The sequence below is a fragment of the Macaca thibetana genome, chromosome 8 (genome assembly GCF_024542745.1).
Source record: "Macaca thibetana thibetana isolate TM-01 chromosome 8, ASM2454274v1, whole genome shotgun sequence".
NCBI classification, from domain to species: domain Eukaryota; kingdom Metazoa; phylum Chordata; class Mammalia; order Primates; family Cercopithecidae; genus Macaca; species Macaca thibetana.
Window position 1 is genome coordinate 90,662,686 of NC_065585.1, and position 144,179 is coordinate 90,806,864.

Sequence of the window (144,179 nt, forward strand, 5' to 3'; positions counted from 1 at the left end):
GGCTGGTCTTGAACTCCTGACCTTAGGTGATCCTCCTACTCGGCATCCCAAAGTGCTGGGATTACAGGCGAGAGCCACTGCACCCAGCCGAGACCCAGACTCTTAAAAAAAAAAAATCCCTGACTTTGATGAAAGACGTAAATCTACACATCAAAGAAACTCAATGAACTCCAAGTAGAGTAAACTTGAATATATTCACACCAAGCCAATTATAATCGAACTGTAGTAAGACAAAAAGATTATTGATAGCAGCAAGAGCAAGAGAACTTATCACATCCAAGTGTTTCAATGAGATTAACAGCCAATTTTGCAGCAGAAACCATAGAAGCTAGGAAGTAGTGGGATGATACTATTTAAAATGCTGAAAGAAAAAATACCTGTCAATGAACAATTCTGTATCCAACAAAACTATCCTTTACTTGAGCCTGGAGTTTGAGAACAGCCTGGGGAACATTACAAAAAATACAAAAATTAGTATGGTGGCATGCATCTTGTAGTCTCAGCTACTCCAAGGAAGGAGGGTGGCTCAAGACCTGGATTTCGAGGTTATAGTGTACAATCACACCTATGAATAACCACTGCACTCCAGCCTAGACAATGCAGCAAGACTCCTTTTTCAATGACTTTGGCTGGATACCACAGGTAGTTTGAGACCTGGATTTTGAGGCTATAGTGCACAACCACACCTGTGACTAACCACCTGCACTCCAGCCTGGGCAATGAGCCAGACTCCTTTCTCGATGACCTTGGCTGGATACCCATGGGTGCCCTTACACAAGTGACCAAAACTAAGAGGGCTCCAATGGATGTGGAGTAGGAGGCAGCAGGCCTGGGGCAGCCAGAAGTGGGGAGAAGCCTCTGCTGCAGCCAGTTGGTGGGGGTTTATGGCCCCCACAGCATGTGGCAGACCCATATGCTCCTTCCTGTGAACACAGAGCCTTAAGAATCTAGCTTAAATAGGCTGGACGCAGTGGCTTGTGTCTGTAATTCCACCATGAGAGGCCAAGGCGGGTGGATCACTAGAGGTCGGGAGTTTGAGACCAGCCTGGCCAACATGGCGAAACCCCATCTCTACTAAAAGTACAAAAATTAACCGAGCATGGTGGTGGGCGCCTGTAATCCCAGCTACTCAGGAGGCTGTGGCAGGAGAATTGTTTGAACCCAGGAGGCAGAGGTTACAGTGAGCTGAGACCACACCATTGCACTCCAGCCTGGGTGATAAGAGCGAAACTCTGTCTCAAAAAAAAAAAAAAAAAAAAAAAAAAAGGAAAAAAAAGAATCTGAATAATCCCAATTTAGCTTCAGCAGTATACAAATGCTGTGCTCCTATTCAATTTCATCCTTCTATCTTCATATAGTTGTTGTTACAAATGAAATCTGTACACAATGTATGCCCATTAACATAGATTTATAACTTATGCTTCTATGCATTTGTGTTTTAAATGGCAAATTCAGCTCACAATAGGATTAAAGTATGCAATTAAAAGAGATTGGTAAAATAAAAATTTTAAAAAAGAGATACAACTATATGTCTTCAAGAGACTCGTTTTAGATCCAAGACAAATATATTGAATGTAAAAGGATGGAAAAAGGTGTTCCACGAAAACAGAAACTAAAAGAGAGCTGAGGTGGCTATGCTAGTATAAAAAAAGAGTGAAAGTAGGCTGGGCGCGGTGGCTCACGCCTGTAATCCCAGCACTTTGGGAGGCCGAGGTGGGCAGATCACCTGAGGTCAGGAGTTCGAGACCATCCTGGCTAACACGGTGAAACCCCATCTCTACTAAAAGTACAAAAAAATTAGCCGGGTGTGGTGATGGGCGCCTGTAGTCCCAGCTACTCAGGAGGCTGAGGCAGGAGAATGGCGTGAACCCGGGAGGCAGAGCTTGCAGTGAGCGGAGATCGCACCACCGCACTCCAGCCTGGGCGACAGAGCGAGACTCCGTCTCAAAAAAAAAAGAAAAAAAAAAAATAGAATGCTAGTCAAAATTTGCTACAAAAGAACATTATATATGTATAAAAGGGTTAAACCATCAAGAAGATATAACAATCATAAACATGTCCATGCCTTACAACAGAGCCCCCATATATATGAAGCAAGAACTGACATAGTTTAAGGGTGAAATAGGTGGTTCTATAATAATAATTAGAAACTTAAAAATACACCTCTTTGGCGAGGCGCAGTGGCTCATGTCTGTAATACCAGCACTTTGGGAGGCCAAGACAGGTAGATCACCTGAGGTCGGGAGTTTGAGACCAGCCTGACCAACATGGAGAAACCCTGTCTCTTCTAAAAATACAAAATTAGCTGGGCGTGGTGGCGCACGCCTGTAATCCCAGCTACTTGGGAGGCTGAGGTAGGAGAATCACTTGAACCCAGGAAGCGGACATTGCGGTGAGCCAAGATCACACCATTGCACTCCAGCCTGGGCAACAAGAGTGAAACTCCATCTCAAAAAAAATCAACAACAAAAAACCCCCACCACTTTTATTAATAGATAGAACGGTTAGAGGATCAGTAGGAAATACAGAACTTAAACAACATTATAAGCCAATTAGACGTAGTACATACAGTACACATCACCCATAAGAATACATATTTTTCCAAAGTGTACAGGGAACATTCTCCAGAATTATTATGAGGGAACATTCTCATATGTTAGACAAATTAAATGTCTCAATTTTTTTATTTTCAATTTTTTGGCAGAGTCTTTCTCTGTCACCCAGGCTGGAGTGCAGTGGCGGGCTCTCAACTCAATGCAACCTCCACCCCCGGGTTCAAATGTTTCTCATGTCTCAGCCTCCCAAGTAGCTGGGACTACAGGCGCACCACCATGCATGGCTAATTTTTGTATTAGTAGAGACGGAGTTTTGCTATGTTCGTTGGCCGGGCTGGTCTCGAACTCCTGACCTCAAGTGATCTGCTTGCCTCAGACTCCCAAACTGCTGGGATTACAGGCATGAGCCACTGCACCTGGCCTCAATAAATTTTTGTTTTTATTTCTTTTCTTATTTTACCTTTCTTTCTTTTCTTTTTTTTTTTCTTGAGACGGAGCCTCGCTCTTGTTGCCCAGGCTAGGGGCAATGGTGTGATCTTGGCTCACTGCAACCTCTGCCTCCAGGGTTCAAGCGATTCTCCTGCCTCAGCCTCGTAAGTAGCTGGGATTACAGGTGCCTGCCCCCATGCCCGGCTAATTTTTAGTATTTTTAGCAGAGACAGAGTCTCACCATGTTGGCCAGGCTGGTCTCGAACTCCTGACATCAAGTGATCTTGAGGTCAGCCTCCCAAAGTGCTGGGATTATAGGCATGAGCCACCATGACCGGCCTTGTTTTTATTTCTTTATTTATTTTGAGTCAGGGGTCTTGCTCGGTCGTCCAGGCTGGAGTGTAGTGGCACAATCATAGCTCACTGCAACCTGTGTCTCCCAGACTCAAGTGATCCTCCCACCTCGCCCTCCCCAGTAACTGGGAGTACAGGTACATGCCACCATGACTGGCTATTGTTTTTATTTTTATTTTTTTAGTACAGGTGAGATCTCACTATGTTGCCTCCCTATGGTGGTTGATCTTGAACTCCTGAGCTCAAGCAATCCTCCTACCTCAACCTTCCAAAATGCTGGGATTACAGGTGTGAGCCACCATGCCCAGCCAAAGAATTTTTAAAAATCATAATCATACAAAGTATTTCTTTAACTATAATGTGATGAAGCTAGATATAAACAACAGAAGGAAAAAAGGAAATTTCACAATTATGTTGAAATAATACACTCATACAATTTCAAAAAGAAATCAGAAAATAGAACAATATTTTGAGACAAATGAAAACAAAGCTATGACATACCAAAACTTATGAAATGCAGTGAAAATAGTGCTCAGAGGGAAATTTATAGCTCATGAAAAAGAACAATCTCAGCCAGGCGTGGTGGCTCATGCCTGTAAATCTCAGCACTTTGGGAGGCTGAGGAGGGCGGATCACCTGAGGTTAGGAGTTCGAGAGCAGCCTGACCAACATGGAGAAACCCCGTCTCTACTAAAAATACAAAATTAGCTGGGCGTGGTGGCACGTGCCCGTAATCCCAGCTACTCGGGAGGCTGAGGCTTGAACCCGGGAGGTGGAGGTTGCGGTGAGCAGAGATCATGCCGTTGCACTCCAGCCTGGGCAACAAGAGCAAAACTCCGTCTCCAAAAAAAAAAAAAAAAAAGAAAAATCTGACATTAATTACCCAACTTTATGCCTTAAGGAATTGGAAAAAGAGAAGAAAAGTAAATCCCAAGTGTCAGAAGGAAATTTATTAAAGATTAATTAGAGGCAAAAGAAAAGATTAGGGCAAGGAACCGTGGCTCATCCCTGTAATCCCAGCGCTTTGGGAGACCAAGGTGGGAGGATCTCTTGAGCCCAGGACATTGAGGTTGTAGTGAGGTATGATTGTGCCACTGCACTCCAGCCTGAGTGACAGAGCAAAACCCTGTCCCAATAAAATAAAAATTAATAAAAGATAATATAATATAGATAACAAAATAAAATAAAATACCAAGAATAAATTTAGCCAATGAGGTGAATTTAGCCAAGAGTTGCACAATGAAAACTATTTTATATTGCTTAAAGAAATTAAAATAGATCTAAATAAATGGAAAGATATCCCATTGTAATGAAATAATAGACTTAATATTGTTAAAATGGCAATGGTCAATCTTCATGACCTTGGATTTGCAATTCTTTCTGAGATTTGACACCAAAAGCACAAGTAATAAAAGCAATATATGAATTGGACTTTGGTAAAATATAAAGTTTATGCATGAAAGGTCAATATCAAGAGACTGAAAAGAAGCTGGGCAAGGTGGCTCACACCTGGAATCCCAGCACTTTGGAAGGCTGAGGTGGGAGGATTGCTGGGGTTCAGGAGTTTGAGACCAGCCGGGGCAACATAGTGAGACCCTGTCTCTACAAATAATCCAGAATTAGCTGGGCATGGTGGTATGTGCCTGTAGTCCCAGCTACTCAGGAGGCAGAGGCAAGAGAATTGCTTGAGCCCAAAAAGTGGAGGCTGCAATGAGCTGTGATCACACCACAGCACTCAGCTTGGGCAACTGTGAGACCCTGTCTCAAAAAAAGAAAAAAAAGACTGAAAAGATAACCCACAAAATGGGAAGGGAAACAATGCTTGCAAAACATATTTATCTCAAGGCTCTAGAGTCCAGAATTATATAAGAACATTTACAACTTAACAACATAAACACAACTCAGTTAAAACTTGGGCAAAATACTAGAATAGACATTTCTCTAGAGAAATCATAGACGGCTGGGGGAGGTGGCTCATACCTATAATCCCAGCACTTTGAGAGGCCTAGGTGGGCGGATCACCTGAGGTCAGGAGTTCCAGACCAGCCTGGCCAACATGGTGAAACCCTATGTCTACTAAAAGTGTGAAAATTAGCCAAGGGTGGTGGTGCTCCCTGGTAATCCGAGCTACTCAGGAGGCTGAGGTGGGATAATTGCTTGAACCCGGGAGGTGGAGGCTACAGTGAGCCGAGACTGCGCCACTGTAATCCAGCCCAGACAACAGAGTGATACCCCATCTCAAAAAAAAAAGAAACCATAGAAATGGCCAACACACACATGAAAATATGCTTAACCTCATTAATTATTAGGGAAATGCAAATCAAAGTCACAATGAGATACCATTTCTTACCTCATCAGATAATTAGAGTTCTAAAAATGAACTAAACAGTCTGGGCACAGTGTCTCACTCCTGTAATCCCAGCACTTTGGGAGGCCAAGGTGGGTGGATCACCTGAGGTCAGGAGTTCAAGACCAACCTGGCCAACATGGTGAAACAGCATCTCTACTAAAAATACAAAACATTAGCTGGGCATGATGACAGGAGCCTGCAATCCCAGCTACTCCGGAAGCTGAGGCAGGAGAATCACTTGAATCCGGGAGGTAGAGGTTGCAGTGAGCTGAGATTGCACCATTGCACTCCAGCCTGGGCAACAAGAGTGAAATGCCACCTCAAAATAAAATAATAACAATAATAAGAAAAAGGACAAAAACAGTTGTTGACAAAGATGCAGAGAAGTTGGAGCCCTACTATGTTTCTGATGGGTATGTAAAAATGGTGCAACTGCCATGGAAAACAGATGGACAGTTCCTCGAATTTAAATGTAGAATTACCATGAAACCCAACAATTCCACTCCTAGGTTCACACCCAAAAGAACTGAAAACAGGTGTTCCCACAAAACTTTATATAGGAATGTTCACAGCTGCACTATTCACAAGAGTGAAAATGTGTAGTGAAAGGCGGGTGGAAATAATGCTTATGTCCATCATGTGATGAATGAATTTTAAAAATGTTATCTGTATACAATGCAATATTATTCAGCCATAGAAAGGAATGAAGTACTGACACAGCTACAACACAGGTGAACCTTGAAAACATGCTAAGTGAAAGAAGCCAGTCCGAAAAGGTCACATATTCTAGGATTCTATTTATTAAATATGTAAAATGTTCAGAATATTCAAGACTGTAGAGACAGCCAGTTAGTGGTTGCCAAGGGTTGAGGGGAGAAAGGAATCAGGAGTGACTGCTTAATTGATACTGGGCTTCTTTTTGAGGTGATGAACATTTTTGGAAAACTTTTGGGGACTATCGAGTGGTGATGGTGCTACTACATTGTTATTGTTAGAAATGCCACTGAATTGTACACTTCATTTTATTTTATATTTACTTATTTATTTATTTTTGAGACGGAACCTCGCTCTGTCACCCAGGCTAGAGTGCAGTGGCACAATCTCAGCTCACTGCAACCTCTACCTCCTGGGTTTAAGCGATTCTCCTGCCTCAGCCTCCCGAGTAGCTGGGATTACAGGCGCCCATCACCAGGACGGCTAATTTTTGTATTTTTAGTAGAGACAGGGTTTCACCATGTTGGCCAGGCCGGTCTTGAACTCCTGACCTCAGGTGATCCGCCCACCTTGGCCTCCCAAAGTTCTGGGATTACAGGCGTGAGCCACTGCGCCCGGCCGGAGATCTTTATTTTTAAACATAGGTGTCTACAGCTATACATTTCCATCTGAGCGTTGCTTTTGCCATATCCCATGCACACTGGGTATGTACACACCAGGCCTTTACACTTTAAAATAGCTAAAACAGGCCAGGCGTGGTGGCTCACACCTGTAATCCCAGCACTTTGGGAGGCCAAGGTGGGCAGATCACCGGAAGTCAGGATTTTGAGAACACCCTGGCTAATGTAGTAAAATCCCACCTCTACTAAAAATACAAAAATTACCAGGGCGTGGTGGTGGGCACCTGTAATCCTAGCTACTTGGGAGGCTGAGGCAGGAGAATTGCTTGAACCTGGGAGGCAAAGGTTGCAGTGAGCCGAGATTGCACCACTGCACTCCAGCCTGGGTGACAGGTCGAGACTCTGCCTAAAAAAAATAAAAAATAAAATAAAATGAATTAAAATCTAAGAAAATAGTTAAAATTTGTCTTAGACAAGGTAGCATGAAAAAAGAAAACTAGTTACAAGCATAAATTTTGTGTTATGTGTATTTTACAGTAAAAAAAAAATCAACTGATTCTTTGGGAAAAAAGAAAAATGACAGAATTATTAGAATAAATATACAAATCCACATCATAAAGGGAAATTTTTACATACTCATTAATTGAGGCATCGAGCAGACAGCAAACAGGGATGTAAATATTGCAACATTTTCTGTAGAAAACAATTTTTTTCTGTGTGTTCTTTTTTAGAACACATAGATATACATAAAAGTTGACAAGACAGGCCGGGCGCAGTGGCTCACGCCTGTAATCCCAGCACTTTGGGAAGCCAAGGTGGGCAGATCACCTGAGGTCAGGCGTTCAAGACCAGCCTGGCCAACATGGTGAAACCCCGTCTCTACTAAAAATACAAAAAATTAGCCGGGCTTGGTGGTGGGCGCCTGTATTCCCAGCTACTCGGGAGGCTGAGGCAGGAGAATCGCTTGAATCGGGAGGCAGAGGTTGCAGTGAGCCGAGATCGCACCACTGCACTCCAGCCTGGTCAATAAGAGCAAAACTCCGTTTCAAAAAAAAAAAAAAAAAAATTGACAAGATAAATCTCAACAAATACTAAAATTTAAGCTGGAAATTAATAATAAAAAGATAACTTTAAAATGAAACGAAATAGGGAAACGATCCCAATACTTGTTCCCTAAATGAGTGAGTCAGAACCAGGAAAAACCTGTCATCTCAGTATAGAAAGAACATTATTAGGTGGTGTACTTTGATGAATGATAGTTACGTGGTGTGGGGAGTTATACCTGCAAATAGCATGAGTTGGTAGTGAAGGGTTTAAGTGGGGAAAGACTTTTTGGAGGAGCCTACATTCTCCACTATGAACCCTGTCACAACTTAAGTCACCTTCCTCTCTGATCCTCAGAAGCTGGTGGGATGCCTTGTGTAATTTCTGACCAGAAGGTTTCTGTCAACTGTTCTTCAACTATTCAAACTTCCTTTCCCAAGACTGGGTCTCAATACTCCAGGAGCTCACGAACGATTTGACTTTTATTTATTTTTTGTTTTTTTTGAGACGGAGTTTCGCTCTTGTCGCCCAGGCTGGAGTGCAATGGCAGTCTCGGCTCACCGCAACTTCCGCCTCCTGGGTTCAAGCGAATTCTCCTGCCTCAGCCTCCCGAGTGGCTGGGATTACAGGCCACCATGCCCGGCTAATTTTGTATTTTTAGTAGTGACGGTATTTCTCCATGTTGGTCAGGCTGGTCTCAAACTCCTCACCTCAGGTGATCCACCCGCCTCGGCCTCCAAAAGTGCTGGGATTACAGGCAAAATCGCTTGAACCTGGGGGCCAGAGGTTGCAGGGAGCCGAGATCGCGCCACTGCACTCCAGCCTGGCGACAGAGCGAGGCTTGGTCTCCAAAAAAAGGAACTCTTAAAACGACTAACTCCGTAACCTAATTTAGGGGACGCGGGTTCCGTTTTTCCCTGTAGCAGTCTCCTATGGAGAAAGTGCTTGGCTTCCCACAGACTTTAAAACCTGCCAAAGTTCCATGCTCGGAATCTGCCCCTGTTTCGAGCTGCTTGGGCCTCCGTGGGTTCTAAAACTTCGGGCTGTCAGGAGGTAACCGAGGGCCGAAAACCCGCCCTGTGCGGAGGCGGGGCCGGAGGTGAACGCGCAGCAAAACCTGGCATCTTCCATGACCCTCTAGCCGGAAGCCACGCCTGCCCACTAGCCCGACGCCCGCCTGGCGGGAACCTGGGCTCGCCCCCTCCCAGCGATCTGCAGTCAATTGGTAACGCCTGCATGTCGCGCGCGGTGTTCGATTGTCGCTGCCTGGGGAGGAGGAGCTGCTGCCGCCGCCACAGCCGCCGCCGCCGCCGCGGGCTTGGTTTGTGAGGAAGGGAGCCTAGGCCGGGGCCTGCGGTGGTGGGGCTTGCCGCGCGCTGGGGGTCGCTCCTGCCGTGTCCTGCGTTCCAGCTTCGCCCACTTCCCCTTGCCAGCGGGCTGGGCGCGGAGAAGACCTGCCGGAGCCATGGAGGACGAAGTGGTCCGCTTTGCCAAGAAGATGGACAAGATGGTGCAGAAGAAGAACGCGGTGAGCGCGGCGAGAGGCGCGGGCCAGGAGGGAGGCCGAGCCGCGGTCCGGCTCTAGGGCCCCCGGCTCCTTCTTCCTCCCCTTCCCCTGCAAGCTCTCGTCTGGGAGCCGGGCCCGTGGCGCCCGCGTCCCCTGGGAGGGTGTCCGGGCCCAGGGTGTCGGGTCCCGCGGCCACCGGCGATTGGACCCGCTCGTTCTTGTATTTCCAGTTCCTCCTCGCTGGTGCCGTGTAATAAACCTAATCGATTTAGGGATTAGGGCACGCTCTCCGTTGACTTTAAACTTTTGTGGTAGTAAAACCTTGGCAATTTAGCTTAGGAATTGAAGCGTAGAAAGTCCTCAGAATTTGAAAGAATGGACTCTTCCGTGATCTGTGGCCAACATCTAGAAAGAGCATTAAATAGAGGCTTGTGATCGGTATTAGACATCAGGCTGGTAAAATGTAAAACTCTTGTATCTTATTTTTGAAGAGGGCTGAACATTCGCCTGGTTATCTCAGCTGAGCTGCATGTTTGCTTAGCGATTAAAAAGGTAAAGTGTGCCAGTTTCTTGGCGAGTTGCTAAACGTTTTATAAAAAGCGGGTCTTGTCCTGTCGTAATATACAGAAGAGTTATGACTAAAGCACGCACATTCACCAGAATCCTGGTAGAGGGATTTGGACAAATCATATTGTTGGGTATTATTTAAGTGATTTACTGTTAATACTGATGACATTTTCTTGTTATTGATGAATGTTTATGTGAGCATGTCCTTTTGTGGTTTGTAAGAAGTCGTCATACGACTAGTTTCTACAGTTTGCCCATTTGTCCCTTGATTCAGTCCTTGATTTCAGTCCCTTGATTCAGACTCATCTGTTCTCAGCTAAACTTATTTTTTTGAGACAGAGTTTCACTCTTGTTGCCCAAGCTGGAGTGCAATGGCTTGATCCGGGCTCACTGCAACCTCCGCCTCTCGGGTTCAGGTGATTCTCCTGCCTCAGCTTTCCGAGTAGTTGGGATTACAGACGTGTGCCACCACGCCTGGCTAATTTTTTGTATTTTTAGTAGAAACGGGGTTTCACCATGTTAACCAGGCTGTTCTCAAACTCCTGACCTCAGGTGATCCGCCCACTTCGGCCTCCCAAAGTGCTGGGATTACAGGCGTGAGCCACCGCGCCTGGCCTCTCAGGTAAACTTCTATAATTGTCTTCACCTAACTTTGTTTCACCACGTTCGGCACATTTTCGTCATCAATGTACCCGAAATAATTTTTCTTCCATCTATGAAGTAAATTTCCATGTCAAACTAATGTGAAGAGAAAAGGGATGTTCTGATTTGTACAGCACTTTGGAGTTAAAAAGCATCTGCTCAGAATTCTTTTGTGACTCACACAGAGCTGTGAGTACATAAAGGGCATCCATTTTACAGATTAAGACACTGAGAGGTTAGGTACTACTACTTAAATTAAGTACTGTGTAGTTTGGAATAAGCCAGGACCCAGGTTTTCTTCAGGACAGCATGCTTTCCACATGACAGCTAGATCAGGAATTAGTGCTAGCACTAAATACATAAGACTTCAAACATCCTCTGTTCCCCTTTTTCCTTTAACAGGTGCATTGCCCAGTATTTCATTTCATACCCTGTTAATCTGTATTTGCAAATTTTGGCCTTTTAAAGTATTTCCTGTTTATTTTCTGTTCTAGATATTACCAGTGCCATTTTTTTCCCCCATTGATATGGCCCTTCATGTCCCACTTCAAATTCTGGTTATTTGGTAGGTTATCTGGTTATTGTAACATTTTCATTATTTAAACTGGAAAATTTTTCTCTGTGCCTGGAGATCCCCAGACTTGCACAGTAGAAGCTCCCAGGGAAAAAAGCCATTTGTTGGGTAATTTTCTCTCCAACTTAGGCTGTAATATGTATCCTTTAATCATCTAATGCTTTAGATGTTTGCTTGATTTTGTTTCTTCTAATAGGTGTTTCTTAAAATGAGTAATTTTTTAGTGGGCAAGTGTGGAGAAGATAAGTTCATATTTATCTGCAGTTCTCAAATCATCAACAAATTTTCAGATCTTTTGTAATGAGCCTGGAAGAGAATGAGAACAAACTCCACAAATAATCCTCAAATCTAAGTTTTCTTCTCAAATCTAAGTTTTCAGGTAGTTCAAAACTTTTCCAATATGAAAACTTGCCTCCCAAAAAGAAAAGTACAACTGACTGGCTTTTGTACTTTTGTTTTCCCCAGCATTTTCTCTGCCTGTCCTCTGGAAGTTCAAACAGGCTGATGAAATACAGAGAAAGAGAAATGGTTAGAATGACACTCGTCTTTTCCCCAAATACATCATCGGCCCGCAGATGGCTTTTTAAGTGTTCAGTAATTCAGTAGAATGTGTTTTAGGGATTGTAGAATTATGGTATATTTGTTTCTCTTTTTTTCTGTAGTTTTCAGATTTTTCTCTCAACTTTTTAAATGTTTTATATTATGAAAAAGTTAACTTTTTTCCTTTTTCTTTTCTTTTTTTTTTTTGAGACAGTCTCAGTCTGTTACCCAGGCTGGAGTGCAGTGGTGCAATCTTGGCTCACTGCAACCTCCGCCCCCCAGTTCAAGCCTCTCTAGTAGCTGGGACTACAGGTGTGCACCACCATGCCTGGCTAATTTTTGTATTTTTAGTAGAGATGGGATTTCAGCCTATTGGCCAGGCTGGTCTCGAACTCCTGACTTCAGATGATCTGCCCGCCCCGGCCTCCCAGAGTGCTAGGATTACAGATGTGAGCCACTGCGTCCAACCTGAAAAAGTTAAGTTTGAAGAGTAATAGTTATCAAAATTGACAAATTTAAGTGCAAATTTAGATATAATTTAAAAAAATATTTTAATATGCTGCTGCTTTACCTGAATAATTTTGTTTTACTAAGACCGTAGGTGTCACACTTAACTAAAATAAAAACAGCTTACCATTTATTGAGCTATTACTCTGAGCCAGGTATTCTGCTAAATACTTACCCACCTTATTCCATTTATTCCTCAGGCAACTTTGCAAGATGAGTATTATCCTCATTCTGAAAATGAGGATGCTAAGTATTTAGAAAAGTTAAATGAATAGTTTTAAGCCAAATAGCTAGTAAGTGGCCAAGTGAAGATGTGAATCTAAATCTATTTTGCTCCAAAACTAGTACTACTCTGTTAAGCTACAGTGTCTCTCCAGAAGACCCTTGCCTCTGTTTTTGAACCATGCATGGATACAATTAAGTGAATATAAAATCAGCAAGTAAGAGTGTGAACTTGCTGTTTTGGGGCAGGTGTGTTTCCCTAGATACCTAGATCAATATCCTGACCCTAGTTCTACCCAAGATGTTGTCCCACATGTGTACTTGATCTCAAGTGCACATGACCAAGCCACAGTGAACTACAGAAAGTAGTTCAAAATTTTTAGGTATTAGCTGTTTTCTGCTTAAGCTTTTGTCTCGTCACTTTGATTTGATGTCGGTAACCGAGACTGACTCCTAATGTGTGTTCAAATCCTGGCTTTTCTGAACTCTAGCTGTGTGATTTTAGGCAAGTTCTTTGTCATCACTAAAATGTTTTTCGTCATGGTAAACTGGAGATAATTTCGTAAGGATTAAGTGAATATAAAATGCTTCTAGTGTAGGATTGTGGGCCTAAAGGATGTAGTAAGGCCTAAAAAACAATCTGAGGTTGCCTTTCTTTGTAAAGGATTCATTTAGATTATAGAAGGAGGATTGAGGCAAGGACATAAAGTTTTGAAGTTCATGGAGAGATTTTATGGGTAGTGTTGAGGTTTATTTATTTCTTTAATTGAAGGCTCAAGGTTGAGTGGAATTAAATTGCAGGGAGAGAAATTGAAATTAGATGTTAGAATTTCCTAGGAGCTGGGATACCTGAAATATTTATTTACATTTCCAAGTACCTGAGTTAAAACAGCAACTGCAACAAAACTTTCATATCTATATCAGTTAGATTAATTAGCATAAGTCAAAATTTAGAATGAGTACACAATTTTTAATAACAGCTTTATTGAGAAATAGAATTAAATTCACTCTTAAAGTGTAGTTGACTCTTGAACAATGCAGGGGTTGTGGTGCTCACACCATCCCCCCTCCCTACCTGCATGCGGTCAAGTAGTATAACTTTTGTAGTAGTATAACTCATTCTGTCATGTCACTCAGGCTGGAGTGTGGTGGCATGATCTTGGCTCACTGCAACTTCTGCCTCCTGAGTTTAAGCAGCTCTCCCAGCTCAGCTTCCCGGGTAGCTGGGACTACAAGTGTGTGCCACCACACGCAACTAATTTTGTATTTTTAGTAGAGATGGGATTTTGCCATTTTTCTCAGGCTGGTCTCAACATCCTGATCTCAAGTGATCCACCTGCCTCAGCCTCCCAAATTGCTGGGATTACAGGCGTGAGCCACTGAGCCCAGCCTTTTTGGGGTATTTTTTGTAGAGATGTGGTTTCACCATATTGCCCAGGCTGGTCTAGAACTCCTGGACTCAAGTGATCCGCCTGCCTTGGCCTCCCAAAGTGTTGGGATTATAGGCACTCAGCCTGGGCGAAAGAGGGAGACAACATCTCAAAAAAAAAAAAAAGGAAAAGAAAATAAAATCGTAAAGGAGAGAAAATATGTTTACTGTTGATGAAGTGGAAATGGATTGTCATAGAGGTCTTCATTCTACTTGTCTTCACATTGAATAGGCTGAGGAGAAAGGAAGAGTTGGTTTTGTCATCTAGGGTGGCAGAGGTGAAAGAAAATTCTCAAGTGGATCTGTGCAGTTTAAACCCATGTTATTTGAGGGTCAACTGTTAATTCAGTGGCTTTTAGTGTATTTACAGTTTTGTGCAACTATTACTACTGTATAAGTTTAGAACGTTTTCATCACTGCAAAAAGAAACCCTGTACCTATTAAGCAGTCACTGCTCATTCAGCCCTCATGTGCCCCCACCAATTTCTCAAACTCCTCTGACAGCCACTAATATACTTTCTGTCTCTGTGTGTTCGCCAAAGCTGGAAATTTTCTCTCAGTGAAATTATACAGTATGTGGTCTTTTGTAACTAGCCTCTTTTGCTTACTGTAGTCTTTTTTTTTTTTTTTGAGACAGAGTCTTATCTTGCTCTGTTGCTCAGGATGGAGCGCAGTGGCGCGGTCTCGGCTCGCTGCAACCTCTGCCTCCCAGGTTCAAGCAGTTCTCCTGTCTCAGCCTCCCGAGTAGCTGGGACTACAGGTGCAAGCCACCATGCCCAGGTAATTTTTGTATTTTTAGTAGAGACAGGGTTTCACCATATTGGTCAGACTGGTCTCAAACTCCTGACCTCAGGTGATCCACCCGCCTCACCCTCCCAAAGTGCTGGGATTAGAGACGTGAGCCACCGCGCCCAGTCTTAGTATAATCTTTTAAAGGTCAGTTCATGTTATATTATGCACCAGTATTTTATTACTTTTTATTGCTAAAAAAGTACTCCACTGTACTGGTGGATACACAGTACCACAATTTTTTTTTTTTTTTTTGGAGATGGAGTGTCACTCTGTTGCCCAGGCTGGAGTGCAGTGGCGCCCTCTTGGCTCACTGCAACCTCCTGCTCTAGGGTTCAAATGATTCTCCTGTCTCAGCCTCCCAAGTAGCTGGGATTACAGGTGCTTGCCACCTCGCCTAATTTTTTTTTTTTTTTTGGAGATGGGGCCTTGTTCTGTTGCCTAGGCTGGAGTGCAGTGGCGCAATCTCGGCTCACTGCAACGTCCGCCTCCTGGGTTCAGGCGATCCTCCTGCCTCAGCCTCCTGAGTAGCTGGGACTACAGGCACGCACCACCACGCTCAGCTAATTTTTGTATTTTAGTAGAGGTGGGGTTTCACCATATTGGTCAAGCTGCTCTCGAACTCCTGACCTTGTGATCCGCCTGCCTCAGCCTCCCAAAGTGCTGGGATTACATGCATCAACCACCCTGCCCAGCCTGATTTTTGTATTTTTAGTAGAGACAGGGTTTCACCATGTTGGCCAGGCTGGTCTAGAATTCCTGATCTCAGGTGATCTGCCCGCTTCGGCCTCCCAAAGTACTGGGATTACAGGTGTGAGCCACTGCACCCCACCACAGTTTGCTTATTCATTCATCATTTGGTGGACATTTGGACTATTTCAGCTTTTTGGCTGTTATGAATAATACTGCTAAAAACATTCCTGTACAAGTGTTTGTGTAGACATATGTTTTCATTTCTGTTGGGTGTATACCTCGGAGAATAATTACTGGGTCATATAGTAACTATGTTTAACCTTTTGAGGAACTGCCAGACCTTTCCAATGTGGCTGCACCATTTTACATTCCAACTAGCAGTGTGTGAGGATTCCAGTTTCACGTCATTTTCACCAATATCATTTGTCTTGATTATAGCTTTCCTAGTGGGTGTAAAGTGGTATTTCATTGTGGGTTTGATTTGCATGTCCCTTGTGATTAACAATGTTGAGCATCTTTTCATTGCTTCATGGCCATTTGCATATCTTCTCTGGAGAAATAAATGTCTGCTCAGATCCTTTGCCCATTTTTAAAAAAAGAGTAAGGTCTGGCTATGTTGCCCAGGCTGGAGTACACAGTGGCTTTGCCCATTTTTAAATTGGGTTATCTTTTTATTACTGAGTTGTAAGAGTTCTTTATATTCTGAATACTAGACCCTTGTTAGATACGCAGATACCGTCTCCCATTCTGTGGGTTGTCTGTCCACTCTTGGTCATGGCCTTTGAAGTATAAAAGATTCTAATTTTGAAGAAGATGAATTTATATATATTTTTTCTTTTGTTGCTTCTGCTTTTGGTGTAGTTTAACTGCAAATTTGAGATGACATAGTAATATAAGTCCTGGCTTTATAGTGATGTTACTGAGCTATAACTCAAATATCTATAATTCATTGGTTAAGAAAATAGATAATGGGCCAGGCACGGTGGCTCAAGCCTGTAATCCCAGCACTTTAGGAGGCCGAGGTGGGCAGATCACGGGGTTAGGAGTTCAAGACCAGCCTGGCTAACTTAGTGAAACCCCATCTCTACTAAAAATACAAAAATTAACCGGGCATGGTGGCGGGTGCCTGTAGTCCCAGCTACTTGGGAGGCTGAGGCAGGATAATCGCTTGAACCCAGGAGGTAGAGGTTGCAGCAAGCTGAGATCATGCCACTGCACTCCAACCTGGGTGACACAGTGAGACTCTGTTTAAAAAAAACAAAGATAATATCTTAATTTTTAAACCTTGAAATCTTATAATAATGCCTATGAAGAAGACACTATTGTAGAAGAAGTAACTGTTTTACTTGATTGAGCTTAAATATGCTCACTGAAAAAGCCGGCTTATGGCCCTTGGAGATTATTGTTATGGTAGAAATAAGTAATTATTTGTATATCTTTGTACTCCTCACCAACCATCCTATGTGTCAGACCCTCTATTTTGATACTTCATCTGTGTAATGTTGCCTCGTTTGACTGTTGTAACTACTCCTCAAGGTTGGTGTATTATGGTCACCTACATATAAAGAAACTGAAGCTTGAAAAGAACAAGTAACATTACCAAGATCTTGTAGTTAGCAAATGTCAGAGCATGGATTTGAATCTAAATCTGTCATATATGTATACCATATTCTTAACTGTAAATCCCTATTATTCCCTCCTTTTTACATCTCCTTGAGGAGAGGGATGTTTGTATCCTACATGGTCTTGAGTATACCAAGCACATAGTACAAGTTTTTGAATATCATGGTTTATAAAATCACTTTTTTTTTATGTTACCAGATAGGAGCACCAACAATGTAATAAAATAGTGTGATAGCTGTAGTTTATCTTTCAGCCAGTAGTGTGAACTAAATTTAGCTCTGGAAATTAAAGAAGAGCCTTTCTTTCTCTTGCATCATCTATAGGAGATGCTACAATCTCATAGACTTGACATGTATTCTTTTCTTTTCTTTTAGTAGAGGTAGGATCTCATTCTGTTATCCAGGCTGGTCTCGAACTCCTGGGCTCAAGTGATCCTCCTGCCTTAGGCCTCCCAGAGTGCTGGGATAATAGGCTGAGCCATTGTGCTTGGCCTAGACTTGACATTTAGGCGATGCTTGAGGAAGGCTAAAATACAGCTTCTTGTTTGATGGTACTAGTTACCTGAGTTCACAAAGGAGTGCTGCCACTGGTGCACTGCTGGGGAAAGGGCAGCAATATAAGGGTCAGGCGACTAGTTCATGTCCTTACTACCCATCAGTATGACCTTGAGCAAGTCACTTTCCTTTTCTGGGTTTAAGTTTCTTTTTTGTGTGTAATTAAGAGTTTGAAATAGATTATCAAAGATTTCTGTTTGTTTTAAAATTCCCTGATATCAGAAAGGGTTTCAGTCTTGCTCACTGCTGTATCCCCAGCGCAGTAGATCTTGTTACATTTGACATTACTGGAGTAGATCTTACCTTTTCTAGTTAGTAATCATAGGACCTTGTGCAAGTTTCTTGACATATTTCCTCATCTGTAAAATGGAGATAATAGATACTTGCTTCTATAGGGTTTATAGTGAAGGTGGAATTAAATCTATGTAAAGTATTTAACAATGCGAAGCACGTAGTAAGACTCAAAGTTTGTTGTCACCGAATTAATGTATGATTATCTGTTTTGCATTTCACTCATTCCGATCATCATAGTTATTTCTTTTTGTCTGTCTTTTTTTTTTTTTTTTGAGATGGAGTTTTGCTCTGTCATCCAGGCTGGAGTGCAGTGGCACAATCTCGGCTCACTGCAGCCTCCACCTCCTGGGTTCAAGTGATTCTCCTGCCTCAGCCTCCTGAGTAGCTGGGGGATTCCAGGCATCTGCCACCACGCCTGGCTAATTTTTGTATTTTTAGTAGAGATGGGGTTTCACCATGTTGGCCAGGCTGGTCTCGAACTCGTGAGCTCAGGTTGATCTGCCCACCTCGGCCTCCCAAAGTGCTGTAATTACAGGCATGAGCCACCGCGAAGAGCCCATAGTTATTTCTTAAAGACCTGTCAGTGAAATATTTACTTGAATTGGTTGGAACACAGTGCAATTTTCAGAAAGGTCATAGTTTTATTCCATGAGTGTTCCTTTTAGCTTTTTCTTCCAACCATGGCCTCACCAGAAAGCTGAGTAGAAAGGGAAAGTAACAAAATTAATGCAAATATATTGCCTCTACTTGGAAAACAATTTAAACTATATGTCTTGTTGCTGATATGTTAGAAGAAGCAACTTAATACTTAGGAAATCCTGCTTTTTAAGGAACTTCTAGAAGTGTGATTCTTTATCCTTTTTAAGTGATTCTTGGTCAGAAGTAGATCAGAAATCCTGGAAATATGGATAGAAGAAAAATGTCAATGGTAGAGAATACAGGCCCACAATCTGTTTTTTTTTTTTTTTTTTTGGTGGTGGTGGTTGTTGTTGTCGTTGTTTGTTTTTTAATTTTTCTTTTAGACATGGAGTCTCACTCTGTCCGCACGGGCTGGACTGCAGTGGCATGATCATGGTTCATGTAATCTCAAGCTTCTGATCTTTTTTTTTTTTTGAGACGGAGTCTCGCTCTGTTGCCCGGGCTGGAGTGCAGTGGCTGGATCTCAGCTCACTGCAAGCTCCGCCTCCCGGGTTCACGCCATTCTCCTGCCTCAGTCTCCCGAGTAGCTGGGACTACAGGCGCCCGCCACCTCGCCTGGCTAGTTTTTTGTATTTTTTAGTAGAGACAGGGTTTCACCATGTTAGCCAGGATGGTCTCGATCTCCTGACCTCATGATCCTCCCGTCTCAGCCTCCCAAAGTGCTGGGATTACAGGCTTGAGCCACCGCGCCCGGCTCAAGCTTCTGATCTCTAGCAGTCCTCCCGCCTCAGCTTCTGGAGTAGCTAGGACTACGGTCATTGTGGCCAGTTAATTTTTTATTTTTATTTTTTGTAGAGAGGGAGTCATGCTGTGTTGCCCAGACTTCTACAGTTTGTTAATCAAAACCCTTAGGGTCTGATATATTTGGTAATTCCAGATTTTATAAAGATAATTTAGTACATACATCATATATTACATAATACCCCCAGCAGGATTTGGGCACTTCAGCAACCAGACATTAACATTTCTTTTTTTGTTGTTTGAGATGGAGTCTCACTCTGTTGCCCAGTTGGGAGTGCAGTGGCAAGATCTTAGCTCACTGCAGCCTCCACCTCCTGGGTTCAAGCAGTTCTCTGCCTCAGTCTCCTGAGTAGCTGGGATTACAGGCACCTGCCACCACACCTGGCTAATTTTTGTATTTTTAGTAGAGATGGGGTTTCACTATCTTGGTTAGGCTGATCTTGAACTCCTGACCTCGTGATCCACCCACCTTGGCCTCCCGAAGTGTTGGGATTACAGGTGTGAGCCACCCCGCCCGGCCTTAACATTTCTATAGTCAGTTGTAATATTCACATTACATGGCATAAATAGAACACAAATAGCTTTACATGTGTTGTGATTAGGTTTAGCTGCCAAATGAGTTTACCTATGAGAAATCTAGAAATCTTTCGCTTTTCAAAGGTTTTTGGTCTGGGAATTTGCAGATAAGGGATTAAAGACTTCATTTACCCACAAAAATGTCATACCTGTAGAAATTCTTGTTTAATAATATGTTTTAAGTCAGTGTTAGATTTCTTTTCCAACAACTTTAATGTTTTACTGTTTCTAGATGACTCTAAATAGGAAGAATTTATAGAATTTTAAGATCAGGAGAGATCTTTAAACAGCAAATAATTAAAACATTATTTATAATAACATGTCATAATTTCTATTGAACTTAAATTTTTATTTATGAGGTATTGGGTTAAATTAAAATAATGTAACTTTTCGTTACCAGAATAAAAGCTAATGGTTTTATTCTCGAAGGCCAAGCCTTATGTCTGTCACCTTTAAATGAAAAATTACATGACTAGAAGCGTTTACTTGATTTTATATTTAAGAAATGAAGTGATACTATGAGAGTCTTTGCTCGCTTTTGCCTTTGGCATGTTTAATGAGGGACATGCTATGTTTCTTTCTGTTTTTTTGGGGGGGATATCCTGTATTTCATTGATTTATAGGGTGCCTGTTTTCATACTTTAACATTTTAGAAAGCAGGATAGGTACACATATCATTGGCCAGATGGCCATTGTGGTGTTTTTTCACAGGCAGAATGCTAAACCTAGCATCAAAACTTGTGGAATCAGTGTCACTGGCTTGGAAGGAAATCTAAGAGAGATTAGTGAAGTACTCTTTGAATCCTGAGGAACCAAATGACTGTGAAGAGCACTGGAGGTGAAAAGCAGCTGTGCACACTGTTACAAAGCCAGCCCAAGAGCTCACGGCATTAGCTTTTTTGTGGATTCTTCTATGAAATGCTTTGTCACTTGTGTTCTTAAACAGCTCTTTGTGGGGTAAAAACAGGTACTGTTGAATCTGAGTCAAAAAGTTCTGAATGTGAAGTACTTTTAGTAACACCTTAGCCAATTTTGTTTTACTCACATGTATATTTTTACATATGTAAAAGGTGACGTGGTAAAAACTTCAACACTAAAATAATTCTCTTAATAAGCAAAAGTAAAAAGAAGTTATAATGCCAGGCATGGTGGCTCATGCCTGTAATCCCAGCACTTTGGGAGGCCAAGGCAGGCGGATCACCTGAGATCAGAAGTTTGAGACCAGCTTGGCCCCCATCTCTACTAAAAATACAAAAATCAGCCCGGCGTGGTGGCGCATGCCTGTAATCTCACCTACTCTGGAGGCTGAGGCAGGAGAATCGCTTGAACCCAGGAGGGGAGGCAGAGGTTGCAGCGAGCCGAGATCATACCACCGCACTCCAGCCTGGGCGACAGAGTGAGACTCTGTCTCAAAAAAAAAAAACGAAAAAAGTTATAATAAAACACTGTATCCTAGCTTAATAGTTTTTTCTTTATTTTTCTTTATTGATGGAATATAAAGATGTGATTTATCCAGATATAATACATTAAGTAAACATTAGACTAAATGAAATAGAATGTGATTGTATTCGATTAGATGAAATATGATAGATTGAATTAGTATCAAATTGGAATATTTTGCTACAACCTATGGCTGGTGCTGTTGCTCCTTATCTGATTTTATTCCTCTTTAGGTGTTTTCTGTGATTCTCCTATGAACCTTATTTCTGGCTAGTCACTGTTTTACTATCTTGGAAATTCAATGTGAAATTATTTTATTTTATAGGCTGGAGCATTGGATTTGCTAAAGGAGCTTAAGAATATTCCTATGACCCTGGAATTATTGCAGGTATGTGCTTTTATGCATCACAGTTTTTTTAATAGGTAGTCGTCATAAAATACTGAAACATTTTCAGTCCCAATATGTTTTTGTACTGTCCTGATAATGGTGTAAACCATTATTAACTGCTATTTTTTTTTTTACAGATGGCAATGTAAATCAATAATCTACTAAGTTGTCATTATAGAGCAATGTTGCCTTTCTTAAGAAGAATAAAACCTGAATCTCTAAAGTTGACAGTAGCAGTGAAATTTCACTGTGAGAGGAAGTTGGATTCTTGGCCCTGATTTGGTCTCCTGAGATTTCCCTTTCTTGATCTATTATTGATAGCTGCTGCCAGCATGAAGCTAGCTTCAGGGTGAGGATGGCAAGGTGTCACTCCTCTCCCTTTTTTTTTTCAGCACCGGTCAAGCATGTACACAGTTGATGTCTAGTAGACATTACACAGATTCATTACTGAAGTCTTATTCTTTATTGATAACATTTATACATGTTTATGGGGGTATATGTAATATTTGGTTACATGCATAGAATGTATAATGATGAAGTCAGGTTATGTAGTGTATCCCTCACCTTCAGTATTTATCATTTCTCTGTGTTGGGAGCATTTTAAGCCCTCTCTTCTAGCTATTTTGAAATATATAATGCTTTGTTAACTGGTGACCCTACTCTGCTGTGGAACCTTAGAACTTATTCCTTCTATCTAACTATGTGTTTGTACCCATGAACAAACCTGTCTTCATTCCCTTGCCTCACTTATGCACCCTTCCCAGTCTCTGGTATCCATCACTCTGCTTTCTATCTTTGTGAGGTCCACTGTTTAGCTCTCACATAGGAGTGAGAACATGTGATACTTGTCTTTCTCTGCCTGGCTTATTTCACTTAACATAACTCCAGTTCCATCCATGTTACTGCAAATACATGATTTCATTCTTTTTTATAACTGATAGTATTTCATTGTGTATATACACTACATTTTCTTTATCCAGTTATTCATTGATGGGCACTTACATTGATTCCATATCTTGGCTATTGTGAATATTGTTGTAGTAAACATGAGGGGTGCAGATACCCGTTTGTTAAACTGATTTTCTTTGGATAAATATTCAGTATTGGGATTGCTGGATCATATGGTACTTCAATTTTTAGTTCTTGAGAAATCTCCTTACTGTTTTATATAGTGGCTGTGCTAATTGACATTCCCATTAACAGTGTATGAGTTCCCTTTTTTCTGCATCTTCACCAGCATCTGTTGTTTTTTTGTCTTTTTAATAATAGCCATTCTGGGCCAGGCGCTCACGCCTGTAATCCCACCACTTTGGGAGGCTGAGGTGGGCGGATCACCTGAGGCCAGGAGTTCAAGACCAGCCTGGCCAACATGGTGAAACACCGTTACTACTAAAAATACAAAAATTAGCCAGGTGTGGTGGTGCATGCCTATAGTCCCAGCTACTCAGGAGGCTGAGGCACGAGAATCAATTGAACCTGGGAAGTGGAGGTTGCAGTGAGCTGAGATTGCACCACTGCACTTCAGCCCAGGCCACAAAGTGAGACTCTGTCTCAAAAAATATATAAACAAATAAACAAAAATAAAATAATAGCCATTCTGACTGGAGGAAGATGGTATCTCATAGTGGTTTTGATTTGCATTTCTCCAATGATTAGTGATGTTGAACATTTTTTCTTATACCTGTTGGCCACTTGTTTGTCTTATTTTGAGAAATATCTATTCATGTTCTTTGCTCACTTTTTTTTTTTTTAAGATAGGGTCTCTCTGTTGCCCAGGTTGGAATGCAATGGCATAATCATGGCTGACTGCAGCCTTCCACCTCCTGGGCTCAAGTGATCCTCCCACTTCAGCACCCTCCCATCCCTTAACCCCAGGTAACTGGGGACTACAGGAGCATGCTACCACGCTTGGCTAAATTTAAAAAAAAATTTTTAGAGACGAGGTTCTCCCTTTGTTGGTCTTGAACTCCTGGGCTCAAGCAGTCCTCCAGCCTTGGTCTCCCAAAGTACTGGGATTATAGGCGTGAGCCACTGCGGCCAGCATTTTGCCCACTTTCTAATGGGATTATTTGTTTTTTGGTTGTTGTTGAATTGTTTGACTTCCTTGTTTATTGTTGGTATCAGTCCCTTTTCACATGAATAGTTTGCAAATATTTTCTCCTATTGAGCAGATTGTCTCTTTACCCTGTTGTTTCCTTTGCTGTGCAGAAGCTTGCTTTCTTTTTTTTTTTTTTTTTTTTTGAGACACAGTTTCACTCTGTGGCCCAGGCTGGAGTGCAGTGGTGTGACCTGCGACCTCAGCCTTCCAGATTCAAGTGATTCTCTTGCCTTAGCCTACCCAGTAGCTGGGATTACAGGCGCCTGTCATCACACCCGGCTAATATTTGTATTTGTAGTAGAGACCGGGTTTCACCATGTTGGCCAGACTAGTCTCAAACTCCTGACCTCAGGTGATCCACCAGCCTTGGCCTCCTGAAGTGCTGGGATTACAGGCGTGAGTGTTTTTTGATTTTCCATCAAGACTGAAACATAAAAATAAAACAAAAGTCAAAGTGTTAAAAAGGAAAGTTAATATAGCCAATAACATGAATATGGTTATTTTCTGGTTGACATTTTTTATTATCCACAAATGCTTTCTTTGATATTTCTATTATATTCAGAATTTAGGGAAAGGTGGCGGGGGTGTGTGAACATGATTGAGAAAAAAAAGTCACATTTATTTTCATTAATGGCTAACTGAAATTGAACATTCTTTCATTTGTGATAACACTAAATCACAGTTGTATTACCAGTATTTATGACTGAAACTAAAATAATTCACAAATGTTTTAACTTCAGTTTACTTATATTGTAAAAGTATTGAAATTGCTCATTATTATTGCTGTTATACCTTATGCTAGGTCTTACTTAATGTTTTGATAAGGAAGGGCTTGGCACAGTGGCTCATGCCTGTAATCCCAACACTTTGGGAGATCGAGGCTGGAGGATTGCTTGAGCCCAGCAGTTCAAGATCAGCCTGGGCAACATAGCAAGACTGTCTTGATAAAAAAGAAAAACACACACCCAAATAAGGGAGCTTGTACATTACTGTCTTACGTTTAAAAATATTTTGTAATTGTGTATTACATAATTGGTTTGCTTTGTAATCCTATGTATTTCATTTAATCTGTTTTTAACGGATTCTGAGAAGGGGTCCATATGCTTCACCAGACTGCCAGAAGGATCCATGGTGCAAAAAAAGGGTTAAGAACTCTTCCTCTAGGCTGGCCCAGTGGCTCTTGCCTATAATTCCAGCACTTTGGAAGCCGGAGGTGGGTGGATCACTTGAGCTCAGGAGTTTGAGACCAGCCTGGCCAACATGGTGAAACCCCTATTTCTACTAAAAATACAAAAAAATTAGCCAGGCATGGTGGCATGTGCCTATAATAATCCCAGCTACTCAGGAGGCTGAGGCAGGAGAATCACTTGAACCCAGAAGGCGGAGGTTGCAGTGAGCTGAGATTGCACCACTGCACTCCAGCCTGGGTAACAGAGCAAGACTCTGTATTTAAAAAAAAAAAAAAAAAGAACTCCTCCTCTATCTATAGACCCCAGGAAGAGAAAGGAAGTAAGTCATGAAGTCCTACCTTCTGAATTCAGGTTCCTGACTTGCAACTTCTCTTGCAAGTCAACTCTAAGAATAAACTTTCCTTTGAGATAGGCCCTTACCGAGGCATAACTTTATCCTGACAGACCTATGTGGGGAAATCCACATCAAAAACAACATAGTAATCCCAATGTTTATTTAACAGGTACTTGTAGAGTTATAGAGAGTGTGGAGGTTGGATAGGGCTAATATTTATGACCATCTCTAATTTGTTCCTGGGTTTCCTTCTTTGGAAAGCCTATGTATTTATCTAACAAACAAATGAGTTTTACTATGATTAAGAATTGTGCTGGATTTATAAAGATGAATAAGATCAGGCCTTTCTCCCCTCATTGAGATTAAATTCTAGTAGAGGAAAACTGACATGTAAGCAAAGATGTAGGTACCCAAAGAAAAGTCCATACATACAGCGTTCATCTGGGGGAAAGAAGAAGGGTCGGAAGAAGCACAAAGAAGTTGTCAGTCTAAGTACATAATCTGGGAGGTGCAGAATGCCATTATGTAGGTGATAAAGCTGAAATCACGTCTCAAAAGATGACTAGGTTCTCCCTCAGCAGATAGACCGGGAAAGGTATTTCAGCAGAGGAAACAGTATGTGGAAGCAGTGTGGCATTTAGAAGTGAAAATAAAGGAGAGTTAGTTGCATACAGGGTTAAAGACATGGGGAGAGCTAGTTACATAAAGGATTTTAAAGACATAGGTGGTATGGCACGCAGGGCTTCATATGTGATGCTGAGAGCATCACTACTGAAAGGTGTTAGGCAGGGGAGTATGTGACCAGATTTGCACATTGGAGGAAATGGGAAGCTGGAGCCTGAAAGACCTGTTGACTAATGAAGTTATTCAGGTGAGGAGTGATGAGAGCTTAAACTAAGATAATAGCAATAGAAATGGAGAGAAGGGGAATTTGTTAATGAAAGACAGCCTTCCCTAGCAATGCTGTCAAGTATGACTTTGCAGTGATGGAAATGTTTCTGATGTGAGTGTTGACTGATATGGTAGTGCTTAACTACATGAGGCTGTTGAGCACTTGAAATATGACTAGGGAACGGAATTGTAAATTTCATTTAATTTTAACAAATTTTAAATAGCCATATATGTAAACAGCTCTAGAATATAGGAGAAAGGACAGGTTTAGGAGATATTTGGAAAGTAATAGCATAGAGGTGGGTTAGATCACCTAGGAAAAAGGGAAAACAGAGTTGGGATATAATAGACTGGTTAAATCAAATGAGATCTGAAGAGTCCATGGGAGTTTACAATTAGGAGTGCAGGAAACTTTGAGCAGAGTGAGAGAGTAGAGTAGAAGGTGGGTATGGGTTGAAGATGGGGAAGTAAACAGGAAGACAAATATTTGGGCCAGTAGTAGATTGGGCTAGTTTTGTAAGTTTTTATATATAGTAGATTATTCAATCATGATTAAGTGTCTGCTGTGTGCTGGACATTATTCCACATGCTGAATATAGTGGCAGACAAGACAAGGTCCTCTGCCATCTTGGAACTTATTAAAAGGATAGTAAACATAGCTGTATGTTTCTTTTTTTTTTTAAACAGTATTATTGAGATATAATTCACATACCATACAATTCATTCATTTAAAGTGTATGATTCATTGTTTTTTAGTATATTTTGGTACTATCACCACAATTAACTTTAGAACATTTTCATCACCCCAAAAAGTCATTCTCCATTCCCCCAACTGGTCTTCCTCCTTCCAGCCTAGGCAACTACTAATCTTTCTGTCTCTATAGATTTGCCTGTTCTGGAGTTTTCATATAAATGGAATCATACAGTATGTGAACTCTGATGTCTGGCTTTTGTCACTTAGCTTAATGTTTTCAGGATTCATCCATGTTGCAGTCTGTGTCAGAATTTTCAGGCCTTTTAATGGCTGAATAATCTTCACTTGCATGGATATTTCACATGTTGTTCATCCATTTGTCGGTTGATGGGTTTAGACTTTTTTGGCTGTTTTGCATCACACTGCTGTGCATGTTTATGTACAAGTTTGTGTGGGCATATGTTTTTGTTGTTCTTGTGTAGATACCTAGGAGTGGTATTGCTGGTTTATGTGGTAACTGTGCGTTTAACATTTTGAGGACCTGCCAGACTCTTTTCCCAAGCCATGGTACCATTTTGTATCTCCAGTAGCAGTAAATGGGTCCATTTTCTCTGCATCCTTGCAAACACTTGTTGCTGTTTGTCTTTGATTATAGCCATTCGAGTGGGTGTAGTAGTATTTCATTGTAGCTTTAATTTTTATTTCCATAATGTCTAAGGATGTTGAATATCTTTTCATGTGCTTGTTGGTTATTTTTATATCTTATTTGGAGAAATGTCTATTCAGATCCTTTGCCCGTTTTTAAGTTGGATTGTCTTTTTTTTTTATTGAGTTGTAATAGTTCTTTATATATTCCAGATACAAGTCCCTTATCAGACATAGAGTTTGCAAATATTGTCTCTTTTTCTGTGAATTATCTTTTTACTTTCTTGATGATGTTCTTTGAAGCACAAAAGTTTTAACTTTTGATGTATTCTATTTTTTCTTTGATTGCTTGTGCTTTAGGTGTCATATTTAAGAAACTATTCCCTAATCCAAGGTAATGAAGCTTTACTCCTATTCATATTGAGTTAATTTTTGTGTGTGGTGTAAGGAAGAGGTTCAGCTTTATTCTTTTACATGTGGATATCTAGTTGTTCCAGCACCATTTGTTGAAAAGAATATTCTTTTCTCCAATGAATTGTCTTGATATCCTTATCTAAAATCAGCTGATGAAAAATGTAGGAATTTATTTCTGGAGTCTTAAATTTATCCCATTGATCTGCATGTCCATCCTTTTGCCAGTACCATGCTATCTTGGTTACTGTAGGGAATTATGAGTGCTCCAACTTTGTTCTTCGTTTTGGCTGTTTTGGGTCCTTTGTATTTCTGTGCGGACTTTAGGGTAAGCTCGTCAATTTCTACACTAAAGGCAGATGGGATTCTGATAGGCATTGCATTGAGTCAGTAGTTCAACTTGATTAGTATTGCAGTCTTAATATTTAAGTCTTCCAGTCTATCAACATGGGATTTTAAAATTTTGTTTAGGTCATCTTTAATTTCTTTCAACAATGTTTTATAGTAGCTGTGTGTTTCTTTTATGTTGTCTTTTATATATGTGTGTTTTAAATGTATGTTTTACATATGTGTTTTATAGTAGCTGTACAGTAGCTATATGTTTTTTACCTTAAGATTTAGTGGCTACCTTCAGATCATCTTGGCAAAAACTCATGAGTGATCACAAAGGAGACTTTTCTTCTGGAGCACACCAGATCTGCTTGTTTCCTGTGATGTTAACAGTGTCTCTTGATCTCAGTACTCATTCCTTTCTGCTTTACCGTCAGTGTGCAGCTGACCCCTAAGGCTGCTTAAGGCACTTTCCACCTTTCCAAGGTAATGTCTTTCTTTCTGTATACCTGATGTTCTATAGAAATCATGGGCAAAGGCACATATTTTATCTGCTAGAGTTTCACAATGTACAGTTTGTCCTGAAAGCTTTCATTAGTCCTGCAGTCAAGAAAACAGTTATAATCCCACAATTCCTAAGGACACTTGAGCACAGAATACTTTCGTATAACCTATCTATTACATTTTGTAAGTCTTAGCATACCAATTTTAGGAAGAATTCCTAGGGAATTCTTAGAGGCAACTCTAGGCTTGCTTATCCAAGTAAATAGCTTCATAATCTTTTCCTCTACTTTTTTTTCCCATTTTTTTCCATAGTACCCCCAAAGGAAAAAAGAACTTATTTCAAATCTTTGTTTTTCATTCTACCTCAGCAACCTCATTTCTTTTTTTTTCTTTCTTTTTTTTTTGAGACAGAGTCTCGCTCTGTCACCCAGGCTGGAGTGCAGTGGTGCAATCTGTGCTCACTGCAACCTCTACCTCCCAGGTTCAAGCGATTCTCCTGCCTCAGCCTCCCAAGTATCTGGGACTATAGGTGCGTGCCACCACACCCAGCTAATTTTTGTATTTTTTTAAAGATGGAGTTTCACCGTGTTAGCCAGGATGGTCTCGATTTCCCGACCTCGTGATCCACCTGCCTTGGCCTCCCAGAGTGCTGGGATTACAGGCGTGAGCCACCGTACCCACCCTTTTTTTTTGTTTTTGGAGACAGAGTCTTGCTCTGTAGCCCAGGCTGGAAGCTGGAGTGCAGTGGCGTGATCTCGGCTTACTGCAACTTCCGCCTCCTGGATTCAAGCGATTCTTCTGTCTCAGCCTCCCGAGTAACTGGGACTACAGGCACTCGCCACCACGCCCGGCTAATTTGTTTTTTGTTTTTTTATTTTTTTAGTAGAGTTTTACCATATTGGCCAGGCTGGTCTCGAACTCCTGACCTCGTGAGCTGCCCACCTCAGCCTCCCAAAGTGCTGGGATTACAGGCGTAAGCCACCATGCCCCCCATTTCTTATTATTTTGGCTTGACAGTCCCTTCCATAGATAGGCATGTTTATTACAGGTAACTATATTCTTAGTATAGGTTTTGTTTGGGGCTAAGCAGGATAATCATTGACTTTTTAGTAATCAAAACATCCTCTGATAATCAAAAAGCAATCACCCAGCAGTACATAGTTTATTCATCATCTCCTTACACCTTTGCTCTCCTGCAAGCCCCTAGTAAAGTGCCATTTTAGTTTTTTGCACATTTGTGTCAGTTCTAGGCTTCAGAACACACTAGTAAGTTATTTCCTCCACACATTCAAAAAGTAGAGTTTTTTCCTAGTAAACTAGCCTTGTTAACCCCAAATTATTTGGGGCTTTAAAATTGTGGAGTCCCTTTATCTTTCTGCTGTTCAATCTTGTCTGCTTTGCTCAGCTTTCTAAGAGATATAGGACACTCTAGCCAACCACATATTCTAAATTCTTGAATAAAACTTAGATCCTGAATCTGTCTCTTTGTTGAGAGGATTGAATAATTTAGAAGGAAACCTCAAGTACTGGTATTTTTTTCTGCCATAAAGCTTACAATAGGGGTTCTCTTCTTTTTTTCACCACTAAGAATTTCTTCTGTTATTTTTTTCTTCCACAGACCATATGTTTGAAAGATTGTCTGCTAACAACCCGAACTTACTAAATAATTTTCCATTTTTTATTTATCATCCATATTTGGGCTGTCATAGCTTTTGTGTTCTTTGAGCACAATTTGAAACCACTGATGTGCTAGAAAGACCATGGACTTTGGCAGTGGACAAACCTGGATTAAAATCCCAGCTTTTGGCTGGGCTGATGGGTCACGCTTGTAATCCCAGCACTTTGGGAGGCCAAGGTGGGTGGATCACTTAGAGGTCTAGAGTTCGACACCAGCCTGGCCAATGGGTGCAACCCGTCTCTACTAAAAATACATAAAGTAGCCGGGCGAAGTGGCCTGCGCCTGTAATCCCGGCTACTTGGGAGGCTGAGGCAGGAGAATTACTTGAACCGGGAGGTGGAGGTTGCAGTGAACCGAGATCGTGCCCTATTGCACTCCAGCCTGGGTGACAGGGTGAGATTCCGTCTCAAAAAAAAAAAAAAAAAAAAAAAAAAAATCCCACCTTTGCTGGTTCGTAATGGTGTGATGCTGGGTATGTTATTTATTGTTGCTTCCAATCTCTTCATCTTTAAAAACAGGGATAATCTCAACTTTGAAGGGTTGTTAGAAAAAAGATTGATGAATGTGGATGCTCTAAGTGTAATTTTAGGCATGTAATTATCACAGGTTAAATTTTACCTATATTTTGTGAAGTGTATTTTAATGTCTCTGATTATATGCTGGTTCCTGGCAAAATAAAGCCTTTTAAACCTCCATAGCTGGGCGTGGTGGCTCACACCTGTAATCCCAGCACTTTGGGAGGCCAAGGCAGGTGGATCACGAGGTCAGGAGATCGAGACCATCCTGGCTAACACGGTGAAACCCTGTCTCTACTAAAAATACAAGAAATTAGCTGGGCATGGTGGCATGTGCCTGTAGTCCCAGCTACTTGGGAGGCTGAGGCAGGAGAATGGCGTAAACCTGGGAGGCAGAGCTTGCAGTGAGCCAACATCGCGCCACTATACTCCAGCCTGGGCAACAGAGCAAGACTCCATTCCCCCCCAAAAAATAAATAAATAAATAGAATAAACCTCCATAGGTGGTAGTTTTAGTTTGGATATCCTCATAATCATTTGCAGCTGGTGCTCTGTGAAGTAATCCATGTAGAGGAATGTATAGAAACAAAGAAATGCCTGTATTAGTCATGATTGCTTCAGCCTGACTTACATACAACATTTTATATTTTATCCTCATTTATCTTCACTTCTCCCTTGTGGAAAGATTGATTTCATTTTTCTAGTTAACCAGACTTATTACAGTATCAAATTTTATGCTTTTAGATCTTGGTGATAAGAACATTAATGAGTCTAGGACTTATTTGATCTGAAGATGTATGTATCTTAATATAGTTTGCTATTATAAGGATCCAAATAATTGAAGTTTTAAAATTCTAGAATGGAAACAGGAATCTGGGAAAGAAAAGAATGTGGGTGAAATATTAGTTTGTTTAAAATAAAATTGGTATACATAATTTTTTTGTTATTGCCTTGCAGTCCACAAGAATCGGCATGTCAGTTAATGCTATTCGCAAGCAGAGTACAGACGAAGAAGTTACATCTTTGGCAAAGTCTCTCATCAAATCCTGGAAAAAATTATTAGGTATCATTGATCTTCCCTTACGTATATTTATGATGTTGAGATTTATTCAAACGGTTAATAACCATTAACCATTAACATTTTACGGTTAGTTAATGGTTACATTTTTTTCTTAATGAATCTAGATATACTGAAATCAGTGCCTCGTAATAAAGGCGAGGGGAGTTAATTTGACCTTTAGGGCTTTTTTTTTTTTTTTGCCTTTTAGGCTAGTCAAATTTGGCTTTCTTAACTTTTGACACAGCTGGATAAACTCTTTCAGTAAGAAGAATTTTCTCTTATGGGAAAGGTTGTGGATACCTTCTGAAATGGTTTTTGAAATTTTTTGACTTACAGAAAACTTGCAAGGATGATAGAAAGAATGCTGTATCCTTCATCCATATCATCAATTTTTAATATTTGCCATATTTGTTTTATCATATTCTCTCTTTTGCTTTCTCTATTTGCACATACACAAATTATTTTTTTCTGAACCATTTGAAAGTAGGTTGAATATATCATGCTCTTTTACCCTTTAAATACTTGTGTATATTTCCTTACTACAAGCTTATTTTTTTATGGAATCATAGTATAAGAAATTTAGGGCCGGACGCGGTGGCTCAAACCTGTAATCCCAGCACTTTGGGAGGCCGAGACGGGCAGATCACGAGGTCAGGAGATCGAGACCATCCTGGCTAACACGGTGAAACCCCGTCTCTACTAAAAAAAAAAAAAAAAAAATACAAAAAACTAGCCGGGCGAGGTGGTGGGCGCCTGTAGTCCCAGCTACTCGGGAGACTGAGGCAGGAGAATGGCCTAAACCCGGGAGGCGGAGCTTGCAGTGAGCTGAGATCCGGCCACTGCACTCCAGCCTGGGTGACAGAGCGAGACTCCGTCTCAAAAAAAAAAAAAAAAAAAAAAAAAAAAAAAAAAAGAAAGAAATTTAGGAAATTTAACATTGGTATAGTATTTTGTGGTTTATGTTCAGGTTTGTCAGTTGTCCCAATAATGTTTTTTATAGTTGTTTTTTTTTTTCTTTTCACCTCCAGGAAAAGATCCAGTTCAGGATCACATAGCTAGTTTTCTTTTTTTTTTTTTTTTTGAGTTGGAGTCTCACTCTGTTGCCCAGGCTGGAGTGCAGTGGCGTGATCTTGGCTTACTGCAAGCTCCGCCTCCCGGGTTCATGCCATACTTCTGCCTCAGCCTCCCAAGTAGCTGGGACTACAGGTGCCCACCACCACGCCCGGCTAATTTTTTGTATTTTTAGTAGAGATGGGATTTCACCGTGTTAGCCAGGATGGTCTCAATCACTTGACCTCGTGATCTGCCTGCCTCAGCCTCCCAAAGCGCTGGGATTGTAGGCGTGAGCCACCGAGTCTGGCCTCACATAGCTAGTTTTCTAATTTGAAATCATTCTTAAGCTTTTCTTTATCTTTTATGAAATTGACATTTTGAAGAATACAAATACCCCTTCTCCTTTGTTTTTCCCCCAAGGCAGAAATGTTCCTTTCTCATTTGAAGACCAACCTGTTTACTTGGGTTCATGATTTTACTTTTTGTTTGTTTTTGGTCTGTGATATTTCACTATCAATTATCACCTCTGTAAGAAATGTACATAGGGTCCTAGCCCAACAAATATGAATTCCCTCCCCTTAAATCTTATTTTGGAGTTGTCAATTTTTTGTTGATATATTTCCTAAAAGTAAAATTTGAAAGGAAAGAAAATTAAATGCAATTTTGTCTTTCACGTTAATTGCACAAACCCAATAAAAAAAATTACTTGTGGGCCATGCTTTAAAATTTTATGTATGTGTGTGTATATATCCTGCCCCTTCCCCCTCATTCCTGGTCCCCTGCCTCAAGTAGGGATAAAAGAAGCAAGGTCATTTCCTATAGAAGAAAGTATGTATGCCTCCTGAACATGTGGAGTTTAACTTTTTATTTTGACATAATAAGTGACTCACAGAAAATTACCAAAAAAAAAAAAGTACGGAAAGGTCTCATGTACCCTTTATCCAGCTTCCTCCTGTGGTAATATTGCATAACTCTCATATACAGACTCTCAACCAGGAAATTGACATTGATACAATTTACAGACCTCATTCAGATTTCATCAGTTTTTACTGGCACTAGTGTATGTGTGGGGGCATGTGTCCTTCTGAGCAATTTTATCCTATGTATACATTCATGTAACTATCACTAATGTGTATTTTAAAATACTTTCATGCAAAGTGAGTGTTTATCAAATTATGCAAAGTGAGTGTTTTATCAAATTATGCAAAGTGAGATTTTTATCAAATTCATAATGAGCTTAAAAAATGGAACTTGGATATGTTATACAGTATGCAGAAAATGACCGGTTGTAATGAATGCAAAGTAGAATTGGATTTTGGTTTAAAAGTAAAGTAGGAAATATATTCAAGGTAGAATTTCCCATGTTTTTAAGTTGGATCCTTGAAGCAGGTTTATTCCCCTATTCCCCCCTTCCCCACCACCTTTTTTGTTTTGTGTCGAGATAAGGGTCTTGCTATGTTGCCTAGGCTAACCTCCAGCTCCTGGGTTCAAGCAGTCCTCCACTTCAGATTCCTGAGTAGCTGGAACTGTAGGCATCTGCCACTGCCCTCCTTTGTTATTTATTTATTTATTTATTTGAGACAGAGTCTCACTATGTTGCCCAGACTGGTCTTGGACTCTTGGGTTCAAGCGATCCAACCTGCCTCGGCCTCCCAAAGTGTTAGATTTATAGGCGTGAGCCATCGCGCTTGGCCCATCCTTTGTTTTTAATAGCATATTCCATATTTGAGGTGTACCTGCTTTTTTCTCATGATTAGATCAGGTTGTACATTCACAGTTGGAATACTATGTAAGCATGTTATGTCCTTCTCAAGGTATCATATCCAGAGTCATTGATGGTAATTTTGAGAATCCAGTCAAAGCTACACTGTATAGTGTATTGTTTTTCCTCTTGTAGCTAATAGCCATTCTGTGGGAGACACTTTTAAGATCCTGAAACTGTCTTACACCTTAACAGATCTTTCTCTTCCCCTCCCAATTTAGGATCTGTTGATTTTTTTGCTCAAACCAGTCTTTGTAGTGGTAGTTGCAAAATTGTGATTTTTCTGACTCCTCTGCTTCAGTACTTATAAAATCATCATTCTTTAGAAGAAGAACCTTCTGGCCAGGCACGGTGGCTCATGCCTGTAATCTTAGCACTTTGGGAGGCTAAGGCGGGCGGATCGCGAGGTCAGGAGATCGAGACCACCCTGGCTAACACGGTGAAACCCTGTCTCTACTAAAAAAATACAGAAAAATTAGCCGAGTGTGGTGGTGAGCGCCTGTAGTCCCAGCTACTCTCGAGGCTGAGGCAGGAGAATGGTATGAACCCAGGAGGCAGAGCTTACACTGAGCCAAGATCACACCGCTGCACTCCAGCCCGGGCAACAGAGTGAGACTCCATCTCAAAAAAAAAAAAAAAAAAACCAACAACCTTCTTTATATCCCTTAGCTATTTATCTGTTAGTGTAGACTTGCAGGTTCTTTTTCTGTACAATGGATTGTAATACATTACTGTTCAAATTTAATTTGCATAAATTTTACCGCTACTGTAATTTTACCTATGCTTTGTGGGTACTTAATTTATATTACCTTTTTTAATGAAAATACTTTGTTTTTCTATCATAACTACTATTTTTATTGGTTTCAGAATAATTTATTCAGTTGACTATACTATTTTAGTTGATCACTTGCCTGTTGTTAGATTTGTTACTGTTTTTAACTTTGTGGCGGTTGTAACTAATGTCTTGATGGACATCTTTCTGCCTAAAGCTTTTTCTTTACATTGTTAGCTACATTTCTACATTTACTACTACTGCTACTAGGTAGCACATTTTTGAATACTTAAGATATGTCAAGCATTGACCTGTATTAATGCATTTAATCTTCAAAACAATCCAATTTGTTAGGTGCCAATATAATCTCCATTTTATGATGAGGAATCTGAGGCATTGAGCAGTTAAATACCTAGCACACAGTTGAATCGGTGGTGAATAGCCAAGCTGGGACTTGATTGCAGACAGCTGGAGTCCAGAGCTGGAGCACTTCCTTCCCTGCTAGCTGAGCTGTGTTGCCCACAACACCATATCAGATAGTAGGGATGCTTCTGAGGCTGTTCATGCCTCTTACTGCTGTGCTTTCCAAAAGGATTGTACTAATTCACTGTGCCAGAGCAGTGTGTGAGGTAGTTCTGTGTCCCTTTGGCAGCATTGGATCCTTGCTGGATCATATTTCATTGTTACATCAGTTTTCCCTTTTAAATGCTTTCTACCCTATTACTTTTGGACCATTTGTTAGTCCTTGCCATGTGTCATTATTACTTCTGTTTTCAGGGTTACAATAGTATAGCCTCTTTGGGATTTGAGTCTTCAAGGTAACTATTGAAAATAACAAGGAGCAGCAAAATTATGTGAAAACTAAAGTGTATGTGCATGTTTTATCAGAGGGCTTGAATTGTATTTTAGGTTTGACAGACTTCAGCTTTACAAGATGAGTTCTCCAGTTGTGATTTGAACCTTTCTCTTATCAGTGATTCTCATCCAGATAACTATATATTAGAGCTGTCTAAGGAACTTTAAAAAATAATGATGCTTGCGCCTCACTGCCAGAGATTTGGATTGAATGGATCTGGTTTGGAGCTTGGCATGAGGATATGTTTAAAGGCTCCCTAGGTGATCCTGCTATCCAGTTGGATATAGTTTCTTCTATATTCTATACAGAGAGATGTGAAGAATTGAAAAAAATTATTTATGTAGCCTTTATTGCTTATGTAGTGAGTAAAACGTAGTTAACTGGTGTACTTTATACGGTAGACCCAAACGTTTTCTGAACTTAGCTTCAAGGCTGTGTGTTTTGTTTTTGTTTTGTTTTTTTGAGACAGGGTATCACTCTGTCATCCAGGCTGGTGTGCAGTGGTGCAGTTATAGCTCCTTGCAGCCTCAAATTCCTGGGCTCAAACGTTCCTCCTGCCTGAGCTTCCTGAGTGGCTGGGACTACAGGCATGCACCGATTTTTTTTTTTTTTTTTGAGACAGAGTCTCACTCTGTCGCCCAGGCTGGAGTGCAGTGGCACAATATCGGCTTGCTGCAACTTCCTCCTCCCAGGTTCAAATGATTCTCCAGCCTCAGCCTCAGCTGGGATTGCAGGTCTGCACCACCATGCCCAGTTAATTTTTGTATTTTTAGTAGAGACAGGGTTTCACCATATTGGCTAGACTGGTCTCGAACTCCTGATCTCAAGTAATCCACCTGCCTCAGCCTCCCAAAGTGTTGGGTTTACAGGTGTGAGCCACCACATCCGACCCCAGGCAGGTACCAGTTTTAAAATTTAAGGCTGTGTTGATTGATTTGAAAGTGAATGTTTCTTTTGGCTGTTAAAATATTGCACTGACTCAACCTATTTTATGTACATTATTTCGTAATATCTCATTGCTTACCTTTTTTTTTTTTTTTTTTTTTTTTTTTTTGAGACAGAGTTTCTCTCTGTCGCCCAGGCTGGAGTACAGTGGCACGATCTCGGCTCACTGCAACCTCCGCCTCCCAGGTTCAAGCGGTTCTCCTGCCTCAGCCTCCTGAGTAGCTGGGACTACTGGTGTGTGCCACCACGCCTGGCTAAGTTTTTGTATTTTTTTAGTAGAGGCGGGGTTTCACCATGTTAACCAGGATGATCTCAATCTCCTGACCTCGTGATCTGCCTGCTGTGGCCTCCCAACGTGCTAGGATTACAGGCATGAGCCACCATGCCCAGCCACCTCTTTAGGTCTTAAAACTTGTGCATTCTGTATTACTTTATAGATCATTTAAGATAGAGAAGGTGCTGGGTAGGTCTTACTCATCCTGAGGTATTTCTATGAAAGTGTTTTTTGTTTACCCATACCAGAAATATTTATATTTTGGATACCACCTTAAATTTTCCAACTTTATGGAAATTTATTAAAACAATATTGCTGTGTATGCTTTATGCTTTTATTTTTATTTTATTTGGCTTTATTTTGAGACAAGTTCTGGCTCTATCGCCCGGGTTGGCATGCAGTGGTGTGATCTTGGCTCATTGCAGCCCCCACCTGCTAGGCAAAAGCCATCCTCGCACCTCAGCCTCCTGAGTAGCTGGGACTACAGGTGTGTACCACCAAGCCCAGCTAATTTTTGTATTTTTTGTAGAGACAGAGTTTCATCATGTTGCCCAGGGTGGTCTCAGACTCATGAGCTCAAGTGATCCACAGCCTCCCAAAGTGCTGGAATTACAGGCGTGAGCCACTTCACTGACCTGTGCTTTCATTTTTAAAGTAGCAGTGCAGATATTTCCATATTCTTCCCACCTCTTTGTTCCATATACTTTCCTCCCTTTAGGTTCCCATGGCATATGAACTTGTAGTTCCCACCAAATGAGGGAATTTATTTGGAAGTGTTGACTGAACTTGCATTGTGAAAAACAGTACATATGCTAATAGCTTAATCAAACTTCATCTACTTGTAGGAAACTTAGGGTTTTAGTTCATGTTGTTGTGCAAATAGCCTGTTAACATGCAGTATTTTAGTTTTTACAAATGCTAGCAACTTAAGAGATTTCATAATTTTCAGATGGGCCATCAACTGAGAAAGACCTTGACGAAAAGAAAAAAGAACCTGCAATTACATCACAGAACAGCCCTGAAGCAAGAGAAGAAAGGTACTTCACAGTATAGACATTTATTTATATTGAAAGTCATAGTTTTACTTCCTGCATCAATTCCCCCCGTCTAATGTTCCCCTATCTACACTCCTTTTTTTGTTTTCTAATCAAATGGAATTAGTAAATGTATGTAGCCAAGTATTCTAATTTTTTTTCAGATTTCTTGAATATTTGAGAGGTAGAAGACATTGAATAAATAAGTAGTTATTTATATTGTACTTAACAAGTTTAATTGAATGGGATTGCTGGGGTAGGCACTGATAAAATTGATAATAGAGGTAGTAATTAGAGATTCAAATGATTACTTCCTCTATTTACCACATTTCTTTTTTAGATTTATTTTGGCCCTCATTTTGATCTCATTCTCCTTTGCATGCTTTTTTTCTTCCTTTCGAATTTAGCAATTTGTGGCCAGGCACGGTGGCTCACGCCTGTAATCCTAGCACTTTGGGAAGCTGAGGTGGGAGGATCACTTGAGGTTAGGAGTTTGAGACCAACCTGGCCAACATGGTGAAACCCTTTCTCTACCAAAAAAAAAAAAAAATTAGCCAGGTATGGCAGCATGTGTCTGTAGTCCCAGCTACTTGGGAGGCTGAGGTGGGAGAATTGCTGGAACCCAGGAGGCAGAGGTTGCAGTGAGCCAAGATCATGCCACTGCACTCCAGCCTGAGCAATGGAGTGAGACCTTAAATTTAAAAAAAAAAAAATAGCAATTTTTTATAAGAACTTAAAATGTGAAGTTCGTTAGCGAAGAGTTCAGATTGTCCCTCACCTCCTATGAGGCCTTTGCATGTGTTCTTTCCTATTACATATCATAAACTATGCAGTATTGGACATGTTGCCATACGCATAGTTGGTTAAATACAAATCGTTCCTCTGTTCTTGGGAACCTGGTAGGTTAACTGTCAACACTGATTTAAAGCAATGGTTCTCGAAAGTACGGTCCCTGGAAGAGGAGAGAAATACAGATTGTTAGAAATACAGATTCTCAGGCCTCATCCGGTAACTACTCAATCAGGAATTCTGGTGGGGAGGGGCCACATACCTTTTTGAGACAGAGTCTCGCTCTGCCACCCACGCTGGAGTGTAGCGGTATGATCTCAGCTCACTGCAACCTCCACCTCCCGGGTTCAAAGCAATTCTCCTGCCTCAGCTTCCCAAGTAGCTGGGATTACGGGCGCCCACCACACCTGGCTAATTTTTGTGTTTTTAGTAGAGATGGGGTTTTACCATGTTGGCTAGGCTGGTCTTGAACTCCTGATCTCAGGTGATCCACTCTCCTCAGTGTCCCAAATTGCTGGGATTACAGGTGTGAGCCACCGTGCCTGGCCTTTTTTATTTTTTATTTTTGAGACAGAGTCTTCCTCTGTCACCCAGGCTGGAATGGCGTGATCTCGACTCACTGAGATCTCCACCTCCCAAATTCAAATGATTCTCCTGCCTCAGCCTCCTGAGTAGCTGGGATTATAGGTGTATGCCACCACACCTGGCTAATTTTTATAGGTGTATGCCACCACACCTGGCTAATTTTTATATTTTTAGTAGAGACGGCGTTTCACCATGTTGGCGAAATTAGTCTCGAACTCTCAACCACAGGTGATCCACCTGCCTCGGCCTCCCAAAGTGCTGGGATTATAGGCGTAAGCAACCGCGCCCAGCCGTGTTGAGGTATTTAGGACATTAAGGCTACTGCCGATTTTAACTTTGTTTCTCAATATTTTCCCAAAATTGATCATGCACTGCTCATGTTTATGTTAATGTCTTGTACACTGTTTTTGGTATTTGTATTAACTATATTAAATATATATATTAAACATATTAACTATATTAAAAGAGGTAAGTCAAAGGTGGGCTTAAGCAGTGGTTGTTAATAAAGTTTATGCAATTTTTTCTAAATTATATCCGTTTAGTTTTCTTAAATCTGGGATAGTTCCTCAGTCTCTCGTCTTTGTTTTTATTATTTTATTTTATTATTATTATTTTTTTTTTTATTTTTATTTTTTGAGATGGAGTCTTGCTCGGTCGCCCAGGCTGGAGTGCAGTGGCGCAATCTCGGCTCACTGCAAGCTCCGCCTCCTGGGCCCACATCATTCTCCTGCCTCAGCCTCTCAAGTAGCTGGGATTACAGGCGCCAGCCACCACGCCTGGCTAGTTTTTTTGTGTGTGTGTTTTTTTAGTAGAGATGGGGTTTCACCGTGTTAGCCAGGATGGTCTCGATCTCCTGACCTCGTGATCTGCCTGCCTGACCTCCCAAAGGCTGGGATTATAGGCTTGAGTCACTGCTCCCGGCCTATTTTGTTTTTTTTTTGAGACGAAGTTTTGCTCTTGTTGCCCAGGCTGGAGTCCAATGGCACAATCTTGGCTCACTGCAACCTCTGCCTCCCGGGTTCAAGTGATTCTCCTGCCTCAGCCTCCCAAGTAGCTGGGATTACAGGCATGTACATCATGCCCGGCTAATTTTGTATTTTTAGTAGGGACGGGGTTTCTCCATGTTCTCGAACTCCCGACCTCAGGTGATCCTCCCGCCTTGGCCTCCCAAAGTGCTAGGATTACAGGTGTGAGCCACCACGCCCTGCCTTGTTTTTTTTTTTTTTTGAGATGGAGTCTCTCTCTGTTGCCCAGGCTGGAATGCAGTGGCACAATCTTGGCTCACTGCAACCTCTACCCCCCAGGTTCAAGCGGTTCTCCTGTCTCAGCCTCCCGAGTAGCTGGGATTAGAGGTGCACGTCACCACACCCAGCTAATTTTTGTACTTTTAATAAAGATGGGGTTTCGTCACGTTGGCCAGGCTGGTCTCAAACTCCTGACCTCAAGTGATCCGCCCACCTTGGCTTCTCACACTACCGGAATTACTGGCGTGAGCCACCGTGTCCGTCCTCTTGTTGTCTTTTTCAGTTTTATGTGCTTGATGTGTAGGTATAGAACCTGTCTGCAAAAGAAAATTACTGTATATGAAGTCTGGTAAAGTAACTGATTGGTATCTATCTACACATGCCCCCCTGGTCCCCCCCCCCCCCAACACACACACAGAAATGCAAGAGGATTGAGAAGTATCAGAATGTAGGAACTGGGACCAGCAATAGTGAAACTAGTGAGGAAAAGTCTCTCTCAGTCCGTGTGGGCAGTTTCCCTTGGTTCTTGGTTCCTGCGTAGCATTTGGCTGCAGACACAGAGAAGCAAAAGCATTTAATCAAAGTGTTTAAGAAGTGGGTTTTTGGTTGGGTGTGGTGGCTCACACCTGTAATGTCAGCACTTTTGGAGGCCAAGGTGGGGGATCACTTGAGCCCAGGAGTTTGAGACCAGCCTGAGCAACATAGGGAGACCCTGTCTCTACAAGTAATAAAAAACATTAGACAGGTGTGATGGCACATGCCTGTGGTCCCAGCTACTTGGGAGGCTGAGGCAGGAGAACCGCCTGAGCTTGGGGGTCATAGCTGCAGTGAGCCATGATTGTTTTACTGCATTACAGTCTGGGTGACAGAATGAGACTCTGTCTCAAAAAAGAAAAGAAAAGAAATGGGTTTTGGGGCCTGGCACGGTGGCTAATGCACTTTAGGAGGCCAAGACGGAATTATCACTTGAGATCAGGAGTTCGAGACCAGCCTGGAGAACATAGACTCTGTCTCTACCAAAAACAAAAGGTTTATTTGTTTGTTGGACTGTTTTTTGTTTTTTGGAGACAGAGTCTTGCTCTTTTACCCAGGCTAGAGTACAGTGGCATAGTCAAGGCTCTCTGCAGCCTCAACTTTTCAGTCTCAAGCCCGCCCCCCACTTCAGCCTCCCAAGTCGCTAGGACCACAGGTGCATACCACCATGTTTGGCAACCCCGGGTCTCACTATTTTGTCCAGGCTGTTGTTGAACTCCTGGGATTATAGGCATGAGCCAGCTTGTCTGGCCAAAAAATATTTTTAAAATTAACTGGGCATGGTGGCATGTACCTGTAGTCCTAGTTACTCAGGAGGCTGAGGCAGGAGGATTGCTTAAACCCGGGAGTTCAAAGCTGCATGAGCTATGATGGCACCACTGCACAACTCTTGCTCTGTTCACCACTATGAAAAGTCTTGCTCAGTTGCTCAGGCTGGAGTCTTAAAAGAAAAAGAAATGGGTTTTTAAACATTGGTTTGCTCATTTGTTTATCACTGACAGGCATTATGCTACATAATGAAAACACAAAGAAAAGTAAATCCTAGTTTTTGTTCTTGAGAAATTCAGTCTGATAGAGAGAAAAATGTTGAAAAGTCATTGTATACAAACCTGTGTGAATCAGTATTTTGGGAATACAGGGGGAAATCACTGAAGGCTTCGAAAAGGAACTGACTAAATTTAGAAGGTATTAATGACCATCTTACCCACAGGCACCTGTTTGTGAAGTTTAACAGTGGTTATGTTTTGGAGAGAAGGCAAGGGAGTATGTTCTTGCAGCATTGTAGCAAGTCACATCTATGGATGGTGGATGATTTAATCAGTCTTTGAAAAGGGTTACTGCAGCTGTCTTAAATGCGATAAAGCTTAATTGTAATCACGAAGATTATTTTGGAAAGAACCCATTTTAGTGATAATCCAGTGTAAGAAGCTACTCAGAAGCAATTGAAAGAATTAGGTTGACTGGAAAATTATAAAACTTCCCAAATGTTCATACTGAGGTGATGTTTCTGGGGAGAAACACACCATTTTGTAGCCTCACGACTCATCAGTACACATGGTATTTGTCTCACTGGGGACCTCACTATCTAAGTGGAACAAGGTTTTTCTTTTTCTTTTTCTCTCTCTTTTTTTTTTTTTTTAGTTGGAGTCTTGCTGTGTCACCCAGGCTGGAGTGCAGTGGTGCAGTCTTGGCTCACTGAAACCTCTGCCTCCTGGGTTCAAGCGATTCTCCTGCCTCAGCCTCCCAAGTAGCTGGGATTACAGGCGGGCACCACCATGCCCAGATAATTTTTATATTTTTAGTAGAGATGGAGTTTCACCATTTTGCCCAGGCTGGATTTGCTGGCCTCAAGTGATCTGCCTGTTTTGGCCTCCCAAAGTGCTGGGATTACAGGTGTGAGCCACCGTGCCCTGTGAAACAGGGTTTTTCTAGCATTCTCTCTCTCTCTCTCTCTCTCTCTCTCTCTCTCTCTCTCTCGTCTCTGTCTCTGTCTCTGTCTCTAGTTTTGGTTGAAAGCTGTCATTCTCTGGCGTGATCCTGGGAGGCGGAGCTTGCAGTGAGTCGAGATGGCACCACTGCACTCCAGCTTGGGTAACAGAGCAAGACTTCGTCTCAAAAAAAAAAAAAAAAAAAAAAAAAAAAGGCTGGGCGCAGTGACTCACGCCTGTAATCCCAGCACTTTGGGAGTCTGAAGTGGGTGGATCACGAGGTCAGGAGATCGAGACCAGCCTGACCAACATGGTGAAACCCCCTCTCTACTAAAAATACAAAAAATTAGCCAGGCGTGGTGGCGGGCGCCTGTAGTCCCAGCTACTCGGGAGGCTGAGGCGGGAGAATGGCGTGAACCTGGGAGGTGGAGCTTGCAGTGAGCTGAGATCGCACCACTGCACTCCAGCCTGGCGACAGAGCGAGACTCCGTCTCAAAAAAAAAAAAAAAAGAGAAAGCTGTCGTTCTCTGGTCCCATCCCTTTATCCTTCTCCTTATACCAAGATCATTGCTTTTCATTTGTTTTACTGAACTATAATGGGTATTTTCTCTATTAAAAATATTGCTTAATATTTAAAATGAGAATCAAAGATAAAATGTTTAGTTTTTAAAAAAAGGCACGATACTTGTCTCTTTACTAAATTGTAAACTTTTTAACTTCTTTTTAATCTGTATGCAGGCAATTTTTTTCCCCTCATATAAAGGTCACTGAGATACTGTGTCATTTATTTAGGCCCCAAATTTTGTTTTTACAGCATGATAGTAATATTGTTACTTTGAGAGGATTGTTCTTGATTTCTTTTTGTGGTGTTTTTGTGTGCATATTTCAGTACTTCCAGCGGCAATGTAAGCAACAGAAAGGATGAGACAAATGCTCGAGATACTTACGTTTCATCCTTTCCTCGGGCACCAAGCACTTCTGATTCTGTGCGGTTGAAGTGTAGGGAGATGCTTGCGGCAGCTCTTCGAACAGGGGGTAAGTCCAGCGCATGTTATTTCTTAGCCCTTTGGTCACCACCACCAACTACTGCCATCTCCAACTCCATATTACTGTTTGATGAGTGTCACCCTGTGGATAGCCCACCCACTGCTGCTTAGCTCGGGGATTAAGGGGGAGAGGGGGAGAAATACTGGGGCATTTGCTTATTACTATGTAATTGTAAGAAATAGATTCCCTCTAATACATGGATGTTTTCCCTGAATTCATAGTAATGTATACTTTTTTCTCACAAATCTTTTGTTTCCCCACAATTTAATCTGCAAACTGTGTATGCTGATCTTAGGTTGAGAGTTAACAATACTGAATTGTTAAATAGTATGACATACAGTATGAGCGTTTTCTATTTTCTGTTTAAGAGAGGGATGAGTCTTGATTTATGTATGGGAGCTTAATTTAATTTGAGAGTATCCAGTATTAACATGTAACATTTTGGCTTTAAAGTTTTATATACAGGAATATTTATCATTTTATACGAATTCATCCTTTTTCTTTTCTCTCATTCCACATCATGGCTACTTTGACCTGTATTTCTCCTTACTCTGCCCTTTCTACTTTGATTTCCTTACTGTCTCTTTATTTTTATTTATATATATATGTATATATATATTTTTTTTCTCTCCCTAGTTTATTTCCTTCTTTTGAATATTCGTATAGGAGTCTTCTGAGTGTGTCTGTATATGTGATTGGCAGGTTAAATGAATGGTTTCTTTGCATTGAAGCCTGAGTCACAGGAGAGAAGACAGTTCTTTCTGTAACTTTCTTTACTCTCTGCTGGAGCAGCCAGAATTTATGGAGTTATGAAAGATGAATTGCCTGCTAGATCAGTTACTTCCTGTGCCTGAGGGATCAGGAGTCGTCAGTGCAGGAGCACTGTGGGTATCAGGTGAAGCCCAGAAAAGGAGTCTAGTTGGCAGTGAAGTGACTAGATTCTAACCAACTAAACTGAACGGCTTCTTTACGTCAGGCAAATGGGGTTTAAGAAATAGGTATGTAGTTTAATTACCTGGTATTAGAATTTTCTTTTAATCTGTAACAATAACTTGACAATTCTTTATGCCTGTTTTTAGATGACTACATTGCAATTGGAGCTGATGAGGAAGAATTAGGATCTCAGATTGAAGAAGATATCCTTTGTGTGTATATTCATAATTTTTTTTAATAAGTAATATTGATTGAACATATACAAGTGCCAGGCACGGTTTTACCTGCGGTAGTCCTTTCAGTGAATTAGGTGCTCTCAACCTATTTTACAGAGAGAAGACAGAAGCAGAAGAGGATCAGTCATTGTTCTAGATCACACAGCCTGACACTGACAAGGCTGGGATTCCAGTGTAGGGAATTTGTCTCCAAGCCCATGATCTTGACCACCACGCTAGACTTTTTCCTTCATGATGAAGCTGAATGAACTAGAACAGCGAAGTTTGAAAGGACCTGGCTCTTTGGAAACTGAAATATATAAATCCCTGGTAAAATTGATTCGGATAGCAGGAGAGTGAAAATGTGATTGAGAATGAGAAAGGCAAACCGATAACATAATTAGAAGAGATTACAAAATACACGAGAACATGGGTGTAACTCATTGGCAATTCAAAAACCTAAAGAATTTCTCTTTCCTAGCAAAACACTAGTGTCCAAGATTGACTTCATGTACTTGGCAGGATAGGCTGTGTTATATTGTGGTAACAACCTTGAAATTTCAGTGGCTTAATACCACAAAGGTTTCTTTCACAGATTAAACTGGACAAATAGGAATTTATTTGTCCTATATGTTCAGCACAGGCTAGCTGAGGACTCTGGGCTTTGGGTCATTGTCCTCTAGGACGAGGCTGGTGGAGTGGCCATTGTGAGCTGGTGATGTGGCAGAAGGTAAAAGGGATAAATTGCATACTGGCTTTCAAAACTACTGCCAAGGAGTGTCATCTGTTACTTCTGCTACCAGCCAGACAAGTCACTCGGTGTCACACAACTTCAAGGGGGGGTCATAATTGTTTTAAGAAATCTGCTAGCTTAATTTTTCCTGCTGTTATAGAATTCAAAGTCTTATTCTTCACTTTTTGTCTTAATTGTATTGTTTTCTTGGAAAGGAGAGGGACATCTATATCATTTTGTTTGTCTTGTTTTTCCTGTTATTCAAAAGCAAAGTACAGTATTGATGGCTTTTAAAATTTTCTGCCTTGTAAATTGAGAATGTAGTGTCTGAACTTAAGTTGTGCAAAAGGGCATGGAAAGCATACACACGTAAATGTTAAGACTTCTCAGTTAGGGGGACCTCAGAGCACACACAGTCACCTGAGCTCATTATTCCAGAGGAAGCCTGTTCATGCTGAGCACCGGGAAAGGGCTTCAGGAAAGGGATACTGTGTGTGGGTAGGGGCAGGGAGCATCTAGGCGGCTGTGTAACATGGGATTGTCCTAGTTGAAGAAATGGCTGTATTAGGAAGGGAGCTGTTCCAGGGTTCAGCTTTGGCAGTGACCTCTTCTGGGGAAAAGAGCCTGCTGAGAGGTAGCTCCTGCTGAGCAGGGGGAGGAGATGAACCCTCATGGCCATGTTGAATGGTCTCTTCTCAGAGACCCTACGGGAACTGTGTAACCAAAGAGACTTTTAGGATCCTTAGTAGAATTCAGATTTGGGCAAGTAGAGCTTGAATAAGTTCAAGCTCCTTTTCAAACATATGCTTTCTCATGTTGAGTACTTGAGTTACTTTTTGAAACCCTGTTGACTTGCATACTGCTGGCACTAAACATTTAGGAAATAAAACATGACTAGGCCGGGCGCGGTGGCTCACGCCTATAATCCCAGCACTTTGAGAGGCCGAGATGGGTGGATCACCTGAGGTCAGGAGTTTGAGACCAGCCTGGCCAACATGGTGAAACCCTGTCTCTACTAAAAATACAAAAATTAGCCGGGTGTGGTGGCAGGCGCCTGTAATCACAGCTACTCGGGAGGCTGAGGTAGGAGAATTGCTTGAACCCGGGAGATGGAGGTTGCAGTGAGCTGAGGTCCAGCCTGGGTGACAGAGTGAGACTTTCTATCCGCCTTCACAACAAACAAGCAAACAATTAGTTTACAGTGTAAAAGTAGTATCACTATTATTTGCCAATTACTGTTCAAGGAATTAGATATACTACCTTGTTTTTAACATACTCTAAACTGGAAACTGGAAACAGTTGTTGTGAATTGCTTAGAAATTTCAGGTTTTTTTTTTTTTTTTTTTTTTTTTAAGATGGAGTGTCGCTCTGTCGCCCAGGCTGGCATGTAGTGACTTGATCTCAGCTCACTGCAACCTCTGCCTCCCCAGTCACGTGATTGTCCTGCCTCAACCTCCTGAGTAGCTGGGACTGCAGGCACCTGCCACTACGCCCAGCTAATTTTTTTGTATTTTTAGTAGAGACGGGGTTTCATCATGTTAGCCAGGATGGTACCAATCTCCTGACCTCGTGATCCACCAGCCTTGGCCTCCCAAAGTTCTGGGATTAGAGGCATGAGCCACTGTGCCCAGCCTCAGGAATTCTTATTTTGGCAGAATAGGAAAAAAAAGTGATCTTGTTTTTATAATTTTACCTTTTTTCCTTAACGGCCTGGTACCTATATATCAAGAAATAAGGAATACAGACATGAAATACAAAAATAGAGTACGAAGTAGGATATCAAATCTTAAAGATGCAAAAAATCCAAATTTAAGGAAAAATGTCCTCTGTGGGAATATTCCTCCTGACTTATTTGCTAGAATGACAGCAGAGGTGAGTATGTATGAATCTGAGGTTTCTATAATGTGATTCTCTGTTGTGAAGTGTAAAGCCTATTATCATCATAGACTACTATATAAATATTGCATATGTAATAAATTTCTGTTAGTTATTCTGATATATACTAGACAAATACTTAAGGTGATTATATCTTTTGTCAGTACTTTGCTCCTTCTCCAGCTGTTTCCATGCTTTTAATGTGATTACATTAAATTATTGTCTAAAAACAAACGTGTTTTACTTTTTGTTTCTTTGAGACTGAGTTTCGCTCTTGTTGCCCAGGCTGGAGTGCAATGGCACGATCTTGGCTCACCGCAACCTCTGCCTCCTGGGTTCAAGCGATTCTCCTGCCTCAGCCTCCCGAGTGGATGGGATTACAGGCATGCACCACCACGCCCAGCTAATTTTTTTATTTTTCATAGAGACGGGGTTTCTTCATGTTGGTCAGGCTGGTCTCGAACTCCCGACCTCCAGGTGATCTGCCCTCCTCAGCCTCCCAAAGTGCTAGATTACAGGCGTGAGCCACCACGGCTGGCTGCCAATTGTTTTACTTTTTATGAATTCATGTAGAGCCAGAGAGTTGAATCTCTAATTGCAAGTAAACTTTGTAAGTGCTAACCTTTTTTCATGGTTAAACACTATAAAATTGGTTACATCATATTATTTCCTTTTTTTTTTTATTTGAGATGGAATTTTGCCTTGTTGCCCGGGCTGGGATGCAATGGCTACTGCAACCTCCGCCTCCCGGGTTCAAGCAGTTCTCCTGCTTCAGCCTCCCAGAGTGCTAGGATTGCAGGCTTCAGCCACTGTGCCCATCCTATTGATTATTTCTTAAATTTTAATAGGGAATTATAGAAAAAATGAAATTTGTAGCTTGCTATTTATAGACATGGTTGTTCATAGATATTAGCTATATTGTATCTACAATTTCACTGTTTTAGTAAACATTCAAGAGAGTGAATTTTTCTTCTGTACACAAACATACCTCAGATATGTTGCAAGTTTGGATTGGACTGCTGCAATAAAATGAATATTGCAATAAAGTGACACACAAGAGTCACACTAATTGTTTGACTTTCCAGTACATATAAAAGTTATGCTTATACTATAATCTGTTAAATGTGCAATAGCATTACACCTAATAAAACAGTGTACACCTGGCTAAAAATTGCTCATGATCATCTGAGTCTTCAGCAAGTTGTACTATTTTTGCTGGAAAAGGGAATTGTCTGGATGTTGACGGCTGCTGACTGATTAGGGTAGTGGTTATTGAAGGTTGAGGTGACTGTGGTAATTTTGTAAAATAAGACAACAATGAGGTTTGCTGCATTGATGGAACAAATATTCATGAAATATTTCTTGGTAGCTTGCAATGCTGTTTAATAACATTTATGCATAGTAGATGTTCTTTCAAAATTGGAGTCAGTGCTGTCACATGCTGCTGCCGCCTTATCAACTAAGTTGATGTACTATTCTAAATCCTTTGCTGTCATTTCAACAATGTTCACAGCATCTTCACCAGGAATAGGTTCCATCTCAAGAAATCACTTTTTGCTCATCCACAAGAAGCATCTCATCTGTTCAGCTTTTATTATGAGATTGAAGCAACTCAGTCACATCTTGAAGCTCCACTTCTAATTTTCCTTCCCATGCTTTCTCCACTACATTTGTGGTTACTTTTTTTTTTGGTGGTGGGGGACGGAGTTTCACTGTTGTCGCCCAGCCTGGAGTGCAGTGGTGTGATCTCTGCTCACTGCAACCTCCGCCTCCTGGGTTCAAGCGATTCTCCTGCCTTAGTCTCCTAACTGGGATTACAGGCTCCCGCCACCATGCCGAGCTAATTTTTGTATTTTTGGTAGAGATAGGGTTTCACCATGTTGGCCAGGCTGGTCTCAAACTCCTGACCTCAGGTCATCCACCTGCCTTGGCCTTCTAAAGTTCTGGGATTACAAGCATGAGCCACTGCACCTGGCCCCTCTGTGATTACTTTCTTCAGTGAAGTCAAAGCCCTCAAAGTCATCCATGATGATTGGAGTCAACTTTTTTCAAACTCCTCTAAATGTTGATATATTGACCTCTTCTCAATGAATCACTAATGTTCCTAATGGCATCTAGGATGGTTAATCCTTTCCAAAAGGTTTTCAGTTTACTTTATTCAGATCTATCTGAGGAATTACTTTTTGTAGGAACTGCAGCCTTACAGAAAGTATTTCTGAAATAAAAACTTGAAAGTCAGTTGGGCATGGTGGCTCACACCTGTAATCTGAGCAGTTTGGGAAGCCGAGATGGGCAGATCACTTGAGCCCAGGAGGTGGAGACCAGCCTAGGCAACAGCAAATTCCCATCTCTAAAAAAAAAAAAAAAAAAAAAAAAAATTAGCTGGGCATGGTGTGGTGCATTCCTGTAATCCCAGCTACTTCAGGAGGCTGAGTTGGGAGGATCACTTGAGGCTGAGAGGTGGAGGTTTCAGTAAGCTGAGTTTGCGCCACTGTATTCCAGCGTGGGCGACAGAGTGAAACCCTATCTCAAAAAAAAAAGTAAGTCAGAATTACTCCTGATCCATGAACTGCAGAATGAATGTTGTTGTTAGCAGGCATGAAAATAACATTAATCTTCTTGGATGTCTCCATCAGATCTATTGGATGACTAGGTATATTGATGACTACGTGCATTGTCAATGAGTAGGAATATTTTGAAAGAAATCTTTTTTCTGAGCAGTAGGTCTCAATAGTGGGGTTAGAATATTCAGTAAATCATGCTGTAAATAGATGTGCTGTAATTCAGGCTTTGTAGTTTCATTTATAGAACAGAGTAGATGTAGCATAATTCTTAAGGGCCCTAAGATTTTTTAAATGGTAAATGAGCATTGGCTTCAGCTTGAAGTCACCAGATGCCTTAGCCGCTAATAAGAGAGTCATTCAAAGTCCTTTGAGGCATTGAAGCCAGGCATTGACTTCTTCTCTTTAGCTGTGAAAGTCCTAGATGTCACTCTCTTCCAGTATTCATCAACATTGATGATCTGTTGTTTAGAATAGCTACCTTCATCAATCATCTTAGCTAGGTATTTTGGATAACTTGCCACAGCTTCTCCATCAGCACTTGCTGCTTCACCTTGCATTTTGTACTGTGTTATGGAGACGGCTTCTTGCCTTAAACCTCATGAACCAGCTTCTGGTAGCCTCTTGACTTTTCTTCTGCAGCTTCCTTCTCTCTCTCAGCATTAAAGAGTTAAGGCCTTATTCTGGATTAGGCTTTGGCTTAAGGGAATGTTGTGGCTGGTTTGGTCTTCTGTCTAGGCCGCTAAAATGTTTTCATATCAGCAATAAGGCTATTTTGATCATTATCCATGTGTTCACTGGAGTAGCACTTTTAATTTCCTCCAAGAAATTTTCCTTTGCATTCACAACTTGGCTAACTGATGTAAGAGGCCTAGCTTTTGGCTTATCCCAGCTTTCCACATGCCTTCCTCACTAAACGTAGCCTTATTTCTAGGTTTTGATTTAAAGCGAGAGACATGTTGACTCTTCCTTGTCCTTGAATACTTAGAGGCCATTGTAGGGTTATTAATTGGCCTAATTTCAATATTGGTGTGTCTCAGGGAGTAGGGAGGCCCAGGGAGAGGAAGAGAGACGGGGAAAGAGTGGAGCAGTCAGAACACGCACAACATTTGTCGAGTTTACTGTCTATGTGGTCAAAATTAATGGTGCCCCCAAAACGATAGTAACATGAGAAATTACTCATCACAGATCACCTAACAGATACAATAATAGTGAAAATGCTTGGAATATTGTGAGGATTACCAAAATGTGACACAGAGACATGGAGTGAGCACATGCTTTTGGAAAAATAGCACCAATAGACTTGCTCAACACAGCATTGCTGCAGACCTTCAATTTGTAAAAAATGCAGTAACTGCAAAGTGCAGTAAAATGAAGGACAATAGCGCAGAGCAAGATAAAGCAAAGTATGACTAGCTAGTAAAAACTGGCTAGTAAAACTAGCTAGTAAAAACTGGCACAAGAAGATGACCCTGGCATATTCTGTACATTTCTTGCCTCAAAACTGGAATCAGACATTGCTCCAGAGATCCCTGACTTCTTTTGGGGATGGGGTGTAGGCAATGGTATTAAAGACTATAATCTGGATACTAGAGGTACTCGTTGTAGGTTTACATTGTTCATAGTGTAATCACAACAGCTTCTTCCTGCCCACTACACACACAAAACCAGTTCACTGAGACTGCACTATTGCCGTTAAGAAAGAGTTTTATTAACACGAGACTGGCCATGCAGAAGACGAAGTTATTACTCAAATTAGTCTCCCTGAAGACTGGGAGGTTAGGGTTTTACAAGGATAGGTTGGTGGAGACTATTCCTATGACTAGGGAATGAGTGCTGCTGATTGGTTGGGGATGTAATCACTGGGATGTGGGAACTGGTCCTTCTGTATCTCTGGGTTAGGAGCCTGAGTTCTGGAGGGCTCAGTCTGAAAAACATCTCAAAAAAACCAATCTCAGGTTCTACAATAACAATGTTACCTGTAGGAGCAATCGGGGAAGTCACACACTTTGTGCCCTCTGGCCACATGACTCCTAAGCAGTGAGGGATTATAGAAACTATGTCTACATTTTAGTAGAGTTCAGGCCGCTCCCATAATCCTAATCCTCTGGCCTTTCATTAGTCTTGCAAAGGTGATCTCAGGCTCTGAACGAAGAGGCATTGGTTTTAGGGAAGGACCGTTACCATCTTTGCATCAAAGTTAAACTATAAATTCCTCCCATGGTTAGCTTGGCCTGTGCCCAGGAAAGAGGGAAGACAGCCAGCCTGTGACACTAGAAGCAAGATGGAGTCAGCCATGTTCGATTTCTCTCACTATCATAATCTTTGCAAAGGTGGTTTCAGTAGCCTTTAAACAGTACTTAAGTCCAATTTTCACATGTAAACTTTTAAGTATTTGAAGAAATTTTTAAAAGGAATTAAACTTTTACAAGCCCTGGGAGGAAAAATATTAATTTAATGCTTTTAAAACTTTAAAGGTTGATATGTGGTTTATTATTATGATTAGGCTAATTGATCAAAATATCATTCAGGATATGTATAGAAGGTGTCTATAACTGAGTGGTATTGCCCCCTACCTAATAGGAAATGGCTAGTGATGAGCTGAAAGAGATGCGGAAAAACTTGACCAAAGAAGCCATCAGAGAGCATCAGATGGCCAAGACTGGTGGGACCCAGACTGACTTGTTCACATGTGGCAAATGTAAAAAGAAGAATTGCACTTACACACAGGTTTGTGATTGTTTATAGATTCTTATTTTTATATAAAAATGCTTGCAGCTCCTGTTTTAAAATAAATAGCAAAGATAGTTACCAGTATGGTAGTCCCTCACTTATCCATGGAGGGATATGTTCTAAGACCCCAGGTGGATGCCTGAAACCACAGATAGTACCTAACCCTATGTATACCGTGTTTTTTCCTATACATACGTACTGGTAAGTTTTATTTATAAATTAGGCCTAGGAAGAGATGAACAATAATAACTGTTAATCAAATTGAATAATTATAACAAGATACTGTTATGAAAGAAATATGAGTGTAGTCTGTCTCTCACAGTGTCTTGCACTGTACTCACCCCTGTTCATTTGATGAGATGAGGCAAAGTGAATGATGTAGGCATTGTGACTTAAGTGTTAGGCTGCTATTCACCTTCTGATGATCCATCAGAAGGAGGCTCATCTGCTTCAGGTGGTCCTGCCTCATCGAGCCCTGATTATGTGGATGGGTAATGGGTAGGTAGCATTATAGTGACATACACTGGACAAAGGGATGATCCATAGTCCAAATGAGACAGAGTAGGATGGTACAGGCTCTCTTCATGCTACTCAGAACAACGTGCAGTTTAAAACTGATGAGTTATTTATTTCTGGAATTTTTCATTTAATATTTTCAGACCACAGATAACTGAAACCATGGAAAGCAAAACCATGGAAAGGGTAACTGGGGACTAGTTCAAGAGGAGATAAGATTTCTTTCTTAAGTATGAGAGTGATTTCTTTTAAAAACATTATTATTTTTTTTGTGTGTGGAGATGGGGTCTTGCTGTGTTGGCCAGGCTGATCCCAAATTTCCAGACTCAAGTGATCCTCTCACCTCGGCCTCCCAAAGTACTGGGAATACAGGCTTGAGCCTCTGTGCCTGGCCAGAATGCTTTCTTAATACTGATTCTAGTTAACTAAAACCAACTTGATATATCTATACTGTCATGGAAATAGCTACTGTGAAAACTGTGTCAAATAAAATTTATAAAATATAGGAATTAATAAAATGACCTTGTTCTTTTTTAAAAGGTCATAAGCAGTTGTATTAGTTACTAGGTAAATTGGCCATAATCCTTTTTATTTTGCAGGACTGTATAAGGAAAGTTCTTCACTCTCCTCCACATGGCTTATGGGTACTTTAGACTTAACTGGCTTCTGGATAATTTGTTCCTTTTTTGTAATATTGATAACTTACATTTATGTCTGATATGACTAGCCTTTTTATTCTTCAACAACTGAAAACTATGCTATAGTTATTTTGGTTGCATGTGCATATGAGAAAATTGTTTTTATCACTGTCTTAATTTCATTTGCCAAATAGGTTTTTGTGCTATATCATCTGCTGTAAGCTCAAGATTGTCTCCTTAAGGGAGATAATATTTAGAAAATCTGTTTCAGACAGTAGATTTGGGGAATTGATTTTTTTCACTGATAGAACAGTAAGCACTTTAAAAATAACATCACTAAACTCTAAAGGGGCCATAAAACAAATTTTGTTGGTAGTTATTTTTGTGGTTAAAAATTCAAAAGGTACAAAAGGTTATGAGTAGAAAATTCCCTTCCCACTTTTGCCTGTGGCCACCTTGTTCTCCCTCCCTGGAAGTAAAGCAAGGTTACTAGTTCGTTGTGAAACTTTCTAGGTATTTTATGTGTATACATGAAAATATTTTTGTTTTCCTTTTTCTTTTTTTTTTTTTTGAGACGGAGTCTCGCTCTATTGCCCAGGCTGGAGTGCAGTGGCACCATCTCTGCTCACTGCAAACTCCGCCTCCTGGGTTCGCACCATTCTCCTGTCTCAGCCTCCCGAGTAGCTGGGACCACAGGCGCCCACCACAAGGCCCGGCTAATTTTTTTGTATTTTTAGTAGAGACGGGGTTTCACCATGTTAGCCAGGATGGTCTCGATCTCCTGACCTTGTGATCTGCCCGCCTCAGCCTCCCAAAGTGCTGGGATTACAGGTGTGAGTGATCACGCCCGGCCTTTGTTTTCCTTTTTCTAAACACATATGGTAGAATGTTATATGAGCTTCTGCCTCTTTTCTACTATTTACAGACATATAGTCTCCATTTTCAGATATACTTCATTTAACCAGTCCGAAGTCCTTTACCTGTTTGAGTCTCATTAAGTCACAGTTGTGTATTTCCATGTTTCATTTTGTAGCAGTTTTACTACTGATTGCTACTAAAATGCATCAGCACTGATAAAAGTGGTCTCAGAAAATTCTGAGTTTGAATTGCTCTATTTTCTTTTAGTCAGGTAGAAATATCTTAACAATACAAATTGTACCCTAAAAATGCCATGTATTAAGTATTAAGTATAAATAGAAAGTTATTTAAAAGTTAAAGCTTCTTTAAAATGTAAACAGTAGAAGTGATATACTTACGTAATCGAGTTATAAATAGCTAAGACAAAAAATGTAAATACCAAGTTTGTTTCTTTTAGCAGAAAGAACCCAGCCTAAAGTTGAAGCCAGTATGATTTTCTTAGAATCACAAAGTGTTCTCTTCAGATAGAGAACTCTCAAAGTTCTCATGGAAATAACAGATGTAAAAGAAATAAGTGTAACTCTTGATTACTGTGTACCCAACAGGAGATTAAAATTTTTCCCAGAGAGCAAAAGATTCCTCATATCCACTTTTGGGGCCCTGGATATCAGAATTAAGTATATGGAAAGTATAGCAGAGTTTTCAAACCATTTCATCTGAAGGCCTTAAGTGAGCAGAACCCTGCTGTTCTGAGGATAGTGCTGCTTTGTCTTCCTTTGGGCCTTTGAGTTGGAAGGCATGTTAATAGTTTACTGGTGTCATGAACCTTTGATCTTTGAAGTGGTGATAAACTGGGATTTTATCATCTCATATGGAATTTCAATAAACCTTATTCTAAATGCAGCATTGTTAGTATTTAGGTTCTTGCCACAACTTAAACTTAAGAATAGCATTTAACTTTAATAATGCTTTGTCATCTTCATTCAGAGAAATAACCTTTCTGTTTTTGAGACCTTTGGTTCTGGTAATTCTCTTCAGTTTAGAACTTCAGAAATTTATAATCTTGTATAGATTAAGTTTTTAAAAATCATATTAGCTTTTTTCTTGCTGAGTTCTCTTTTTAAGTTTAAACAAAAGTAGTTGTGGTAGAATATATATATATTTTATATATATTTATATAATATATATTATAAAATTATATAATATATATTTATATAATTTATATATATATAAACCTAAAATTTCCCATCTTAACCAGTTAAGTGTACTGTTCAGTAGTAGAGCATTCACAGTGCTGTACATCCAGTCCCCAGAATGCTTTTCCTCTTGCAAAAGTGAAACTCTTTACTCATTAAACAGTAACTCCCTATTCCCCTCTCCCCCAGCCCAACAACCACCATTCTGCTCTCTGTCTCTCACAATTTGACTATACCAAGTACTTCATATGAGTAGAATCATAGAATGTTTGTCTTATTGTGACTAGCCTATTTCACTTAGCATAGTATCTGCAAGATTTATCTGTGTTGTGGTATATGTCAGACTTTCCCTACTTTTTACGGCTGAATAATATTCCACTGTATGTTCATACCACATTTTGAATTTTTTTCTATGTATAGTTGGAATTAAATACTGTAAAAACTATTTTATGCTCTTCTTTTAATTTAGCTACCATAATAATAATGTAAGCATTTTCCTCTTTTTTTTTTTTTTTTTTTTTGAGATGGAGTCTGGCTCTGTCCCCCAGGCTGGAGTGCAGTGGCGCGATCTCGGCTCACTGCAAGCTCCGCCTCCTGGGGTCATGCCATTCTCCTGCCTCAGCCTCCTGAGTAGCTGGGACTACAGGCGCCCGCCTCCACGCCCGGCTAATTTTTTGTATTTTTAGTAGAGATGGGGTTTCACCGTGGTCTTGATCTCCTGACCTTGTGATCCACCCGCCTCGGTCTCCCAAATTGCTGGGATTACAGGCCTGAGCCACTGCGCCTGGCCGCATTTTCCTCTTTTAAAAAATTTTTCCAGATAATAGTTTATTTGAGATGTATAAAAAATCAATGCTATACAAAAATTAATAAAAATATTTTGCTCTTTTGTTTACAAATTAATTTCATAAACAAACTATACTTAACATGATAAAAAGTTCTTGACTTCCATCCTTTATGGCTAAAAAAATAAATTATTATTATTATTATTTTATTTTATTTTTTCAGACGGAGTCTTGCTCTGTCACCCAGGTTGGAGTGTGGTGGCACGATCTCGGCTCACTGCAAGCTCTGCCTCCCGGGTTCACACCATTCCCCTGCTTCAGCCTCCCAAATAGCTGGGACTACAGGCGCCTGCCATCACACCCAGTTAATTTTGTACATTTTTTGTAGAGACAGGGTTTCACCATGTTAGCCAGGATGGTCTCGATCTCCTGAGCTCGTGATCCACCTGCCTCGGCCTCCCAAAGTGCTGGGATTACAGGCGTGAGCCACTGCGCCTGGCCGCATTTTCCTCTTTTTAAAAAATTTTCCAGATAATAGTTTATTTGAGATGTATAAAATGAAATAAATCAATGCTATACAAAAATTAAAAATACTTTGCTCTTTTATTTACAAATTAATTTCATAAACTATACTTAACATGATAAAAAGTTCTTGACTTCCATCCTTTATGGCTAAAAAAATAAATTATTATTATTTTATTTTATTTTATTTTTTGAGACAGAGTCTTGCTCTGTCACCCAGGTTGGAGTGCCATGGCGTGATCTCGGCTCACTGCAAGCTCCGCCTCTCAGGTTCACACCATTCTCCTGCCTCAGCCTCCCAAGTAGCTGGGACTATAGGTGCCCGCCACCGCACCCAGCTAATTTTTTACATTTTTTGTAGAGACAGGGTTTCACCGTGTTAACCAGGATGGTCTTGATCTCCTGAGCTTGTGATCCACCTGCCTCGGCCTCCCAAAGTGCTGGGATTACAGGCGTGAGCCACCGCTCCCGGCCAGCGAAAAATAAATTATTTTAATAGCTATTTAAATCTGCCTCCCGCTCCCAGAGAAGTTAACGTATTTTATATATATATATATTTCAAATTATCCCTAACCTTTAAGCAAACTTAAGAGTAGATACTGCTCTATTTTCACATAGAATTGTAAACAGCCTTTTAAAACGCTGGAGTAGGCTAGGCACGGTGGCTCAAGTCTGGAATCCCAACGCTTTGGGAGGCTGAGGCAGGCGGATCACCTGAGGTCAGGATTTTGAGACCAGCCTCGCCAACATGGTGAAACCCCCATCTCTACTAAAAATACAAAAAATTAGGCAGGCGTGTTGGCACATGCCTGTAATCCCAGCTACTTAGGAGGCTGAGGCAGGAGAATTGCTTGAACCCAGGAAGTGGAGGTTGTAGTGAGCCAAGATCACGCCATTGCCGTCCAGCCTGGGTGACAAGAATGAAACTCCATCCTCCCGGCCCCCGCTCCCCCCCCAAAAAAACAAAAGCTAGAGTAACCTTCCACTAGTTAGAATTGAACTTCATAAAATGTAAACATTTTATAAACCCTACAATTCAGGTAATTTGATCTAATTATGACTGATCTGTAGGAATATACAATACAAATTTGTCATCCACAATTAAGAACAACTATTTATGAAGAAAAATTTTACTGTGTTCAAAATAAGATTTTATTCATATTATTGAAGGTAGCTTTGTTCCCAATAAATGCTTCTGCTACTCTTTCTGTATATTTTAGATGTTTTCAATTCAAAAAGAAATAACATCTAGGTATTTGACTTTTTTTTTTTTTTTCTTGCTTGAAACTGCTCTGTTTTGGTTTTTATAGATTTAATAAACATTGACAAGGCAGGATCAGTGGACTTCACTGCAACCTCTGCCTCCCTGATTCAAATGATTCTCCTGCCTCAGCCTCCCGAGTAGCTGAGATTACAGGTGCCCGCCACCATGCCTGACTAATTTTCTTGTATTTTCAGTAGAGACGGGGTTTCACCATGTTGACCAGGCTGGTCTCAAACTCCTGACCTCAGGTGATCTACCCACCTTGGCCTCCCGAAGTGCTGGGATTATAGGCGTGAGCCACCATGCGCGGCCCTCTTTTTTCCTTATTGCCTGAGTTCTTGTTTTTTCCGTTCTCTTTGCTGGGCTTTCTCCTCGAGGACTTTTTCCATAGCTTTTGTTTTCTTGAAACTGGGATCTGAGGGATGCAAATTGAACATGTGGGAAGTGTACATTGCCTGAAACCGTGCATTGCTAATATTTACCTAAAAGTCATCCTCTAATAATTTCTTTTTTTTCATGAGCTGCTTTTTCTTCTTTTTGTTCAGGTTCTGATGCTCCACAATCTTGTAATTGAAGTGTTTCTAACTTTCCTCCTCCTCATCCAATGAAGAAAGCCATTTCAGCCTTTTGTCTATTTTAGTTTCTTCTTCTGGAGATGTGCCGTCTTTTGCAGATTTTATCCACTTGTTTCTTTATACCAATTTTTTTAAACTTCTTTAGCAAAGTACCACTCATTCGTATCAACATCAGAGGGAAGTTAATTTTCACTGGCCTCTTCAACAAGAGTCTTCTTTTTCTTTCTGTCTTTTTTTCTCTTTCTTCTTCTCTAAAAATTGTTCCTAAGGCGTCAGTTTATCCTTTCCTTCCAATTTGTTCTTGACCATCTTTTTGCACTTTCTTTAAGACCTGGAACCCACTTCATTTCCATTTCCATATCATTTTCTTTGTCTTTCTTTTCTTTTTCTTGAATAACCTGCAAGAGTTGCCTATATTTAGTGATTTGTTTTTCATCGTCCTTCTGACTTTTCTTATTTTCCTATCTTCTTCTGCATTGACTTGGTCATCACCTTGTAGCTCCTCTTCTATCTCCTCTTCATTTTTGCTAGAGGAAGCTAAGTAGTCTTGAAAATCCATGTCCAAAAGCTCTTCCTTTTTAAACTTCCTGTTGAGTGTTGTAATTCTTTCATGATCAGTCTCATCCCAAGTGATTTCCACCATTGATGTTCCCATTGCAGCAGATGTGATATATTTTGGTTTATATGCTGTTAAATATACCTCTGAGTCCGCGTCCTTGGGCTCATCATCAAAAGTAGTATCAACTGGTATAAACCTTAGATCTATGAAAGAACAACTACTTTCGAATTCCAGGCCACCACAATCCTCATAAATTTTACTGGCTGTTTCAGGAGAATCACAGTCTACCACTGCATAATAGTACTTCAGTCATTTGAATTAATAATCTCTCAGTTTTTCTGTAGAGGTTCAGTCCTTTTCTGGGGCATCTTCAGGAACACTTAATAGCTCTACTGGTCCTCAGACTTGCTCTTCCTTCACCCTCTCCTTTCCAAACTCTGAAGAATGTATTTTTACAGGAAATATAACACTTCCTTTGGGTTTAAATCAATTGAACAGAGCCAGCAAATCTTTTGCCTTTAATCTATCCAAGTCCATGTTGCAAACTGCTAATTGATGTGTAATGTCATCAGCATGAGGAGCAGGTTTATCTGATTCTCTCCAAGTATGCCCAAAACTAGCTTCTTCTGGAAACAAATCTGCCGTATCATCTTCATTTGCAGAACTAGTTTCTATATTTCCTTTACCCCTTGCAAGATTAGGGCTGCTGTCACTTTCACCATCATCCTCACCATTCTCGTCATCCTCCTCTTCATCTTCATCATCACCACTTCCATTGTCATCATCACCTGAAGCTCTCCCAACACTTGTAATTTCATTTTTAGATTCCTCATCACTTCGTGTTTTACTAACACTTTCTAAATCTTCCTTCAGAGCATCTTTGTCAAGCATTTTACTGTCTGTTGAGTGTTTCATAACCATCACTGCCGCTTGTTGCGGCACTGATGAACCACTGGTTGCATTTATCTTCTTGTCTTAGAACACTTGATCTTGGGAGAGTTCACAGCAGAGGTGCCTGAGTCTAATGTCCTTCATTTTTCTTTGAAAGAAGAGTTGATAGTATGTTGAATAATGTTTTTTTTCTCTTTTGTACTTTTTTGTGTAAATTTTTTGCTGTCCTTCTTTGGACTTATGTTGGGAGCTATCTTAGATTTACATGGTTTTCATTTTTTTAATTATTTCAGAATTATCTATATCAGTTTTATTTTCAGAATCCTTTTGATTAGCTTTCTTGATTTCTTTTTCTCAACTAGATTTTTTTGAATCTATTGCTTTTTTAGTCTGCAGTTTTTTCTTCTATATTTTCTTTTGATTCATTGCTTGCTATCTTCATCATAAAGATTGGAATCAGAATCTGAAAGGTCATAAAAATGTTTCAAGTCGTCTGTAGTGCTATGGTTAATGTGGTGCCCTCTTATCCACAGCATAGTTCAACTTGAACTTTTTTTTTGAAATGGAATCTCGCTCTGTCGTTAGGCTGGAGTGCAGTGGTGTGACCTCGGCTCACTGCAGCCTCTGCCTCATTGGTTCAAGTTATTCTCCTGCCTCAGCCTCCCGAGTAGCTGGGTAATCAGGTGCCCACCACCACACCGGGCTAATTTTTGTATTTTTGGTAGAGACGGGGTTTCACTGTGTTGGCCAGGCTGGTCTCGAACTCCTGACCTCAAGTGATCCACCTGCCTCAGCCTCCCAAAGTGCTAGAATTACAGACGTGAGCCACCATGCCTGGCCAATTTTGATTTTTTGATTCTTTTCTGGCATTTCCCAAAATCTCAGGTCCTTTGCTATATGCTTAAATTGCTGGTCACTGATTATTTCTTGTTTGGTGCCATTTTTAACTTTTAATCTTGCTGAACAAATGCTTGAAGAAACCAAACACATCTGGAGTTCTCTCCCTCTTGTTTAAAAAAAAAAACACCAAAAACCTTTGTAAGCATCTTACTGGCTGTGTAATATTTAATCAAATGGATATACTCTTACTTTATGTCATTACTTCCCTGTTGGATATTTGTTTTTAGTGTTGTGCTGTTGTAAAATTATACTCTTTAAACATCCTTTGTATTTTTGTGTTTTTAATTGCCATCTTAGAAATAGATTAGATAACAAGTTTCTAGGTTACAGAGAATGCTGCCTAACTTTTAGGAAGGTTGTTGCAGTTGTATTTGTCAGACTGAGATATTCTTAATTTTTACATCTTGTTAATTTGTAAGAGAATATTGACATATGTTTAAATTTATTCATTTCTGTGCTTCTTACTGATGAAATTGTTTTTGAGATCCTTATTCCAAATAACTTACTGGTGAATTTTTAAAATATTTATTAGCTATTTATTAAAAAAATAAGGTGTGACTTTACAGGATTTTCCCACTTACCTAGCATATATTAAACAGGAAAGACAAAGAAGGACTTAGGAAAATGAAGTTTGGAAATGTGTGCTTTGTTGACATTATTTAGCTTATTTAAACTTGTTTTAGACTTCTATTCATTTTATTGTGGTACCATTATATTTATCAAATATTATATATATTTATGTATAACATTATTGGGGTTGGGTTTTTTTTATAGTACTGCAAAAAGTACATTTAATTTAATTTTGCTGCAGGTACAAACCCGTAGTGCTGATGAACCAATGACAACATTTGTTGTCTGTAATGAATGTGGAAATCGATGGAAGGTATGGACCCTCTTGGATTCATATTATACTCACTTATAATAGAATGATTTCTTCTGGTCTTTTCATAGGTCTGCCTAGATATCTAAATATATACAGATATGCTCACACTATCCAGTACTCTTGTAGTCCCTGACTACTTGTAATGGAATATACTATCTTGTTACCCTACTAGAAATAAAAGAGTATTAACTTGACCTTACCACCTTTATTTGTTTTGGTACAGGAAATGGGGAGTGAATCTTAACTGCTCAATTATTATATCACCGACCTATTTATACTATATTCATTAAGTAGTTTTGACTCTTGTACTTCAGAAAATCTCTATGTATTTATTACTTATTTTAATAGAGTTTGATTTTGGAAAAATTTTTTCCCCTTGTTGAAATCAGACCCAATGATTTCAGTGTTTATTTTAGAAATTACAGATGAGCACTGCTGTCGTTTTGTACACTTTTCACTAAGCCTTCATATTGCCTGTGTGCTCTTGAAATTAGTCCCACACAGGCAAGTTTATATTATTTAAATGATTCATTCTTGAGTGATTTTTTGAAACAAAAGCATAAAATTTAAATTTGGGAGCAGAAATACACATCAGTACTAAAAACATTTTAATTATTATTATAGATGGGGATGTTAAGGGTGTGAGTTTGGGAGGCTTATGTGTCTTTTAGTCTTTGGAATCATGCAAACTGATTTTGAACTCCCTTGCCACTTCCCATTGCTGAACTATATTGTTCTTATGTATTAAATGTAAATACTACCCACATTTTGGATTGTGATGAAGAGTAGAAATAATATGTTTAGTGTGCCTGATAATTGTTGGTGTTCTAAAAATGCTGGCTATTTTTATTAGTTTTTCTGAAGTTTGTACAAGATTTTTTTTTTTCATTTATACTTATATAGACTTTTCAGTTTAATGCTCATTTTGATTTATTCACTTAGCTTAAAGCATTTTCTGAAAATCAGAAGTGAACTAGAAGCCCTTTGGGCCAGAGTCCCAAACCATATTGAGGATATCCATTTGGCTTCTTCAACTCCACTTTAAGGGGTTGGGGCCAGTACCTATTTTATTTATTCATTAATTTTTTTGAGATAGAGCCTCACTCTGTTGCCCAGGCTGGAGTGCAGTGGCGCTATCTCAGCTCACTCATTCCTTCACCTCCCAGGTTCAAGCGATTCTCCTGCCTCAGCCTCCCAAGTAGCTGGGATCACAGGAACGTGCCACCACGCTGAGCTAATTTTTGTATTTTTGGTAGAGACAGAGTTTCGCCATGTTGGCCAGGCTGCTCTTGAACTCCTGACCTCAGGTGATCTGCCTGCCTTGGCCTCCTAAAGTGCTAGGATTACAGGCGTGAGCCACCATGCCCGGCCAGTACCCTTATTACGTACAAAGATTTAGTTCTGAGCTGGAAAGATTACTGCTATTGAAAGTGTCTTCATGGTTTGAAACAGTATTTCCTACCCATCTCAGGTTGCAGAAGTTGTCATTGGTCTAGGAGAGGGACATTCACCTTTTTCAATCCTGTTGAGCAAATTTGGCCTGTTCTCTTGGATTTGTTTTGCATGATGGATCTTTTTTTTTTTTTCTTTTTTTTCTTTTTTTTTTTTTTTTGAGACAGAGTCTTGTTCTTTTTCCAGGCTAGAGTGCAGTGGCGTGATCTCAGCTCACTGCAACCTCCACCTCCCGGGTTCAAGAGATTCCCCTGCCTCAGCCTCCGGAATAGCTGGGACTACAGGTGCACGCCACCATGCCTGGCTAATTTTTTGTGTTTTAGTAGAGACAGGGTTTCACCATGTTGGCCAGGATGGTCTTGATCTCCTGACCTCATGATCTGCCCACCTCGGCCTCCCAAAGTGCTGGGATTACAGGTGTGAGCCACCGTGCCTGGCTGATGGATCATTTTTATTATGGTGATGAGGTGTGCAATGCAGTTTGTTTTGAATACATGCAGTTTGTGACACAAGTTTTGACATAGTACTTAATTGAATTTAAGAAAGTTCAATTTAGGATAGAAAGCTGATGCCTAGGGTGGCATATTTTAGAAGTTCAAGTTTGGAATTATTTTTTTTTTTTTTTTTTTTTTTGAGACGGAGTCTTGGTCTGTCGCCCAGGCTGGAGTGCAGTGGCCGGATCTCAGCTCACTGCAAGCTCTGCCTCCTGGGTTCACGCCATTCTCCTGCCTCAGCCTCCCGAGTAGCTGGGACTACAGGCGCCCGCCACCTTGCCCGGCTAGTTTTTTGTATTTTTAGTAGAGACGGGGTTTCATCATGTTAGCCAGGATGGTCTCGATCTCCTGACCTCGTGATCCGCCCATCTCGGCCTCCCAAAGTGCTGGGATTACAGGCTTGAGCCACCACGCCCGGCTGGAATTTTTTTTTTAACCTTAAAAACATAAAGAGGCATTTAATAAAAATGCTGAAATTGTTTTATACAAGTTCTTTAGTTATATGTTCCTAGTAGTTCTAAGCTGGGAAAGTCAGGCACTTAAGATAGGTGATTATTATGTGTGAAAAATACAGCATCTTTTTCAAAAATGCATCCTTTTTAAAAGCAGGGTCAAGTGTATGCTGTATTAAATGGGGAATGAACCTGATTGGTATTTAAAGGTCTCACAAAATATTTTTTCTTTTTTGACAGTTCTGTTGAGTTGGAAGAATTGGTAAAATATCTGGACCATTAAGAAAACGGATTTTGTAATTAGCTTTAAACTAGGCCAAGCAACTAGTTTTCCTGCAAATCAGATTTTTAAAGCAACTTGGGTTAGACTTTGTTTTTGACCTAACATCCCGTCCTTTAAATGCCTTCTGTAGTTACAGATCAGTAGGGAGACCATATAATAATTATATGGTATCTGTTTCAAAACATATTTTTTCCGTTTTTATAAGTAAGTTGATATCACTTAAATTTTTGGCAATATTTTTTCTTTCTTAAAGGAAAATATATGTTAACTTTTTTCTTTTACACTGTGAAACATACACAGTAGAAATTCTGTTATTCTCTGTTATTAATACATAAATGAAAATACTTTTTTTTTCATATTGGCATGTAGCTGCAAATATTAAAGGAGGAGAAAAGGTAATATAATTTTAGGTTTACCAAATATGGTGTGTATTCAAATAATACTTGACCAGCTTATCTAAAGTGTACATAATTTTGAGGTAGCTTATGAATTTGATTTTAATTATTATGTTCACAAGCTTGGAATATTAGATATTATTTTGCATCTGTAACTAACCGTGATCATCATTTCTTGTAATTTCTTGTACATGTATATTACTTGTTCTTAATAGATTTTGGAAACAAGACTTTATTGAGATCAGTTTGGTTTTCCTATTAATTTACCTGTTTGACTTTATAATGTGTTTTAGTTTTGCAGAAGAACACTGTTATAGTTTAGAAGGCTTTTCATAAATCCCCTCATAGGCAAAGATGAAAACTTCCCACTATTTTTTTCCCCTCTTAGGAAGACATACTGGAAAGAAAATGTTTAACATCTTAGTGTAGTATAGCTATTGTAAACAGTTCATGACTAGATTTTGATTCGGAAATCTATACTGACCAAGGATTAATCTTAAGGATTGTATAAATCATTAAAGCTGTGGTCTTTTCATGTGGAGATTGATAGAAAATATTTTTGTCCCATGTCTTATTTGCTGACTTTTTCTGTCAATGAGTGAGATTGTTGAACAAACTGAATATATGGGCTTTACAGTACAGATCTTACAATTAAGTTTTACTTTTTGTTAAAGTGTGTACCATTTTTTCGTTTGGAGTAAGACAAAAATTGTTTTCACATAGGTTCCCTAGGGTATACTTGCTCTAGCATACTTTAAAGGCCACTGTTGCAAAGTCTACATTTTATGCTGAATCTGCATTCTGTCAGGCACGCATAGAAAGACCTCAGTACATGCTTTGCACTCTCCTTTGCTCCCTTTTTCCAATTTCTTATTGCATATCATTTTGTTGTAATACAGAAAGCAGCATTTTTAAATGTCCTAGTTAAGAATTGGCCCACTGGTACCAACTCAACCTCTATTTTGTCAGTTCATAGTTGAAGATTTTGTTTTATTTCAAAAATAAAGTACATTTTTGAAATAATGAGTTTCAGAATAAAATAATCTCACTTTTAAATTAAGTGATCCATTTTAAAATTTGTAATTCAATAAAGTTTTTTTGTTGTTAAACATGTATCACATTTTGTCATTTTATTTAGACATTGAAGCTTGCTTTACCTTTTGTTTAACCACATACCCGCTCTCCCTTCAACTACTAAGGTATTTCTAAAGTACAGTTTTAATTAAGTGAAGCCTGGTCTTCAGTAAAAACTAGTATTCAGCAGCACTACAGAGCATATCATCTTTCTTATCTTTTCCTGGACCTCTGGTGATGGATGGAATGGCAGGTTCTGAGTAAATATGTGAGCGCGTCCCATGTGTATATTTAATTTAATGTGAGAGACCAAATAGTGAGTTTTGCTATTGGAAAATACTGGAGTTTATTTTATTTACTTATTTTTTTGAGACGGAGTCTTGCTCTGTCACCCAGGCTGGAGTGCAGTGGTGCAATCTCAGCTCACTGCAACCTATGCCTCCCAGGTTCAAGCTATTCTCCTGCCTCAGCCTCCAAAGTAGCTAGGATTACAGGCGCCCACCACCATGCCCAGCTAATTTTTGCATTTTTTAGTAGAAACGGGGTTTCACCATGTTGGTCAGGCTGGTCTCGAACTCCTGACCTCAGGTGATCCACCCCCCCCTCGGCCTCCCAAAGTGCTGGGATTACAGGCATGAGCCACCATGCCCAGCCTAATACTAGACATTTGTAAAGTAATTGGAAGTAAATATTAAGGGTAATTGTTTTGTGATATTTACTTACAGGGCAAAGTAACAGTGTTAAATGAACATGCAAAGGAATTAGACAAATATAGTGGCAAATAATGAAGAACCCTCCTGGGGAAAGCAGAAAATAACAATCTTGGTTTTCTAGCTTACCTGGGTGATGACGAGCATTGGGTTTATAAATTTTGCTAAGCCATGGCAAAAATTCAGAAATATTTATATTCACCCAGTCATCTAAACCTATATATAATCTTACAAATGGCAAATATTTTAAGTATTAATAAGACAGCAAAAGAAATAACAGGCTGTACTTTGAATTTTTATAGCTACATAGTGGTCCTTGTGGGTCAAATTGTAATTTGTGGATTTGAATTGACTTTATTTCTTTTTTCTCTGTTATTTTTTGGAGACAGGGTCTCACTTATTCACCCTGACAAGTGCAGTGGCACAATCTGCTCACTGCAACCTCCACCTCCTGGGCTCAAGTGATCCTCCCATTTAGTGCCCATTTAGTTGTATTTAGTTGTAGAAAATTAACCTTTCGAAAGGAATTGTATATCCCACTGGGAAACATGATGGGGATAATCACTGAATTACTAGTGAAAGCCACATATGAGGCCGGGCACGGTGACTCACGCCTGTAATCCCAACACTTTAGGAGGCCGAGGTAGGTGGATCACCTTAGGTCAGGAGTTTAAGACCAGCCTGACCAACATGGTGAAACCCCGTCTCTACTAAAAATACAAAATTAGCTGGGCATGGTGGCGCATGCCTGTAATCCCAGCTACTTGGGAGGCTGAGGCAGGAGAATTGCTTGAATCTGGGAGGCGGAGGTTGCAGTGAGCCAATATAGTACCAGTGCACTCCAGGGTGAGCAACAAGAGCAAAACTCTGTCTCAAAAAAAGTCACATATGAAAAACAAAGGACCAACCTTAAGGATACTACTTCACGGGAAATAGGACGGAGTTACAGAGTTACAGAGTTTGACAGAGTTACAAATTCCTCGGAAGTAATGGAAGAATTATGTTGAACAATGTTTAAGTTGAAGTCAATAAAAAGTAATAGTGAAGTATTACTATTTCACTCTGTTTTAGACTCTACAACATAGATATGTAGAAAAGATGCATATGCCACTCAGACCTTCATGACTGTTCCTGAAAACTTGGTTTCTGCTGTCCCTTACCTGCTCCCTCTAAAGTTCCACTCTACCCAGCGAACTCCTATCATTTCTGTAAGATTTACCTTCTCCAAGTAACCTGACCTCCTAAGTCATACCTACATCCTGTGTTTGGGGGCCGTTTTTCAATGTTGCAGGAATAGTCTGCACAATATGGAAAGTGGAAAAAACAGCTTATAATCATGGCTATATTCGATAATCAATAGCTATTACTTAGTAGAGGTAGAGTTAAATTCTTGTGGGAAATATGTTCACTGCTGTGTCTCTAGCATCCAGAAGAATGCCTATCATATAGTAGGTGCTCATGAAATAGTTTTTCTTGGATATGTCTTTGTCAGTGTGTTACATGATGTTCTTGACTGTTCAAGAGCTAAGATATAAAGAAAAAAAAATGGGTTGGGGACCTGCAGAGGTAGAGTGGATAACTACTGGTTGGTCATGTTTTAGATTCCAACTTTATTTTTATTTTTATTTTTTTATTTTTTTGAGATGGAGTTTTGCTCTTGTTGCCCAGGCTGGAGTGCAGTGGCGTGATCTCGGCTCACTACAACCTCCACCTCCCAGGTTCAAGTAGTTCTCCTGCCTCAGCCTCCCGAGTAGTTGGGATTACAGGCATGTGCCTCCACGCCCAGCTAATTTTGTATTTTTAGTAGAGACGGGGTTTCTCCATGTTGGACAGGCTGGTCTCGAACTCCCAACCTCAGGTGATCCACCCGCCTCAGCCTACCCAAGTGCTGGGATTACAGGCCTGAGCCACCATGCCCGGCCTAGACTCCAACTTTAAAATAAGGAATGTAAGGAGTTAAGAGTATTGGGAGATCCCTTTTGGTGCTTTATTTCTGCAAAGTGATGCAACAGTTTCAGTGTACTCTTGTACTTGTTTGTCCTGTACTCTTGTACTTGTTTATCTAGCTGGAGGATGGAAATTGAAAGCACAAGGAGCTATCTCAGGTGACTTACCTTGTTTTGATTCCTCTCCCTGGATGCTATATAAAGATAGCTTATTTTTATTTTTCCCCTTAATGGCCATGATTTCAAAGAGACACATTTCGTATGTGCTATCCCATACAGTCTGGTTAAATTGGTCCAAGTGTTTTTATACTTGGATGACTGAACTACTTTGAAATAAACGTTATTTGTGTGATAATGCCAATGTGAAAGTATAGCAGATATTAAAAAAGCACAAACTGAGAGCACTGGAGTTTGGACTGTGATAGCTATAGCTTCTGTCTCAGCATTACTGAACTCATTAATGAACTCAGCATTAGTTCCCAAATACTTTCCTAATTTATTTAGGGGCAATTTCGCCCCTTCTCCTCTCTACATGACTCCGGCGGGTCTCATTCACAGTGTCCCCCCTACCCCATGACCGTCCTTGAGATTCCCGTATGAACAGTGACAGCTAAGTCAGCTTGAGCTGCGTTTGGGGCTCCCTGCAGCTTTTTGCCTACTACACGCAGAGATCCTTTGTGTATGATGAAGCTGAGAGGAGCTGAGAGATGGAGAGAGTCCTGATAATATCAGAGGTCTGGATCCAGCCATGTGGAAGCTAGAACTACTGTAGACTTCCTGTTTATGAAGGGAAAACATTTTCCTTTGTGTTTAAGCTAGTTTGAAACAGGTTGCTGTCACAAGCAAGTGAAAAAAAATCTTAAATTATTTTGGGTGAATATTTGAGTTAAATAAAAGAGCTGATACAAAACATCAAAAGCTATGAGAATACTGCTAAGATTTCCAGTTAACCTGCAGAAGCAAAAGAGATCTGGGGGAGTGTTAAGGTTATGGGTTAATATCAGGCTGACTTATCTTAATATTTTGCTGATCTGTCCATCTTTTTCAATTTTTTTATTAAGAACAGGTAACATGAGATCTACCCACTTAACAAATTTTTATATTTATAAGCACGATGTTGTACAGCAGATCTCTAGCACTTACCTTACATAACTGAAACTTTATACCCATTTAACAGCAGCTCCCTACTTCCCCCCTCGCCAGCCCCTGGCAACCACCATTCTACTGTCTGGTTCTATGAGTTTAACTATTTTATGCAGTATTTGTCTTTCTTTCACTTAGCACAATGTCCTCAAGATTTGTCCATTATCCTGATTCATCCATTCTGTCACATATGGCAGGATTTCCTTATTTTTATGGCTAATATTTCATTGTATACACACACACACACACCCCCATATATATATATCGCTTTTTTTTTGAGATGAGAATCTCAACTTATAATGACTTAGATGATAAATATTGTGCAGAATATTCCTGCAACATTGAAAAACGGCCCCCAAACACAGGATGTAGGTATGACTTAGGAGGTCAGGTTTCTTGGAGGAGGTAAATCTTACAGAAATGATAGGAGTTCGCTGGGTAGAGTGGAACTTTAGAGGGAGCAGGTAAGGGACAGCAGAAACCAAGTTTTCAGGAACAGTCATGAAGGTCTGAGTGGCATATGCACCTTTTCTACACTTCTATGTTGTAGAGTCTAAAACAGAAATGAGGCTAGCTAGGGAGGCAGTAGCCTGACTGCAGAGAGCCTTGCTTATTATGCTGGGCCAAGAACTCGGTATTTGACTCCAGGCAATCAGGAACTACTGAAAGATGTTAAGGAGTGGAAGCATGGTGACAAACAGAAATTTATGTGAGAATGACCACCCTGTAGGCATTTGAAAGATGGATTTGAATGGACTGAGACTAGAAGCAGGAGACCGGGAAGCTCTTTTGGCAATGATGCAGATAAGAGATGATGGGGGTCAGAAGAAAGAAAGAGACAGGTAAGAAATAGGAGGTAAAATTGGCAAGGCTGGGTGATTATGTGTGGGAAGAGAAAAGGAGGGAAGAGTCACAGTTACCACTGGATAAGAACTTAGGTGACTGGCTGGGTCACTGGGCTGCAGGCAGGGCCAGGCTTGGGGTGTGGAGGCAGTGGGGTCATGAGTCACAACCAAGTGCTGGTGTGTTTCACCCTCTGTGGGATACACCAGTGGAGATGGCCAGCTGGGGGCTGATTCTCAAGTCCAGGAGAAAGTCTTGACTGGATCCCAGTTTGGTAGCCGTCAGTAGGTTGGTAGGTATTTTAAACAAGGGAATATGAGGACCAAGGGAGAACATACAGATTGGCAAGAAAAGGAAACCCAAGTCCATGCCTTAGGGGCCACCACATTTAATGGCCCGGTAATAACAGCAGTGACTAATGTGTAGCAAGTGCTCATTGTATTGTACATGGAGTGGCTTTAATCCTCAGCAACACCAGAAATTAGCACCATTATTATCCTCAATTTCACTGATGAGGAAGCAGACCCAGAAAGCCTGAGTTCCCACTGCCACATGGTCAGTAGGGGAGTCTGAGAATCTGATTCCAGAACCCAAGCCCTTAGCTGCTGTGCTCTTCTGCCTGGGAAGGAAACGAAGAAGAGAGAGAATATGGAGAACTGGGAGAGCACCTCAGAAGCTGAGGGAAGTACTGTTTCAAGGAAGGAGTCATCCATGATCTCAGGAGCTGAGCAGCCCACTGAGCAGGCTGGGAAAACTGCGCTGTAGACTTGGCGGGGAGAGGCCTCCTTGGGCAGTTGAGGGCACTGGAGCAGCTCAAGGTGAGAATGGGGAGATGAGGAAATGGAGACAGCAAGTGTGGGCTATTGTGAAAGGTCTGATGAGAAAGGGGGCGACAAGAGGCAGCCGTTACAGTGGAACACAGGTTTGTTTTTAACGGGAAATCAAGCGTGCTTACGGTGTGGGAAAAAGCCAAGGTGAACTCAGTGATACAGGAGGGTGGGGAGAAATTGCTGGAACAAAGCTCTATGTAAGAGTCTTCATTTACCACTGTTCACCACTGCCCCTCAAGACACTCTCATGCATTTGCTGCCATGTTTCCATATTCCCTGACTTGCTTCTTACCTGTATTGACGAGACGAATCCTGAATCTCCTTTGGGGCTCTCAGTTCTGTCTCTCCTTGCAATGATTTACCCTCAGCTATCTTTTCATGCATAATTCTCCAGGCAATCTTACTCGCCTATGTGCTGAAAAACCCCAAAATCAATACGCCAGCCTAGACTCACCCACCCAGATTCCTCCATCCAACTGATTCCAACATGTCCTTTTATGTGTGTCTTCCCTCGTTCTCAGCACGTCGATTCCTTTGGGGTCGCCCAGTTGTGAATACCGTCGCATCCAGTTCCCTCCCTGCCTCCAACACATCCACGTTCTTCTTGTTCTCTGGATTTTGACTTTGGTGCCATCTCCACCAGAATCTTTCTGTAACCCTTCATGACTCCTGCAGCGCTAGCTGTGGTTCTTACTATATCAGAGTTGCTGCTGACATGTCTGTTTGCTTTTACTGAATGTAAACTACTAGAGGGCAGGGCTTATGTCTTATTCACAATTACATCCTTTTTCTTTAGTAAGAAATGAGATTGGAAAACTTAGAAGCACATGTAAGGGATTGACACCTCGAAAAGGAGAGAGCACATGGTTCTCTGGGACTGGACTGAGGGAGATGAGAATAGACACTGATCTGTATGTGTTTATAGGTTGCATGGGAAGTTGAGGGGCTTAGGGACACAATTTGCATAGTAGAGTAGGAGGTAAAATGGTTTCCTGAGAATGAAGGAGAGGGGCTTGGATTTGGGGACTGAGTGGAGTCATGAAGATACAGGCAGGCTATGGAGAGGCCAGGGAGGGAGAAGGACCCAGAGGAAAGCCATCCCCCTCGAGGGCGGGAGCACGGTGCCGCCTCCTGCAAAGTAGCGTCTTTCCCACTCCTCAGAGCGTCCTGGATTTTGAGTGTGTTTCCTGTTCCATGTAGAGATGGGTTTCTTCAGAACGGTCTAGGTCTACCAACCGGAATTTTTACCTGTAAGTTATGAAGTTCTTTTTACCTGTGAGAAGTTATTCTTTTTACCTATGATGAAAATAGTGGGCTCTAAGGACAGAATCGTAGTCTGGGAGCTAAAAGATACGCTGCACATATCCCTACTTTCTTAATCTTCTGTTTCCCAAATATGTACATATGGAAAAATAAAGATTGAGGTAAAATTCTTGTGCTTTATTTCTTTAAAGAATGAAAATGCCCATGTTTCTTTCAGTAATAAAAATGGAAATATGCTTATTTGACAGTTTTGTTGTGAACATGACCAAGTTATGAATTTTAAAATTCATTCTTTAGGTTGGCAAATTCTGATAATAAAATAACAGTAACTGTTTTCAACAAAAGAATTTTCTAAGCACTGCTTCTGTTACCAGACACTTGAGACTGATCCACTTCAGAGCACAGTGCTTTACATTAACCATGTAGAGATCCACACACACATATGTATCTCCATACATACATACCTACTGTAAGATCAAGTGGAATGCTATTTTTACATGTAGTAGTCACATCTTTATGAACTGTGAATTTGGGTCCTGTAATGGCACTGGTAAGTGAAGTATTCAAACCGAGCTTGATGGATGGAAGAGGTCGTTGAGAAACACCTGAATGTCTTTTCTTTGGGGAGAGAGTAATCAATTACCAAATTCATGCAAAACAAAAGTGGTTCCCTTTGCTCTGGCGGATGTACCTGCTCCGGGCAGCAAGGAGCCTTCTGTGTAGCCTTCGCCACTGACAACATGCTACTGTTACTGTAAATGCAAATACGCTATCTTTCTACAACAGCCATATCCCTTTTTTTTTCCCCAAAAGTATCACTAAAGGTGGCTGCAATTTACATTGTGAATATATAGCAGTCTCTTGAAGGAATCATCTGTTATTAGAAGAGCCTGAGTATTACCCCAGCAGAAGATGCTACAACCTCTAAATTCCCTGTGCTAGATGAAGCCCATGAGTTCTTTTATTATTTTATTAATAATAAATATATTTGAAAAATCCTATGCTTCAATGGATTTCTCCGATAAGGACTGAAGCAAGTCCTTATAGACAGCAGAGTTCATGAATCGAGGATATGAGTCTCTGTGCATCAGGGTGTAAATCTGAAGTTGAGCATCATCGAATATGTGTTGGGATGGCTCCACCATGTTTCTGTTGATGACTTCTCTCACCCGGGAGTCTAAGCTCACCTGTCGACAGAAACGAGCAGGAGCTGTATTAGAGACTTTAGTTGTATCTCTATCCCAAACTCCTACAGGTTGTGGGGGTTTTTTTTTTGTTGTTGTTTTTGTTGTTTTTTTTGTGTGTGTGTGTGGTTTGTTTTGTTTTGAGACAGTCTTACTCTGTCGCCCAGGCTGGAGTGCAGTGGCGCAATCTCAGCTCACTGCAGCCTCCGCCTCCCAGGTTCAAGCAATTCTCCTACCTCAGCCTCCCGAGTAGCTGGGATTACAGGCACCCACCACCTCACCTGGCTAACCATGGGGTTTCTCCGTGTTGGCTGGTCTCGAACTCTTGACCTCAGGTGATCTGCCCGCCTCAGCCTCCCTAAGTGCTGGGATTACAGGTATGAGCCACTGCGCCCAGCCTTGTTGTGTTTTAAATATCCCAAACAAAACGAGATAATCCAAAAAATCCAAACTGCCAAAAGAGAAACCAAAAGCATAATCAACGCGGTTCTCAAATGTCGGTGGCATCAGCAGGCTCCAGAGGGCTTGTGAGAGCGGTTGCTGGGCCCCACCCCAGACTCAGTAGGTGCAGGGGCCCCTGATCGCTTGTCACTTCCCTCAAGTTCTAAGTGATGCTGGCGGGGCTCACACTGCTGCTTTGAAGAAAACAGGCAGCACAGACTGCCCCTTGCTCATTTCCTTGTAACATGGGGGCTGATGCGTGGAGGCCCAGGCTTCCCCTGCTGGCTCACAGTGGCAGGGCTCTGGGAATGAGTGCTGGCCTGCCCAGAGGGTTGGGCACAGGGGTGAAGTAGGAAGTTGACTCAAAACCCTGGAAGGTTCCAATCACAGGGCCTGAGGGCAGACGATGCCTGTGTTTAAATTCCAGCCCTGGCCAGGTATGGTGGCTCACACCTGTAATCCCAGCGCTGTGGAGTTCGAAACCAGCCTTGCCAACATGGCAAAACCCCTTCTCTCTACGAAAAATAAAAAATATTAGCTGGGCATGGTGGCAGGCGCCTGTAATCCCAGCTACTCAGGAGGCTGAGGCAGGAGAATCGCTTGAACCTGGGAGGCGGAGGTTGCAGTGAGCTGAGACCGCGCCACTGCACTCCAGCCTGGGCAACAGAGCAAGACTCCATCTCAAAACAAACAGACAGACAAAACCAACCCTGTCACTGCATTGTTGTGGGGCCTCAGGCAAGGTAAACTGTTCTAGTGAGCTCCTCCCCTGAAGTGGGTATGATGATGATGGTAGTGTCTTATGTTTTTGGTGATTTAATGATGAAGTGCTTGGATTTCACTAAGCCTGTAGATGTTGATTGCTCTGATGTTTGGCTCTTCCTAGACAAGGTGATCTACCTGCCTCGGCCTCCCATAGTGCTGGGATTACAGGCGTGAGCCACCGTGCCCGGCCTGTGTTTTGGTTGTATAATACTTTAAAAGACTGATGAAAAACTTTGCCTTGAAAAAAAATCATGACAAAATAAAAATATGTGGAAGCCATAAATTAAAGAACAAAAATTATCTTGCTCTTTATTAGCCCAAAATGAAAATAACTTTCTGGACTCAGTATTCAAACATGTCAACTGAATATTACCAATTTAACAACATGAACTTAAGAAAGCAAAATGTAACGACGCAAAATTAAGTAAGCCAACGACCCCACCACCTGGTCTGCCTACACCAGGCATATGGGAGTCATTTGAGACGGTGGGTTTGCCTCAAATCCAACCCTTCCTCTCTAGCATCTTTGGCTGGCCTAGCTAGCCCCTTGCCACGTCCCTTTGGGCTCCTGAATTAGTTTTCTAAAGTCTTCTGCCCCTCATCTTCTCCAAATCCATTCTGCAGCCCTATTGGTCTTTCAAAAATCAAAATTCGATGATACAAATGGGCTAAAATCCAAGGGCTTCCCAAGATAAAAATCCGGACACTTTGGCATGATGCCAAAACCTCTCCATGCTCTCTGACCCCTTATCTCTTAAGTCTCCTCCCGCTGCCTGCCCCCAGCCCTAATAGTTTGGTAAGCACCCTCCCCTTCCGGCACAACAATCTATGTACACTTGCAGTGATCGCACAACTTCATGCTCTTCTCCTGGGCTCGCCTGGGCCTGTCTCCTGGGATGTCGCCATCCTGCTGTGTTTGTGGAAATTTCCTTTTCACTATCCTTGGTCCATCTGTAGCCTCCTTGAGTATTTTTCTCATTCTCACCCACCCGTTTGTGGATGGCTCACCCCCGAGCCCCAGTGAGTGCTGAGCGTGTGGCCAGGGGTCCTGGTCTGTCTGCCCACATCTCCAGGAGCTCCATGACAGGAGAGGCCCTGCTTCTTCAACCTGACATTCCTGTCAGCACATAGTAGGAAATAACCAATAGTTTTATAATTAGAGCTGCAGGGCACCCAATTGTGAGAACAATCTGACCTCCTAAATTTTATTATTATTATTTTTTTGAGGTGGAGTTTTGCTCCTGTTGCCCAGGCTGGAGTGCAATGACGCAATCTCTACTCACTGCAACCTCCGCCTCCCAGGTTGAAGCGATTCTCCTGCCTCAGCCTCCTGAGTAGCTGGGATTACAGGTGAATGCCACCACAACCGGCTAAGTTTTTGTATTTTTAGTAGAGAAGGGGTTTCACCATGTTTGGCCAGGCTGGTCTCGAACTCCTGACCTCAGGTGATCCATCTGCTTCGGCCTCCCAAAGTGCTGGGATTACAGAAGTGAGCCACTGTGCCAGGCCTGACCTCCTACATTTTAGATCTGAAGTAACTGAAACTCTGACAGGTGGAAACTTGCCCAATCTCATTCAACTGATAATTTCTTGAATGTGAAAAGGCCAGCCTGGGGAAAACCTTTTCCGCATCAGTATCACATCTGTGATGCTGCTGCCCTGTAACATCAAGATACCTAAAGACAATATTTTTCTCAGAATAACAAGATAATTTTATTTAAAGGAACTTCTTAGGGTGTAATGTTTGTAAACAGTGTTCACCATCAAATGCAGACTCCAGGGGATACTTTTTCCAGAAAAATGCACAAAAGTTTTCACAGATTTCAGAGGACACTTGCAGCCCCTCTGCAGGTCCACAGTCAAAGGGATCTGAATGCTGTGAATGAGGGTGCAGCTGTTTGGTCATGTTCAGCTTGACCCAGAACAGCAACTGCAAAATGTAGAAAACAGCTGCACCCGCATTCACGGTATGCAGATCCCTTTGACTGTGGACCTGCAGAAGGGCTCCAAGTGTCCTCTGAAATCTGTGAAAACTTTTGTGCATTTTTCTGGAAAAAGTTAAAAGTAATGGCGAGGCCAGGCACAGTGGCTTATGCCTGTAATCCCAGCACTTTGGGAGGCCAAGGTGGGTGGATCATGAGGTCAAGAGATCAAGACCATTCTGGCCAACATGGTGAAACCCTGTCTCTACTAAAAATACAAAAATTAGCCAGGCGTGGTGGTGCGTACCTATAATCCAACTACTATGGAGGCTGAGGCAGAAGAATCACTTGAACCCGGGAGGCAGAGGTTGCACTGAGCCAAGGTCGTAGCATTGCACTCCAGCCTGGGCAACAGAGTGAGACTCTGTCTCAAAAAAGAAAAAAAGAAAAAAAAGATGATTACTTTTGTTTAGTTTTTTGAGATGGAGTTTCGCTCTTGTCACCCAGGCTGGAGTGCAGTGGCGCAATCTCAGCTCATTGCAACCTCTGCCTCCTAGGTTCAAGTGATTCTCCTGCCTCAGCCTCCCAAGCAGCTGGGATTACAGGTACCCGTGACCACACCAGGCTAATTTTTGTATTTTTGGTAAAGACGGGGTTTCACCATGTTGGTCAGGCTGGTCTCCAACTCCTGGCCTCAGGTGATCTGCCCGCCTCAGCCTCCCAAAGTGCTGGGATTACAGGCGTGACCCAACGTGCCCGGCCTGTGGCAGTTGCTTTTGCACCAAGTTAATACTTTTACCATCAGCCTTGGGAGAAGGCATTTCGTGGTCACATACCTCCTTAGGAGAAAGTATAGAAATGTAGTCTTCATAGATTATCCTTGCTTTCTCTTCAATAATGTTTTTATTAGCTTCCTTTTTCAGTTCCTCACAGGCCATCCAGAAGAGCATATTTTCTTCACTGAATTCTGTTCGGAGGAATTCACGGAATGCATTCCTTCCTGCTGGAGTGACCATTAATTTGTCGAATGACTGAGCCCAGGCATTGACTTCTTCCAGAGTAGGAGCAGGGCTTCGTGGAGACCAAAAGAGAAGGGGCATAAGGGAACTGTTAGTGGTAGTTAATTGGAATTTCATCATTAGAAATGTATCTTTTCCTCCTCCAAGAATGAGAAATATATGCATTTAGGCCCTTTTAGGAAGGAGAAGAGCTGTTCTCCTTTCTTCAAGCCTTTGGGAAAAACACATGAATATGATACTTTCACATTGTTTGCTGGATTGCATACCAAAAGGCTTGCAAACCAAGTTGCTATAATAACTGCTAAGAACATGCTTGTTTACAACTGGGCACATCTTGCAATATTTTAAAAACTATAAATGTAAAGAAAAATCCTACAACCATCTGACCCAAAACTTCCTAATCACCTGTGATGAGTTCTGTACTACAACAGAACTAAGTCAGGTTTGACAACATTAAACCTCTAGAACAACAGAGCAAGTGTGTACTTAATGTATTTTAAAATTATGTAATATTTGAGAAAGAGAATATATGTAATATAAATGCAAGTTATAAATGCCACCGCTGTACTGTCCAAAGGTGACAACAAAATGAACACTTTTTTTTTTTTTTTTTTTTTTTTTTTTGAGAGTCTCGCTTTGTTGCCAAGGCTGGAGTGCAGTGGGGTGATCACAGCTCACTGCAGCCTCGGCTTACTATGCTCATATGATTCTCTCTCCTTGGCCTCCCAAGTAGCAGGGACTACAGGCAGGTGCCACCATGCCCAGCTAATTTTTTGTATTCTTTGTGGAGTCAGGTCTTACTATGTTGCCTAGGCTGGTCTCAAACTCTTAGGCTTAAGCGATCCACCCACCTTGGCCTCCCAGAGTGCTGGGATTACAGGTGTGAGCCACTGCATCTGACTCACTTTTTAAAAAAAATTACAAACATTTAAAAAATATAATTGGGGGTGCAAGTACATGGATACATTGTTACATGGATACATTGCACAGTGGTGAAGCCTGTGTTTTTAGCGTAGCCATCAATGGGATAGTGTGCATTGTAATCATCAGGTAATTTCTCATCCCTTACCTACCTCCCACCCTCCCATCCACCTTTCCGCGTCTCCAGTGTAAATGAACACTTATGAATGGGCTATTTTCCTTAAGAACCAGAACAGCACTGACAATGTTGCATTTATTTTGGTGCTACTTCTACTTGCTACTGTCTCCCAGCTTCGTCCCCTAGGGAACTGCTATACTTGACTTTGGGGTTACCCCTTTGAGTTAATTCTTACTTCTGTCATAATTGTATCGAGATCAGAAAACATAGCTTAATAACGATCCTTAATATCTCTTTTATTTTGTTTCCATAGTTTTAAATGTATGTATGTAACCCTGAAAAATGTAGTCTTTAGTTTTTATTTATTTATTTATTTTATTTTTTTAAGACAGAGTCTTTCTCTGTAGCCCAGGCTGGAGTGCAATGGCATGATCTCGACTCACTGCAACCTCCGCCTCCCAGGTTCAAGCGATTCTCCTGCCTCAGCCTCCCAAGGAGCTGGGATTACAGGTGCTCACTACCACACCCGGCTACTTTTTTGTATTTTTAGTAGAGATGGGATTTCACCATGTTGGCCAGGCTGGTCTGGAACTCCTGACCTCGGGTGATCCACCCACCTTGGCTTCCCAAAGTGCTGGGATTACAGGTGTGAGCCACTGGTAAGTATAATGCAAATATTCTGAAATCTGAAAAAATCTGAAATCTGAAACATTTCTAGTTCCAAGCATTTTGGATAAGGGATACTCAAACTGTATTTCAATCTCCTTGTTATATGGGTCTTTTTGGATACCTTCAGGTTCACTATTTATTTAGCTGTATCTACTCTTTTATTTCAATCATCAATTTTAAAACAATTTGAACAATAATATTTCATTTTAAAACTTCTATTTTGTTTGTTTTCAAATCTTCCAGGTCATTTTTTTAAAGAAATGTGTTAACAGGCTGGGCACAGTGGCTCACGCTTGTAATCCTAGCACTTTGGGAGGCCGAGGCGGGCAGATCATCTGAGGTCAGGAGTTCGAGACCAGCCTGGCCAACATGGTGAAACCCCATCTCTACTAAAAATACAAAAATTAGCCAGGTGTGGTGGTGGGTACCTGTAATCCCAGCTGCTTGGGAGGCTGAGGCATGAGAATCACTTGAACCCGGGAGGCAGAGGTTGCAGTGAGTCAAGATCACACCACTGCACTCCAGCCTGGGCGACAGAGCTAGACTCCATCTCCAAAAAAAAAAAAAAAAAAAAAGAAATGTGTTAACAGTGTTTACTCTCTTAGATGTTAGATCACTTTCTTTACTTATATACCATTTAATTTTTGGCAAGCATCTATAGCTTTTTCTTTCTCCCTCTCCCTTTCATTTTATTTATTTATTTATTTATTTATTCATTTATTGAGATGGAGTCTTGCTCTGTCTCCTAGGCTGGGGTGCAGTGGTGCAGTCTTGGCTCACTGCAACCTCCGTCTCCGGGGTTCAAGCAATTCTTCCTGCCTCAGCCTTCTGAACAGCTGGGATTACAGGCGTGTGCTACCACGCCCCGCTAATTTTTATATTTTAATGAAAAGGGGTTTCACCATGTTGGCCAGGCTGGTCTCAAACTCCTGACCTCGGGTGATCCACACACTTCGACCTTCCAAAGTGCTAGGATTACAGGTGTGAGCCACCGTGCCCGGCCACCGTTTATTATATAACATACTTTTATTTTTAAAAGTATATTATATAAAAATAAAATAATATGTTTTGTTAGAAAGCATCTATTTGTATTTGCAATTAGCAAAGGGATTAGACTAATAATAGAACTGACTTCTCTCCCTGTCACACGATGAATTAAATGGAATTCTGCAGGGGAGGAATGTGAGGCCACATAATGATTGGATGTTACTAAATTGCAAGTAGAGAAAGTGTGCGTTTCTGTTGAAACATACAAGGCAAAGAAAAGAAAGGTTAGTATTTCTGTTAGTTTAGTGAGGTAAAAAAACGTGCGATTTCACCTTTCTTCCCAGGTTGGAAGGTCCGCTCTGAGTTCGTGGGAAGCTATTGTGGGCCTCTGATCTTCCTGGTTTCTAACAGTGAGACTGCAAAAAAAAGACATTCACATGTTGACAGCTCAGTCTCTGCCAAGAAAAGATTTTTTACAAATATTTTAAAGATAACTTCAGATCCCGAAGTATTAATAGAATTTCTTCCTCTGCTTGGAAAAGAAAATGACCCCAGTTAGTTTTCCCAAGCAAACCAAAAGCATGACAGTAAGATACTAGAAATGTAAATTGTAACATTGTGGTTTCTACTGTTGAGAAAGAGTTAGAAATTATTGTGTTCAATTATACTTAGAATAATGATTTTTTAAATAAAAACAGATTCATTAGAAAATAGTAAAAAAGGTTTGGGCATGGTGGCTCATGCCTGTAATCCCAGCACTTTGGGAGGCCAAGGCAGGAGGATCACTTGAGGCCAGGAGTTTAAGACCAACCTGGGCATCATAGCAAGACCCTGTCTCTATTTAATACAAAAATTTAAAAAATGAAAATAGTAAAAAGTAAGACTGTCAGGAATGTTACGGGGTTTCATTTCATTTTTTGTATCTTAAAAAAGTATACATCCTCTAGGCTTTGTTTCCAGTCAAAATGGAGGCTTCATATATTTATAGGCACATATACAAAAGTAGTAGAGAAAACTAGGAAAGTGCATAATCAAAATCTATGTATTTCTCTAAAGAGTTTGTTTTCTTATACACATTCTGTACATTTGTCTGTAAACTTATTCCAAGTATTTTTGTTGTTACTGTAAATGGAATTTATACTTTTATCTCATCTTTTAACTGGTTATTGTTTGTAACATGAATGCTATTTTTTTTTTTTTTTTTTTTTTTTGAGACGAAGTCTTGCTCTGCTGCCCAGGCTGCAGTGCTGTGGCACTATCTCAGCTCACTGCAAACTGCCTCCTGGGTTCAAGTGATTCTTGTGCCTCAGTCTCCTGAGTAGCTGGGACTACAGGCATGCACCAACACGCCCGGCTAATTTTTGTATTTGGTTTCACCATGTTGGCCAGGCTGGTTTTGAACTCCTAACCTCAAGTGATCCACCCACCTGGACCTCCCAAAGTGCTAGGATTACAGGCATGAGCCACCGCGCCCGGCCACTTTCTTAATCACTTGATTGAGCTATCATTCATATGCCGCCAAGTTTATCTGTTTAGAGTGTACAATTCAGTGGTTTTTAGTATACTCACAAAGTTGTGCAACCATCCCTGCCATCTAATTCCAGAACATTGTCATCACCCCCAAAAGAAACCCCACCAGTAAGCAGTCACCGCTTATCACCGGTATCTCCCCACTCTACCAGCCCTAGGCAAGCACGAATCCGCTTCCTGTCTCTATAGATCTGCCCGTTCTGGAACCTACGGTATGTGATCTTTGCTGGCTGTCTCCTTTCACTTGGCATAATGTTTTTGCACTTAACCCATGCCGTAGCATGTATCGGCACTTCGTTTCTTTTTCCAGTTGAATAACATCTCATTGTTTGGATAGACACATCACATTTCGTTTATCCATTCATCAGCAGATAGACATTCGAGTTGTTTCCACATTTTGGCTGCATGAATCATGCTGCTATGCACATTCCTGTGCAAGTACGTGCAAACATATATTTGTGTTTCTTATTCCTTAAGTAAAAACCTCGGAGTAGAACTGCTGAGTCATATGGTAACTTGAGATTTAACATTTTGAGGAACTCCCAAACTATTTTACAAAGCAATTGCACCATTTCACATGGTAATATTTGAGGGATCTAATTTCTCCATGTCCTTGCCAACAGTTACTGTTGTCTTTTTTATTCTAGCTTCGTAAGTGGGTGTGAAGTGGTATTTCATTGTGGTTTTGATTTGCATTTTGCTAATGACTACTGATGTGGAACATCTTTTCATGCATTTACTAGCTCTGTGTACCTCTTCTTTGGAGAGATGTATATTCAGATCTTTTGACTATTTCTAAATTGATTTATTTGCATTTTATTATTGAAATGGAAGTGTTCTTTATTTTAAGATCTGAGGCCTAAAGAATATTACTTTAATGATAATTTTATATCCTTCCTATTTCTGAATTCTTCTGTATTTGTATCAGTTACAGCTATAATTCTCTTGGGATTTCATCTGCAAACAGGAAGAATTTTACCTTTTTATTTCCAATTCTCAGGCCTCTAATTGTTTTTCTTGTCTAATTAGCTAACACCTAAAATACATTTTTTTTTTGAGACAGGGTCTTGCTCTGTTGCCCAGGCTGGAGTGCAGTGGCGTGATTTCAGCTCACTACAACCTCCGCCTCCTGGGTTCAAGCAATTCTCTTCCCTCAGCCTCCTGAGTAGCTGGGATTACAGGTGCACGCCACCACGCCCGGCTAATTTTTGTATTTTTAGTAGAGATGGGGTTTCACCATGTTGGTCAGGCTGGTCTCGAATTCCTGACCTTGTGATCTGCCCACCTCGGCCTCCCAAAGTGTTGGGATTACAGGCGTAAGCCATCACACCCGGCCAAATACATTGTTAAATAGTAGTAGAGATTGTGGACATTTCACCTTATTTATGATTTTAGCAGGAATGCTCCTAGCATCCTATCAACTTAAAAATGGATGTTATCACTGACAACTGGGATTTTCTTTATCTTGTTGCTGCTGTATTTTCTATATTCTTTATTATATCTTTTCTTAACACTTTATTTTATAAAAGTTTTTCAGTCTGTTTTTAGCACATCTGTTTTATAAATTTTCAGTGTGTGTATGTGTGTGCGTGTGTGTGTGTAGCTCTGTTTTTCTTTAAAGGCAAAATCATTAGAAATGCAGGAACCCTTTTGACTTCCTTCTTTCATGATGTCAGGGCTAAAAAGTTTCAGTAAATAATGGCTTCTTTAAAAAAAAATCCAACCAAAAAAAACTTGAGAGGCATCTGAGTGGTACGCTGTCTGCATGACTTCCAAGGCTTCTTTTGTAAGCAGAACACATTACTGCTCAGTGGGTATGAAAAAACAGAGAAAAAAAGAGATGAGTTTGACAGGAGAGTCCTCAGAGAACCAGAAGCTCTACTGCAAACTAAATAATGCAAACTTATTTAAGCTTTGATATACTTTTTGCCTCATTTCAAGTAAGAATGTTTTGAAGAGACAATGTGTTTTTGAAAACGAGAAGAATTTTTTTTTGTGAAGTTTTCTTTACCTTGGTCCACTGCTATTATTACAGCAGAACTAGATGATGTCTATAGTAGCTCGCTGTGTTTTAGGAATTTTCAGTAAAAGAGGACCCACGGCCAGATACATTTGGGTAAAATTTTGAGTGATAAAGAGAAAACTTACTAAAAAGGAAAAAAAACTTTATATTCAAGAAAACAAGAATCAGCATGCCTTCCCTTATAACACTAAATACCGGAAGGCCTTAGAGCAAAATGTTGAGAAAGATTCACAAGTACTTAGAAAACGAATTGCCATTTACCTTTCTCGAAAATTGACTTGACTATGTATATTAATATGGATAAATCTCAAAAGGGTGGTAAAAAAAAAAAAAAGGAAATTCACTACTTAAACAGTTGAAGTTTGCTCTGTACTTTTCCCATCTCATTTCTTCCTCTCTTTACCCTAGAGAGAGCCACCATTTTTAACTTACTGTTTACCATTCCAATTCATAGTTATGCTACTATATTATATTCATAAATGTATTTTTAAACATAGTATAAATGTAATTATGTAACATATATTGCTTTGTAATTTGTTTTTTGTCCCTCTAGCATATGAATTTATTTATTTCTGAGACAAGGTCTCACTCTGTTGCCCAGGCTGAAGTGCAGTAGCATGATCATAGCTCACTGCAGCCTTGAACTGGGTTCAAGTGATCCTTCCGCCTCAGCTTCTAGAGTAGCTGGGACTACAGGCACATGCCACCATGCCTGGCTCACTTTTTTTTTTTTTTCAGTGGAGACATGGTCTTGCTATGTTGCCTCAGCTAGTCTCGAACTCCTGGGCTCAAGCAATCTTTCTGCCTTGGCCTCCCAAAGTGCTGGGATTAGAGGCGTGAGCCACCACGCCTAACCTATTTATTTGTTTAGTTTTGTTTTTCTAGTATATGAATTTAAATGCTGTATGGTAGTGGATTGTATAACTATACCACAGTATATTCATCCATTCTCCTGTCTATGCCCTTTAGAACCATTTTCAATTTTTCTCACTCAGATGAATGCTGTAGTGAATCCTCTCATACATGTCTCCTTTTATTGCAGGGGTCTGAGAAGTTTTTCCAGGGTATAGGTTTTCCTTTTCTTTCTTTTTTTCTTTTTTTTGTTTTTCAGACAGAGTGTCACTCTTTTACACACAATGGAGTGCAATGGCACAATATAATTCACTGCAGCCTCAACCTCCCTGGGCTCCAGCGATCCTCCCACCTCAGCCTCCTGAGTAGCTGGGACTACAGGTGTGCGCCACCATGCCTGGCTAATTTTTGTGTTTTATTTATTTATTTTTTTGAGATGGAGTTTTGCTCTTGTTTGCCTAGGCTGAAGCGCAATGGTGCGATCTCGGCTCACCGAAACCTCTGCCTCCCAGGTTCAAGCGATTCTCCTGCCTCAGCCTCCTGAGTAGCTGGGATTATGGGCATGTGCCACCATGCCTGGTTAATTTTGTATTTTTAGTAGAGATGAGGTTCTCCATGTTGGTAAGGCTGGTTTCCAATTCCCGACCTCAGGTGATCCACCTGCCTTGGCCTCCCAAAGTACTGAGATTACAGGTGTGAGCCACCATGCCCAGCCAATTTTTGTGCTTTTTGTAAAGACGGTGTTTCACCATGTTGCCCAGGCTGTTCTCGAGCTCCTGGGCTCAGGTGATCTGCCAGGGTATAGGTTTTAAAAGGGTGTATATTTAACTTTCATTTTTCTGATCCTTGTTGGTAGGAAATACAAGCAGATTATTTTCTGTTCCATTTCATTTGCTGACTCTTTTGGTTCTTATTTATTAATGTATTTTAATGTTATTTATCCTAGATATGAATTACTTGTTAATTGCACTGTAACTATCTTATCTGAGTATGTTTTATCTTTTCGTTTTATTTTTAGTATCTTTTGTTAAACATATTTTAAGAATAGCTTTATTAAGATATAATGTGGCTGGCCTGATGGCTCACACCTGTAATCCCAGCACTTTGGAAGGCTGAGGCGGGCAGATCACCTGGGGTCAGGAGTTCGAGACCTGTCTGGCCAACATGGAGAAACCCCATCTCTACTAAAAATACAAAAATTAGCTGGGCGTGGTGGTGTGCACCTGTAATCCCAGCTACTTGTGAGGTTGAGGCAGGAGAATCGCTGGAACCCGGGAGGCTTAAGTTGCAGTGAGCCGAGATCGCACCACTGCGCTCCAGCCTGGGTGACAGAGCAAGATTCCACTGCAAAAAAAAAAAAAAAAAAAGATATGATTTGCATACTATACAAGTTGCCAAATTGAACCATATAATTCCATGGCTTTTAGTATATTTACAGAGTGGTATAACTATTGCCATGATGTTGGAACATTTCATCATCCCCAGAAAGAACTCTACACATTAGCAGTAACTCCATCTTCCTTACTCATAGGCAACTGCTAATCTACTTTCTGTCTCTTTGAATTTACCTATTCTGGACGTTTCATGTAAGTGGAATAATAAAATATGTGGTCTTTCATATCTAGTTTCTTTCACTTAGCATAATGTTTTCACAGTTCATGCTATATTTTGGCGGTGTCAAGGCTTCATTCTTTTTTTTTTTTTTTTCCGATACAGAGTTTCGCTCTTATTGCCCAGGCTGGAGTGCGATGGTGCAATCTCAGCTCATTGCAGCCTCCATCTCCTGGGTTCAAGTGATTCTCCCACCTCAGCTTCCCAAGTAGCTGGGATTACAAGCATGCACCACCATGCCTGGCTAATTTTTTGTATTTTTTTTTAGTACAGACGGGGTTTCACCATGTTAACCAGGCTGGTCCTGAACTCCTGACCTCAGGTGATCCGCCCACCTCGGCTTCCCAAAGTGCTGGGTCACTCATTCCCTTTTTTTTTTCTTTTTTTTTTGAGATGGAGTCTCACTGCTGCCCAGGCTGGAGTGCAGTGGCGTAATCTTGGCTCACTGCAACCTCCGCCCCCTGGGTTCAAGTAATTCTCCTGCCTCAGCTTCCCAAGTAGCTGGGATTACAGGTGCCTGCCACCGTGCCTGACTAATTGTTGTATTTTTAGTAGAAACGGGGTTTCACCATGTTGTCCGGGGTGGTCTCGATCTCTTGATCGGCCTGCCTTGTGATCCTCCTGCGTCGGCCTCCCAAAGTGCTGGGATTACAGGCGTGAGCCACCGCACCCAGCTGATCTTTTTTTAAAGGTGGGAATTGATTTTTGTACATGGTGCTATGTAGGAATATAAATATATTTTTATATATTTGGATACCAAGCAGGATGACCAATTTTCCTGGTTTGCCTAGCGTTTTCAGGTTTTCTGGGCTGTGGGACTTTTCAGTGCTAAAACTGAGAAAATCCTATCAGTGGGGATGAGTTGGTACCCAAACACCAAGTATCCTGCTATTTACTGAATAGTTCATTTTCTCCTTTGCTGATGCCACTTTTGTCACGTGTTGGTAAGGTTTTCTAGATTTATTGTCTTTCACTGATGTTAAAACGATAGGGTGTATTTTTGGACTAATTATGAATAACATTGCTTTTGAAAGAAAATTTTCTTATAACAATTTTTTCTAAGAAAGTCTGAATTATTTGATTTCTCTGTCATTGACATGAGACTGTTTACAGCTTTGGTTTCACACTTTTTTAACACAAAATTCAGTGCCACATTTTATATCAATATTTGACCCCGTTGTAGCTACAACTGTTACTTGTTTCCTGGGTCTTTCCTCTGGGTTCCCTTTTATCCCTCTGAACTAGGCCCTTTCTTCAGTTCTTTTAGGTTTGCAGGCAGTAAACTTGGTTGGCCTTCGTATGTCTGAGAATGTCTTATTTTACCCACACTCTTGAATTATGGTTTGACTTAGTTTTCAGTTACTTTTCTCCAGCACTTTGAAGACATTGCTCTATTGTCTCTTCTACACACACCTAAGTGCTACAGAAGTGTTGGCTATGGTGGTGATGATAGTGTCTAGGTACAGATTATTTTATTTGTCCTACTTGTTACCTGTAGGAGGAGCCTGCTCTGGGACATGCCCCGCCCTCTAGCCTTACACTATCCCGGGACAATATGCTGTTCAGGTCAGCATGTCAGCCGCCTCCCACACCCTGCGCACGAGGCAGCAGAGAAAGGAAGGAGGGGAAGGTTTGAACATCAGCTGGAGTCTCACCTGCACTCGGACATCCTGCACATCTCTAGGAGGATCGTCTCGTTTCTGCACTGAGACCTACTGGCAGAGTGAGAATATAGGCCCCTAAACGCAGTCTGGCCACCACTAGTGTCTTCCTCCTCTAGGGCAGGCCCTGGACACCCACGCATTTCCTCTGCCCACCACCAGCGCCTCTCCTCTGGCTTCCTGCAGAGCTGTCCAGAGTCCTACCAGGGCTGAAGTCTCACCTTGACACTGCCTAGCTGTCAGCCCCGGCCACATGTTTCCTCTTGCTGTGGGAATGAAGAGACCATCAGTATCGGGATCCCCCTGGTGGATGTTCTACTGCTGTGTTCCTTCCACCAGATTGGAACTTCTTGGAAATGAATAGTAGCCTGAGTTGGGCAGGAGCCACCAAACTTCCCCGGGCATTTCATTTTCAGCCTCCAATCTCCTTCCCGGGGATCAGTTCTGTTAGTTCCATTTCGCGGTCCGTGATCAATCCAATATCAGTTTTTCTTCTTTTCCACAGGACAGTGAGGTCTTGGTCTAACTTATTGCCAAGACTACATAAATTTAGGATGATTTGATTGCCAAAAATGGTTCACAGATTTGGCTGGCACTAAGCACTTTTCATATCCAAGATTCCAAAGATGTAACTTAAAGTTCCCATGATTTTTAGGTGTAAATTATCCCTTTTCTCCAGACCTTTAACAGCTACTCAAAGGGTCACGGATGTTTTACATCCTTTTTAAAGCAATGACTGTCTGTGTGTCTTTCTCTACCCAGTAAGTTAGCATATATTTTAATATTTGTCTCTATTTGAAACACATATTTTGACATTTCTCTTTATTACAAAACAAAATTTATGAAATGGAAGCAGCAGAAGGTAAAATCCAGGCTCCCTTTACTTCATCGTCCTAACCTTTAAGACCCATCTTAGATCCTAAGCCTTCATTACCCCAGGAGAGCCCCTAGTTCAATTCTTTCTAACCATTTCTGCCCAAATGTTGATAGTCAATCGTGAACCGCCGGAGGTTGTTCTTTAGTTGTTTAACACACGGTGGCCTGATTTGAGGGATCTGAGCATAAGCCCCTTAAGAGGTAGTCAGATGTAGCCTGTTGTTATTTCTGGGGTGTCCCTCTGTGTCAGGCATATAGTAGCTGCTTAAAAAACACTTACTGAATTAACCGTAAGCTACCACCACTATTCACAGGTGCCACTTCCCAGTCAGGAGCACATTACACTTTCCAGTCAGGGGCACATTAATTAAAAAGTCTGAAACCTTACCATGAGCAGCTACAACAGCAGCACCAGCAGAAGCAGCATGCGTTGGACCCGCGACTCCCCGCTCCTGGCTGGCCTGGGGCGGCGCCTGGTGCGTCCTGGGCGAGGGGCATCTGCCGCTTCCGCATCTCCATCCGCTCTGATCCCATCGGCTGCAAGAGGGAGAGGAACAAAGCGGGAGGGGGTTCCAGCGTTATGAAGGCGTAAGCCCAGGGAGTCAGCTGTCTGGATCATTGAACAGATACAGTGCGACTATATTCAGGTCATTTTTGCTACTTCTCGTAAAATTTAGTGCTTAGAATCTTAGGATCAATTAATGTATCCAACATGTAATGCTTATCCTCTGCCAAGCACTGAGATACATTCCAGGGATAAACTGGCAGATGGAAGGCCCCGCCTGAGGCGCTCACAGTTCAGTAAAGGAGACAGAAACGCACACGCACTGAAGACTCCGCAGGTAGTGCTATGCAGGGCCGCTCCCAGCTCCAGGCATCCCTGTGGCCTGAACCAAAGGGGGGCAGGCATGGTGGCAGCTTCATGACGCTGCCCGTGAGGCCAACACGCAAATATGGGAGGAGGTCAACATGGGAAGGGCGGCCCGGCTAATACAGCGACTGAGGAGAGGTCAGAAGAGGAGTCCTGGAGGCCAGAGTGGCCCGAGTCACATCTTTCCTAGCTGCGTCACCTTGCAGAAGTGATCGAAATTGGGATGCGGAAGCATTCAGAACCCTGCCTGGTATAGAGCAATTGCTCAATTATTCCCAGGAAGCCAGGCAGGAGAGCCAGACTGTGGCCTGCCCAGACCTGTCTTGCCATACCAGGGACGGTCACCCTCACCTACTTCAGTGGAGGCCAAGCCATACGACACAAAAGATCTGTGCCCTTCAGCCTCTGCCCTGTTGTTGGGGACTCCAAGACTGTGAAAGAAGAGAGATATAGAAGCAGCAAGAGAAGCAAGAAATTGCTAAGCCCATTATACGTTGGATACTATCACTTGATGGAGCTAATTGCAAGCTAATATCAAGGACACACACATTAAAGAACCATAGGTAGGACTTTGGAATTAATTTCTGGATCTATTATTCTATTTCAACATTAGATTTGTCTGTTCCTATTGATTATTACCTAATCCTCTATACTACTGGACTTTGTTCTAATTATTTTATTTATTTTTATTTTTTAAATTATACTTTAAGTTCTGGGATACATGTGCAGAATGTGCAGGTTTGTTACATAGGTATACACGTGCCATGGTGGTTTGCTGCATCCATCAACCCGTCATCTACATTAGGTATTTCTCCTAATGCTATCTCTCCCCTAGCCCCCCACCCCCAGATAGGCCCCAGTGTGTGATGTTCCCCTCCCTGTGTCCATGTGTTCTCATTGTTCAACTGCCACTTATGAGTGAGAACATGTGGTGTTTGGTTTTCTGTTCTTGTGTTAGTTTGCTGAGAATGATGATTTCTAGCTTCATTCATGTTCCTGCAAAGGACATGAACTCATCCTTTTTTATGACTGCATAGTATTCCACAGTGTATATGTGCCACATTTTCTTTATCCAGTCTATCATTGATGGGCATTTGGGTTGGTTCTAAGTCTTTGCTATTGTGAACAGTGCTGCAATAAACATACACGTGCATGTGTCTTTATAGTAGAATGATTTCTAATCCTTTGGGTATATACTCAGTAATAGGATTGCTGGGTCAAATGGTATTTCTGGTTCTAGATCCTTGAGGAATCGCCACACTGTCTTCCATAATGGTTGAACTAATTCACACTCCCACCAACAGTATAAAAGTGTTCCTATTTCTTCACATCCTCTCCAGCACCTGTTGTTTCCTGACTTTTTAATGATTGCGATTCTAACTGGCGTGAGATGGTATCTCATTGTGGTTTTGATTTGCATTTCTCTAATGACCAGTGATGAAGAACTTTTTTTCATATGTTTGTTGGCTGCATAAATGTCTTATTTTGAGAAGTGTCTATTCATATCCTTTGCCCACTTTTTGATGGGGTTGTTTTTTTCTTGTAAATTTAAGTTCCTTGTAGATTCTGGATAATTAGCCTTTTATCAGATGGATAGATTGCAAAAATTTTCTCCCATTCTGTAGGTTGCCTGTTCACTCTGATGGTAGTTTCTTTTGCTGTGCAGAAGTTCTTTGTTTTAATTAGATCCCATGTGTCAATTTTTGCTTTTGTTGCCATTGCTTTTGGTGTTTTAGTCATGAAGTCTTTGCCCATGAGTATGTCCTTAATGGTATTGCCTAGGTTTTCTTCTAGGGTTTTTATGGTTTTAGGTCTTATGTTTAAGTCTTTAATCCATCTTGAGTTAATTTTTGTATAAGGTGTAAGGAAGGGGTCCGATTTCAGTTTTCTGCATATGGTAGCCAGTTTTCCCAACACCATTTATTAAATAGGGAATCCTTTCCCCATTGCTTGTTTTTGTCAGGTTTGTCAAAGATCAGATGGTTGTAGATGTGTGGCGTTATTTCTGAGGCCTCTGTTCTGTTCCATTGGTCTATATATCTGTTTTGGTACCAGTACCACGTTGTTTTGGTTATTGTAGCATCGTAGTATAGTTTAAAGTCAGGTAGCATGATGCCTCCAGCTTCGTTCTTTTTGCTTAGGATTGTCTTGGCTATACAAACTCCGTTTTGGTTCCATATGAAATTTAAAGTAGTTTTTCCAATTCCGTGAAGAAAGTCAATGGTAGCTTGATGGAGACAGCATTGAATCTATAAATTACTTAGGGCAGTATGGCCATTTTCAGGATATTGATTCTTCCTGTCCGTGAGCATGGAATGTTTTTCCATTTGTTTGTGTCCTCTCTTATTTCCTTGAGCAGTGGTTTGTAGTTCTCCTTGAAGAGGTCCTTCACATCCCTTGTAAGTTGTATTCCTAGTATTTTATTCTCTTTGTAGCAATTGTGAATGGGAGTTCAGTCATGATTTGGCTCTCTATTATGTCTATTATTGCTGTATAGGAATGCTTGTGATTTTTGCACATTTTGTATCCTGAGACTTTGCTGAAATTGCTTATCAGCTTAAGGAGATTTTGGGCTGAGACGATGAGGTTTTCTAAATATACAATCATGTCATCTGCAAACAGAGACAATTTGACTCTCTCTCTTCCTATTTGAATACCATCTATTTCTTTCTCTTGCTTGATTGCCCTGGCCAGAACTTCCAATACTATGTTGAACAGGACTGATGAGAGAAGGCATCCTTGTCTTGTGCCAGTTTTCAAAGGGAATGCCTCCAGCTTTTGCCCATTCAATATGATATTGACTGTGGGTTCGTTATAAATAGCTCTTATTATTTTGAGATACATTCCATCAATACCTAGTTTATTGAGAGTTTTTAGCATGAAGGGGTGTTGAATTTTATCGAAGGCCTTTTCTGCATCTATTGAGATAATTATGTGGTTTTTGTCATTGGTTCTGTTTATGTGATGGATTGTGTTTATTGATTTGCATATATTGAACCAGCCTTGCATCCTAGGGATGAAGCTGACTTGATGGTGGTGGATAAGCTTTTTGATGTGCTGCTGGATTTGGTTTGCCAGTATTTTATTGAGGATGTTCGCATTAATGTTCATCAGGAATATTGGCCTGAAATATTCTTTTTTTGTTGTGTCTCTGCCAGGTTTTGGTATCAGGATGATACTGGAATCAAGTTCCTCTTTTTCTATTGTTTCTATTGTTTGGAATGGTACCAGCTCCTCTTTGTACCTCTGGTAGAATTCAGCTGTGAATCCATATGGTCCTGGGCTTTTTTTTGGTTGGTAGGCTACTAATTACTGCCTCAATTTCAGAACTTATTATTGGCCTATTCAGGGATTCGACTTCTTCCTGGTTTAGTCTTGGGAGGGTGTACGTGTCCAGGAATTTACCCATTTATTCTAGATTTTCTAGTTTATTTGTGTAGAGGTGTTTATAATATTCTCTGAGGGTAGTTTATATTTCTGTGGGATCAGTGGTGTTGTTGGCTTTATAATTTTTTTATTGTGTCTATTTGATTCTTCTCTCTTTTCTTCTTTATTCATCTGGATAGTGGTCTATTTCGTTGATCTTTTCAGAAACCAGCTCCTTGATTCATTGATTTCTTTGAAGGATTTTTTGGTGTCTGTAACTCCTTCAGTTCTGCTCTGATCTTAGTTATCTGTTGTCTTCTGCTAGCTTTTGAATTTGTTTGCTCTCGCTTCTCTAGTTCTTTTAATTGTGATGTTAGGGTGTCCATTCTAGATCTTTCCTGCTTTCTCCTTTGGGCATTTAGTGCTATAAATTTCTCCCTAAACAGTGCTTTAACTGTGTCCCAGAGATTCTGGTATGTTGTGTCTTTGTTCTTATTGGTTTCAAAGAACTTATTTATTTCTGCCTTAATTTCGTTATTTACCCAGTAGTCATTCAGGAGCAGGTTGTTCAGTTTCCATGCAGTTGTGCAGTTTTGAGTGAGTTTCTTATTCCTGAGTTCTAATTTGATTGCACTGTGGTCTGAGAGACTGTTTATTATGATTTCCATTCTCTTGCATTTGCTGAGGAGTGTTTTATTTTTAATTATGTGGTCAATTTTAGAATAAGTGCCATGTGGTGCTGAGAAGAATGTATATTGTGTTGATTTGAGATGGAGAGTTCTGTAGATGTGTATTAAGTCCACTTGGACCAGAGCTGAGTTCAAGTCCTGAATATCCTTGTTAATTTTCTGTCTCATTGATCTGTCTAATATTGACAGTGGGGTGTTAAAATCTCCCACTATTATTGTGTAGGAGTCTAAGTCTCTTTGTAGGTCTCCAAGAACTTGATTTATGAATCTGGGTGCTTCTGTATTGGGTGCATATATGTTTAGGATAGTTACCTCTTCTTGTTGCATTGATCCCTTTACCATTATGTAATGGCCTTCTTTGTCTTTTTTGATCATTGTTGGCTTAAAGTCTGTTTTATCAGAGACTAGGATTGCAACCCTTGCTTCTTTTCGCTTTCCATTTGCTTGGTAAATATTCCTCCATGCCTTTATTTTGAGCCTACGTGTGTCTCTGCACTTGAGATGGGTTTCCTGAATATAGCACACCGATGGGTCTTGACCTTTATCCAATTTGCCAGTCTGTATCTTTTAATTGGGGCATTTAGCTTGTTTACATTTAGGTTTAATATTGTTTTGTGTGAATTTGATCCTGTCATTATGATGCTAGCTGGTTATTTTGTCCATTAGTTGATGCAATTTCTTCATAGTGTTGATGGCCTTTACAATTTGGTATGTTTTTGCAGTGGCTGGTGCTGGTTTTTCCTTTCCATGTTCAGTGCTTCCTTCAGGAGCTCTTGTAGGGCAGGGTAGTGACAAAATCTCTCAGCATTTGCTTGTCTGTAAAGGATTTTATTTCTCCTTCGCTTATGAAGCATAGTTTGGCTGGATATAAAATTCTGGGTTGAAAATTCTTTTCTTCAAGAATGTTGGCCAGAAATGGTGGCTCATGCCTGTAATCCCAGCACTTTGGGAGGCTGAGGCAGGTGGATCACGAGGTCAGGAGATCAAGACCATCCTGGCTAACACAGTGAATCCCCGTCTATACTGAAAAATACAAAAAATTAGCTGGGCGTGGTGGCGGGCGCCTGTAGTCCCAGCTACTCGGGAGGCTGAGGCAGGAGAATGGCATGAACCCGGAAGGTGGAGCTTGCAGTGAGCCGAGATCATGCCACTGCACTCCAGCCTGGGCAACAGAGTAAAACTCCATCTCAAAAAAAAAAAAAAAAAAAAAATGTTGAATATTGGACTCCACTCTCTTCTGGCTTGTAGGGTTTCTGCAGAGAGATCCGCTGTTAGTCTGATGGGCTTCCCTTTGTGGGTAACCTGACCTTTCTCTCTGGCTGCCCTTAACATTTTTTCCTTCATTTCAACCTTGGTGAATCTGATGATTATGTGTCTTGGCTTGCTCTTCTTGAGGAGTATCTTTGTGGTGTTCTCTGTACTTCCTGAATTTGAATGTTGGCCTGTCTTGCTGGGTTGGGGAAGTTCTCCTGGATAATATCCTGCAGAGTGTTTTCCAACTCAGTTCCATTCTCCCCATCACTTTCAGGTACACCAATAAAATATAGGTTTGGTCTTTTCACATAGTCCCATATTTCTTGGAGGCTTTGTTCATTCCTTTTCATTCTTTTTTCTCTAATCTTGTCTTCACACTTTATTTCATTAAGTTGATCTCCAATCTCTGATATCCTTTCTTTTGCTTGATCAATTTGGCTATTGACACTTGTGTATGCTTCACAAAGTTCTTGTGCTGTGTTTTTTAGCTCCATCAGGTCATTTATGTTCTTCTCTACAATGGTTATTCTAGTTAGCAATTCCTCTAACCTTTTCTCAAGGTTCTTAGCTTCCTTTCATTGGGTTAGAACATGCTCCTTTAGCTCCAAGGAGTTTGTTATTACCCACCTTCTAAAGCCTACTTCTGTCAATTCGTTAAATTCATTCTCTGTCCTGTTTTCTTCCCTTGCTGGTGAGGAGTTGCGATCCTTTGGAATAGAAGAGGCATTCTGGTTTTTGGAATTTTCAGCCTTTTTGCGCTGTTTTTTCCTCATCTTCATGGATTTATCTATCTTTGATCTTTGATATTGGTGATCTTTGGATGGGGGTTCTGTGTGGACGTCCTTTTTGTTGATGTTGATGCTATTCCTTTCTGTTTGTTAGTTTTCTTTCTAACAGGCCTCTCTGCTGCAGGTCTGCTGGAGTTTGTTGGAAGTCCACACCAGACGCTGTTTGCCAGGGTATCACCAGCAAAGGCTGCAGAAGAGCCAAGATTGCTGCCTATTCCTTTCTCTGGAAGGTTCGTCCCAGAGGGGCACCCGCCAGATGCCAGTTGGAGCTCTCCTGTATGAGGTGTCCATCGACCCCTGCTGGGAAGTGTCTCCCAGTCAGGAAGCACGGGGGTCAGGGACCCATTTGAGGAGGTGGTCTGTCCCTTAGCAGAGCTCAAGCACTGTGTGGGAGATCTGTTGCTCTCTTCAGAGCCGCCAGGCAGTAAGTCTGCTGAAGCTGCTCCCACAGTTGCCCCTTCCCTGAGGTGCTTTGTCCCAGGGAGATGGGAGCCCCTGACTGAGGCTGCTACCTTTCTTTCAGAGATTCCCTGCCCAGAGAGGGGGAATCTAGAGAGGCAATCTGGCTGCAGTGGCTTTGCTGAGCTGCAGTGTGCTCCGCCTAGTTTAGACTTCCTGGCGGCTTTGTTTACACTGTGAGGGGAAAACCACCTACTCAAGCCTCAGTAATGGTGGACACCCCTCCCCCTACCAAGCTCAAGCGTCCCAGGTTGACTTCAGACTTCTGTGCTGGCAGCAAGAATTTTGAGCCATTGGATCTTAGCTTGCTGGGCTCCGTGGGGGTGGGATTCACTGAGCTAGACCTCTTGGCTCCCTGGCTTCAGTCCCCTTTTCAGGGGTGTGAATGGTTCTGTCTCACTGGTGTTCCAGGCACCACTGGGGTATGAAAAACTCCTGCAGTTAGTTCGGTGTCTGCCCAAACGGCCACCCAGTTTTGTGCTGGAAACCCAGGACCCTGGTGGTGTAGGCACTAGAGGAAATCTTCTGGTCTGTGGGTTGCAAAGACTGTGGGAAAAGTGTACTATCTGGGTTGGAGTGCTCTGTCCCTCAAGGCACAGTTTCTTACGGCTTCCCTGGGTACCCAACTATGTTTTCTAAATAGATATTCTGGCATATAGGAAGGCTAAGAATACTATATTGAATTCTCTTATAATTTGATAGAGTTCCCGGACCCCTTGCACTTCCCAGGGGAGGCAACGCCCCACGCTGCTTCTGCTTGCCCTCCGTGGGCTGCACCCAGTGTCTAACCAGTCCCAATGAGATGAGCCAGATACCTCAGTTGGAAATGCAGAAATCACCCACCTTCTGTGTTGATCTCACTGGGAGCTACAGACCAGAGCTATTCCTATTCAGCCAGTTTGCCAGCCACAGGTATTTCTTTTGTTTTTGAGACGGAGTTTCACTCTTGTTGCCCAGGCTGGCGTGCAATGGCACAATCTTGGCTCACTGCAAACTCTGCCTCTCAGGTTCAAACGATTTTCCTGCCTCAGCCTCCCGAGTAGCAGGGATTACAGGTGCCCACCACCATGCCCAGCTAATTTTTGTATTTTTAGGAGAGATGGGGTTTCACCATATTAGCCAGGCTGGTCTCGAACTCCTGACCTCGTGATCTGCCCACACTGGCCTCTCAAAGTGCTGGGATTACCAGCATAAGCCACACGCGCCTGGCCTTAATTAGTCTCACATGTAAGTTTCAGGACCACAAGAAAGACCCGTCAAAGGGCTTTACTGTTCTTTCTTCTTTCATCCACTGTGAAAACGATGCTCCCAACATACTCAGAGACCACCCACAGTGCTCTGCTGGGGTTACTGAACTGGTGTGGCTCACTTAGCCTAAAGGTGGAGGCAGAGACACGTGGTCAGCCACAGTCATGCTTTATGGGTACCACAGGGAGACAGCTTCGAAGGCAGAAACTCTGGGCTGAAGTGACTCCAGGGATAACCTCTTCACGTCACCTGTGGAGGAGACAGCCTAACCATGGTTTCACTTCATTCACTCAATTCAGGGCACTGAGGCCGCAGGACAAGCCAGCACAATCTCCAAACCAAGATGTTTTGAACAAAAGATGCTCCAGGTAGCTATTATTTTCTATGAGATATTGATGCAACTTGCCTCATTAAAAAAACATATGCCTTGGGAGGCCAAGGCAGGCAGATCACTTGAGGTCAGGAGTTCGAGACCAGCCTGGCCAACATGGTGAAACCCTGTCTCTACCTAAAATACAAAAAAAAATTAGCTGGGTGTGGTGGCACACACCTGTAATCTCAGCTATTTCGGAGGCGGAGGCAGGAGCATCACTTGAACCCAGGAGGCAGAGGTTGCAGTGAGTCAAGATCGTGCCACTGCACTCCAGCCTCAGTGATAGTGAGACTCTGTCTCAAAAAAAAAAACAAAAAACAAACAAAAAACCATATCCTAATTAATTTCCAGAAGTAGGAAGGACGGTGACATGGTGCTGTCCCAAGGTCTCAGGAGAGTCCTGTTCCAACATCTTGGCCACACTGGGTCTTCCCAATCAGTCCATGAAGTATCTGTTCATTTAAATTCCCTCTTCCGTGTGCGGCAAGGGTCTCTTCAAACAGGTCTTGCACATTTTTGATAGGTTTGCTCCTGAATATTTTGTAGGCCAATTTTTGCTGCTGTCATAAACGATATCTTCCCCTGATACCCAACTGTGTTTTCTAAATGGATATTCTGGCATATAGGAAGGCTAAGAATACTATATTGAATTCTCTTATAGTTCCAGTAATTTTTCTGTTGATTCTTTAATTAGATGATCATACTGTCTCTACATAATCACACTAGTCTCTTTGCTTCCTGTACCTTTTTAAGGTATCTGTTCTTACCCTGGTCTTATTTCATTGGCCAGGAAGTTGAGTAAATACTGAAAAGTAGCAAGAGTACTAGGCACCTTTGTCTTCTTCAAGACGTTCTTTAATGAGCAGACTGTTAGTGTTTTGCTGACAAGTGTGCTATGTGTTGGAGGTTTCTGGAAGATAACATTTCAAGTTAAGCAGGCTTTCTTTCACTATTTATGTGGTATAAAATAAGTTGTGCTAACTTATTAACATTAAAAACCTTTTTTTTAATTTTAACTCTCTAGCCCTATGTCATAAGCTAACATATTTTATTTGTTTATACACACCTATCTGTTTGTAAATATCTGGAAGAATTTTAATGACTGAGTGAGCTAACTCTTAGAGAACATCATAAAGTTTCTGAGGACCAAATATAGCCGTTAAGTCAAAGGTAAATTCTATCAAAGTCTGTTATTATGCTTTTTTTTTTTTTTTTTTTTTTTTGATACGTAGTTTTGCTCTTGTCACCCAGGCTGGAGTGCAATGGTGCGATCTTGGCTCAATGCAACCTCCACCTTTTGGGTTCAAGCAATTCTCCTGCCTCAGCCTCCCGAGTAGCTGGAATTACAGGCACCCGCCACCACGCCCAGCTAATTTTTGTATTTTTAGTAGAGATGGGAGCCAGGCTGATCTTGAGCTCCTAACTTTAGGTGATCTGCCCACCTCAGTCTCCCAAAGTGCTGGGATTACAGGCATGAGCCACTGCGCCCGGCCTGTTCTTATACATTTAAGAAAAACTTTTGAGACTGGAGAGCTCTGGACTTGTATACATTTTTAAAAACAACTTCATTGAGGTCTAACAGACATCCAATAAACTGCACATGTTTAAGGTATATAATTTGATAAGTTTTGACATGTATACCTGGGAAGCCATCATCACAATCAAGATGGTGAACACATCCTCACCCTCAAAAGTTTTCTCAAAACCCTGCCTCTTGAGAATTTCTCTTTTGTTCCTTCCCTCTTATGCCTCTGCCTTTGGTACTCATAGATCTGCTTTCTCTCTATATCCATTAATTTGCATTTTCTTGATTTTTATATAAAGGGAACATCTTTTTTTCGGTCTGGTTTCCTTCATGTAGCACAACTGTTTTGAGATTGTTGCATATATCAATAGATCATTCCTTTTTATTCCTGAGCAGGATTCCACTGTATGGATGTACCACTATTTGTTTCTCCATTCACCTATTGATGGACTTAGACCTTTTTGATGGTTGCTGAAAAGATTAGATATATAAGACATTGTCTTCTTTTGAACATGAAAATCTTTTTTTTTTTTTTTTTTTTTTTGAGATGGAGTTTTGCTCTTGTTGCCCAGGCTAGAGTGCAATGGTACGATCTCAGCTCACCGCAACCTCCACCTCCCGGGTTCAAGCAATTCTCCTGCCTTGGCCTCCCAAGTAGCTGGGATTACAGGCATGTGCCACCACGCCCGGCTAATTTTGTATTTTTAGTAGAGATGGGGTTTCTCCATGTTGATCAGGCTGGTCTCGAACTCCCGACCTCAGGTGATCTTCCTGCCTCAGCCTCCCAAAGTGTTGGGATTACAGGTGTGAGTCACCGTGCCCAGACGAACATGAAAGTCTTTCATCAGATGAAATTAGAAGAGACTATTACTAAGACTGTATTCATGTTTACTGTACTATAATTTTGACATTTGAAATCATTTAAAGATTCGAGAAGTGTACAGAAATACATGCTATTCCTGGAAAAGTTTACTAACAATCTCTCACCTCTCTGTACAAAAAATTCTAAAGGGAATGGCTTTCACTACCTTCCTAAATGTTGGAGTGTTTGGTGGTGGGAGTGATCATTTATAGCATACCCTGCTGTCTGTGGAGAAATGCAAGAGCCTGAGGGGAACTAAAAGTGTTAGTAAAACACGAATATTAAAAAGAAGCAAATGTTGATTTGGTAATTGTTGAAGTTGACTGACACAGGGTTTGTTATACCATCCTCTCTACATATGTGTAGTTGAAAATTTCCTTAATAAAGTTTTTAATATGTTGAATTCTTTTAGATTTAAAAAATCTATTTAGATGAGCATTATCAATTTCCTCCTTTGAATAGTTAATGAAGTGAATTAATGCATTTATTGATGCTGAGCCACCCTTACCTTACTAAGCAAACTCTTCTCAGGTCTAAAAGATAATTATTCTTTTATTATACCACTGAAATAAATGCTACCTATTTACAAGATTGTAAAAATATGCCATCAATGTATATGTTAATTCCACTAGTCTTTTCAGACATCAGTATATAGGATCTAATTAGCCAAACCAGCTTCATACATCTTCTCCTTTGCCTTCATCATATCTGTGGGAGAACTCTGTGCACATGTCATTTCCATTTGTCCTTTCTAACTAACGTGGAATCAATGCCTTTTGACAGTGTTCTTCTCTCCTTTTTTAGTCTGTCTTTGGCAGAGAATGCTGGGCATCATTTTACTGTCCTTTGGGATGACCATGTAAGTCACACACATCATCCCCCAGGTACTGGCTGCCTTCACCTGACGGTCCTAGGGCTCAGAACTTAGAAGAATGTGAAATCATTGTTAGCAACCTCATATGCTAACATGTATGGGATTTCAAAAGCAGCCTGAAGGCTGGACACGGTGCCTCATGCCTGTAATCCCAGCACTTTAGGAGGATGAGGTGGGCGAATGGCTTGAGCTCAGGAATTTGAGACCAGCCTGGGCAACATGGAGAAACCCCATCTCTACACAAAAATACAAAAATTAGCTGGGTGTGGTGGCACGCGCCTGTAGTCCCAGTTATTCGGTCGGTGGGCTGAGGTGAGAGGATTGTTTGAGCCCAGGAGGTTGAGGCTGCAGTGAGCTGTGATTCCACCACTGCACTCTAGCCTGGGTGACCGAGTGAGACCTTGTCTCAAAAAAACGCCCCCAAAAACAAAAAAAGCATCCTGAGGAAATGGGAAGAATACAGGTTGATAGCTTATTAAACATTTCAGATCTCAACCAAGAGACAATCCTCAAACAAGGCTTTTCCAAATTCCTAGGAACTCGACATTTAAGAGGATTTTCAAAATGCAACTAAAAGCCAAGGCAAACTCTTAGTTTTGATCACAATCTTTTAGTATTTTGGAATTGAAACCAGTAAGTAGTTTTTTTAAAAGTTTTAACCTAACTAATTATCTCAGAGAGGTTCTTTCTTACTTTTTTTTTTTTTTGAGATGGAGTCTTGCTCTGTCACCCAGGCTGGAGTGCAGTGATGCGACCTCAGCTCACTGTAACCTCCGCCTCTTGGGTTCAAGCAATTCTCCTGCCTCAGCCTCCCAGAGCAGCTGGGATTACAGGCGCCCACCACCACGCTTGGCTAGTTTTTGTATTTTTAGTAGAGATGGGGTTTCACCATGGTGGCCAGGCTGGTGTCGAATTCCTGACCTCAAGTGATCCACCTGTCTCAGCCTCCCAAAGTGCTGGGATTAGAGGTGTGAGCCACCGTGTCCAACCCAGAGTAGTTATTTCTTATTTTCTGGTGAACACATTTGGTAGCCAGATTCCATTAATAGTTATTTATTTTCCCTATAGTGCCCAAATCCTGAAAATAGCCATTATTAAATTACGCATTGGGAATACAATGAAACACCAAGTATTGTGTTTAAAAAAAAAATCTTGCCGGGCGCGGTGGCTCACGCCTGTAATCCCAGCACTTTGGGAGGCCGAGGTGGGCGGATCACAAAGTCAGGAGATCGAGACCATCCTGGCTAACACGGTGAAACCCCGTCTCTACTAAAAATACAAAAAACTAGCCGGGCGTGGTGGCGGCGCCTGTAGTCCCGGCTACTCGGGAGGCTGAGGCAGGAGAATGGCAGGAACCCGGGAGGCGGAGCTTGCAGTGAGCCGAGATCGCGCCACCGCACTCCAGCCTGGGCGACTGAGCGAGACTCCGTCTCAAAACAAAACAAAACAAAACAAAAAAACAAACAAAAAAACTCTTATCTCTTAAGGCCTAAGACTCAAGTTCCTGTTCCAGAAAGATATGGAATCATAGATGAGCTCCTGATGAAGGAGAACCAAGAATCCAAAAATACATAAATTAAAAGCCTTCTTCAAAGACCCTAAGAAGCAGGATCCTACCATCAACGGATAGTTTAGGGCCTTGAAAGAGTTAGACCATAATATAAGAAAATTTGAGAGGACAAATTCTCCTGGAGGAGACCCAAATCCCAAATCCATTTTCTTCTTTGTTTTTTGAGACAGGATCTCACTCTGTTGCCCAGGCTGCAGTACAGTGGTGTGAACACGGCTCACTGCAGCTTCAACCTCCTGAGCTCAAGCAATCCTCCTGTCCAAGTTTCCCAAGTAGCAGGAACGAAAAAAATTCTTTTCGTAGAGGTGGGATCTCATTATGTACCGAACTCCTGGGCTCAAGCGAGGCTCCTGCCTAAGCCTCCCGAAGTGCTGAGATTACAAGTGTGAGCCACTGAGCCCGGCCTACTTTTGCTTTAATAAACCTTGGCTCTTGAAATATTTTTCCTTTGGGCAGTATGGCTGTGTAGATCATGGCTCCCACAGGGCCTCCGTTAGTAACATCTTTGTCAGAACACAGTGCTACTAGATTACTCCTTAGTAATCTAGCTGTTTCCTGCTTTAGACACTGACCTTGAACATCTTACTTCGTTTTAATTTCTTTTTTTTTGAGACCGAGTTTCGCTCTTGTTGCCCAGGCTGGAGTGCAATGGCGCGATCTCAGCTCACCACAACTTCTGCCTCCCGGGTTCAAGCAATTCTCCTCCCTCAGCCTCCTGAGTAGCTGGGATTACAGGCATGTGCCACCATGCCCGGCTAATTTTGTATTTTTACTCCCGACCTCAGGTGATCCGCCCACCTTGGCCTCCCAAAATGCTGGGATTACAGGCGTGAGCCACCACCTCCAGCCACCTCGGTTTCACTTCTAACTTTGTGGTCCTGCACAGAATCTTGCTGTGCTGGGAACCCTGCCGCAGGCCTCACCATTACCCTACCCAAACTCTGGTTCATATTTCTTTTTACTCCTGGTTTCTGTGTCTTGCTGATCCATTCCACCCATCGCTTCCATCCAGAAAGCTATTGTGAATGTTACAGAGAAGCTAAAGACTACAGCCTGAAATGTCTGACTGCAAATTCAGGATGGGATTGGGACTCTGGGCAAGCTGGGGCAATGATCTCACTTTAATCACTGATTCTGTTCCAAGCAAAAGCAATGACAGATAAGAAAAGCCTAAAAGCATGTAGATGAGTTCAAAACCAAGATAAATATACCTCCAACCAGAAATGCAATGGCAATGTAAATCAATGGGCAGAGTGGAAGCAGCGGGCCTGCTTGGCTGTAGGTCCAAGTAATAGGCAGAGGCAACATCAGTCCAGAAGCTAAAAGGGTCTAAAATTGCTCCAGGTTAAATGTGGGGCTGGAGCTGCAGTCACTGCTTTAAAAGTTGAAAAGAATCTCCTCTTCCTTATGAATGAAGCTTATAAGAAACACCAACTGTAGGTGACCTCTGCTGAGCCTACATATGGAATATGGGAGCACACAGACATCTCTGTGGTCTGGAATGAGCTGGAACTGCTGGTTCTGAAATCTGCCATATTCACAATACCACTCGGGCAGAAATTCTGAATTGTCATCATAACATCTGGCTCTTAGTAGGATGCCCAGATGTTCAGTGAAGGAAATCTTAATGTTTCTAGATGGAGATAAGTAAAAACTAAGAAGGACAGAAAAAAGATCAACAACAAAAAAGAATGAAACAATTACTTTAAAATGAACTTGCAGCTGGGCATGGTGGCTCATGCCTATTATCCCAGTGCTTTGGGAGGCAGAGGTAGGAGGATTGCTTGAGGCCAGGGGTTCAAGACCAGCCTGAGCAACATAGCGAGCCCCATCTCTACAAAAAAATTTAAAAACTAGGCCAGGCACAGTGGCAGATGCCTGTAATCCCAGCACTTTGGGAGGCCGAGGTGGGTAGATCACTTGAGGTCAGGAGTTCGAGACCAGCCTGGTCAACATGGTGAAACCCTGTCTGTACTAAAAATACAAAAATTAGCCAGGCGTGGTGGTGCATCTGTAATTCCAGCTATCTGGGAGGCTGAGAGAGGAGGAACTCTTGAACCTGGTAGGCGGAGGTTGCTGTGAACCAACATGCACCACTGCACTTTAGTCTGGGCGACAGAGCAAGATTCTGTCTCAAAAAAAATAAAACAAATAAAAAAATTAGCTGGTCTGATGGCACACCTCTGTAGTCCTAGCTATTCAGGAGGCAGAGGTTGGAGGAATGCTTGAGCCCAAGAGGTCAAGGCTGCAGTGAACTATAATCATTCCACTGCACTCCAGCCTGGGCAACAAAGCAAGACACTCTCAAAAAAACAAGAAAAAGAAAAAGGACTTGCAAACTAAAATCCCAAAACACATGAAGAAAGACAGTCATTAAAATCACCCACTGGAATATAAATTGAATGTTATAGAAGAAAATGAAAAATAAAGTTGAGATGCTCAAATAATAATGAAGAAATCATTTACATTTAAAATGTCAAAAAATAGGGAACTAAAACAAATAGAAATAAAATAAGAACAGGTAGTCAGGAAAAAGAATCAAGTAGAAAGTTTCAAGGATATTAGAAATTAGTACTGAAGGATTAATTCAGAATCTTGTTCAGAAAGACTAAGAGATAAAAAGACGAGGCGCATCATCTGCAGGGTGGTTCCAGAATGGCTACGTGAGGGATGTAGACCCTCTCTCCAGCAAAATATAATCATATAACTAGTGAGTAACCTAAAAACAATAATTTAAAGTCTCTGGAATTTTTTTTTTTTTAAAGACAGAGCCTTGCTCTGTTGCCCAGGCTGGCAGTGGTGTGATTTTGGCTCACTGCAACCTCTGCCTCCCGGGCTCAAGTGATCTTCCTACCTCAGCTCCCCAAGTAGCTGGGACTGCAGGCACACACTACCATGCCAGGCTAATTTTTACATTTTTTGTAAAGACGGGGTCTCAGTGTGTTGCCCAGGCTGGTCTCAAACCCCTGAGTTCAAGCAATCTGCCTTCCTTGGCCTCCCAAAGTGCTAGGATAACAAATGTGAGCCACCGGGCCAGGCCTAGTACTTTTTTAAAGAAAAAACTCTATACATGTATTTCTGCTCTTACTTCTTTTCTTAGCTTCTTTAAAAGACATAGGATTGGCCAGGCGTGGTGGCTCACGTCTGTAATCCCAGCACTTTGGGAGGATTATATAAAGCAGTAATTATAACAATATATTATTGGATTTGTAATATATATACACCTTAATATGTATAGCAGTAGTAACCACAAAACAGTAGGGAGAGAACGGAGCTATATATAAGAGCAAAGTTTCTATATCTTACTAGAATTAAGGTAGTATACATCTAAAGTTGATTTTGATACATTAAGAAAGGTATTATAAGCATTATAGAGGACATTAAGAAATTACCTCAGGGCCAGACACATTTTCTCATGCCTGAAATCCCAGCACTTTGGGAGGTCAAGGAAGGAGGATCACTTGAGACCAGCAGTTCAGAACAGCCTGGACAACATAGTGAAACCCTGTCTCTACAAAAAATTTAAAAAATTATCTGGCATGAGGGTACACACATGTAGTCCTAGCTACGTGGGAGGCTGAGGCAGGAGGACTGTTGAGCCTAGGAGTTTGAGGCTGCAGTGAGCTATGATTGTACCGCTGCACTCCAGCCTGTGTGACAAAGTGACACTCTGTCTCAAAGAAAGAATAAAAATTAAAATTAAAAAATATATACATATAGTGAAAAAATTACTAAAGAAGTAAAATGGTACACTAGAAAATATCAACATAAAACAAAGGAAGTTAATAAGGGAGGAAAAGAGGAACAGAGTAGTCATGAAATATATAGAAAGCAAAAAGAAAAACACAAAGGTGAATCTAAATGGATCAATGACAATGACAAGGTGAAAAGTGAGCGGATTAAACAATCCAGTCAAAAGACAGAGATTGCCAGAATACCATGAATACAAACATAATCCAACTATATGCAGTCTACAAGAGACACACTTTAGATTAAAAAATGCAAATAGATAGAAAGTAAAAGGATGGAAAAATATATATCTGGCAACAGCAACCATAAGAGAGCTGGAGTGGCTCTAATAATAGCAAATAAAATACTATTACACAAAATGTTACTAGAGATTAATAGGGACATTTTATAATGATAAAAGAGCTAATGTCTCAGGAAGATATAATAATTATAAATATATATACACCCAATAACAGAACCACAAAAATACATATAGCAAAAACTGACAGAATTGAAGGGAAAAACCAACAATTCAATGATAACAGTAATAAAGTTCAATACTTTGCTTTCAATAATGGACAGAACAATTAGACAGAAGATCAACAAGGATATGAATAGAGGACATCAGGACACTATAAACTAACTACACCTAACAGACATCTATAGAGCACTCCACCTGCATCAGTGAAATACGTATTCTTCTCAAATGCACATGAAAATTCTCCAGAATAGACCATACAATAGGTCATAAAACAGCCTCAATAGATCTAAAATCATTATTATAATACAAAGTATGTTTTCCAAACACAATGGAATAGAAAACAGAAATAGAAAAATACAACAGAGAAAATTCATGAAACCAAAAGTTAGTTACTTGAAAAGATCAACAAAATTGACAAACCTTAGCTAGTTGACCAAGAAAAATGAAGACTTAAATTACCAAAATAAGGAATGAAAGATGGGAAATTACTACTGATCTTACAGAAATAAAAAGAATGATAATGGAACAACTGTATGGCAACTAATTAGAAAACTTAGATGAAATGGAAAAAATCCTGGAAAGTCATAAATTAACAAAATTAACTAAAGAAGGAACTTTAACAAGTAAACAGACTGAGTTAGTGATTTTTTAAAATCCCACAAAGGAAAGCCCAGATCTGTTCAGGCTAATGTATTAAAAAAAAAGAAAAGAAAAAAAAAGAAAAGAAAAGCTCAGATCAAGTTGGCTTCACTGGTGAATCCTACCAAACATTTAGCAAAGAAGGACTACCAGTTCTTCAAAAACTGTTCCAAAAAATGGAAGGGGAGTGAATACTTCCCAACTTATTCTCTGAGACCAGTATTACTCTGATACCAAAACCAAATAAAGACACTGTAATAATCTTTTATGAATACAGTTGCAAAAATCTTAAAATACTAGCAAACTGAATCTAGCAACATGTAAAAAAAGGATTATATGCCATGACTAAGTAGAATTTAATGTAAGAATGCAAGGTTAGTTTAACATAAAAAATAAATGTAATAGCCATATCAATAAAGTAAGGGACAAAAATCACAATTGACTGAGAAAAATTATTTGGTCAGGCACAGTGGCTCACACCTGCTACCCCAGCACTTTGGGAGGCCGAGGTGGGTGGATCACCTGAGGTCAGGAGTTCAAGACCAGCCTGGCCAACATGGCGAAACCCTATCTCTACTAAAAAATACAAAAATTAGCCAGGCGTGATAGTACGTGCCTGTAATCCCAGCTACTCAGGAGGCTGAGGCAGGAGAATCGCTTGAGCCCAGGAGCAGGAGGTTGCAGTGAGCTGAGATTGTACCACTTCACTCCAGTCTGAGCAACAGAGTGAGACAGCCCCGTCTCAAAAAAAAAATTATTTGACAAAATCTAATGCATTTCACAATAAGTAATATTCAACAAAATAGGCATATAAGGAAGCTTCCTAAACCTGACCAAAGGCACCTATAACACACCTATATCTAAGATCATATTAAACACTGAAAGACTGATGGCTTTCTCTCTAAGATCAGAAATAAGAAAAAAAATCTACTTTTACCACTTCTATTTGTAATATGTTGGAAGCTCCAGCCTGGGCAATAAGGCAAGAAAAATAAATAAAAGGCATTCAAATTGAAAAGGAAGTAAAACTATCTCTGTATCTCTATTTGCAAATGACATGATCTTGCTTATTAAAACGTCCTAAATATTCCACTAAAAACAAACAAAAAAATTATCAGAACAAATAAATGAGTTCAGCAAAGTTGCAGGATACAATATTAACAAACAAAAATCAATTGTATTTCTGTACACTAGCAGTGAACATTCTGGAAGTGACATTAAGGAAATAATTCCAATAATAGTATCAAGAGATAAAATAATTAGGAATAGATTTAATAAAAGAATTATAAGATTTATACACTGCAAACCACAAAACAATTGCTGAAAGTAAAGAATATCTAAATAGGGCTGGGCATGATGGCTCACGTCTATAATCCCAGCACTTTGGGAGGCTGAGGTTGATAGATCACTTGAGCCCAGGAGTTAAAGATCAGCCCAGGCAACACAGTGAAACACCTTCTCTACTGAAAATACAAAAAATTAGCCAGGCATGGTGGTGTGTGCCTGTAGTCCCAGCTACTCAGGAAGCTGAAGTGGGAGGATCACATAGCCCAGAAGTTGAGGCTGCAGTGAGCCAAGATCACACCACTGTGCTCTAGCCTGGGCAATGGGAGTAAGACCCTGTCTCAAAAAAAAAAAAAATCTAAATAAGTGGAAAAACATCCCATATTTATAAAAGACTTAATGCTGTTAGGATGGCAACATTTCTCAAGTTAATGTACAGATTCAATGCAATCCCTATCAAAATCCCAGGTGCCTGTTTTGTTTTGTTTTGTTTTGTTTTTAGAGATAGGGTCTTGCTATGTTGCCCAGGCTGGACAACATAACACCTGGGCTCAGGTGATCCTCCTGCCTCAGTCTCCTGAGTAGCTTGGGAGAGCTACTTGGACAAAAAGGCCAAGCCAATTCGAAATGGGAAAGAACGGTCTTTTCAACAAATGGTGCTGACAGTAGTGAATATCCACATGCAAAAGGATAAAGTAAGACCCTTACCTTATACCATATACACAGACTAACTCAAGCGGATCCAAATCTAAGAGCTAAAACTATAAAATGCTTAGAAGAAAACACAACAGTAAATCTTCATGACCTGCAGTTAAGCAATGATTTCTCACACATGACACCAAAAGCACAAGTAAAACAGAGAAGATTGATAAGTGGGACTTAAAAAAAATTAAAATTTTTTATGGCTGAGTGCAGTGGCTCATGCCTGTAATTCCAGCACTTTGGGAGGCCTAGGCGAGTAGATCACTTGAGGCCAGGAATTCAAGACCACTAAACATGATAAAACCTCGTCTCTGCTAAAAATACAAAAATTAGCCAGGCTTGATGGTATGCACCTGTAATTCCAGCTCCTTGGGAGGCTGAGGCACTAGAATTGTTTGAACCCAGGAGGCAAAGGTTGCAGTGAGCTAAGAGTGCACCACTGCATTGCAGCCTGGGCAACAGGGCAAGACTCTGTCTCAAAAAAAAAAAGTTATGCTTCAAATGACACCAGACCAGCATGACCAACATGGTGAAACCCTGGCGCTACTAAAAAAAATACAAAAATAAGCCGGGCGTGGTGGCGCGTGCCTGAAATCCCAGCTACTCAGGAGGCTGAGGCAGGAGAAGAGAACCTAGGAGGCGGAGGTTGCAGTGAGCCGAGATTGTGCCATTGCACTCCAGCCTGGGTGACAGAGTGAGATTCTGTCTCAAAAAAAAAAAAAAAAAAAAGAAAAGACAATCCACAGATACAGACTGGGAAAAAATATTTGGAAGTCACATATCAGGTAAGAGACTTGTATCCAGGATATATAAAGAACTCTTACAACTTAAGAGAAAGGAGAGAAAGCCCAATTTAAAAATGGAGAAAGGATTTGACTAGATATTTCAAATGGCCAATATACACATGAAAAGACGATTAACATCATCAGTCATTAGGGAAATAAAGTCTCTACCACAATGAAATACTATTTTATTCCTACTAGGATAGGTAGAATAAAAGTAGACAATTAGTGTTGGGATGTGAAGAAATTAGAATCCTCATATGCTACATGTGAGAATGTAAAATGGGCTAGCCACTTTGGAAAACAGTTTTACAGGTCCTCAAAATGTTAAACATGAAGCTTCCAAATGACCCAGCAATTCTACTCCTATATATGCCCAGAAAACTGAAAACACATGTCCACACAAAAACTTGTAAACAAATGCTGTTTGTTTATTGTTGTAAACATTATACATAATGGTCAAAAAGTGGAAAAACACAAATATCTATCAACTGATGAATGAACAAAACATGGTATGTTCGTACAAGGCAATATTTATTCAGCTATAAAAAGGAATGAAGTACTAGATGCTGCTACAACATGGATGAGCCTTGAAAATATGTTAAGTGAAGGCTGGGACAGTGGCTCATGCCTGTAATCCCAGCACTTTGGGAAGCTGAGGCAGGTGGATCATTTAAGGTCAGGAGTTTGAGACCAGCCTGACCAGCACAGTGAAACCCCATCTCCACTAAAAATACAAAAAATTAGCTGGGTGTGGTGGTGGGCACCTGTAGTCCCAGCTACTCAGGAGGCCGAGGCAAGAGAATTGCTTGAACCCGGGAGGTGGAGGTTGCAACAAGCTGAGATTGTGCCATTGTACTTCAGCCTGGACAACAACAGCAAAGCTCCGTCTCACAAAAAAAAAAAAAAAAAAAAAGGAAAAAATATGTTAAGTGAATGAAGGCAGACACAAAAGGCTACATAATGTATGATTCCATTTATAAGAAATTTTCAGACTAGACAAATCCATAGAGACTGGAAGTAAATTAGTGGTTGCCAGGGGATGCGGTAAGGAGAATGAGGAGTGACTGCTAGTGGGTATGGGATTTCTTTTCAGAATTATGAAAATATTCAGGAGGCTAGGCACGGTGGCTCATGCCTGTAATCCCAGCACTTTGGGAGGCCGAGGCGGGTGGATCACGAGGTCAGGAGTTTGAGACCAGCCCGACCAACATGGTGAAACCCTGTCTTTACTAAAAATACAAAAATTAACTGGGTGTGGTGGCGCACACGTGTAATCCCAACTACTCAGGAGGCTGAGGCAGGAGAACTGCTTGAACCCAGAAGGCAGAGGTTGCAGTGAGCCAAAATTACGCCACTGCACTCCAGCCTGGGCGATAGAGCGAGATTCCATCTCAAAAAAAGAAAAAGAAAATATTCAGGAATTAGATAGTGGTGATTGTTGCTAATGACTACTAAACGGTACAAGGTTTCTTTTGATGAAGATGTCCTAAAATTAGATTATGATGATGGCTGCACAACTCTGTAAGTATACTAAAAACTACTGATTGTGACTGACTGAGACAGAGTCAGCCTCTGTCACCCAGACTGGAGTGCAGTGGTGTGATCATAGCTCACTGCAGTCTCCAACTCCTGGGCTCAAGTGATCCTCCTGCCTTGGCTCCCAAAGTGCTGGGACAACGGGTATGAACCACTGTGCCTGGCCTGTGCTCTTTAAATGAGTAAACTTTATGGTATGTAAATTTTATCTTAATGCTGTTTAAAGGCAAAAGAATAAGGGAGTGTAGAGTTACCAGTTTCAATGTACATTTAACAGGAGTTTAATATAAGGAAAATGGAGATAATGATGGGAAAATAACAGTTAAAAAGAAAAGTAGGAGACTGGGCATGGTGACTCATGCTTGTAATCCCTGCACTTTGGGAGGCTGAGGCAGGCGGATCACCTGAGGTCAGGAGTTCCAGACCAGCCTGGCCAACATGGTGAAACCCTGTCTCTACTAAAAATACAAAAAATTAGCTGGGTGTGGTGGCGTGTGCCTGTAATCCCAGCTATTCAGGAAGCTGAGGCAGGAGAATCACTTGAACCCGGGAGGCAGAGGTTGCAATGAGCTGAGATCGCACCACTGCACTCCAGCCTGGGCAATAAGAGTGAAATTCCATCTCAAAAAACAAAAACAAAAACAAAAAAAACCACAATCAAACAAAAAGAAAGTAGGTGTTCTGAGAATTTCTGGAATTGAAAAAAACACAAATCCTCACTGCTATAGACTGAATGTTTATGTCTACCACAAAATTCATTAATTGAAGCCCCAAGGTGATGATATTTGGAAGTGGGGTCCTAGGGAGTGATTAGGTCATGAGAATGGGGCCTTTATGAAAGGGATTCATGTCCTTATAAAAGAGGCTTCACAGAGCTCTTTCCCTCTTTATCCACCCTGTGAGGGTGTGGTGAGAAGACAGTTTCTGGTTTCTGGCAACCAGGAAGCAGCCCTCATCAGACACCTATCTGCCAGTGCCTTGATCTTGGACTTCCCAGCCTCCAGAACTGTGAGAAACAAATTTGGTCGTTTGAGCCACTCAGTCAGTGGAATTCTGTTATAGCAACATGAATTGACTAGACACTGAGAAAGTCTCTCTCTTTACAAAGCAGGACAAATAAACAAAAATCCACTACTAGAAACACCATGGTAAACTTTAAAACATCAGGAATTGACAGATAATTTAAGAAGCTACCAGAGAAAAAAGTTTCCTACAAAAGAATGATAATTAGGCCAACAACGACACTTCTCTTCAGCAACAACAGATCCCAGAAGAAAACAGATAATATCTTCCTCTGAGATAAGACTCAGCTTATCTCTCACAGACCGTTGCAAAAAAATTATTAACGCATATTTTACCAAGAAAAGTAGATCCCCAGGGGAAGTATGGAATACAAGAAACAATAGTAAATCTAGAATTCGATAAAATATGTCGGTAAATTTAATAAAGTACTGTCTGCAAAAATGGGTCTTAGGCTGGGTACAGTGGCTCATGCCTGTAATCCCAGCACTTTGGGAGGCTGAGGCAGACGGATCACTTGAGGTCAGGAGTTTGAGACCATCCTGGGCAACACGGTGAAACCTTGTCTCTATGAAAAATAAAAAATTAGCTGGACTTTGTGGTACATGCCTGTATTCCCAGCTCTTTAGGAGGTTGAGGTGGGAGGATCACTTGAGCTCAGGAGGTGGAGACGGCAGTGAGCTGTGGTCATACCACCACAGTTAGCCTGGGCAACAGAGTGAGACCCCAGAAAAAAAAATGGAGCTTGAGTACTTGTATACTTAAGTACTTGACTGAATGCAGGAATCTTTTGAAAGTGATTAGAAAAGTTAGATGAACATTATGTAGCCAGGGAGGGTTACTATAACAGGACACTAAATGGAATGTTTCCTGTCATATCAGGGTTTCCAAAGTCTCTGAGTCTCCAAAGGCAAGGACCGTGAGTGATGTGTGCCCACATATTCCAAAGAGAGCTTCTGACACTTCTGTGTAAAACTTAGTAGGAGAATTAATGGAAATCACATACTGATAATCTTGAGAATACTTTGGAGATAAAGAGATTTCACAGAAGGAAATTTGTAGTAGAGAGTGCCCAGTAGCATGTCTGCTCCTTTCTCTCCCACCATCTATTGGAGACAGAAGAGCTCCTGCGGGAGCATGCCAGAAGAGACGACTTGAACCACAGTCCTCAGATGAGTATTTGCTCATAGACTCTTGGAAAGAAAATTATTCAAGTATATTTTACCGAGAAAAGTAGACCCCAAGGGTAAGTATAGAATACAAGAAACAATAGTGAATCTAGAATTCGATAAAATACGGTAAAATATATCAGTAAAAATGTCAGGTGGGGTGGTTCATGCCTATAACCACACCTACTTGAGAGGCTTGATTGAAGCCAGGAGTTCGAGACCAGCCTGGACAGCATAGCGAGATTCCAATTCCAAACACATTTTTAAAAAAGAAAGAAACTCAGGCACCAGCCCTGTCCTGGTCTTCAGATGATGCAGAAGACTCCTGGGGATGAACCTGGCAGAGTCTGAGAGGTACAGAGACTGCAGCTTCCCCCTGGACTGCCTGAGACTGAATGGGAAGGGCCAGTTGGAACAGCCAGGTCTAGGAAAAAGGGAAGCAACCAGCTGCGTGGATGGGTGAGTTTTTCCATGGGAGACATGGAAGGGGGCCAAGCTTGAATCTTCTTGAAGGATCCTGTGCAAAACTGTTGCACTGGGGAGGAGGACCCTAGGGCTGTATGACTGGTACCAAAGCTGAAGAGGTCAGGCAGGAGTGGGGAGATCCCTGTAGGGGGAAGACTGGTCTGAATTCCCACTCACCAACATCACCTCTGTCTTTAGCAGTGCTGCATCCATGGCAGCGGAGCTAGGAAAGGACAGAAAGCAGAGAGGAACCGGAAGGGCTCTCCTCCTCTCCCCTGCCACAGTTGGTCTGCCAGACCTCTGGAGAAGCCAAAGCTGGGTGAGGGGAAACTGAAATGGAGGGCACTAAAGTTTGATTTCAAGGGGACTGACCTTTTTTTTGTTTTGTTTTTGAGACAGAGTCACGCTCCATTGCCCAGGCTGGACGTGCAGTGGCGCGATCTCAGCTCACTACAACCTCCGCCTCCCAGGTTCAAGTGATTCTCCTGCCTCAGCCTCCCAAGTAGCTGGGATTACAGGTGTGCATCACCACACCCAGCTAATATTTGTATTTTTAGTAGAGACAGAGTTTCACCATGTTGGCCAGGCTAGTTTCAAACTCCTGACCTCAGGTGATCCCTCCCAAAGTGCTGGAATTACAGGCATGAGCCACCGCGCCTGGCCGGGACTAAACATTAAAAAACAATTTGTTGCTTTTTTTTTTCTTTTTATGGAATGCTTCACGAATTTGCACATCATCCTTGCGCAGGGGTCATGCTAATTTCTCTGTATTGTTCCAGTTTTAGTATATGTGCTGCCGAAGTGAGCACTGAATTTTTTTAACGCCTGAAAATGAGACTGTTCTAATACGGACATTGACCTGAAAAACTCTAGAATCTGCACAAGATAAGAGTTGAAGGGAGAGGAGGGGAAAACCGATACTGTTTGAATGTGGTGATAGGAGAAGACATTCACTGCCTGTTTACACTCAGTTCAGTCCGGCTTGTTAAATTAGTGAACTACATAAAGAAACTAAGATTATCTCGTGCACAAGAATGGATAAGAGTTGACAGCAAATATCACAAATTACAGTCTGGGGGCAGGGACATGAAGGGATATCTGTAAGGGATAAGATCAAAAACAGGAAGAGAAAGAAGGAGAGAATAGGGGAATCCACAGTGGACCCAAAGTACCAAGGCTAAGAACCTAAAATTGGATTGGCATGAAAGAACTAAGAAGGGCCTGTAATCCCAGCTCCTTGGGAGGCCAAGTTGGGAGGATCACTTGAGGCCAGGAATTCAAGACCAGCCCAGGAAACATAGCAAGACCCCATCTCTACAAATATTTAAAAATTAGCCAGATGTGGTGGTGCATGCCTATAGTACTAGTTACTCAGTAGGCTGAGGCACGAGGATCACTTGAGCCCAGGAGTTTGAGGCTGCAGTGAGCCATGATGGAGCCACTGTACTCCAGCCTGGGTGACAGAGCGGGACCCTGTTTCAAAAAAAAAAAAAAAAAAAGAGAGAGAGAGAGAGGAAAAAAGAGGAAAGAAAAAGAAGGAAAAGGAAAAAAAGAGAAAGAAAAAGGAAAATATAGCCAAGGCCAGAAGTTATGATGCCAGAGCCCAGTGAGTGATCAAAGTAGCCACATCCACACACCTTTTATTAGAAACCTCAATTTCTATGTAAGAATAAACTTTAACATCTGGATTAGTTTCCTAGAGCTGCTGTAACAAATTACCACAAACCGGATGGCTTAAAACAACGGAAATTCATTCTTGCACAGTTCTGGAGGCTAAAAGTTCAAAACCAAACCATTAGCAGGGCCAGACACCCGCCTCTGAAGGTTCTAGGGGAGGATTCTTCCTCGCCTCTTCTGGCAACCTCTGTGGCAACAGAAACCCAATCTCTGCCTTCTTTGCCACTTGCCCTTCTTCCCTCTATGTCTGCCTGGGTCTTTGAAGCTCTCCCTCCTTATAAGGTCATCACTCGTTGGATTTCAGGCCCACCTTCATCCAGTTTGGCCTCATCTTCACTTGGTTAGCCAGATGTGGTGTATGCAAAGACCCTGTTTCCAAATAAGGTGATATTCACAGGCATCATGGTTAGAACTTCAACATATATTCTGGGGGGACACAATTCAACCCATAGCAATGTCTAATGTGGAGTGAGGAATAGGAGCTCCTGTGAAGCCACTTTAATGCTTCTGTCCAGAACTGTCAAGTGCATTGGGTGACTGGGCACTTTAATCTGCAGCTGAGTTAGATAATTTATTAATATTTTTAGGCCGGGCATGGTGGCTTATGTCTGTAATCCCAGCACTTTGGGAGCCCGAGGCGGGTGGATCATCTGAGGTCAGGAGTTTGATACCAGCCTGACCAACATGGAGAAACCCCATCTCTACCAAAAATACAAAAATTAGCCAGGCGTGGTGGCAGGTGCCTGTAATCCCAGCTACTTGGGAGGCTCAGGCAGGAGAACTGCTTGAGCCCTAAAGGCGGAAGTGGCAGTGAGCTGAGATCGCGCCACGGCACTCCAGCCTGGGAGACAAGAGCAAAACTCCGTCCCCAAAAAACAAACAAAAAATATATATACATGTATACATATATATATATATATATATGTACTTTTAAAAGTCATGTTAAAATATGAGAATAGCACCTGCACATGATAAGAAAAACCATACAACACTGAAGGGTTTATAGTGACAGTTGTGTCCTAGAGGAAAGTGCCATCATTTGTTTTTCTGTATGCCTTTCCAGATACATAGGCATTTTTAAGAAAATGGAAGCAGGGTATACCACTGTTCTGTGCCTCTCTTTCTTTACCTCACAAGGTAGCTTGAGGCTCTTTCCACATTAGCACATGTGGATCTACTGATGACACAGGTATGAATTAGGTTTTCTCCAACTTCTAACAGTCCCAAAAGTTCAGTATCTGAGAAATGGCAAAGGCACAACCCAAATGCTTTGATTATATAGTAACAATTTGCTTGTACAGTGTTTGAGTATATCAAGATCATTTATTCAATAAATGCAAACAGATGTAGAAAAGGAGATAATCTATGGAGACTCTAACAACATGGTAAGGAGTTTTCTTATTCTTTCTCAGGTATTATCAGCCCTCACTCCAAAGCTAAGCATAGGCAAAGGGCAGAACTTCTGTGCTTAGCAGAGTAGGTGGTAAGAAAAGGTCTGTTGAGGCTGGGCATGGTGGCTCACGCCTATAATCCCAGCAGACGTTGAGAGGCTGAGGCGCATGGATCAACTGAGGTCAGGAGTTTGAGACCAGTCTGGCCAACATGGTGAAACCCTGTCTCTACTAAAAATACAAAAATTAGCTGGGTGTGGTGGCATGTGCCTGTAGTCCCAGCTACTTGGGAGGCTGAGGCAGGAGAATCACTTGAACCCAGGAGGCAGAGGTTGCAGTGAACTGAGTTTGCCCACTGCACTCCAGTCTGGGCAACAGAGCAAGACTCCACCTCAAAAAAAAGTATATCAATTGCAGTGCATTGAAACACATAAAATTGTGAAAAACTATGAATTCATAATGGTACTAAAAAAACTCACTGACTACATTTAGACAGTGATAGGGAACAATTTTGAAAACTGATAAATAAGGGGAAGGAATCAAGTTTTTATCCTACTTTTCCTATACAAATCATACTTCAGGGTAACCTAATAGTTGATACTTTTTTTTTTTTAAAACCATTTTACTCACTAATAAATGAAAAAATAATAGATGAAGAAATCACGTATACAAACACACGCACACTACATATATATATATACACACACACACACATACACACAAATAAAATCACCTATGAAAAAATGTTCAGTTTTACCAAAAGTAAATTTAGAAAAATATTGGTATTCTCAATGAAGTATCAGAATAGACAGATGAACAGTAGCCGGAAGCCAGTGGGATGAATTCATTTGAGAGAATGTAACTAATGAAAGATTTCATAAATACTGAAGATGCAAAATTGAAGCTAAATGTGATTCAAGAATAAATATTAAAATTTATGTGGCAGGAAATCATGTAAAACAAAGAGATGCAAATTAAAACCAGGTATCTTTTTTTGATATTTTTACCTATAAAATTGGCTAAAAAAAAAAAAAAAATCAAGATTAACTGTATCCACTGTGAGGACTGGGGAAATTAGCTTAAATCTCAACTCCATTGTTGATTAGCTGCATGAGCCTGGGGAAGTTATTCCATCTCTTTGAGTCTTGGTTCCTTCATCAATAGAACTGGGATACTGAGTATCCTGGAGGTGAAGATTAAATGAGGCGATACCAGTGAAGCACTTCAACTGTGCTTGCAACACATAGCACTCAATAAGTGTTTGCTATGTGGTTATTCCTATGCATAGGAATTTGCAGTTTTGTGATTTATGTTCCTATTATGAATAGGATCTCCCTTCATTAATTTTCCTTTTTTTGGCCATCCTTGTCTAGTTTAAATATTCTTATTTTTCTGCCTTTTAAAACAAAGCTGGAAAATTTCCATCTTTTTATTTCTATGTATTTTTTGAGACAGAGTCTCACTCCATCACCCAAGCGGGAGTGCAGTGGCCCGATCTCAGCTCATTGCAACTTCTACCTCCCGGGTTCCAGCGATTCTCATGCCTCAGTCTCCCGAGTAGCTGGGATTACAGGCACGCACCACCATGCCCAGCTAATTTTTTTTGTATTTTTAGTAGAGATGGAGTTTCACCATGTTATGTTGGCCAGGCTGGTCTTGAACTCCTGACCTTACGTGATCCGCCCCTCAGCCTCCCAAAGTGCTGGGATTACAGGCAATGAGCCACCGTGCCTGGCCAGGGCCTGATGCCTTTCTTAGGGACAAATCTCATAACACCTTTTTGATTTTTTCTATGTAGTTTAGGATCTTCTACTACCATATGACTCAATATTTTAAATTTAAATTTTTTCAGAAAAGTATCTATCTTACCTAAGATTTTCAAATACATTGGCATTAAACTTGTACCTGTTATTTGGTTTTTGTGTAAAAAAGTCTCGATCCAGTTATGCACCACAACTCATTTCTGATGGTTTGGGCTTTTCTATCCTCTTATCTGAATCAGATTTGCCAAAGGTTAGTCTGTAGTTCTGTTTTCCAAAGAATTGGCCTTAGGCTTTATGGATCAATTTTGCTTTCTGTTAACTGTAAATTTTATTAATTTCTGCTTTTATTTTCATTATTCTTTATCTACTTTTTAAAAAATTACTTTGTTTTCTCCTGGCCTCTCACACTAAAGTTTTAGTTCATTTACGTTCAGTCAGTGCTGGTTTTTAATAAGTGGGTTTAAAAGTATAAATTTTTTTTTTTTTTTTTTTTTTTGAGACGGAGTCTCGCTCTGTCGCCGGGGCTGGAGCGCAGTGGCCGGATCTCAGCTCACTGCAAGCTCCGCCTCCCGGGTTTACGCCATTCTCCTGCCTCAGCCTCCTGTGTAGCTGGGACTACAGGCGCCCGCCACCTCGCCCGGCTAGTTTTTTGTATTTTTTTAGTAGAGACGGGGTTTCACCGTGTTCGCCAGGATGGTCTCGATCTCCTGACCTCGTGATCTGCCCGTCTCGGCCTCCCAAAGTGCTGGGATTACAGGCTTGAGCCACCGCGCCCGGCCTAAAAGTATAAATTTTTATCCAATTACTGCTTTGATCATATCCACTGAGTTTTGCTATATAGCACTATTTTTATTTCCAAATATCTCAGATCTAATTGCTGCTCAGATTTTTTATTCACAGCCTTTTAGAAGTTTATTTTTAATTTCTTGACTAGCCTGACTAGTTTGTATGTGTCTTTACATTTTGATCAGAAAATGTGGCCTGTATGATTTTAACATTTTTAAATATATTATTACTTTGTAGATTGATTTGATAGTTTTGCCTTTTCCAAAATATCATACAAATTAAATCAGGTGGCATGCCATTGTTTGGAGTCTGGGCTTCTTTCACTTAGTGTAGTGCTTTTGAGATTCACCTGGTTGTGTGTGTCAGTAGTTCATTCTTGTTTATTGCTGAGCAGTACTCAACTATATGCTTATAACTGTTTATCCAGGCACCTAATGATGGACATTTGTGTTATTTCCTGTTTTGGGTGCTTATGAATAAAGCTTCTATAAACATTTGCACAGAGATTTTTGTGCGGGTGTATGTTTTCATTTCTCTTGGGTAAATACTCCCTGGGTCACATAGTAAGTGCATGTTTATTCGCTTTCTAAGAACATGCCAACTTGTCTTTCAAAGGAGCTGTATCTTTTTTCTATTCCCACTAGCAATGTATGAGAGTTTCAATTGTTCCACATCCTCGTCAGTAGATGAATTGTCAGATTTTTTCTTTCCCTGGCGATTTTAATAGGCATAAGTGGCAGCTCATAGTGAGTTTAATTTGCATTTCCCTCTTGACTGACAATGTTGAGCATCTTTTCATATATTATCCACTATGTGTACCTCTTCTTTGGTGGAGGGTCTTGGTAATCTTTTTTGGCTCATAGCCTGAAGCAAGAGCCCCTCAAATACCAGCTTTGTGCTCTTGCTGGTACCAGGGCATCTGGACTTTTGCTGGCTACATGGCTTTCTTCATGTTCCTAATAATGCTTTGATTGATTCTGTTTTATGTAAAGGTATTTAACACATATGTGATGAATGATTAGAGAACTAATAATGTATCCCTCCGTGTTTCACCTCATGACTCAGTGTATCTTTACCCTTTCTGTCTGATAACATACCTGGGAATTTAATAAAATGTATGAACCCAGCCCAGGAAGGCACTTATCCCTTCTCTCTTCAACTGTCTACTGGTCACCTTCATTTCCCCAGTCTCAGACACTCTAGAAACAAAGGACTCTAGAAGGAAAGAGAGAGAATACACACCCAGCAGACATTTTCCTTCCTCTAACTGCTGAGTTTCCATCACCTCTGTCCTTCCACATCAGTCAAAAGTTGTCAAAGACAAGTGTATCACACGCATTTAATCCATTCTCAGACATGGCTCATCATTATTCACATCACAATTCCTTCCCTCTGTATTGCTACTTTCTGTAATGTTACTTCTCTACCAGAAGCAAGAAACCTCCAATATCAAGTGCCAGGACTATGATATCATTCTGCCATGGGAACATTAATATCCAAATTTTTAATATAAGCATGCATTTAAATATCTACCTGTACACTATTATAATAGCAGCCTTTTGAAAAATAGCATAATGGGCTGGGTGTGGTGGCCCACAGCTGTAATCTCAGCACTTTGGGAGACCAAGGCCATGGGTGGATCACTTCAGCCTAGGAGTTTGAGACTAGCCTGGGTAATATAGGGAGACCCTGTCTCAACAACAACAACAAATTAGCCACATATGGTGGCGCACACCTGCAGTCCCAGCTATTTGGGAGGCCGAGGCTGAAGGATTGCTGGAGCCTGGAAGGCAGAGGCTACAGTGAATTGAGATAACACCACTGCACTCCAGCCTGGGTGACAGAGCAAGACCCTGTCTCAAAAAAAAAAAAAAAAAAAAAAAAAGTATATGTGTGTGTATATGTATGTATAATGGATAATAGAGTACTCAGAATCAAATGGACCCAGTACCACCACTACCTCTATGACCACAGGCAGGTCACCCCAACTTCTCCGTGTCAAATCAGGAAAATAATAGTACCGGGCTTATGGGGTTGCTGGGAGGAATATAGATGATAATTCATGTAAAATCCTCACATAGTGCCTGGAATTATTAAATGCTCAACAACTGTTACCAAGTATATTTTTAAAAAGAATAACATGCTGTAAATCCATTATGCCAATATTTTAAATTTTATTTTGTATTTCCTTCCCTTTGTTCACAAAAATTATTTACATGATTACAAGAGAGTGTATATATGATTTTGAATGCTGCTTTATAACTTTCTGTGTTGATATGATAGTTTATTTATTTATTTATTTATTTATTTATTTATTTATCTATCTTGAGACAGGGTCTCACTCTGTCACCCAGGCTGGAGTGTGGTGGTGCAATTACAGATCACGGCTACCTCCGCCTCCTGGGCCTCAAGTGATCAACTCAACTTGGGCACCCAAAGTGCTGGGATTGCAGGCATGAATCACTGCTCCCAGAAGTAGTCTTTATAAGTTTTAGTAGCTCGGCAAGTCCAGTGTTTTACTTTTCTGTATCTCCTTTATCTATTGCTTTATTCCAACTATTGCTTCTAACTTTCATGATTTCCTTTCTATAGCTGCCTTGTCTGCATGTGCCTGCCTTTATTTGTTGCTTTCAAGGTTCTATAAAGAAAATTTCTAAGAGTTAAATAAAATCACCCAGTATCCCATCTCCCAACATTGTCCATCTTTTCTTTCCATATGCATATGCCGTTTTCAATAGTTTCAGTGTCAACCATCTTCAGACGGACTGCTCTCTGTCAAGCATCATGAATGGGTCGGGCAGCTTTGACCTTTCACCACCCGCCTCATAACTTCATTGAACCCGAGACTCTACCCTACAGAATGTACTTCTAGATGGATGTTTTTCCGGGCTGGCGTTGTGACTATTTCAGGATCAGGGTGACAGTACCCCCTACCTTTGATGGCTCCACAATGACCCAAAGGCAGGAATCCCAAACCTTACCCTTAGACATGGTAGCCAGTAATGATCTTTAAACTTAACCTGTATCCTGGTTAAATCTTTTGGCCCCTCATTTCCTACCCCTCTAAAATGCAAAGCGTAAGCTTGCCATTCATTTTCTGGGATCCTAAGAAGCTATGAGATGCGGGAGCCTGTTAGCCTGGCCTCTGGCCTCCCAGGAGAATCGTTACGTGCCCCGCCACTCCCCATCCCCAAGAGCATCTCTCTTACTCTTTAAATATTTTGGAAAGATTCTTTAAATTTTTTTTTTTTTTTTTTTTTTCTGAGACAGAGTCTTACTCTGTCACCCAGAGCTGGAGTGCAATGGGGCAATCTCGGCTCACTGCAACCTCAGCCTCCCGGGTTCAAGCAATTCTTCTGCCTCAGCCTCCCAAGTAGCTGGGATTACAGGCTCGCACCACCATACCAAGCTAATTTTTATATTTTTAGTAGAAACGGGTTTCACCACGTTGGCCAGGCTGGTCTCGAACTCCTGACCTCGTGATCCGCCTGCCTCGGCCTCTCAAAGTGCTGAGATTACAGACGTAAGCCACCGTGCCCAGCCAAGATTCTTTAAATCTTAATAGATACAGGAAGGCTATCAAAACATAGAAAACATCAAATGCTTCAGAAAAAAACACGGTTCACAAGCAGGAGGAATCTGTGTGCTTTGTTATCTGAGACAAGGAAGAATGGGACCAGTGTGAAGACAGCTCTGATACCAACCCACCTGGCCACTCAGTTCCATCGCTCCTCCCAGATTTTTGTTACGATATGCTACAGAGTTAATTGATGGGACATTTGGCCCTCTATTATCTCATTGAAGAAATGACTAATGACATTAAAATGGGGTGGAACGTGAAGCCAGAGAGCTATGTCTGGGGATTTTACAGCTTTGGTAATCCCCAATATACCAACTATAGCAGATGGACAAAAACAAGGGAGTCTCCCTCCTAACTCTCAGCTGTAAGCCTTCCCCTTGCATTGCACTGGGATGCTATAATTTTATCTTAGTCCCTCAGTTGTGCCCTATACATATCTCTCCCAGTACTTTTTTGAGCCTGTTCAAATGATCGGGTCTTTGTTGCTGTTCCACATTAAGAACAAGGCGCCTTTCCTCATGAGCCTCATTCATTTCAATTGCACTGTTTTCTGAGCTCCCACTGACTGTGGTTCCAAGGTGCATGAAAAGCACGATGATATTCCAGGAATATCCTCCTGTACCGCAGCCTCAAGAGACACTCTCGTTTCCTTGTTCTCTGCTGTAACGTTTCTGAGTATTTAACACAATGTGTTTCAATTCACTCCTAATTTTACCCTCCTCTTGGTCGTCCTGCCTTCTAGGTTTCCCCAGCCTGGGAAATCTTTCTCTAATACTATCTTGCCTTGGATGCAGGATGATTTTCCACAGATACCACATTTGCCGGCACACTTAGGGGCCACTGGATAGCAAAGTAGCAGAGCGTTGAGGGAGTTGTTTTTTCTTTTTTTGAGATGGAATCTTGCTCTGTCACCCAGGCGGGAGTGCAGCGGTGCCATCTCGGCTCACTGCAACCTCCACCTCCTGGGTTCAAGTGATTCTCCTGCTTTAGCCTCCCGAGTAGTTAGGACTATAGGCACATGCCATCATGCTTGGCTAATTTTTTGCATTTTTAGTAGAGACTGGGTTTCACCATGTTAGCCGGGATAGTCTCGAACTCCTGACCTTGTGATCCGCCCGCCTTGGCCTCCCAAAGTGCCGGATTGCAGGCATGAACCACCGCGCCTGGCCTCAGTGAGTTTTTTGTAGGGTCCTCTGGTCTTAAATACTTGGTCTTAAAGTTGGATGCTCACTTGTGGGTGGAGGAGGGGGAACCTGTGATCCGGGCCCCTCTCAGCCCCATGCATGCCTCTGAGTTCAGACAGAACTGGAAGTCAAATGAAGGGGAGGAGGAAAAGCATGGAAAAGCCATTTGGCTGGGGACAGGAGGCATAAAATGTGTTGGAGAGAGGGACAAATCTCATATGAAGGGTTCTAGGCTTCCAGAACCTGAAGGAAACAGTTTCTGAAGATGTTTGGCTTCGAGGAGGATGAGTTCACAGGAAGTCTTTTTTTGGCTGCTCGCTAGATTCTCATTCAAGAATTTACACAATGAGGTTAGAAAAACAGACCTGCCGAATCCATGCTAAACTCTCCCTGGGTTTAGCTGCCTACCTGAAAATAGCAACAGGGGAATGTGGTTTTCTCTGAATCATGTAACACCTGATCACCAGATGCTGCTGAGGTCACAAACAGGCCCTGTTACTATTAGCAGCGAGATGTAAGCTGAATGCTGGTCAACAGTGACGTTCTGTTTAGTAGGATGCTGAGATGAGGCGATTCTAAGTTTGAGAGGACGCTGGCCTATTATCCTGCAGTGTAGTCATCACCAGACAAAAGTCCATCTCACTGTGGCTCATGAAATATTAATGAAGAGCTAGAATTACTTGCACGGACTTCAGCACAAATAGACCAAAAAATAAAATCAAAGCTCTATTTTCCACTACATTTGATACAGAAAGCTAACAGTTTCGATGCTGGTGGATTTTTGTGGAAATTCTAAACTTTGCCTCCAGGCAAATCTGTGGGTTTTCAAAATTTTCTGTCTTTTGGTTTTATTGTCTGACTATTTGGGTTTTATTGTCTGACTATTTTAAGAAAAAGCTGGTCCATTGTTTTCTAGTAGGGGAAGTCAACTGGAAGCTTAATAGTAACAAAAGACTTTTGAATTATAATTACTTCCAGATGGATGCTTACAGATGTCCTCATCTTTTAAAAAACCACTTAAGCATCTTACCATCTGTTTTTCAGTGACTTATCATGGAAATCTTTACACTTTTGTTTATATAGCCATTGCCAAATGTGTAAGCCCCAGGAGTTTTTAAGCCAGTGAAGGCTTTAAGACTATAATAAGAGTGTCTTTCTCTTCTCTTCTGCCATTAGTAAATGAACATCCTATATAATTCAACTTTTACAATGGCCTTTTGGGAAGTATTAGAAAGAAGAGAGTATGATCTGAAGGAAATTAATAAATTATGTATGTTTTTATTTGTTCTTTCCTAACGTCAGCCAACAACGAAGGAGCATTTTGTAAGTACTGATTGAAATCTTTATTAAGAGCTTTGCTTATCCCAGCAAACAGTGGCATTCTCAAGAAAATTGCAGCTGGGGTGCACTCCCAGTGATAACTTAGCCCAGGGCACCTCTGAAAACATTAAACACTTGGGAAAATTTTTGTCTGTGGGGCTGCTTTAGGGACTCTTCAAGTGGCTGAGGAATGTGTCAGGCCATCATTAACGGTTTGCATGAGAATGGCCAGCTTTTTACTGTTTCCCAGCAAGGAACAGGCTCCCTAATGAGAATTTCTTCGTATTTATTACAAATTACAGAAAAAAAACAGGCAACTTACATCATAGAAAAATTAATGTCGGAAATCTTTGTGGCCGAGCGCGGTGGCTCACGCCTGTAATCCCAGCGCTTTGGGAGGCCGAGGCGGAAGGATCACATTAGGTCAGGAGTTTGAGACCAGCCTGGCCAACAGGGCGAAATCCCATCTCTACTAAAAATATAAAAATTTGCCAGGCATGGTGGCGGGCACCTGTAATCCCAGCTACTTGGGAGGGTGAGGCAGGAGAATCGCTTGAACCTGGGAGGCGGAGGTTGCAGTGAGCAGACCACTACACTCCAGCCTGGGTGACAGAGTGAGACTTGGTGAAAAAAAAAGCGAAGTTATTATCTCCCCAGACGAAGCTACCCCTTCTTGTTTTTTCTCTCTTGTCAAGCAGTGTTACTATCTCTCCAGTTGTTCAAGAAAACTTGTCATCTTCACCTTCTCCCAATTCGAACTCCTGGCAAAGGCAAAGGTAATCTGCCTCCCAGCATGCCTCTCACGTCTGCCCTGTTCTTCTCCACATGCTATGGCCCTAGTTAACATCTCAGGTCTGGACAATGATGGAAGTCTCCCCGCCACTCACTCTGCCTCCATTCTCACCTTGGATAAAAGGTAAAATTCTGGTAGGAGCTATGAGAGAGCCACAAATGCCCTTCTTCCCTCTGTGGTCTTTCTGCTCTGCTCCTCCTTCTGAAGCAGCATCTAGTGCTGAGACTTGGTAGGGAGGGACCTGGCTTTAGGGTGAGTGTGCTTTTCTTGGGAAATACCTTTCACTGTGGAAGGTGGGGTAGGCAAGGGACAGATGCTGCTTGGCTCAGGCTGGGAAGAAGCATGGAGAGTGCTGAGCTATGTAAGTGACATCACCAAGGCTGCAGAGCTGGCAGAGATCCTAGGCAGAAACCAGTTTGCTGTTTGTGCCTTCTTGGGTGCCATCTCCTGTCAGGGACTTAACTGCTGTGGAAGGTGGCTGGCTGGGGTGCAGATATAGCCAGATTAGGATCAAAATTAATTCCGGGACTGCGTGACAAGCATTCCAGGTTAGTCAAAGTTAACAACATTTTTCTAAATTGAGATTTCTTATCCTGCAACAAATGTTGTAAGCCTCATTGTTTGTTCACCATTTTCAGAATTTTAAAAAAATCAATAGTGAAACAGGGCAGTACTTTTTTAATGATTGTAGAACAGTGTCTAGCGTACAGCAGGCACCTAAAATATTATGTGTCCAACAAAATATATAGTTATGTATGTACATATACATCTATCTATACAAGCACACACACGTACCATATTGATAACACAACTGCTTAATAAGTTAACCTGTCCATTTTTATTTAGAGGAAATAAAATTAACTGCCAGAGTATGAACTGATCAATCTGATCTCTCTGTCAAAAATATAAGAATCAATCATTTTGGGCTGGGTGCGGGTGGCTCACACCTGTAATCCCAGCACTTTGGGAGGCTGAGGTGGTCAGATCACTTGAGGTCATAAGTTCGAGCCCAGCCTGGCCAACATGGCGAAACCCTTTCTCTACCAAAAATACAGAAATTAGCCAAGCATGGTGGCGAGTGCCTGTAATCCCAGCTACTCAGAGAGCTGAGGCAGGAGAATTACTTGAACCCGGGAGGCAGAGGTTGCTGTGAGCCGAGATCGCGCCACTGCACTCCAGCCTGGGCGACAGAGCGAGACTCCGTCTCAAAAAAAAAAAATAAATTAATTAAAAAAAACCCCAATCATTTTGTTTTTACATTTAAAAGCTTTTTTTTTTTTTTTTTTTTTTTTTTTTTTTTGAGATGGAGTCTCGCTCTGTCGCCCAGGCTGGAGTGCAGTGGTGCAAACTCGGCTCACTGCAAGCTCCGCCTCCTGGGTTCACGCCATTCTCCTGCCTCAGCCTCCTGAGTAGCTGACACTACAGGCGTCAGCCACCATGCCCAGCTATTTTTTTGTATTTTTAGTAGAGATGGGGTTTCACCGTGGTAGCCAGGATGGGCTCGATCTCCTGACCTCGTGATCTGCCCACCTCAGCCTCCCAAAGTGCTGGGATTACAGGCGTGAGCCACCACGCCTGGCCAAAAGCTTATCTTTTTCTTCATTTTCACAGCAGTATCCATAATCTATTGGTCAGTGTAATGAGCCAGTGCAAATATTACAACTATGCATAGACAGGGAATGGCATGCACATCCCCACACAAAAGAGCGGCTAAAATAAACGAAGGAAATGCCAAGTGTTGAGAAGGATAGAGAGCAAGGGTAGAGAGCAACCAGAACTCTCTCGCGCCGCTGATGGGAGTGTAAATTGGTGTAACCAGTTAGGAACACTCACAGCATGTGTTTCAGCTGACCCCATGTACACCATGTGACCCAGCCATTCCAGGCCTTAGTATATACTCCCCCAGAACGCTGTACCAAAAGTGTGCATTAGGATGTTCTGCACATAATAGCCTAAAACTATTCAAATGTTCACCAACAGTAGAATAGGGCTAGGCACAGTGGCTCAGGCCTGTAATCCCAGCACTTTGGGAGGACACAGTGGGCAGACAGCTTGAGCCCAGGAGTTGAGACCAGCCTGGGCAACATGGCAAAACCCCGTCTCTACAAAAAGAAGCAAAAATTAGCTGAATGTCATGACATGTGCATAGTCCCAGCTACTCAGGAGGCTGAGGTGGGAGAATTCCTTGGGTCCGGGAGGCGGAGGTTGTGGTGAGTCCAGGTCACATCACTGTACTCCAGCCTGGGTGACAGAGCAAGACCCTGACTCAAAGGAAAAAAAAAAAGTAGAATGGATAAGTGAATGTGTTTATATAACAGGATATTATTCAGCGATGAGAATAATCTCATGAACAATGAGATTATGAACAATCTCCAACTACCTCAATAAGTGGATTAATCTCACCAACGATGTTGGCAACTGCCATTCTGCATTCTATTCTATCTCTATAATGCTTTCCTTTTTTTTTTTTTTTTTTTTAAGGGACAGGGCCTCACTCTGTTGCCCACACTGGAGTGCAGTGGCTATTTGCAGGCATGATCATACCACTGCAGCCTCAAACCCCTGGGTTGGAGCAATCCTCCTGCCTCAGCCTCCCAAGTAGCTGGGACTACAGGTGTGTGCCAGGCCTGTCTCTATAATTTTGACTACTCTAAGTACCTCATATAAGTGAAATCATATAGTATCTGTCCTGTTGTGTCTGGCTTATTTCATTCAGCATAATGACCTGAAGTTTCAACCATCTTTGTAGCATGTGTCAGAATTTAAGAGGTGCGGTTTTTCAGAGAAGGAATGTTTTAGAAGTGGCAATAGACAGCAGAGACACCTACCTTACTGCTAAGCCCCAAATTTCTGTGGAGCATTTCTGTGGAGAAATGTCTCTAACTACCAGGGCCATAGGGGAGGCAGTGTTCTCAAAGACCAGCCAGATCCCAGCGAGAGATGAAACAGAAAGGGACATTAAGAGACAAGTATAGGCCGGTCGCGGTGGCTCACGCCTGTAATCCTAGCATTTTGGGAGGCCGAGGCGGGTGGATCACTTGAGGTCAGGAGCTCGAGACCAGCCTGACCAACATGGTGAAACTCCGTCTCTACTAAAAATACAAAAATTAGCCGGGCATGGTGATGAGCATCTGTAGTCCCAGCTACTCAGGAGGCTGAGGCAGGAGAATCACTTGAACTTGCAGGGCGGAGGTTGCAGTGAGCCGAGATTGATTGCACCACTGCACTCCAGCCTGGGCGATAGAGCAAGACTACATCTAAAAAAAAAAAAAAAAAGAGAGCGACAAGTATGAAGGCCAGGGCATGTTGCTGCTGGTAGACCAATGACCAGAGAGTACAGTGGGATGCTGTGAGGGGCGTGGAGGAGTGTCCCATGAAGCAAGGTCAGGATGTGAGCAGCCCTGCTGAGACCAGGGTCAGAGGGCCGAGTGGGAATATCGGGTTTACTTGGAGGGGTCCTCTGAGTGCTGGGCTGGCCTGTGACCCACAGCTGGTCCCTAGAGAACACTCACTTAAAACAGAGAACTGGGCCAAGAATGTCCAGCAGTCTGGTGCAACAGCGGGAGGAGAGCATGGGGTGTCCGGTCAGAGGACCCCTGCCATCCTGACCTTTGCCACCTGTGAGGCCCGGACCAAATTACTTCGCCTTCCTAAGCCTCCACCTCCTCATGTGTGTAACAATAGCTGCCTTGAAATTTTTTAAGAGGATTAAATGAGAGAACGTATGTGAAAGTTCTCTGAAAACCAGGTGCTACTCTGGTGCCATTATTTCTTTAAATTTAGTACTTATTGATAGTTTATTTGTTGTTTACATGTCTTGCTATATAAACTTATTGATATTTAACGTAAAAATAGGATGAGTAATATGGAAAGACCTTACAGGTGTTTTAAGACTGTATGAAAGGCTGTGTGCAGTGGCTCACAACTGTAATCTCAGCATTTTGGGAGGCTGAGGCGGGTGGATTGCTTAAGTCCAGGAGTTTGAGACCAGCCTGGGCAACATAGTGAGACTCTGTCTCTAAAAAAAATTTAAAAATCAGCCAGACATGGTGGCATGCACCTGTAATTCCACCTACTCGGGAGGCTGCGGTGGGAGGATCGTTTGAGCCCAGGAGGTTAAGGTTGCAGTGAGCTATGATTTGCACCACTGCATTCTAACCTAGGGGGAAAAAAAAGACTGTAAACAAATTGGTCCTGTACCTTTGTGCCTATATTCAGCAGGGACTGAAATAGCAGGGACTCCATTTACCCACCCTCAGACATCTGGCACCTCGACCATTCACAAACCTAGAAGTAACCCAGAATGCCTTCAAGGACATGCAAGCAGTGACAAAAATAGCTGGGCAAAGCTGAGAACAGAAAGACTAGAGGACAGGCAGGTAAATCTGCCAGTTCACCAAGCAGAGCACCTTTGCACGCAGGTCAGGGAAGCACCAGGAAGCCTGCTGAGGGCAGTGAGTTGTGAGGGGTCTAGCTGGATCCTCACTCTTCCCCTGTTGGGCTTTGTGACTGGAGCCTGAAGCCACCTCCCTAGGCCTTGGTTTCCTCCTCTGTGAACTGGAGGCAAAATGATCACCAAGTTTTTCTTCTCTTTCTAACATGCCATGGTTTACCTGTCACTACATGGCTGAACTGTGCAAACAGGATGCTGAGTGAGGGAAGCCAGCTAGAAAAGGCTACGTATCATATGACCCCATCTATATGAAATGTTCAGAACAGGCAAATCTGTGGAAACAGAAAGTAGTTCAGTGGTTGCCTGGGGCTGCTGGACTTGGTGGTTGACGGCTAAGGGGTGCTGGGTTTCTTCTTGGAGTGATGAAAATATTCTAAAATGAATTGCAGTGATGATTATTCATCTCTGTGAATGTATGCCATAAAATAGTTTTTAAATGCTGGTATTTTAATTTACCTTAAAGGCAGCGTAGTGGATTGAGTACCAAAAAGTATAGAAATGCAGGTTGTGAGTTCTGTTCTGTCACTAACATGTTCACCTGACATAAGTCAGCTGCCTGCTCTGGGCTGCTGTTGGTTGAGTCGTTCCCCTTGCTGTTCCATAAAGTCATGATTCTGTGACTTAAACCTGAGACACATGAGAAAAGGAGGGAAAAAATACCCAAGAAAGAGAATAGAGAGAAAAGGCAGTGGACATAGCATATGTGGCATGCTGGTGACAAACACGGTACACAGGCATTGTGGTGCCAGGAGGACAGACACAGGAGCATCGCACAGCATCATAGCCAGGGTGGGGGGCAGCTGCCTGACTTCTGAAGGAAATGCTATTAACACATCACAGCTGGGAGCATAAGTTCCTAAGAGCAGAAATTTTAATATGTATTTGAACAAAAATGTGCCATGAAAATACTTTCTCTGACCACCATGCTACAGTGTGAAATGCAATTGAACATTACATAGCATTTCAGTGTCTTCTTTGATAGGCATACGTCAGTACAAAGATCAGAAATGCAAGCTCTTTCCTTGGTTAAAAGCACCTGCCGTGCTCTTTGGCCTAGAGAATTATTGTATTTACAGTCTTTTCAACATTCACCAGGTGGAAAAGTGGGTTCCCACAGTGCATCTGGAAAGACAGAAATGCGTCTGGCTTAACTAATTACAGTTCAGCTTTTATTTAATAGAGAAAACAATAAATATGTGCAATTAATGCCACATAAGCCCTTACTGGATTCAATCTCATACATATTTCATTTCTATCTCTGGTTTTGAAATCTAAGTAATCTAGAGCCCACAGGGTATCATGTGTTAGGCATGCTTCAAAATAACCCTGAAAAATGTGAATTGGCATTTGATATGAATTTAAATCCTCCACAAATCCACACTTCTGTTAAAGTGCCACAAGGTTATTACATGGAAGTTATATGGAAGTAATGGTGAAGGCAATGGAGCATTACGAGTAAGCCGGTTTCTTCTTTGGTTCTGACGTGATGGACGGAACACAGCCTTCCAAAGGAAAAAGGATAGCACTCCTTCTGTGCTCCCTAATGGCCACACCTACTTCTAGGTACACTCTGAGTACCCTCAATACCAGGACAGTGGTCTGGGTAACATCTGGTATCCTCTGAAGGTGATGCATTTTCCTCACCTGGAACATTCTCCAAATTAACAGTGCAGAAGGGAAGCGCAACCTCATCATCATCATCGTCACCACTCCTCAGGTCAGGCAGGGAATTACAGCCAGGGGGAGGCAGAGCAGCAGCTCCTGCTGGTGCAAGGTGAAGGGGTGTGATCCAGCCCCACAGCCATCAAGGAGGCATTCCAGCCCTGCCGAGGAACAGAGCTCCCAAAGTTTGGCCCGGAGTGGACGCTCAAGCTCTTTCAGCAAGCAGAAGGCGGCTGTGGTAACAGTAGCACCTGTTGCCTTTGCAGTGTGTGCCTCACATGCCTTGGACCTATCAGCCATTCTGTATTTTTGCAGACATTGTATCCCTCTGATGTGGTGCAACAAGAATTTATTTGAGCCTTTGGGTCTAACATCTAGTTTGCAGAAATTTAGAGAATACAGGAACAAGTTAGCAACTTGAGGAAGCAGCAAATGAATTCAACGTGGGACAATCAATGGGGCAGCAGGTCCAGTTTCTTCAAGATGGTGTATGAAAAAGAAGATGGATGATGAAGATTAGTAAAGAGGCTAATGAGAAAGAGTGTGCTATGGTTACACATTAGATGATGCTAATTGCTTACTGTTAATTTTGTTGGGTATGACAAATGTATTGTGGTTACTATATGGATATTATAACGTACGCCCATTAAAAGATTAGGTTCCTTAAAAGTAACATTCATTTTTATTTGAACCATCTTTAATGAATAACATTTCTACTGATGCTTCCTACCATTGCCCGTAAATTATTAGCTGGAACTAAGGAAACTCTTATGGACAGGGCATCCAAGTTTGACCACAACTGAGAACTAGGGCCTTACCCAGTGCTGCAGGAATCCACCTCTAATCTGGTCCAGTCTTCCAGGGCAGCCCTAGCCCATTCTGCTTGTGCTGGGCACAGATCTTAACAGACATTAGGCCTGGATGAATATTTGCTGAAGAACTTTCTCTCCATCAATTACAGCAGATGGGTTATGAAATGTGTTAATGTACATGCAAATTAAGGATAAAAATGTACAAAAGATGTGTTTATAAGTAACTAGCTTTCTCTACTTCTTACGGTAATGTCTGGGCAAATTTCCCCTCTACATTTCTTTTTTCACAAATTCCACTTTTGCCCATAGAAAATTCTCTATGATCCCCCCGTGGACAGTAGCATTGGCTCCTCAAACTTTGTCTTGTGTCCATTATTAGAATTTTTTATCCTAGGGTGATTCTCCTATGATAATGGTATGAAATAGCAAGTTCCTATTCTATTTAAAGCTTTCAAGCTGTAAGTAATTTGAAATCTCTGAAAACCATCTGAGCTCTGTGAGCCACAAAACCTTTGTGCATATTATTTCCCAGTGGTCCTTCTTCATTAGTCCTTTCGGGGCTTGTTAATTGCTACTAAGTTTTCCTGTTAATATGAAAATGCTGAATGTTGAAATAGTGGATACCCAAAGGAATCTTAAGTTGGGTCCTTTAATTTTATTTCCTATAGGAGATTTCCTTTAATTGGATTTTTGGTCTGTCTTTTGAAATTTTTTTAAAGAGTAGACTATCCTGTAAGAAATAAAATTGTCATTGCTTGAACTTCATATTTACTTTCATACACATTGTTTCCTACAAAAACCTAGTAATACCCCACACTTATATTTATGCTATAGTCCAGAGGTAGACAAACATTTTCAGTGAGGGACCAGAGCGTACCTATTGCACACTTTGCAGGCCTCCTGGTCTGTCTGCAACTACTCAATTCTGCCTCTATATCACAAAGGCAGCCTCAAACATCAAACAAATGAGCATGGCTGTGCTCCAATAAATCTTTATGAATGCTAAAATCTGAATTCTGTAAAATTTTCATGTGTCACAAAATCTTCGTCTTTTTCTTTTTTGGGGGGGGTGGGACAGCATCTCACTCTGTCACACAGGTTGGAGTGCAAAGGTGCAATCCACGGCTCACTGCAGCCTCAGCCTACTGGACTCAAGTGATCCTCCTGCATCAGCCTCCTGAGTAGCGGGAACTAAGGCTTATGCCACCACACTTGGCTAATTTTTTATTTTTGCAGAGGCAGGGTCTTGCTTTGTTGGCCAGGCTGGTTTCAAACTCCCAACTTCAAGAGATTCTCACGCTTAGGCCTCCCGAAGTGCTGGGATTACAGGCACGAGCCATCATGCCTGGCCTTATTCTTTTGACTTTTTCTCCCAACAATTAAAAAATGTAAAAACCATTCTTGGCCGAATGCAGTGGCTCACACCTGTAATCCCAGCACTTTGGGAGGCTAAGGCGGGTGAATCATTCGAGGTCAGAAGTTCGAGACAACTCTGACCACCATGGTGAAACCCTATTTCTACTAAAAATACAAAAAAATTAGCCGGGCATGGTGGTGGGCGCCTGTAGTCCCAGCTACACAGGAGGCTGAGGCAAGAGAATTGCTTGAACCCGGGAGGCGGAGGTTGCAGTGAGCCGAAATCCCACCACTGCACTCCAGTCTGGGCGACAGAACAAGACCCCGTCTCAAAACAAACAAACAAACAAACAAAAGGAATAAAAATAAAAACCATTATTAGTGTTCAGGGCATACAAAAGCAGGCAGAGGGCTGGAGGTGGCCCTGTGCCTTGTTTGCTGACCCCTATCACAAACAGAAACTCTTCATAGACTGTTTATGGATAATTGAGAAAAGGAAGTGCAGATTCTAAAGTAGTAAGATCCTACTGGTTATGTTCAAGAGCTTCCCACCATAACTTCATGATCATTTAGCATACAACAGCACAGAAGGCTGCACATCATCAGAACCTGACGAATCCACATTTCTGCCTCTAGCCCAGGCCATTCCCTGGCTGCCATACACACAGATCCAACCAGCTGCCTGGCACCACAGTTGGAGCTGTCCTGGGCATCGCTAGGGTCTAACATGGAATCCAGCGTCTCCCCCTCCAGCCCGTCTGTTTCACCTCCTGTCTTCTCCATGGCCACACATGGTGCCACCATCCACCTACATAAGGAGTCACCTTGATTCCTCATGCATCACTCATGAGCAAGCTCACTGCATCTCCAGGACTCACACCAGGCCTGCACTGCATCCCTGCTGCTTCTCCTAGGCTGGCGGACCCATCTCTTGTCTGGATGGCTACAATACATTCCATATCCACTGCCTTCCCTCTCCCCTCACAGCTTTCTGTTACAGTAGCAGAGTTGAGTAGTTGCAATAGAAAGCACATGGCCCACAAAGCCTAAAATATTTACTAACTGTTTAAAAATATAATCTAGACCCTGTTAGTCCCCTCCTGTGGGCTTCAAAGGCAAATCCTGACTCTAGAAAAAATCCAAACTCTATCAGGGCCTAAATAATGCACAATTTTTCCTATGTTTACATGAGCAAATGTATCACATCTTACATTTAATATTTGAAATGATTTTGTGAGGTTTTGAGATCCCATTTATTAATGGGGAAAACTCAGCTTCAAGGAGGTTGTCTAATGTGCCTGACATTCAGTCAGGGCCACACAGGCTTGAATCTAGATCATGTGGTTCAAGGCACGGACGCATCTGTCACCCCACAGAACTGTGCCCCTCACAACCACAGCTGCACATGGGCCACAGTTCGATGGATTTGGATCATTTGTGTAGGCCGATCAGCGAAGGTTGCTGGAGTCCTTTTCCCAGCAGGTCTGCTTTGATTCGAATGGGCTAAGAGAAACTCCAGCACATTACTTTGTCCCACAGGGCCTTAGCATTCCCAAGACAGTTCTCTGGGCTAAGCTGACAGAATGTTTTTGTCTGCAGTTCCTAGGATGTGTGTGGGAGAATCTCTGCTCCTCGAGGTTTTAGTTTTCTACAGTTTGTACCAAAATATCTACTGAATTTTAGATCTCCCTCCCCCTTGGCGTGAAGTGTCAAATAGTAGATATGTTGAACAAACAGATCTAAAATTGAAGAAATTTCAGACTTGAAATGTTCAGTGGTTATGCACTTTGGACTCTTCGCAGGGAACCATAAGCAATTTATAACCTTTCAGTGAGACAAAATAAGGCAGTTGGATACAGAGACCCAGGGCGAAAACCTCCTTACTAACGTATTGGGTAAAAAGGCACGTAGAGGACCTGTTTCAATTAAGAAAATATAAGCTATATGTAGCCTTCTAATTATCAGAGTAGATTTGATCGATTTTAACAAATGTTTTCTCTATCTAAATTAGTATTTATAGTTTTCATAAATGCCCTCATGATTTTGAATACAGATCACTGGAAGATAAAGAAAAGAAATAAAGCCTTTTGGGCCGGGCGTGGTGGCTCACACCTGTAATCCCAGCACTTTGGGAGGCCGAGGCGGGTGGATCACAAGGTCAGGAGATAGAGACCATCCTGGCTAACACAGTGAAACCCTGTCTCTACTAAAAATACAAAAAATTAGCCGGGCGTTGTGGTGGGCACCTGTAGTCCCAGCTACTCGGGAGGCTGAGGCAGGAGAATGGCGTGAACCTGGGAGGTGGAGCTTGCAGTGAGCTGAGATCGCGCCACTGCACTCCAGCTTGGGAGACACGGCGAGACTCCATCTCAAAAAAAAAAAAAAGAAATAAAGCCTTTTGTTTAGTTTATGACATTTGTTTAATATGTTCGGGGGGTGAGTTTTTCGTTTTACTAGATTTTGCATAATTTTATCCTTTTTATACTTCTTAGTACTCTTTCCTCCTTTAAGTCAAATTTATTCTACGTGGTCTGGTTATGATGTTCTGGTGTTTTTGTTAATAAGTATTTCATTTTGCCAAAAGAACAGGACAGCCTAGGCAATCACTCAAGGGGCCGAAGGTGATGTATGTGTTTAGCTCTAGTGGGAATTTGACAAATTTCAGGTTGTTGCATAACTAGAGTCCCTCACTCTTGTGCCTTGACTTAAATCTGCCCACAAATGGTAAGAAGAGCAGTCCTTCTCGGAATACGGAGGTCAGAGCAGTGAAGCTGGCTGTCATTGAAGCTGGCTGTCATCACACTAAGGAACTAAAGGCTGAGACAGTAAGAGTGAGATGACAGGTGAGACTGAGGTAAGTCCAAGGCCTTGGGGATGCACACATCAGTGCTAACCTTCTGGCCCAGGTCAGGAGGGTCCTGCTACTCCACCTCCAGGTTTACCATTTCCATCCCAGCTTTAGAGTAGAATCTGACTATTTCTATATATTAGGATAGTATTTTTTTTTCAGGAAGCAAATGCCATAGTCAAAATAAAAGAGCAACAATGGCAACAGGAAATCTAATATGAAAATTAATTATATTTAAATCATTCATGGAGATAATGTTAAAATTACAGTCCCCACGTAGACTCTCCTCTGCAAAGGTCAACCAGCTGTTCTTTCCAGAAAACAGTGTTAGCCTTTTCTTATTATTTTTTAATATTGTTTTCTTATTGCCTATATCTTATAATAAGCCCTACTAGATATAACACGAAGTAGTTAAATGTGGATTTTACTGCGAGTGACTATTCTGAATGCAATTCTTTCTGCAACTAAATTTTATCTAAATTCTGCAGTTTCAGGAGGTCATTTTTGGGGGGGTCTATAAGTGACAAAGATTAGGCCAAATATGAATTCATAAACATATCACTAAAATTTTTCCTGGATATTAAGTCATGGTACAGGTCTTTTATATTAAGTTTTTTTAAAAAGAACATTGTTCAAATGGTGAAAATTTTAGAAACTGTACCAAATAGAAATATATCAAAATATAAATGTTTAAAATCAAATTATCCATGGTCAAGAGCTTAAAATAATGATAAATATTAGAAGAATATTGGTAAGAGGTACCACTTACTGATACTCTCTTGAACTCTCTGCTGTACATGTATTATGTTAAAGCAAGTATTCTTATCACTGCTATTCAGATTCAGAGGCTCACAAAACTAATGATCAAAGTCAAAATTTGAGCCCAGTTCTCTTTCATTCCAACGCTCATGCTTTTTACATTACACAACTGCAATCTGAAGCACAAAGAGTTGCAAAATTATAACATACTTCTTTTCTTTCCAATGTTTTCAAACTGACAAAGCATGTATTACATTTTACACACACAAATGGTGAATTTTAAAATACACATTTTCTGAATTACACTGGAAACAAATGATATAAAAGAAAGATAACAATGCAATCAACAGAAAATTAATTCAAGAAAAATGTCAATAAGTCAAGGCAGATCACTTATTTTTCAGACAGAGTCCTGCTCTGTCACGCAGGCTGGAGTGCAGAAGCGTGATCTTGGCTCACTGCAATCTCTGCCTACCGGGTTCAAGCAATTCTCCTGCCTCAGCTTCCTGAGTAGCTGGGACTACAGGCACACGCCACCACACCCAGCTAATTTTTTTGTATTTTTAGTAGAGATGGGGTTTTGCTGTGTTGGCCAGGCTGGTCTCGAAATCCTGACCTCAAATGATTTGCCCACCTTGGCCTCCCAAAGTGCTGGGATTACAGGCGTGAGCCACCACGCCCAGCCCAAATCACTATTGTTATGCAACAATTAAAAAACTCAGATAAATAAGTGAAATTACATTTCTAAAGTCATCAGAGAACTGTGAAAGCAAAAAGGTTACATAAACTAAAATTTCTGAGTGAGAGAGCTCTTCCAAGCTGAGTAGTCTGTCACTAGCTGTTTTTTTTTTTCTGAGGGCTTTTGCTGACCATTAGCACAAGCTGAGGATATAAACGGACTCTTTTCTCATGCGGGAGGACAAGTTCCCTTCAGTAACAAGACATTCCTCAAACACATGGCTGGGTCCTACAAGACATTTATCAAATGTGGAAGACATATGGGGAAGGTGGAGGCAAAGAACAAACTTAAAATCTGAAGGCAAGACTGAGTCTTCCATTCTTTTGAGACCAAGGAGATGGAAGTCCACCAGGCTTTCATTCTGGAACCCAGGAGAAAATTCTCAAGGAACAAGAAAGAACCGGGGGTTAGCTAAATCTTATTAAAACTGCAGCCACCAGCCTGGGTAACATAGCCAGACCCCATCTCTACCAAACATTTTTTAAAAATGCACAGGTGAATTGGCATGTGACTGTAATCCCAGCTACTCAGGAGGCTGAAGTGGGAGGACTGCTTGAGCCCAGGAGTTCTAGGTTATAATGGTGCCAATGTACTCCATCCTGGGGGTGACAGAAGGGGATTCCATGTCAACACAAACAAAAAAACCTCAAAACTGTAACCAGATCTGACCCATTCTAATATCTGCTGGCCTGAAGTGATCAGCCCTTTAGTCCTTCATCCTTAGACAGGAAATCCCTCCAAGGGAGATTCCATCCTTGCTGGTGGAAGAAATTACCAGAACCTACACAGTTTCTTTATATGCAATGTCTACATATAATAAAAATTACTAGATCTGTGAAGAGAGATAAAAATGTGATGAATAAAAAATAGATATAGGCACACAGATGATCTCATTGGATTTAGTAGATAAGAATTAGATGGACTAAACTGATGAAAAGATGGGAAATTTCATCAGATAATTTAAATGTATTAAAATGAATCAAATTAGCATACTACATTTAGAAGAAAACAAGTTCTGAAATTCACAACTCACTAGATGGTTTGACAAAAGACTTAGACACAGAGGAAGATAGCTTAATTAACTAAAACACTGGTCAACAGAAAATATTCAAATTGAAGCAGAGAGAGATGAGAAATGAACAAAACAGATCAGACAATAAGAGACATGAAGGAAAAAGTCTAACATATGTATGATTTGAAAGGTCCCAGAAGCAGGAGAGAAAGAAAGAAAACCAGATGAAGCCATATTTGAAGAGACACTGAGTGAAAATTTTCCTAAGTTGATGAAAGACATCAATCCACAGATACAAGAAGCTTAGTTAACCCAAAGCAGAAAAAATAAAGTGAAAACCACATATAGGCACATTATATTCACTGTGGTATGTGAAAAACAAGAGAAAAACTTTAGCCAGAGGATAAAAACATGCTACCTTCAAAGAAGCATAACTTTCCAACAGAAACTATGAAAGTCAAAAGATAATGGAATGAGAGTGTAATGGCAGGCCAGACTGGAAGAAGAGATTTGCAGTGCGCGCACATGCGCGCGCGCGCGCGCACACACACACACACACACACAGAGTTTTGACAGATGTCCTGTATCCAGAATATATAAAGAACTCTGACAGATCAATAATAACAATAATAAAAGATCAATGGCACAATAGAAAAATGGGCCAAACAGAAGTTCAAGACCAGCCTGGGCAACATGGTGAAACCCCATCTCTACTTCCTCTCCCTAGCCAAAATAAAAAACTTTAGCTGAGTGTGGAGGTGCACACCTATAGTCTCAGCTTCACAGCTAATTGTGCCATTGCATTCCAGCCTGGGCAACAGAGTGAGACCCTGTCTCAAAAAAAAAAAAAAAAAAAAAAAAAAACAGAGAAAGAAAGAAAGAAAAAGAAAAATGGGCCAAAGGCTTGTGGAGGCATTTTAAATAGAAAATTTACAAATGACTTGACCCAAAAACATATAGGAAGATGCTTAACACCATTAGTAGCCAGGGAAATACAAATTAAAACCACAATGAGATACTACTACACAGCCACCAGAATGACTAAAGTTAAGTGGGCAAACAATACTAAGTACTGGTGAAGATGTGAAGCAATACACATTTTGCTTTGCTGGTGGGGATGGATGTAAACTGATTTGGACTATGAAACAGTTTTGCAATATCTACTAAAGCTAAACATACACTGGACTTATTACCCAACAATTTTTATCCTGGGCATATACTCAAAGGAAA

General features: G+C 41.4%; 2 protein-coding genes, 1 non-coding gene and 1 pseudogene across 7 annotated transcripts in view; 1 reads left to right on the plus strand and 3 right to left on the minus strand.

Moving 5' to 3' along the window:
- Nucleotides 1-9,132: 9,132 nt before the first annotated feature.
- On the plus strand, nucleotides 9,133-67,849 carry TCEA1 (transcription elongation factor A1). The gene is made up of 10 exons (XM_050801817.1): nucleotides 9,133-9,594; nucleotides 21,789-21,851; nucleotides 32,099-32,204; nucleotides 38,813-38,900; nucleotides 44,867-45,012; nucleotides 46,104-46,160; nucleotides 48,623-48,777; nucleotides 53,925-54,071; nucleotides 63,590-63,661; nucleotides 66,300-67,849. The coding sequence occupies exons 1-10, from the start codon at nucleotides 9,532-9,534 to the stop codon at nucleotides 66,306-66,308; spliced, it is 906 nt and encodes a 301-aa protein (XP_050657774.1). The 5' UTR covers nucleotides 9,133-9,531; the 3' UTR covers nucleotides 66,309-67,849.
- Nucleotides 59,859-62,868, minus strand: LOC126961576 (ESF1 homolog; annotated as a pseudogene).
- A 6,853-nt stretch (nucleotides 67,850-74,702) lies between the features above and the next one.
- Nucleotides 74,703-144,179, minus strand: part of RGS20 (regulator of G protein signaling 20) — a 79,533-nt gene continuing 10,056 nt past the window's right edge. For all 5 annotated transcript variants that reach the window (XM_050801800.1, XM_050801801.1, XM_050801804.1 and 2 more), the window contains 4 exons: nucleotides 91,514-91,662; nucleotides 82,905-82,988; nucleotides 79,695-79,929; nucleotides 74,703-75,733 (listed from right to left, as the gene is read on the minus strand). In XM_050801800.1, the coding sequence (XP_050657757.1) occupies nucleotides 75,545-75,733; nucleotides 79,695-79,929; nucleotides 82,905-82,988; nucleotides 91,514-91,662 (657 nt within the window). In that variant the 3' untranslated portion in view covers nucleotides 74,703-75,544. The remainder of the gene's footprint in view (nucleotides 75,734-79,694; nucleotides 79,930-82,904; nucleotides 82,989-91,513; nucleotides 91,663-144,179) is intronic.
- Nucleotides 117,518-117,623, minus strand: LOC126961865 (U6 spliceosomal RNA). The gene has a single exon (XR_007728452.1). It is a non-coding gene; the product is annotated as a U6 spliceosomal RNA (small nuclear RNA).

Excerpts from the sequence above, each read along its gene's own strand:
- TCEA1 (XM_050801817.1), top strand. The coding sequence starts at position 9,532 with ATGGAGGACGAAGTGGTCCGCTTTGCCAAGAAGATGGACAAGATGGTG. Across the intron at positions 38,901-44,866 it reads CCTGAAGCAAGAGAAGAAAG|TACTTCCAGCGGCAATGTAA; the intron begins GTACTTCACAGT and ends TGCATATTTCAG. Across the intron at positions 48,778-53,924 it reads TTGCTAGAATGACAGCAGAG|GAAATGGCTAGTGATGAGCT; the intron begins GTGAGTATGTAT and ends CCTACCTAATAG.